Here is a 144179-nt window from a genome sequence, read left to right as displayed (position 1 = left end):
GCACCTCATAGTCGTCGGGTCGGCCGGGCATAGCGACGGGACCGCCGGTGGCACCCCGAAAGCGCAGCTCCGCACCAGCACCGTTTAAACGCACCGCCCCTCCCGCCCATTGGCCGAACTCGCCAGTCCCTCACGCGTCGCCTGCCTTCCCATTGGCTACGCCGCCGTAAACAGCGGCTGCTAGGTGATGGCCGTTACAACGGCCGGGCAGCGGCGGCGGCGAGGCATCGCGAGATCTGGGCTGCGCGCCGCTCTCACCTCTTGGGGGCGCACCCGGACCGCGGGACTTGGGGCAGTCGGGGGGCGGGGTGGGAGGGGCGGGGCTGGTCTCGGCGCGGCGGTTCCCGCGGTTTCCCAGGGTGAGGCGGGCGCTTGGTTCCGCGCAGAGCGGGCGGGGCGCTAGGCGGCTGCTGGAGGCTCCGCCAGCTCAACGGCTTTTAGTTTCCTTTCGTTCAGGTTTCCTGAGGAGGAGAAGGAGCTCTGAAATTACCAGCAGAGGAAATCTCTACAGCGTGGGGTGGTCACCGCCTCGGGGGTCCCAGCAGCAGCGCCACCCCCGCTTTCGGGATAGGGCTGACCCTGTGCCTCCCCTCAACAGCCCCGCGTCGGCGGCGCTTCCCGGGGTGGAGACACCACGCGGTGCGCGGGGTCTAAGGACCATAGGTAGCTCTCCTGATGGCTTTTCCTGGAATACGTGTGTCTGTTGAAAAGATACCCATAGAAAACTGGAGACAGAGAAAGATACCGATGGAAAAGTGCATCAATAGAAAAGAGGGAGGCTTTTGCGATATGAGGAAGTGTTATAAACCCCTCAAGCTCCACAAAGGATAGACATTTGTTGTGGAAAACTGTCCTTCAAAACCAAGGAGGAAAGTTACTCGTGATTTTTCAATAAATTACCCGTTTACAACTGAAAAGTCGTGGCAGCTTTACCATCACACCACACACCAGTACCTGTCTTATGCCAGACACTAACAGCCTTTGAAAATCACAGTATCACCAAGGTTGAAAGAGACCTCGAGGATCATCAAGTCCAACCTGTCACCACAGACCTCATGACTAGACCATGGCACCAAGTGCCACATCCAATCCCCTCTTCAACACCTCCAGGGATGGGGACTCCACCACCTCCCTGGGCAGCACATCCCAATGGCCAACAACTCTCTCAGTGAAGAACTTTCTCCTCACCTCCAGCCTAAACTTCCCCTGGTGCAGCTTGAGACTATGTCCCCTTGTTCTGGTGCTGGTTGCCTAGGAGATAAATAAAGCAAATGATAAAATAAAGCAAATGATAAAATAAAGCAAATGATAAAATAAAGCAAATTATATAATAGCTTAAAATGTAAAACTGAAGAGAGGAGTCCACGGCTCCACATCCAGTTAAATCAGTAATCACCATGGCTACATAACATGACAATAAATAATGCCATGATGTAATGATACACAATATAATCTCACAGTAGTTTTAAGAGGCATGTGGTGTATTTCCTAGCATCATTTAGGGTACTGCTGGGGTGATGCCAGAGTGCAGCTCTGTTGTCCCGCATCTGGGCTCTGATGCACACATGGAGATGCTTGTTAATTCCCCTTCTGCCCAGAGAGGAGTGCTGGCTGGTTCAGCCACAAAGCTAACACACCCACATCAACTTACCTTACTTTAAGCAGAGGCTTTACTTTCTTACATTGCTGGTTGGTCACTAGATATTCATAGCACTCTCTGTTGATTCCTATGCACTCTCATCTTCATTTAAACATGCACTAGTATCCTCTTTCTATTTACTATTGCTTCCTACTCTCTTCCATCTTCATTTAAACGTGCACTATCCTCTCTTTATCACAGTATCACTAAGGTTGGAAGAGACCTCAAAGATCATCAAGTCCAACCTGTCACCTCAGACCTCATGACTAAATCATGGCAACAAGTGCCACATCCAATCCCCTCCTGAACACCTCCAGGGACGATGACAAATAATATTATTTGCTATTGGTTCCTGTGCTCCTTCATCTTCATTTAAACACACAGTATCCTCTTTTTATTTACCACACATGCTCAGTGAGGAGAGGGCTTTTCTTGGTAGGGGGCTTGACCTACCCAAGGGTGGGGGTTTACCGTGTTAATGATATTATAATAAACATAGGTTACTTTTGAGCAATTTGTTTAAACAGTTAGGGAGTTGTCAGGTATTTATCTTATGTAGTTCTTGTCATTCTTCCTCACCCCTCCACAAGTGCCACATCCAATCCCCTCTTGAACACCTCCAGGGATGGTGACTCCACCACCTCCCTGGGCAGCACATTCCAATGGCCAACGACTGTCTCTGTGAAGAACTTTCTCCTCACCTCCACCCTAAACCTCCCCTGGCACAGCTTGAGACTGTGTCCTCTTGTTCTGGTGCTGCTTGCCTGGGAGAAGAGACCGACCCCCACCTGGCTACAACCTCCCTTCAGGGAGTTGTAGAGAGCAATGAGGTCTCCCCTGAGCCTCCTCTTCTCCAGGCTAAGCAACCCCAGCTCCCTCAGCCTCTCCTCACAGGGCTGTGCTCAAGGCCTCTCCCCAGCCTTGTTGCCCTTCTCTGGACACCTTCAAGTCTCTCAATATCCTTCTTAAACTGAGGAGCCCAGAACTGGACACAGGACTCAAGGTGTGTCCTAACCAGTGCTGAGCACAGGGGCACAATGACTTCCCTGCTCCTGCTGGCCACACTATTCCTAATGCAGGCCAGGATGCCATTGGTCTTCTTGGCCACCTGGGCACACTGCTGGCTCATGTTTAGGCAGCTGTCAATCAGCACCCCCAGGTCCCTCTCTGTTTGGCAGCTCTCCAGCCCCTCTGACCCCAGCCTGTAGCTCTGCCTGGGGTTGTTGTGGCCAAAGTGCAGCACCTGGCACTGGGATTTGTTGAATGCCATCCTGTTGGACTCTGCCCATCTGTCCAGTCGGTCGAGGTCCCTCTGCAGAGCCTTTCTGCCCTTATAACCTATGCTTGGAAAGACAGGCAGCAGAGCATTCTAACTGAGGGTTTCCATATACTTCAGGGCACTCTTTAATGAGACCCCAGCTGCTACAAAGTCCTGATAACTCATCTTCTAAGCTTGGAGAATGGCCAAGCCCTCTCCAGCTTCATTCACATCACACTTCCTTTGGCTGAAGCACACACTCACTGCTCACAGTTTTTAAACTGATTGCCAGCAAAGGCACACCCCTGTTCTGATTCTCTTTAGATAAAGGCAGAGTTTAGTCCTCATCAGTCCTAAATTTTGCTTATTTAGTAGCAAATGGGGAAGAGGAAACTTTAGTTCTCTATTACAAGTAGAATACCTGCTTCAGGTTGGTTTTGGGGGTTGGTTGGGGGTTTTTTGTTGTTGATTTCCCTCCCATTGTTTGGTTTTTGTTCTGTTTTGAGCAGATACTAAAAGAAGCTGTTTGCATACCATAGTGATCTCAAATTACAACCCCTAGCCTTATTGGGGCTCTGCCAACAACACACAGTCAGGTTTTGTAACGCTAAAGGTTAGGAATGCAACAGATAGATGGGAGAGGGACAGGATTTTCCATGAAGCAAGATCCATAAACAGTTGGAGCAGTGTTTTAACAGGTGGCACCTGTCACTGTTGGGACTCTTGACAGCACAAGCATGCAGAAACCTCATAACAATCCTTGGCTTTGCTGGGTCAAGAATATCCTGTTAAGGACAAAAGGCCACGTGGCTGGAGCTAACGATGGGGACACAGAGATTTTTGGCAGAAGACAAATATTCTGGTACCATGTGGAACAGAACTCCCAGGTGACCCTAAGCTCAAAGTACAAGAAGCTGACTGCCTGATTTTCAACAGGGAAGATTTTACTTCTGTGGCTGTGGTACAACTGAAGCACCCACTGCCTTAGTGGCATTCCCAGTAACCATTTAAAAGCATTTTGAAAACAAGACAGTTCAGATGCAGCCATCCAGAGTGGCATTTTCCACTGCAAATGTTTAAAAGCCAGTGTTTATTTTGCATAACACTGTCTGATTCCTTATGGGAATAGAATAGAATAGAATAGAATAGAATAGAATAGAATAGAATAGAATAGAATAGAATAGAATAGCATAGCATAGCATAGCATAGAATAGCATGGAATGGAATGGAATGGAATGGAATGGAATGGAATGGAATGGAATGAAATAGAATAGAATAGAATAGAATAGAATAGAATAGAATAGAATAGAATAGAATAGAATAGAATAGAATAGAATAGAATAGAATAGAATAGAATAGAAAGAATAGAATGGAATAGGTTGGAAAAGACCTTTGAGTTCTTTGAGTCCAACCTATCACCCAACACCATCTAATCAACTAAACCATGGCACTATGTGCCACATCCAATCTCTTCTTAAACACCTCCAGTGTTGGTGACTCCACCACCTCCCTGGGAAGCCCACTCCAATGGCCAATCTCTCTCTCTGTGCAGAGGGACCTCGACCGACTGGACAGATGGGCGGAGTCCAACAGGATGGCATTCAACAAATCCAAGTGCCAGGGGCTGCACTTTGGCCACAGCAACCCCATGCAGAGCTACAGGCTGGGGTCAGAGTGGCTGGAGAGCAGCCAGGCAGAAAGGGACCTGAGGGTGCTGATTGACAGCTGCCTAAACATGAGCCAGCAGTGTGCCCAGGTGGCCAAGAGGGCCAATGGCATCCTGGCCTGCATTAGGAACAGTGTGGCCAGCAGGAGCAGGGAAGTCATTGTGCCCTGTGCTCAGCACTGGTTAGGCCACACCTTGAGTCCTGTGTCCAGTTCTGGGCCCCTCAGTTTAAGAAGGACATTGAGACACTTGAAGGTGTCCAGAGAAGGGCAACAAGGCTGGGGAGAGGCCTTGAGCACAGCCCTGTGAGGAGAGGCTGAGGGAGCTGGGGTTGCTTAGCCTGGAGAAGAGGAGGCTCAGGGGAGACCTCGTTGCCCTCTACAACTACCTGAAAGGTGGTTGTAGCCAGGTGGGGGTTGGTCTCTTCTCCCAGGCAAGCAGTGCCAGAACAAGAGGACACAGTCTCAAGCTGTGCCAGGGGAGGTTTAGGCTGGATGTTAGGAAGAAGTCCTTCCTAGAAAAAGAGATTGGCCATTGGAATGTGCTGCCCAGGGAGGTGGTGGAGTTACCATCCCTGAAGGTGTTGAAAAAGGGATTGGATGTGGCACTTGAAGCCATGGTTTAGTTATTCATGAGGTGTTGGGTGATAGGTTGGACTTGGTGATCTCTGAGTTCTTTTCCAACCTTACTGATTCTATGGTTCTATGACTGTATGCTTAGCTACAACAGCAAATACCTTTAGAAGCAGACAACCAAGGTGAGTGGAGAGACTCTGTGGTCTTATATATACAAATCAGGACAGGGTTTCTTTTTAGAGGATAACTTTAACCATACACAGATTATGCTGGTATTATCTATAATACCAGCAGGGTGAAATCTTGTGGTCAGGGAGTTAGACCAGCAGAGAGCATGCACCTTTCTGACTTGAGCTTTATGAGCAAGCAAGAGATGGGCAGTGAAGCTTGCAGAGGAGATTCACTGCCATCCATGGAAACAACAAAAGGGGAATGATGTGTCTGGGTAGAACTCTTTAAAGAACTTACTGCCTCAGCATATCCTTTGGGCAAGGCACAGCCCATCTATTTTAGGTGCCTGTAGAACGTTTGGCACCTGACAGAGCTGAACAAATTTTGCTTTCAACTGCCCTCATCTGAAAGAATCAGCCAATACAGTGGTTAGATATAAGCCTTTAGAGAGCAAGATGGCCACTACACTTTTTTTTTCCCCTTACAATTTTTAAGCCTTATTTCTGTAGGAGTCTTCCAGGAAGAGACTTAATGACCTTAATATGACCTCTTGCCCAGGAAGCATCAAGTTCTGAGGAGAGCTCATTATGGAAATGACAGACATAATACATTTAGGCTAATTGGAGAAAATAGGAGGCCAGCTCCTGCAGGGCTGATACAGCCAATACAGTCAGGAAGTTTCATCTGATTTTTCAGATCCTGTTCATATAGAGATATCTTGAGAAGGAGAATGCTGAAACAAAAGTATCATAGTATCAGTCAGGGTTGGAAGGGACCACAAGGATCATCTAGTTCCAACCCTCCTGCCATGGGCAGGGACACCCCACACTACATCAGCCTGGCCACAGCCTCATCCAGCCTGGGCTTAAACACCTCCAGGGACAGGGCCTCGACCACCTCCCTGGACAACCCATTCCAGGGCTTCACCACTCTCATGGGGAAGAACTTCCTCCTCCCCTCCAGCCTCAATCTCCCCACCTCCAGCTTCATTCCATTCCCCCTAGTCCTATCACTACCTGAGATCCTGAGAAGTCCCTCCCCAGCCTTCCTGTAGCCCCCTTCAGATACTGGAAGGCCACAATGAGGTCACCTGGGAGCCTTCTCTTCTGCAGACTGAACAGCCCCAACTCCTTCAGTCTGTCCTCACAGGAGAGGTGCTCCAGCCCTCTGCTCATCCTCCTGGCCCTTCTCTGGACACCTTCCAGCACCTCCAGATCCCTCTTGCAATAGGGGCTCCAGAACTGGAGGCAGTACTCCAGGTGGGGTCTCAGCAGAGCTGAGCAGAGGGGGAGAATCACCTCCCTTGCCCTGCTGGCCACACTTCTCCTGCTGCAGCCCAGGATCTGATTGGCTTTGTGGGCTGCAAGTGCACACTGAGAGCTTCCCTGTGCAACCAAAGATTTTATTGCCTTTAGCAGGAGACAGTCAGGCTCTTTCTGAAAACCAGCACAGGTCTTTAATGTAGGATTCTTCATAATTCACAGTGCAGTTGATTTTCTGTGCTTCACCCATAAGCCTGCATGCCATCCTGTGGCAGCAGCCTGGTTTATCCTCACAGAGCCCACACTGATACGTGCCTAGACATACATTAAGCTCACTGCAGAGAAGAAGCACGAGGTTGGGACTGGGAAGTCAGGCTCAGAATGCTGTCATTCTTCAGTGAGTGAGCTAAGGACAGCTATGATCATAGATGGGAGAACTTGTGCAGTTTCTATATAGCCATAGGCATCAACCAGGCTCAGCACTATGACTCATGCCACCCACTTGCCAAACAGTGAGACGTAGCTGCTGGTGGCAGGCATCAGAAGTTCAAGGTTAGCCTTCCAAGCGGAAGAGAAGCAGGAGGTCATCATTTCCCAGGTCAATGAAGCTGCTCTTGTCTTGTGCAGAGGAGAGTTATCTTGGCATGCAGCAAGTTCAACAGTAGAAAATATCAAAAAAACTACCTGGAAATATCTGGGGCTAGGGGCAGAACCTGCTGCATGTCTGCTCAGGGCTGATATAATTTTCCAGGGAGGATTACCTGTTCAATTTGCCCTCAGCCCTGTGACAGACCACAGGAGATAAAGAAAAAGTCAGTGCGGCATAGGGGAGTTTTATATCCAAATAAAAGCATCTGTTGCCCAGAGAGTGGTGGTGAATGGTGCCACAGCCAGCTGGCAGCCAGTCAGTAGTGGTGTCCCCCAGGGATCAGTGCTGGGCCCCATCCTCTTTAACATCTTCACTGATGATCTGGATGAGGGCATTGAGTCCATCAGCAGTAAATTTGCAGATGACACCAAGCTGGGGGCAGGAGTTGATCTGCTGGAGGGTGGAGAGGCTCTGCAGAGGGACCTCAACAGGCTGGACAGATGGGCAGAGTCCAAGGGCAGGAGATTGAACACATCCAAGTGCCAGGTTCTGCACATTGGCCACAGCAACCCCATGCAGTGCTACAGGCTGGGGTCAGAGTGGCTGGAGAGCAGCCAGGCAGAGAAGGACCAGAGGGTGCTGGTTGATGGTAGGCTGAACATGAGGCTGCAGTGTGTCCAGGTGGCCAGGAGGGCCAATGGCATCCTGGCCCTGCATCAGGAACAGTGTGGCCAGCAGGAGCAGGGAGGTCATTCTGCCCCTGTACACTGCACTGGTTAGGCCACACCTTGAGTGCTGTGTCCAGTTCTGGGCCCCTCAGTTTAGGAAGGAGGTTGACTTGCTGGAAGGTGTCCAGAGAAGGGCAACAAAGTTGGTGAGGGGTTTGTAACACAGCCCTGTGAGGAGAGGCTGAGGGAGCTGGGGTTGCTTAGCCTGGAGAGGAGGAGACTCAGGGTTGGCCTTATTGCTCTCTACAACTCCCTGAAGGGAGGTTGTAGCCAGGCAGAGGTTGGTCTCTTCTCCCAGGCAGCCAGCACCAGAACAAGAGGACACAGTTTCAGGCTGCGTCAGGGGAGGTTTAGGCTGGATGTTAGGAAGAAGTTCTATATAGAGAGAGTGATTGCCCATTGGAATGGGCTGCCTGGGGAGGTGGTGGAGTCACCATCATTGGAGGTGTTCAGGAGGAGACTTGATGGGGTGCTTGGTTGCATGCTTTGGTTGGTTGGGTGGTGTTGGATTGGTTGATAGGTTGGACATGATGATCGTGAAGGTCACTTCCAACCTGGTCTGGTCTATTCCATTCTATTCTATTCTATTCTATTCTATTCTATTCTATTCTATTCTATTCTATTCTATTCTATTCTATTCTATTCCATTCCATTCCATTCCATTCCATTCCATTCCATTCCATTCCATTCCATTCCATTCTATTCTGCAGTCTCCCTAGTATGCCCTTTCTGCATTTTCCTTTGCAGCTGGTACTCTGTCACATGTCAGCTTGCTGGGAAGTGTGCTGCTTACTTGTTAGAACCTGAGATCTTTCCTACAAGACACTGCACGTCACTGTAACTGTTCACAGCAGCACACCACAATCAGCTTGGGCAAGGCACTTAAGAGATGTCTGTTCCCAGGGTCACATTTCCTGAGAGCAACAACACACCACAATTTGAATTGTCTTAAAAATAAGGGGGGGGGAAAAAGAAACATAAAAGGGAGAGAGAGAGAGATGCCTCTGTCTTTTGTGGAATTTATTCTCATATAGAAAATCTCTGTGCTGCAAATACTTTAAGTCATTTCCTTCATCATGATTATTTTGTGCACTGGCAGAGTCCCTTTAAGTGCTGGCAGTTATTCTTTGCCCTTGCCATCTATCACCTCCAACATACTCATCAGCAATCAAAGCAACCTATCAGCTGTTACAGAACCATCTGTGCAGCCTTTGATTATGGGCTTCTTTCTTTCAGATTGTTAGCACCCTTCTGGAAACTGTGCATGGGGCAAAACGTTGCAGCAGTGCAGGATGATACATTGTTAGTGGCCACAGAATAAAGCAGCGGCTGCTGACACTTCAGGCCGCCCACAGTCCCCAGGTCTGCAAAACTGAGATGGTGACACACAGATACTTTTAAGGCCATTGATACTTTTAAGGCCATTGATACTTTCTCTGAGTGTGAAATCTGATTTCAAGGATACCTCAATTCAGTTTTGCAATGGCTGAAGCTCAGAACCTGAGACTGTTTGCTTCCATTTTGGTCATTAGAGTATAGTTTCAAACTTAGTCTGAAATCTGTAATAAAAAGCCAACAGGATGGCATTCAACAAGTCCAAGTGCTGGGTGCTGCACTTTGGCCACAGCAACCCCATGCAAAGCTACAGGCTGGGGTCAGAGTGGCTGAGAGCTGCCAAACAGAGAGGGACCTGGGGGTGCTGATTGACAGCTGCCTGAACATGAGCCAGCAGTGTGCCCAGGTGGCCAAGAAGGCCAATGGCATCCTGGCCTGCATTAAGAATGATGTGGCCAGCAGGAGCAGGGAAGTCATTGTGCTCTGTACTCTGCACTGGTTAGGCCACACCTTGAGTCCTCTGTCCAGTTCTGGGCCCCTCAATTTAGGAAGGACATTGAGACACTTGAAGGTGTCCAGAGAAGAGCAACAAGGCTGGGGAGAGCCTTGAGCACAGCCCTGTGAGGAGAGGCTGAGGGAGCTGGGGTTGCTTAGCCTGGAGAAGAGGAGGCTCAGGGGAGACCTCATTGCCCTCTACAACTCCCTGAAGGGAGGTTGTAGCCAGGAAGGGGTTGGTCTCTTCTCCCAGGCAACCAGCACCAGAACAAGAGGACACAGTCTCAAGCTGTGCCAGGGGAAGTTTAGGCTGGAGGTGAGGAGAAAGTTCTTCACTGAGAGAGTTGTTGGCCATTGGGATGTGCTACCCAGGGAGGTGGTGGAGTCCCCATCCCTGGAGGTGTTCAAGAGGGGATTGGATGTGGCACTTGGTGCCATGGTCTAGTCATGAGGTCTGTGGTGACAGGTTGGACTTGATGATCTTTGAGGTCTCTTCCAACCTTGGTGATACTGTGAGACTGTGAAGTGGGGCTGATACTGCATGGACCACATTGACCTATAATTGCCCTCTATTTTTCTGCTGAAAAATAGAAAGAAAACTGCTCGTGCCTGTATAGTTAGCTACAGATGGTTTCCAAGAGCCTGTTTACTTCTGTCTATTTTGCTGTTAGAAGTTTGTATCACCATTAAAAAGGAGGAAGAGCTATAAACAGGCTCTAAGGATCAACACTGAAGAGCAGACACACAGGTTGCTGATGATTTAAATAGGATAAACAAGGGAATTTTCTAGAAAGTAGATGCAGGGTTGAAAGAAGCAGCCCCCCATGCAGGTTTGCTGTGTTAGCTAAAACTAATGCAAGACTTTTGTGGTCAAATGCATGTTTTCCTTAATTAGATCATTTGATTCACAGAATATGTGTCTGAATAAATAGAGGGCTCCAGGGAGCTCCAGAGCTCATTGCCTTTTGGCCGTGGGGAAGCACCCAGATTGTGCAATTCCCAGGGATGACAGCAGCTTTGCCTGGGTGCCCTGGGGGCACAAAGCTTAGCATGAAGTCCTTCACTGGCTGCCGTCCTGAGGAGCTGATCAGTCAACGCCTCAGCGTCTGCCAACTCGTTCTTTGTGCTCCTCTAAGTCCAGAGAATTCAGGCAGTTAATGTGCTCTCTGCTAGAGGTGACTATGGTATTAATTAGTTATGCTCCAAAGCTTTATGTGGAATAGACTGAAGCATTTAACAGCCAGAAATCACAATGCCACCTTCCAGAACTGCGTCAAAGTGAGGTCACAAATCTCTGCTGGAATTGCTCACCACATCAAATGTGATTCTCCCTCTGGCCACAGGGAGCCATGAGGACACCAATAGAAGACCTGGGAAGAAAGCAAGAGAGAGGGCAAAATCCAGCCTCTAAACTCCATGCCAGGAATTACAGGAGCTGCTCTCTCCTTGAGCTGACCATACCACCTGGGCTCCAGTTAGCTGGTTGCTCACCAGCTCCTGCTGAGAGCCCTGCGTTGTTTTTAGGCATATAGAATGCATGTGTAGCAAACTACTTGTACCTGCTAGCTCACAGAGAGAGTGATTAGTGCAGGCTGTCATTATAGTGTCTAAATTTGGGTTTGAATGCGATTTTAAGGTCACTCTGCAGTATGGAGGATGGCCTTCAGCAAGGATAGGATAGGATAGGATAGGATAGGATAGGATAGGATAGGATAGAATAGAGTAGAATAGAATAGGATAGGATAGGATAGGATAGAATAGAACAGAACAGAACAGAATAGAACAGAATAGAATAGAATAGAGTAGGATATAATAGAATAAAATAGAATAGAGTAGAGTAGAGTAGAGTAGAGTAGAATAGAGTAGAATAGGATAGGATAGAATAGAAAGAATAGAATAGAGTAGAATAGGTTGGAATAGACATTTCAGATCATCAAGTCCAACCTATCATCCAGCACCATCTACTCAATTAAACCATGGCACTAAGTGCCTCACACAGTCTCCTCCTAAACACCTCCAGTGATGGTGACTCCACCACCTTCCTGGGCAGCACATTCCAATCGGCAATCTCTCTTTCTGGCAAGAATTTCTTCCTCACCTCCATCCTAAATCTCCCCTGGCACAACTTGAGACTGTGTCCTCTTGTTATGGTGCTGGGTGCCTGGGAGAAGAGACCAACCCCCACCTGGCTACAACCTCCCTTCAGGTAGTTGTAGAGAGCAATAAGGTCACCCCTGAGCCTCCTCTTCTCCAGGCTAAACAACCCCAGCTCCCTCAGCCTCTCCTCACAGGGCTGTGCTCCAGACCCCTCCCCAGCTTTGTTGCCATAGCAGTTGCTTAACCACAGAGAATAATCCAGGTTTTGTGCCATCACCCCAAGTGTAGGACTCTTAAACATTTAAGTCTGTCAGTGCAGTGCACCAGCAGTACCACAGGTGTGAGAAATTGTTATACTTGGCTTTCTCAAGGTGAAGGTGGGTGCTGGTGGGTGCTAGTGGGCTGCTGGGGACCATGGAGTTACATCCTTAAGCTGATTGGCTGGTTGTAGTCTGTGTTGTGTAGGATGTTAGCCTGGAGAAGAGGAGACTCAGGGGTGACCTTATTACTCTCTACAACTACCTGAAGGGAGGTTGTAGACAGGAGGGGGTTGGTCTCTTCTCCCAGGCAGCCAGCACCAGAACAAGAGGACACAGTCTCAGGCTGCACCAGGGGAGGTTTAGGCTGGGGGTTAGGAAGAAGTTCTACACAGAGAGAGTGATTGCCCATTGGAATGGGCTGCCCAGGGAGGTGGTGGAGTCACCATCATTGGAGGTGTTCAGGAGGAGACTTGATAGGGTGCTTGGTGCCATGGTTGAGTTGTTTAGGTGGGTTGGATTGGTTGATGGGTTGGACACGATGATCTTGAAGGTCTCTTCCAACCTGGATTATTCTATGTAATTCTACGTGTATTGGGATAGAAATGGTGGGGCGGAGCGAGGCGTCCCTGGAGGTGTTCAAGAGGGGATTGGATGTGGCACTTGGTGCCATGGTCTAGTCATGAGGTCTGTGGTGACAAGGTTGGACTCGATGATCTTTGAGGTCTTTTCCAACCTTATTGATTCTATGATTCTATGATGTCAGAGACTGGCCGGGTCAAGAGTGCAAACATTATCCCAGCCCTGAGGGACCACAGACAGGTGGGACTGGCAATGGGTGGAGAGGTGTGTGTGGGGGGATGGGATCATGCTTGGGAAATGTAAAGGGATTTGTGGAGATATTTATGAGTATGTATAAGTTTGTCATCTATAGAAGCTCAACTCGTGTGGCTATGGCGTGCCTCTGGTGAATCTGCTCCGTGCCCAGTGCTGTGTGACTTTGTTTTATAATAAACTGGTTGTATGTAAAATTTAGCAGACAGCTCCTTTCTCACACAGACCAGAAGGCAAATCATTATCTCACAGTCTGTACATCTAAGATAGTTCTGATATTAATATACAGGTTTGTTAGCACTCGGCTTCACAGTGCTTTTTAGACCAGACTCCTTCAGCAAACTTCTTCAGTACCATTAGCTTCTTTCTCAAGAGCTCTGACTGACTCCTAGAGACAGGGCTTGAACTGCTCTGTCCTTTTTTATCCTTCAATGTGTTTCCACTAAATCTCAATTTGGTAAGGTAGCAGATCCAAGAATAGCTTGTGTCCAGTTCTGGGCCTCTCAGTTTAAGAAGGACATTGAGACACTTGAAGGTGGCCAGAGAAGGGCAACAAGGCTGGGGAGAGGCCTTGAGCACAGCCCTGTGAGGAGAGGCTGACGGAGCTGGGGTTGTTTAGCCTGGAGAAGAGGAGGCTCAGGGGAGACCTTCTTGCTGCCTACAACTACCTGAAGGAAGGTTGTAGCCAGGTGGGGGTTGGTCTCTTCTTCCAGGCAACCAGCACCAGAACAAGAAGACACAGTCTCCAGCTGTGCCAGTGGAGGTTTAGGCTGGAGGTGAGGAGAAAGTTCTTCACAGAGAGAGAGATTGGCCATTGGAATGTGCTGCCCAGGGAGGTGGTTGAGTCCCCATCCCTGGAGGTGTTCAAGAGGGGATTGGATGTGGCACTTGGTGCCATGGTTTAGTCATGAGGTCTGTGGTGACAGGTTGGACTCGATGATCTTTGAGGTCTCTTCCAACCTTGGTGATTCTGTGATTCTTTAAGTTAGTGAGATCCTCACTGCTGTACAATGTGATTTATCAGTGCCTAAACATATGACTACATTTCGACTAAGAGGTTAAATATTGAGATAGTTTGGACCAGAAAGTCTGCTGCACTGATTCTCACTGTGCTGGATTAGAGAAGGAATGGTGGTAATGCCCTGGACCTGCCTGGTGTCACATGACAAGTTAATTGTTGATGCAGGATCTGTGCCTGATAATGCTCAGTTTCAGTCTGTTGTCCCATCCACTGCTCTTTGCTGATCTCAAATCCAAAGTGAAGATTTGGTCTGTAAAACTTAAGTCTGAGTCCAATCCTAGCCTCCACTTCAATCATCCCCAGCTTTGTCTGACAGTAAACGCTCTATAAATAAAAAGCTTCCTCTGTTTCTGTGTTTTATATGTAGTGGAGATAAAGTGTACAGAGCAAGGATTATTCCTCAGAGTACTTTAAAAATACTCTTTGAGCAAATTATATTTGGCATTTCCTTTGCCACTCTGCAGGGCTCCTCAGAGAACTGAGCTCCTCTCATTTCTGCAGGGGCAACAGAGGCACCACTTCATTTCCCTTGAGCTAAGCAGTATATGATGGGCAACAATTCAGAAGTGATTTGACAGTAATGGGGATGACAACTATTGCTGTGAGGTATTTCTGCTATCAACATCGTCATTCTGCCCTCATTTCACACACCACCAGCAGCACCCTCTCCCCAGATTTTGGTGCTACAAGGAATCTGAGCAGCAGGCAATCCCATGAGCAGTGCATATGCAATCCAGGTGGAGCAGTAACTTTGGACTTCATGGCCTCTGTGGATGCAAGAGCCCTGAAGTCCCACAGAGCTGCAGCTCTATATTGGAGGTATAAACAATCAGCATGGAGCTACAAAGTACATAACACACACAGGTCCACAGGAAGGGGAAATCCCATCTAAACAGGGAGGTCATTCTGCCCCGGTACACTGCACTGGTTAGGCCACACCTGGAGTGCTGTGTCCAGTTCTGGGCCCCTCAGTTTAGGAAGGAGGTTGAGTTGCTGGAACAAGTCCAGAGAAGGGCAACAAAGTTGGTGAGGGGTTTGGAACACAGCCCTGTGAGGAGAGGCTGAGGGAGCTGGGGTTGCTTAGCCTGGAGAAGAGGAGACTCAGGGGTGACCTTATTGCTCTCTATAGCTACCTGAAGGGAGGTTGTAGCCAGGCAGAGGTTGGTCTCTTCTCCCAGACAGCCAGTACCAGAACAAGAGGACACAGTCTCAGGCTGCACCAGGGGAGATTTAGGCTGGAGGTTAGGAGGAAGTTTTACACAGAGAGAGATTGCCCATTGGAATGGGCTGCCTGGAGAGGTGGTGGAGTCACCATCACTGGAGGTGTTCAGGAGGAGACTTGATAGGGTGCTTGGTGCCATGGGTTAGTTGGTTGATAGGTTGGACATGATGATCTTGAAGGTCTCTTCCAACCTGGTCTATCCTATTCTATTCTATTCTATTCTATTCTATTCTATTCTATTCTATTCTATTCTATTCTATTCTATTCTATTCTATTCCATTCCATTCCATTCCATTCCATTCCATTCCATTCCATTCCATACAGGAGACAAGCATAGGACTAATTTTGGTTGGAAATAAGACCATGTGGGACAACACCTTGTTCAAATTAGAATAGAATAGAATAGAATAGAATAGAATAGAATAGAATAGAATAGAATAGAATAGAATAGAATAGAATAGAATAGAATAGAATAGAATAGAATAGAATAGAATAGACCAGGTTGGAAAAGACCTTTGAGATCATCAAGTCCAACCTATCACCCAACACCATCTGATCAACTAAACCATGGCACCAAGCACCCCATCCAGTCTCTTCCTAAACACCTCCAGGGATGGTGACTCCACCACCTCCCTGGGCAGCCCATTCCAATGGCCAATCTCCCTGTGAAGTCATAGGACATCTCAGGCTGTTTCCATCAGGAAACAGAAAACCTTTTTATTATCTTTCTGGCTCTTTTTCCACTAGCCAAGCCCAAAATGAAGTGGTGGTGAAAGGAGGAACTCTGTGTGCCTATCTAGGAAACCCAGCACAGGTTAAATTTGCAATATGCACAATTCTTTTCTTTCTGACCCTGGTATCAGTACAGAGTGAGCAGCATTGTGGCCAATACAATCATAAAAGCAGACAGTACTGGATAGTGTGCCTGTACAGTATCAGAGTGCATCCTCTCCCTATCTAAAATGATTTGATGTATTAATATGCAACTCTGAGACTGAGGGCAGAGTCCTGAGATAATGGATGACCCAGGGTGAACAAAAATGAGCTGCAGACACTTTGTATCCCACTCAAAACAGCCTGACTTCCCTTTGTCTTTTCTTCCCCTTTCTAGAAAGAAATGTGATTTTAACCACAACATTCATAGAATCACAGAATCAATAAGGTTGGATAGACCTCAAAGATCATCGAGTCCAATGGGTGCCTGATCTCTGACCTCACTCTGAGCAGATAGTGCAGGCTTATTTTGGACATTAGCCCTTCATCACAGGACTGCAGCAGAAAGGCATCATCTGTTAAAGTCAGCTCAGGTGTGAGTCATGAAACCAAGATGATTGCAGGGGGCTTCTCTAAAGGTAATTTCAACAAGATCAACAGAATCACCTGCTTGGTGTAACAAGCAACATGCTTGCTGCTCTCAGCTAGCAATGGTTCCAGTAGTCTACCACAAGAAGACAGACATCTAGCTCCAGTTCTGAGTAACTCTTCCCTTGTCTTTGAACAAGGACTTCAAATTGTCAGCCATCCAAATGGATCCACATGCTGTTAAAACCAGTGAGGCTTGTGTTTACTGATGGCTTTCCTGTGTGGTCAGGGGCAAGTCAGGGGCAGTGGCTCTGTGTCACTTCTGTCTCTCTGGACTGAAATGAGCTCTGCTACTGACTCCCCAGGAGACAGGTAGTGATGAAAAGTTTGATCTTTTGATGAGCTCACAGAATCACCAAGGTTGGAAGAGACCTCGAGGATCATCAAGTCCAACCTGTCACCACAGACCCCATGATTAAACCATGGCACCAAGTGCCACATCCAATCCCCTCTTGAACACCTCCAGGGATGGGGACTCCACCACCTCCCTGGGCAGCACATGCCAATGGCTAACAACTCTCCCTGTGAAGAACTTTCTCCTCACCTCCACCCTGCAGCAGACTTCCTGGACACTTCATGCTTGCTTTGCTGCTGTGTCAGAGAATCTTTGTATTCTTAACTTTCTAGAGGTCATTGACACTACATGGATGTGACTCTTTAAACTAGAGCAGGGTAGATTTAGGTTGGACATTAGGAGGAAGTTCTTCACAGTGAGGGCAGTGAAATACTAGAACAGGATGTCCAGAGGTGTAGTGAAGACACCATCCCTACCTCTGTTCAAGGTCAAACTTGATGGGTCTCTGAGCAACCTGGTCTAATTGAAGATGGCCCTTGCTCAGTGCAAGGGAGTTGGACAAGATAACCTTTAAGGGTTCCTTCCAACCCAATGCATTCTATGATTTTGTGAGTCAATGACTCAGGCCAGATTGCAGGAAGAGACAGCACCTTTAATTAGTCAACCTAGTAATATACATTTGCTTGGGATTACTGGGGTTGCTTAGCCTGGAGAAGAGAAGGCTCAGAGAAGACCTCATTGCTGAGGTCTACTACCTAAAGGGAGGTTGTAGTCAGGTGGGAGTTGGTCTCTTCTGGTCTCTTTTCTCAGGCAACCAGCACCAGAACAAGAGGACACAGTCTCAAGCTGCACCAGAGGAGGTTTATTCTGGATGTTAGGAAGAAATTCTTCCCAGAAAGAGAGAATGGCCATTGGAATGTGCTGCCCAGGGAGGTGGTGGAGTCACCACCCCTGGAGGTGTTTAGGAATAGCCTGAATGGGGTGCTTGGTGCCATGGTTTAGTTGATTAGATGGTGTTGGGTGATAGGTTGGACACGATGATCTCAAAGGTCTTTTCCAACCTGGTCTATTCTATTCTATTCTATTCTATTCTATTCTATTCTATTCTATTCTATTCTATTCTATTCTATTCTATTCTATTCTATTCTATTCCATTCCATTCCATCCTATCCTATCCTATCCTACCCTATCCTATCCTATCCTATCCTATCCTATCCTATCCTATCCTATCCTATCCTATCCTATCCTATCCTATCCTATCCATTATATTATTCTCCCAATCTGCCTTTCCTAATGTCTTCAGTGGGAAAACACAACATATAGCTATTATGTGACTCCTAATTAACAAGAACTGGCTCCAAATTCTCTTGTGCAAGCTGTGCTGGCCTACACTGCTTTAAACTGACAGCTTTAATTCAGTAACTTCAGTAACACTGTGACCATTTACCCTGTGCCTCTCAGTGGTACAGATCACTGAATGCTTCCCAGTCCCAGGGAAATCAATCAGTTCTGTCACCTGTTGGCTCATGCAGACACAGCTTAGTCAGCTCAAGGAAAGGTTTCAGTTTTTAAATGAAGACATTCAGATGAAGATTGCTGCTTTAGCTGTCTGTGATTCAGCTTCTTGTGAAAAAGAGCAGTGTACTCTAATACTCATTGATTGTGTGGTACTGGTCCTGCCTCTCTGACCTGATCTCCTTCTATGCTCAGGTGACTGCCTGGTGGATGTGGGGAGGCCTGTGGAAGTGGTCTACCTGGACTTCAGCAAGGCCTTTGACACTGTCCCCCACAGCAAACTGCTGGCTAAGCTGTCAGCTGGTGGCTTGGACCACAACACTCTGTGCTGGGTTAGGAACTGGCTGGAGGCTGAGCCCAGAGAGTGGTGGTGAATGGTGCCACAGCCAGCTGACAGCCAGGCACCAGTGGCATCCCCCAGGGATCAGTGCTGGGCCCCATCCTCTTCAATATCTTCATTGATGATCTGGATGAGGGGATTGAGTCAGTCATCAGCAAGTTTGCAGATGACACCAAGTTAGGAGCAGATGTTGGTCAGTTAGAGGGCAGAAAGGCTCTGCAGAGGGACCTCGACCGACTGGACAGATGGGCAGAGTCCAACAGGATGGCATTCAACAATTCCAAGTGCCAGGTGTTGCACTTTGGCCACAACAACCCCATGCAGAGCTACAGGCTGGGGTCAGAGTGGCTGAGAGCTGCCAAACAGAGAGGGACCTGGGGGTGCTGATTGACAGCTGCCTGAACATGAGCCAGCAGTGTGCCTAGGTGGCCAAGAAGGCAAATGGCATCCTGGCCTGGATCAGGAATAGTGTGGCCAGCAGGAGCAGGGAGGTCATTGTGCCCTTTGCTCAGCATTGGTTAGGCCACACCTTGAGTCCTGTGTCCAGTTCTGGACCCCTCAGTTTAAGAAGGACATTGAGACTCTTGAAGGTGTCCAGAGAAGGGCAACAAGGCTGGGGAGAGGCCTTGAGCACAGCCCTGTGAGGAGAGGCTGAGGGAGCTGGGGTTGTTTAGCCTGGAGAAGAGGAGACTCAGGGGTGACCTTACTGCTCTCTACAACTCCCTGAAGGGAGGTTGTTGACAGGCAGAGGTTGGTCTCTTCTCCCAGGCAGCCAGCACCAGAACAAGAGGACACAGTCTCAGGCTGCCCCGGGGGTGGGGGGTAGGCTGGAGGTTAGGAGGAAGTTTTACATAGAGAGAGTGATTGCCCATTGGAATGTGCTGCCCAGGGAGGTGGTGGAGTCCCCATCACTGGAGGTGTTCAGGAGGAGACTTGACAGGGTGCTTGGTGCCATGGTTCAGTAGTTTAGGTGGTGTTGGATGATAAGTTGGACACGACGATCTTGAAGGTCTCTTCCAACCTGGTCTATTCTATTCTATTCTATTCTATTCTATTCTATTCTATTCTATTCTATTCTATTCTATTCTATGCTATTCCATTCCATTCCATTCCATTCCATTCCATTCCATTCCATTCCATTCCATTCCATTCCATTCCTCCACAAGCTGATTCAGCATGTAGTGCTGGCAGCAAACAGCTGCTTTTGGTTTGGGTGGGCATAACGTTTTCATCAGTGATACTAAAGGGCAGACCACTAAAGCACAGGGAGACAGCCCCTTGGTAGGCCAGAGGGGCACAGCTTCCAAGTCTCTTCCCATGCCAGTCCAGTGCACTGACCACAGGGCTTCATGTGTTGTTTAAAATATTGAAATGGCCTCCAGCATTTCAGAGTCAAAATGAATAGTGCTCTGATTAATGGGGCCCTTCATTTCCTTCTCCCTCCTCCACTTCCTCATTTTTAATCCCTTTCTCTTTGGCTGGCATCCTAAACATGTTTTGAGGTTTCAGACAAATCTGGAACACTTTCATTTCTAATTTTAATTAGTAGCCACCAGAGGCCCTGACCCCTTTTGTAATAACCAGGAAGGTTGTGTAATTGAGATCTAAGCAGTCAAGGTCAAAATATTGTTTCATGTGCATCTCACAGTTGTCTAACACTGACTTGGTAACACCACAGACGTTAAACTACAACACCTTGAGAACCCAAAGAGCCATTTTTGCTCTACAAACAAATGAAAGCATGGATGTGGGGTTGGTTATTTTTTTTCCCCAGTTGGAAATTATGAATGGAATAGTGGCACAGCATTGGATGTAGCAGCAGTGCACCTGCTCACTGATCTGTTCACATCAGTAATACTGCTCTGGATAAAGCTGCTTCTGTCTTTAATACAGGATCTGTTATGTCATGGGAGGTTCAGTGTCTGCAACACAAGCACAATTACATAATGATGCTTCACCCACAGCATCTATTAGTGTGCATTAGCCAACAAGGATGAGAGAGACATGCTTACAAGGATCAATGTCCCTGCTAACACACTGCAGCAGAGAGAGCCACAGACCCTTGTGAAAATGGGACCAAGGAGCAGGTGACAGGCCTGCTTAAGACATTGTTCTCACTCTGCCTGAAAAGCAGGAGATCATCTCTCTTTGGTTATGCTAGTCTTGAAAACAATTTCCCAGAACAGGCTGTTTGACCATTTACCATTATAGCAACTCTTAACTTGGGCTATACATTCTGCAAGAGTAGATAAAGGAGAGAAAAGGGGGAAATTGGGCTGCATGGACCCCCTCAGGTGGCTCAGTTGGTAGTGCGTAAGACCCTTAATGGGAAGGTTGTGAGTTCAAGCCTGCAGTGGGCAGTACTGTCCTCCCTACTCTAGTCATGAGGTCTGTGGTGACAGGTTGGACTCGATGGTCTTTGAGGTCTCTTCCAACCTGAGGAATACTGAATACAGAGCTGGACAGCAGCACCAGTTCAAGGTATTGCTTAAAACAATACAAGTAGTAGAGTAGAATGGAATAGAATAGAATGGAATGGAATAGAACGGAATAGATTAGAATAGAATTAACCAGGTTGGAAAAGACCTTCAAGATCATCGAGTCCAACCTATCACCCAACACCATCTGATCAACTAAACCATGGCACCAAGTGCCTCATCCAGGCTCTTCCTAAACACCTCCAGTGATGGTGACTCCACCACCTTCCTGGGCAGCACATTCCAATGGGCAATCTCTCTTTCTGGGAAGAATTTCTTCCTAGCATCCAGCCTAAACCTCCTCTGGTGCAGCTTGGGGTTTGCATATCTCCAGAGACAGAGACTCCACAACCTCTCCAGACAGCCTGTTCCACTTGCCTCTCACCCCCCAAGCAGTTTTTCCTTATTTACAGGCTCACAGGATGTTAGGGGTTAGAAGGGACCTCTGGAGATCTTCAAGTCCAACCCCCCTGCCAGAGCAGGGCCATAGAATCTAGCTCAGGTCACACAGGAATGCATCCAGATGGGTCTTGAAAGTCTCCAGAGAAGAAGACTCCACCACCTCTCTGGGCAGCCTGTTCCAGTGCTCTGTGACCCTTACAATAAAGAAGTTCTTCCCCATGTTGAGGTGGAGCCTCCTTTGCTGTATTTTACATCCATTGCCCCTTGTCCTATCCCAGGCTGCAAGTGAGAAGAGCCTTTCCCTTCCTTCCTGACACCCAGCCCTCAGGTATTCCTATATATTTATTAGATCCCCTCTCAGTCTTCTCTCCAGACTGCAAAGCCCCAGGTCTCTCAGCCTCTCTTCATAAGGCACGTGCTCCAGTCCTTTAATTGCCCTTGTAGCCCTCTGTTGGACTCTCTCAAGTAGAGATCCCTGTCCCTCTTGAACTGGGGAGCCCAGAATTGGATGCAATAGTCCTGGTGGGCTTCCTGTGTTCCAGTTTGTGCCCATTCCCCTTGGTCCTGTTGCTGGGCACTGGAAGGAGCCTGGCTCTTGACACCTATCCTTTAGACATTTGTAAGATCCCCTCATCAAAAGGAACCAGACTGTGTTTTAAATATTACCCAGTGATGTAGATTTGACTTGGTTTTGCTTTGAGAGATTGTGCTTGAGCAATACTCTTCCATAGGGCACCTCACTCGAGTTAGGCAGTCAAGGTGTTCCAACTCCAGCCTGTGGCACTGACCTCCCTCCCTGAAACAGCTTTTATTGAGAAAAAGCCATTACACAACATAAAAGAGGAATTAAAGCTCAATGTGTTTGCTAGCTCTAACATTTGCTCTGTACATGACTGTTGGTCCCAGATTCCCACTGCCTTAAAATCAAAACATAAACCCATATGGTTTGTAAAGCTGAAGAAAAGCCTTTCCAGTGCAGTGCAAAAGGCTAATGCAGCCACAGTATCACTAAGGTTGGAAGAGACCTTGAGGATCATCAAGTCCAACCTGTCACCACAGACCTCATGACTAGACCATGGCACCAAGTGCCACATCCAATCCCCTCTTGAACACCTCCAGGGATGGGGACTCCACCACCTCCCTGGGCAGCACATTCCAATGACAAATATTCCAAGAGGGATCTGGAGGTGCTGGAAGGTGTCCAGAGAAGGGCCAGGAGGATGAGCAGAGGGCTGGAGCACCTCTCCTGTGAGGACAGACTGAAGGAGTTGGGGCTGTTCAGTCTGGAGAAGAGAAGGCTCTGAGGTGACCTCATTGTGGCCTTCCAGTATCTGAAGGGGGCTACAAGAAGGCTGGGGAGGGACTGCTCAGGATCTCAGGGAGTGCTAGGACTAGGGGGAATGGAATGAAGCTGGAGGTGGGGAGATTGAGGCTGGAGGTGAGGAGGAAGTTCTTCCCCATGAGAGTGGTGAAGCCCTGGAATGGGTTGTCCAGGGAGGAGGTTGGGGTCCTGTCCCTGGAGGTGTTTAAGCCCAGGCTGGATGAGGCTGTGGCCAGGCTGATGTAGTGTGGGGTGTCCCTGCCAATGGCAGGGGGGTTGGAACTAGATGATCCTTGTGGTCCCTTCCAACCCTGAATGATACTGTGATACTATGATACTATGACTCTCTCTGGGAAGAACTTTCTCCTCACCTCCAGCCTAAAATTCCCCTGGCACAGCTTGAGACTGTGTCCTCTTGTTCTGGTGCTGGTTGCCTGGGAGAAGAGACCAACCCCTTGCTGGCTACAACCTCCCTTCAGGTAGTTGTAGAGGGCAATGGGGTCACCCCTGAGCCTCCTCTTCTCCAGCCCTCATGTTTACTCATCACTTTGAGCAGCTGTAAAGGCCACTCTTACATTTTGCCACACTGACTTCTCTTTCTGCTTTTATGCAAGTGCTAAAGCAAAATGCACTCTCTAAATGCCCTCTTTCTTGCAGGTATTTGACTGGCCAAATAGAAAGTGCCTTCTCACCTCTTTACTGCCTGAGTGTAGTTCAGAGATAAGCCATGTGATGCTTAGCAGCCATTATTTGCCTACAAATCCAGAGAGAATGTCATCAGCAGAGTTCTTCCCCAGTTGTGGGATGGCATGTGGGCAGGGAGAAAGTTGGGCTAACAGGAGAGCAGCTTCTTGTTGGCCATTTAGCTGAAACCTTTGTTGTAAAATCTCTGTCACTGCTTGAGCACAAGATCAAGATCTTACTGCTGGGGCTCTCAGAAATTCCTACTTGGGTCAGCACAGCAAGCAGCATAGCTGCTCAGCCAGTGCCACAGATCACAGAATCATAGAATCAACCAGGTTGGAAAAGACCTCAAGGATCATCAAGTCCAACCTGTCACCCAACACCTCATTACTACTAGACAATGGCTCCAAGTGCCATGTCCAACCCCCTGTTGAACACCTCCAGGGATGGAGACTCCACCACCTCCCTGGGCAGCACATTCCAATGGCTAACAACTCTCTCTGTGAACTTTCTCCTCACCTCGAGCCTAAACTTCCCCTGGTGCAGCTTGAGAATGTGTCCTCTTGTTCTGGTGCTGCTTGCCTGGAGAAGAGACCAACCCCCTCCTGCCTACAACCTCCCTGCAGGTAGTTGTAGACAGCAAGAAGACACCCAGGCCTTTCTAGTAAATCTGGCTGAGTCTCAGTTTAGCAAACACTGACCCCCACCACAGATGATAGGAATATAACATGATCAGCAACCTCCTGCATCGCCAGAGAAAACTAATGATAGCTACTTGTTTGAAAGATCCTTTAGAACTAAACATCAGAAAGTCTCAGCACAGAGGTAATAATCTTCTTACTCATTCATCTCCTTTTGGAGAGGATGAGAGACTGAGTTTTCAGTACTGGAAACTTCAACTGCTGATACAAGTTGGAAGAAAGACCCTCAGTGTCCTGAAGGAATGAGACAGCAGAAGCTCTGCAGAAGCACAGCAGGTGAGGCAATGCTGTCATTCTGCCCTGCTCAGATAGTCAGGGCTTGAGCAAGCCAGGTGCAGCTGCTGGCTGCAAGCTGTTCTTGTAGAAATGTTCTCCAACCTTCACATGAAAATTAGATAAATATAGCACAGCTCTCTTTAGCTGCAGCAGGTAATTGCTGGAAGGAATTTACATTTGGGAAGCATTAAGCAAAGACTTACCACTTTAAAGGTACCCTGGACTTTGCCAGAAGACAAGACTCTCCTCCAGGCAGGCCAGAAAGCAGCCCACAGCCTGGTGCACAACTGAAACCATCATTTTATCCTTCATGCTAAGCTTTGTTTCTCCATGTGCTCTGAAGTTTCTTGTTTTCAACCTAAACCAGGATCCTGGGCATGAAATCAGGGTGGCTGGAGAGCAGCCAGGCAGAAAGGGACCTGGGGGTACTGGTTGACAGTAGGCTGAATATGAGCCTGCAGTGTGCCCAGGTGGCCAAGAAGGCCAATGGCATCCTGGCCTGGATCAGGAATAGTGTGGCCAGCAGGAGCAGGGAAGTCATTGTGCCCCTGGACTCAGCACTGGTTAGGCCACACCTTGAGTCCTGTGTCCAGTCTGGGCCCCTCAGTTTAGGAAAGATGTTGAGTTGCTGGAAGGTGTCCAGAGAAGGGCAACAAAGCTGGGGAGGGGTCTGGAGCACAGCCCTGTGAGGAGAGGCTGAGGGAGCTGGGGTTGCTTAGCCTGGAGAAGAAGAGGCTTAGGGGAGACCTTCTTGCTCTCTACAACTCCCTGAAGGGAGGTTGTAGCCAGGTGGGGGTTGGTCTCTTCTCCCAGGCAACCAGCACCAGAACAAGAGGACACAGTCTCAAGCTGTGCCAGGGGAGGTTTAGGCTGGATGTGAGGAAGAAATTCTTCCCAGAAAGAGAGATTGGCCACTGGAATGTGCTGCCCAGGGAGGTGGTGGAGTCACCATCACTGGAGGTGTTTAGGAAGAGCCTGGATGAGGCACTTGGTGCCATGGTTTAGTTGAGTAGATGGTGTTGGGTGATAGGTTGGACTTGATGATCTCAAAGGTCTTTTCCAACCTGGTTAATTCTATTCTATTCTATTCTATTCTAGTCTAGTCTAGTCTAGTCTATGCTAGTCTATGCTAGTCTATTCTATTCTATTCTAGTCTAAATAGCAATCCAAATACTGAGTGGCCCAGGTTTTGATACTACAGAGATTTGCTTCACTAAGGCTAGAGCAGCACCATTCAACTCAGACATGGTTTAACTTTTGCTGACCTTAATGCCACATTCTTATGCAGGGAAAATCCTGGTCTAGGGTTTTTCTGACAAAGTGTTACCTAAGGGAGACTCAACTACTAGGAGAAATCCCTATAGGATACCAAGATTCACCTTCCTTTCCCAAGTAAGATTAATCACCAGCAAACATTTGGTCTGTAGCAGTGCTTACACTGCTGCTGTGAGTCTTATGAGTCCACGAATTCCTTTGCACACGATTCAGCCAGCTCCTGCAGCACAGTGGGGCTGCACTTGCTTATCTTTTCAACCCCCTGGAAAAAACTGCTGGGATACAGGCACCTAGCAGAGCACAGCAATTTCTTCTCAAGTCAAATATCCAAGGAGATGGTGACCCCATAAGATCCAGTCAGCCTAGAAACACAGATAGCTTTGGTCAGGTAAGGATAAAAGCAAATTGAGGTTGAAAAGTTTTATCAAGGTCTGTCAGGACAGAAGAGAGAGTCACACTTTACTGTTCTGAACCTAATCCTGACAACATTCAAGGGCAAGTGTGAAGATGATAAACTGTAGATGCTGTACCTACTGGTTTAACCTACCAGGTATTTTCCAGCCTGGGCACACTGCTGGCTCATGTTCAGCCAGCTGTCAAATTTAATTAGTAGCAGTCAGTGCACGAGACTGGCAAGAGGGTAAGCAAACCTCAGTGCAGACTCTTTTCACGCACAGAACATATATTTTGCATAGGCATGTTCATGAAAACACCCAGGACTCTTGCACACACCTTGCTTACTCACTATTGCAGACTCCAGTAACAGGTAACAGTAACAGGTCTGGAGCAAGTAACCCCCAAAGTTATCCTTGGCAACAATGATCTGACAACACAGGCTTCCATGTCAAAGAAATGCAGGATGAGGGGAGGTTGGTTTGTTTTCCTTTCATATAAAATGAAATACCATGCCATACCCAGGAAGAAAATCTATGTAGTGTCTTGCAGTCAGGAAGGGATGGGTGTTAGAGCATTTGGGATTAACAACATTGAGTTCTTTCATGAAAGGCACCAGTGCTGGGCCCCATGCTCTTCAACATCTTTATTGATGATCTGGATGAGGGCATTGAGTCCATCAGCAGTAAATTTGCTGACAACACCAAGCTGGGGGCAGGAGTTGATCTGCTGGAGGGTAGAGAGGCTCTGCAGAGGGACCTCGACAGGCTGGACAGATGGGCAGAGTCCAAGGGCAGGAGATTGAACACATCCAAGTGCCAGGTTCTGCACATTGGCCACAACAACCCCATGCAGTGCTACAGGCTGGGGTCAGAGTGGCTGGAGGGCAGCCAGGCAGAGAGGGACCTGGGGGTGCTGGTCGATGGTAGGCTGAACAGGAGCCTGCAGTGTGCCCAGGCAGCCAGGAGGGCCAATGGCATCCTGGCCTGCATCAGGAACAGTGTGGCCAGCAAGAGCAGGGAGGTCATTCTGCCCCTGTACACTGCACTGGTTAGGCCACACCTTGAGTCCTGTGTCCAGTTCTGGGCCCCTCAGTTTAGGAAGGAGGTTGACTTGCTGGAAGGTGTCCAGAGAAGGGCAACAAAGTTGGTGAGGGGTTTGGAACACAGCCCTGTGAGGAGAGGCTGAGGGAGCTGGGGTTGCTTAGCCTGGAGAGGAGAAGACTCAGGGGTGACCTTATTGCTGTCTACAACTACCTGAAGGGAGGTTGTAGGCAGGCAGAGGTTGGTCTCTTCTCCCAGGCAATCAGCACCAGAACAAGAGGACACAGTCTCAAGCTGCACCAGGGGAGGTTTAGGCTGGAGGTTAGGAGGAAGTTCTACACAGAGAGAGTGATTGCCCATTGGAATGGGCTGCCTGGGGAGGTGGTGGAGTCACCATCACTGGAAGTGTTTAGGAGGAGACTTGATGGGGTGCTTGGTGCCACTCTTTAGTTGATTAGGTGGTGTTGGATGATAAGTTGGATGTAATGATCTTGAAGGTCTTTTCCAACCTGGTTAATTCTATTCTATTCTATTCTATTCTATTCTATTCTATTCTATTCTATTCTATTCTATTCTATTCTATTCTATTCCATTCCATTCCATTCCATTCCATTCCATTCCATTCCATTCCATTCCATTCCATTCCATTCCATTTCTATTAGAATAGAATAGACCAAATTGGAAGAGACCTTCAAGATCATCAAGTCCAACCTATCATCCAACACCACCTAATCAACTAAACCATGGCACCAAGCACCCTATCAACCCTTCTCCTAAACACCTCCAGTGATGGTGACTCCACCACCTCCCCAGGCAGCCCATTCCAATGGGCAATCACTCTCTCTGTGTAGAACTTCCTCCTAACCTCCAGCCTAAACCTCCCCTGGTGCAGCTTGAGACTGTGTCCTCTTGTTCTGGTGCTGGTTGCCTGAGAGAAGAGACCTATTCTATTCTATTCTACTCTATTCTACTCTACTCTACTCTACTCTACTCTACTCTACTCTACTCTACTCTACTCTACTCTATTCTATTCTATTCTATTCTACTCTATTCTACTCTACTCCTGCTCTACTCTACTCTATTCTATTCTATTCTATTCTATTCTATTCTATTCTATTCTATTCTATTCTATTCTAATCTACTCTATTCTATTCTTTTCTATTCTATTCTATTCTATTCTATTCTATTCTATTCTATTCTATTCTATTCTATAAATAAGTCTAATTAGCTGTTAGCAAAATACATTTTCTTACTCTCCTACCTCGCATGTATGGAACAAACCCAAACAAACTCTTGCCATACTGAATTCCCTGGGTGGGTGCCACACTTTCACTATCAAATAAGGGTTATGTCCACAACCTGTGGATTTCCATGCAATGCTGTGAAGCAAGGAACTTCCTGTCCCTGAGGTTTTGTTCATTTAACTGTGGCTCTGTCCTATCCTGCTCTGCAGCTTATTCCTGACTCATCTTCTGAGCTTACACAGTACGGGATAAAAATAGATGATTGTTCTACCTAAACTCCCATAATCCTTGTGCTCATTAAAAACAAAGTCATGTAACTGTTCTTAGCCAGGATTGCACTGATTAGTGCAAGTGGCACTTCTGACCTTGTGATATCCACCCTTAATACACCCAGGTTTGCTGTGCTGCTTGCATGACCACACACATCGTATGTTAGTACCTCCCTACGCAGCAAAGTGCTGAAGAGATGAATGCAAGGCAGAAAATAAAGGTCAGGAGCTGTTTGTGCAGGCAGCTTCCCCACATCTCTGCCTTTCAGCTTCATTGGGCAGTTTGGGGTTATTGTCATATACCATAAGGTAAAGAGCCACGCATGAAAATCAAGAGGCTGGTTGGATTTTTCTGTAGATCCTTCAGGGAGCCAGAGCTGTTCCCCAGAGAGCTCTTCACCAGTGGCTGTGGAACAGGGTGGCAGCATGGTTCTGTGTAAAAACAACTGCCTGGGTCTCAACAATTGCAGGAAGATACCAGCAGAAGCTTATCAAACTTAACCTCACTGGAGTGGTGTCCAGGGTGGGGGGGTTTGCTTGTTTGCTTGTTTGTTTTTAAAGAAAGATAGTGTGGCCAGCAGGAGCAGGGAGGTGATTCTGCCCCTGTGCTCAGCACTGCTTAGGCCACACCTTGAGTCCTGTGTCCGGTTCTGGGCTCCTCATTATGGGAAAGATGTTGACTTGCTGGAAGTTGTCCAGAGAAGGGCAACGAGGCTGGGGAGGGGTCTGGAGCACAGCCCTGTGAGGAGAGGCTGAGGGAGCTGGGGTTGTTTAGCCTGGAGAAGAGGAGGCTCAGGGGAGACCTTCTTGCTCTCTACAACTACCTGAAGGGAGGTTGTAGCCAGGAGGGGGTTGGTCTCTTCTCCCAGGCAACCAGCACCAGAATAAGAGGACACAGTCTCAAGCTGTGCCAGGGGAGGTTCAGGCTTGAGGTTAGGAAAAAGTTCTTCACTGAGAGAGTTGTTAGCCATTGGAATGTGCTGCCCAGGGAGGTGGTGGAGTCACCATCCCTGGAGGTGTTCAAGAGGGGATTGGACATGGCACTTGGTGCCATAGTCTAGTAGTCATGAGGTCTGTAGTGACAGGTTGGACTTGATCTCTGAGACCTTCTCCAACCTTATTGATTCCATGATTCTATGATTGCACTGAGAAGGCGAATGAAAGGCAAAACAGAATAGGGATGTAAATTTCAGGAGGCCAGGACTTAAGCCAGCTTCTAATGGAAGACTTAGGAAGAAAATTCATATATATATATATATATATATCTCAAGGCTATTTCACAGTATCACAGTATAACTAAAGCTGGAAGAGACCTCGAGGATCATCAAGTCCAACCTGTCACCACAGACCTCATGACTAGACCATGGCACCAAGTGCCACATCCAATCCCCTCTTGAACACCTCCAGGGACAGTGACTCCACCACCTCCCTGGGCAGCACATTCCAATGACGAATGACTCTCTCTGTGAAGAACTTTCTCCTTACCTTGAGTCTAAACCTCCCCTGGCACAGCTTGAGACTGTGTCCTCTTGTTCTGGTGCTGGTTGCCTGAGAGAAGAGACCAACCCCTTCCTGGCTGCAACCACCTTTCAGGTAGTTGTAGGGGGCAATGAGGTCACCCCTGAGCCTCCTCTTGATGCTTGCCTACTCCAGGGATCCTCACAGTTTCCCCTGAGGCACTTGTCCTGACTTTTTCTGCTTGTGAGGATAATGGCTCCGACACATCTGGGTCCTGCTTCTCCGTGCAGCTCCTCTCGTCTGTGTTTACATGATAAAGGAAGGTATTTTAGTAGTTGTTCCAAAGATCAGAATTAGTGACTAAGCTGAAAGCTTGTGTTGTATTTGAGCTATTTCTTGCAGAATCAGGGTCTTTGTAAGCCCAGAATAGAGGAGAACAAACATTGTGTTGAGAAGTTAGAATAGAATAAAGCAGGGTAGAGTAGAGTAGAGTAGAGCAGAGTAGAGTAGAGTAGAGTAGAGTAGCATAGAATGGAATGGAATGGAATGGAATGGAATGGAATGGAATGGAATAGAATAGAATAGAATAGAATAGAATAGAATAGAATAGAATAGAATAGAATAGAACAGAATTAACCAGGTTGGAAAAGACCCTTGAGATCACCAAGTCCAACCTATCACCCAACACCATCTCATCAACTAAACCATGGCACCAAGCACCCCATCCAGGCTCTTCCTAAACACCTAAACAGGGATGGTGACTCCACCACCTCCCTGGGCAGCACATTCCAATGACCAATCTCTCCTTCTAGGAAGAACTTCTTCCTAACATCCAGCCTAAACCTCCCCTGGCACAGCTTGAGACTGTGTTAAAACAAAACCCCAGAACTGGCCACCCAACTACCAGTACAATCTTCAGTCTCACAGCCTCTTGAGGCAAACCCCAGCACAACAATTATCTCACCTATTTACCTGCATAACAGAGGTCACAACCTCCCACTGACATTAGGCTTAACAGTACCTACTTGTGTTTCAGACCTGCAATACAATATTGACAACAGTTTTGATTTCAAGGCTTGGGGGATGGAGAACTGAACACACACAGTGTCACAGTATCACAGTATCACTAAGGTTGGAAGACACATCAAAGATCATCGAGTCCAACCTGTCACCACACACACACACACACAGAGGAGCTTTGCCCTGCTTCCTCATTCTGAACCTGGCTATACTGTGCACTGCACCACTGCATCTTACATCTTCTCTTCCAGAGTGAGTCCATGACTGACAGCACCTGCCAAGTCCCTGTGCACACCAGTATTTGACTTACCCTTGGATTAACTAAGCAGACTAGGCTTCATTCTTTGCCTTCAGCAAGTCTTGTTACAGGTTGCCTTTGTAGTTTAATTGGCTCTCTCTAGGGTCCATTAGGGGCTGATGTAGCTTCAGGGGCAGGGAAGGTTTATTCAGTGATTGAAGCTAAAAATTATCTGGATCTAGATCCTTCTCTCAGCACAAGTGGGAGACTTGTGTAAAGTACACACAGTAGTAGGTGTCACAGGCAACCTTTTAGGAACAGTGTGGCCAGCAGGAGCAGGGAGGTCATTGTGCCCCTGTACACTGCACTGGTTAGGCCACAGCTTGAGTCCTGTGTCCAGTTCTGGGCCCCTCAGTTTAGGAAGGAGGTTGACTTGCTGGAAGGTGTCCAGAGAAGGGCAACGAAGTTGGTGAGGGGTTTGGAACACAGCCCTGTGAGGAGAGGCTGAGGGAGCTGGGGTTGCTTAGCCTGGAGAGGAGGAGACTCAGGGGTGACCTTATTGCTCTCTACAACTACCTGAAGGGAGATTTTAGACAGGCAGAGGTTGGTGTCTTCTCCCAGACAAGCATCACCAGAACAAGAGGACACAGTCTCATGCTGTGCCAGGGGAGGTTTAGGCTGGATGTTAGGAAGAAGTTCTACACAGAGAGAGTGATTGCCCACTGGAATGTGCTGCCTGGGGAGGTGGTGGAGTCACCATCACTGGAGGTGTTCAGGAGACTTGATGGGGTGCTTGGTGCCATGGGTTAGCTGTTTGGGTGGGTTGGATTGGTTGATGTGTTGGACACGATGATCTTGAAGGTCTCTTCCAACCTGGTTTGGTTTATGCTAAGTTTACTCTTTGGAGGCTGTTTTCCCACACACATTCCTCTGTCTGCTTCGTGCACACTTGTCTGCAGAAGCTGTTCAGAACCTCAGGGAACAGCGACGGCGCAGACATAAACACACACCACAACTCACCAGCATGACCATAGGGCAACAGCTGGAGCAGCAAAACCCCTGAGTGACAATGGAATCAATACTCAATATTGGAATAAACAGAAGTGGGGAAAAAAATATTTACCAGAGATTACTCCAGCACTGGATAGTCACCATTGTTTCAGTAGATGTAAGGGTAAGCTTGTGGCCAATTAACAGAGCTCAGCTTTAAGGCTCTGCTGGGCCTATTGAATGAATATTTCTATTGATTTCTGTCAGCAGTTCTGGCAAAGAGACTCCCTGGGATAACAGCCCCAGCCTATTTGTAGCCCCTGAGGTTCAGTCCTGAAGGCTAACATTGTGCTTGTCAGGTGCAGGCCCCTAAGTCATCGGCTGTGGCAGAGCCCCGCGCACAAAACGTCTCACTGACACCAGCTGCAAAGGAGTAACCGAAGCTGAGGCAGTGGCAACGCCACCCCTGAGCCATCAGTTTTGTTCCATTGATTTTGTCATCCTCAGTGCAGGAAAATCCCAATCCTGTCCAGCCAAGGGAGTTTTAGTCCTTTTGTGGAAGGATGCATAACATCCACACAGGTGCAGGACAGCCTCTATCTGCTGGCTGAACATCTAAGTCAGTGCAGTCATTGATTAATGAGAATGTTCTGCTTGTAAAGGTTGTTCTGGATGATCTGTGTGCCAGGTGCACTTTGGCCACAACAACCCCAGGCAGTGCTGCAGGCCAGGGTCAGAGTGGCTGGAGAGCAGCAAGGCAGAGAGGAACCTGGGGGTGCTGGTTGATGGTAGGCTGAACATGAGCCTGCAGTGTGCCCAGGTGGCCAAGAAGGCCAATGGCATCCTGGCCTGCATCAGGAACAGTGTGGCCAGCAGGAGCAGGGAAGTCATTGTGCCCCTGTACACTGCACTGGTTAGGCCACACCTTGAGTCCTGTGTCCAGTTCTGGGCCCCTCAGTTTAAGAAGGACATTGAGACTCTTGAACGTGTCCAGAGAAGGGCAACAAAGCTGGGGAGAGGCCTTGAGCACAGCCCTGTGAGGAGAGGCTGAGGGAGCTGGGGTTGCTTAGCCTGGAGAGGAGGAGGCTCAGGGGAGACCTTCTTGCTGTCTACAACTCCCTGAAGGGAGGTTGTAGCCAGGTGGGGGTTGGTCTCTTCTCTCAGGCAACCGGCACCAGAACAAGAGGACACAGTCTCAAGCTGCACCAGGGGAGGTTTAGGCTGGAGGTGAGGAGAAAGTTCTTCCCAGAGAGAGTTGTTAGCCATTGGAATGTGCTGCCCAGGGCGGTGGTGGATTCACCATCCGTGGAGGTGTTCAAGAGGGGATTGGATGTGGCACTTGGTGCCATGGTCTAGTAGTCATGAGGTGTTGGGTGACAGGTTGGACTTGATGCTCTCTGAGGTCTTTTCCAACCTTATTGATGCCAGGATTCTATGATTCTGAGGAGAGAGCCCATGGATGAAGGGCAATCATTCTTCCCTAAAAGCCACCTAAGACTGTGGGGCAAGGGAGAAAAAAGTCCAGGATGTAGCCAGCTGCTCATGAGCTATCAGGTCAGAGCTGGGAGCATGCATTTCCACCAAAGACAGGACAGCTGGAAGGAGCAGCCAGGCACCCCTCAGAAGTGAAGAAAACAGAGGGAAGCAAATAACATTTATTTCAACTCAAAGTCAGCTAGCCAGCCATACCTGCTCTAGAAACAGGACACTATGGGGAGGAAAAGACTGCTTTAAAACCTCTGCCCTCTGCCCTCTGCCCTAGCCATTTTGAGTTCAATATATGGTTTCACTAACGCTGCAGACAAATCCCATTGCTCTCTGCTCCCACCTGGCAAATCTGCTCTCATCACATGTCATCATTTACAATGGAAATGCAGATGCAGCCAGCAGCTGCCAAAATCTAACTCTTTCCAGGGTCACTGTCTTCTGGGACAGACATCCACTCCTGGTGGCTGGATGACCTTCCTTTTGCTTACTGTCAAACATCCCCTTTCAGTAAGTGATCTGCACTGCACAGTGATTACAAATAGATAGAACAAACAAAAGGAATTGTTTCATATAATTTATGAGAGTAGTGCCTGGTTGAATGGAGTTGCAGAAATCCACTGGTTAGCTACAAGGGGAAAATGCTCTCTGCAAATGCAATGTTGGTATAAATTCATAGTATCATAGAACCAGTCAGGGTTGGAAGGGACCACAAGGATCATCCAGTTCCAACCCCCCTGCCATGGGCAGGGACACCCCACACTACATCAGCCTGGCCAGAGCCTCAGCCAGCCTGGCCTTAAACACCTCCAGGGACAGGGCCCCAACCACCTCCCTGGACAACCCATTCCAGGGCTTCACCACTCTCAGGGGGAAGAACTTCCTCCACACCTCCAGCCTCAATCTCCCCACCTCCAGCTTCATTCCATTCCCCCTAGTCCTATCACTACCTGAGATCCTGAGCAGTCCCTCCCCAGCCTTCCTGTAGCCCCCTTCAGATCCTGGAAGGCCACAATGAGGTCACCTGGGAGCCTTCTCTTCTCCAGACTGAACAGCCCCAACTCCTTCAGTCTGTCCTCACAGGAGAGGTGCTCCAGCCCTCTGCTTCTCCTCCTGGCCCTTCTCTGGACACCTTCCAGCACCTCCAGCTCCCTCTTGCAATAGGGGCTCCAGACCTGGAGGCAGTACTCCAGGTGGGGTCTCCCCAGAGCTGAGCAGAGGGGGAGAATCACCTCCCTTGCCCTGCTGGCCACACTTCTCCTGATGCAGCCCAGGATCTGATTGGCTTTCTGGGCTGCAAGTGCACACTGAGAGCTCCTGTTGAGCTTCTCCTCCCCCAGCACCCCCAAGTCTCTCTCCTCAGGGCTGCTTTCCAGCCAGTCCCTGCCCAGCCTGCATTTGTGCCTGGGATTGCCTCCACCCAGATGCAGGACCCTGCCCTTGGTCTTGTTGAACCTCATGAGGTTGGCTTGTGCCCACCTTTTACAGTTTTTTCTCCTTCAGATTCCCAGGAGAGCTTACAACCCCCTCTTACATTCTCTCACAATCAGACAGAGTTGCTATCTCATCAAGTTCACTCTCGCAGTTCTGTTTAGCAAAGCTACTGTTGTTGTCTCCCAAAGCCACGCTGTCAGACCTTAAAGAGGCCAGCCTCTTATTGACTCATTGCATAGACCTGGAACTTGATCTTATTGATCACTGTCACAGCCTCCACATTTTGGAACCTTCCCAACATTACAAGGTAAACTTACAGATCCCAGCATCGTGACCCAGTGAGCTCCTTGCCACCTTTAATGCTCACAGGCCAATCATGCATTCTTGTCAGCCTTTAAGACTTGATACTACCATTTATAACAAAGATTTTTGTTTAAAGTAACAAAATGAGGCAGCCTTGATTCAGCTGCAGGAAATGCCAGCACCAGCTGCTCCAATTTCCTGATGTATTGCTGCTTCTCTTCAGTCTTAAACCAACTGGTACAAGACCAGACTGATGCTAGAAAGGACAACTAACGGAGAAGACCTTCTCCTCATTCCCCAGAGAACCTAAGGGCACATGGGAATGTTTCAGTACTAACAGACTCTAGCTATGTAAAGACACTAAAATAGCCTTTTGTTCCCAGGAGGAGGACAGAGTAGAATTAACCAGGTTGGAGTAGACCTCGGAGATCATCGAATTTTACTGTGCAGTGGAGAAGGCTGAAAATGGAAAGAGAGCTCAGAAGGTAAACAGGGAGTCTACTTTCTTCATCCAAGTGTGTGGAATGGAATGGAATGGAATGGAATGGAATGGAATGGAATGGAATGGAATGGAATGGAATGGAATGGAATGGAATAGAATAGAATAGAATAGAATAGAATAGAATAGAATAGAATAGGATAGGATAGGATAGGATAGAATAGGATAGGATAGGATAGGATAGGATAGGATAGGATAGGATAGGATAGGATAGGATAGGATAGGATAGGAATAGGAATAAGAATAAACCAGGTTAGAAAAGACCTTTGAGATCATCAAGTCCAACCTATCACCCAACACCATCTAATCAACTAAACCATGGCACCAAGTGCCTCATCCAGGCTCTTCCTAAACACCTCCAGTGATGGTGACTCCACCACCTCCCTGGGCAGCACATTCCAATGGACAATTACTCTCTCTGTGAAGAACTTTCCCCTTGCCTCCAGCCTAAACTTCTCCTGGCACAGCTTGAGACTGTGTCCTCTTGTTCTGGTGCTGGTTGCCTGGGAGAAGAGACCAACCCCCATCTGGATACAACCTCCCTTCAAGTACTTGTAGAGAGCAAGATCTCCCCTGATCTTCCTCTTCTCCAGGCTAAGGAACCCCAGCTCCCTCAGCCTCTCCGAGGTGACCTAATTGTGGCCTTCCAGTATCTGAAGGGGGCCTACAGGAAGGCTGGGGAGGGACTGCTCAGGGTGTCAGGGAGGGGTAGGACTAGGGGGAATGGAATGAAGCTGGAGGTGGGGGTTGGAACTAGATGATCCTTGTGGTCCCTTCCAACCCTGACTGATTCTATGATATGGAACCTACCTGCAGCGATTCTCCTGTGTCCTGAGCTAACCTGCAGCAAGCCTTGCAGGAGAGTTTATAGGATGAATTTTACAATCAAGAAGGGGCATTTCTTTGTACCCCCGAGTGAGCACACAGGACATTCACATCCCTTTTCTAGTTTGCTGCCTCAGCTGGAATTGGAGACATGTAAAAATGCAGCACATCCCCTCAGACAATCTGTGCCAGCTACTAGACAGTAAAAATACAAGGTAGGAGTCCTGAGAAGTAAGAATTTATTTGTGTCTGATCAGCATGTCATGATATGGTCACAGTTCATACAGCTGACATTCTTGTAGCCAAAAGAGGGCTGGGGTTGGGCTTGAAAAATACATTTATTTATTGATTTGTTTCTTTCCAGCAGGAAGGAGTTTTTTAAACCATTTCAAAGCAGGCAGGGACTAAAAAGAATGGCTTTGTCAGAGGGAGAACGCAGCTGCTCAGCACTGGGTCTTCCACCAGTCTCTCCACATTCAGGTTTCAACTTCTCCCACCCACTTTCTCCCTCCCTCTCCCCAATCCCCCTCCCCACCCCCACCACAGAAACGCACCACACAGGAAAACAAGGCAAAACCCAGAAGGGCAGCAGAGAGGTAGAGGTGACTACAACCACGGTGCTGCCCTGGGAACTGTGCAAGATGTGTTAACCACGCCCCAGCAGCTCCTCCTTCCTCTCTTGCATGTGGCTGTGTTGCACAGCAGCAGTAAACACGACAGGGGACAGGGAGCTAAGAGCTGCTGTCGGTGAGAGGTGCCAGGACCACGGAGTGAACGGTGCTGTTCCACTTGATATTGCTTTGCCTTGCTCAATTTGGTGAAGTGATTACAGCCTTGCTTGCAAACCAGTTGAATCTGTGCAGTTCCAGGCTGATGGCAGCCCAGGCTCAGTGGGGTCCCAGGATCTGCTCTTGGTGTGCCCTCAGACTTTAAGAGGACTCATTGCTGCGCAGCGACCTGTGGAGAAACTCCATGGCCTACGTGCTGGCAGCTTCCAGCAGATGCTGACGTGAGTGAGGGCTGCAGAAGCTGCTTTCCCACCTCCATGCTACAGCTCCACTTCTCTCCTTACCACTTCTGGCACAGAAACACACTTGTCTTGGTGTCCTTCCTGATGAGAGCTCCAAGAAGCAACACTACCTGTCACAAATTAACACTGCCGCTGCACAGCGAAGCAAAGTGCTGCTGCCTGTTGTGTTTATGGCCAGCACCACAGCGATTCTGTCCTCCAGTAGACATAAACACAATAAATACAATCAAAAGGATCTCATCTACTGAGGATCTGAAGCACAGGAAATAATCTTGGGGAAAACCAAACAAAGCCAACTTTATTTTTGACACACACAAGAGGAAAAGGACAGCTAGGAAGCTCTGCAGAGAAATGCTCCTGCTGGTATCCACGCTTCTGAAAGACATCTTGGCTGCTGGAAAGATTTCATTCAAACCCCAATGAAATGAATTTGGTAAAACACTCCCAAAGAGGACCAGCTCCTGGCAAAGCCACTGAGCCTCTACAGGCTTCTGCATCCATTTCATCACACGAAACAACAGCGCTGCTGAACAGGAGGGAAGAACAACAGTGGAGGTGAAATTAACTACCGAATCCCCTAACCTTCATCACACCAAATGGACACCCTTGTTGGAGGGGAATCTTAACAGGACAGTGGTTCACTGACTAATCACTTCATTATCCAATGCTGAAAGGCCTAACTTTAAATGCATAGAATCCTTGTAAAGACTTCTTTTGTGTCACAGCCAGGGAGCCTACAGCTGTTGCAGAGGGAAAAACCCAAGCGGCCTGCAGCGCTCATGATGCCTGCAGACATCTTTCTCTCCAGCACCTTTCCATCTTGCTCTTCCCAGTTGTGCTGCCTTGAAAAGAAGGTGTGTAAAAACTGGCAACTATGCAGTTTTGCAAAATAACCTTTTATTTCATATGGCTCCATTATTTCCAAGCAATACAGTGTCCCAGGGGTATCATTGCTTTGTGTGATTGCATCAGTCCCCAGCTGACTCATGAGGAGAATGCACCCGACCCCAGCCGCAGGATCCACAAATCCCAGTTTTAAGTACCTTTGGTCCCAGAAATTCTACGTCAAGGCAAAGTGGAGCAGCTGAATCCTGTCTCACACACAGTGATTGGTATCTGTATCATCTTGTACAAACAGGTGAAAAAAGTTAACAGCATTTCATGGCAGTGTCAGACAACGGAAGCTACATCGTTTGCACAACAAGTGAGCAATGGACAGTACCACAGTGATCCTGGTGTTTTCACTACAAGTGGATACAGCTTGGGTTTGATGCAGAGGGTGAAAAAGAGAGAAGGAATCTTTCCATTTCCCAGTTGAAATGTTGCTGCTCAAAATTCGGGGAGGGCAGCTTAAAACCCAAGTCCCTCCAGCAAGACACACCACGGCAGTAACCCGGGACAGCAGCTGGGAGGCAGGCGGCTCCCCAGAGGGCGCTGAAGAAAACACCTGGCTGTGAACGGGCAGAAACTCCTCACAGGATGGAGTTCAGCAGTGCTAAACCATTAGGCCTTTGGCTACTAACAACCTGTCTATGAGCAATTACACACAGGAAGGTGCAGATGTTTTGTGTGCAACCCCATCTGTATCTGCAGCGCACTTCTGCTGCCACACTATCCCTGCTGCCTGCAAAAGCTCTCCCTTGGTGTGTTCTTTCCCTGCGAGTTTTTCCTTCTCTCCCTGTTATAAATCCTTCCATCACATTCCCCCTAACACAGATGTGAGGTTATGCTAACCAATCACTTTGTGATCCACTGCACAGCTCGGCAACAGAACTCTGTCTATCAAATGCATTTTGAAGCCTTCAGAGGAGGAAGCCCAGGGGACAGGGCAGCCAAATGCCCTCCAGCTCTGCAGCGCTGGCCAGCTGCCAGAGGGCAAAACCAAACTGCAGCTGGCATGCTAAGCTCCACCCAGGCTTCACCACCAGCATGGTATTTTTAGCACAGAATTTCCTACCTATTGCATCCATTTCATGGTTGGGATTTGTTTTCTTTCCTTAACAGAAAAGCTTGCATCCACTCCCCTCTCTTTCATGAAGCAGCATCCTGAGTTCATGCTGGGAGGGTACTTTGGAGTTCCTCAACCACAGCTTCATTCCGCTGCCATCTACTGCAACTCAGCCACAGGGAGACACAACATCAGGTGCTCTTCACATTTTCCCAGTGCAGGCAGGAAAGAAGCCCAAGACCTAACACTGTGTATTCACCTTACCCAAACAACAGTCAGTGCTTGAAAACAAATGTCTGTGGACAGCCAGGGACTGCTGAACAAACAGAAAATGAACAGGACCAGGTGAACCAAACGATTCTCTCAGACATCATTGTGCAGTGCTGATTTCTGTAGGCAGTATGTGCACACACACACACACACACACACACACTCACACACACACAGAGGCAGTGTGGACTGCAATCCACACTGGGAAAAGAAAGAAAACAACCAAGGAAAAACCCAACAAACCAAACTGCATTTGAGAAAGCAATGTGTGGAGTTCACAGGGTCTATAAAGAGCAAGCTCTGGATGTGAGTTACTGCTGTGCAAGCTGCTTATACAAACTTCCCTTTTTATATCATGGCTGGCTGTGCTAGCTCAAAATAAACCCAGCTGTACTATGGGCATCTCTGCAACTGGGATCAAACCACCTGGTGGAGGACAGAAATAAGAAGCTTGCCAGCTGCATTTTGCACTTTTGAGAGGCAATTTGCACCCATGGGCAGCAGACAAAACCCACCTCCACGGGACTGGTGCTGGGCTGCCACAACCCTCTCCTGTGAAATGGCAGATTGAGTACATTCACTCCATCAGCTGCACTGTAGCAAGAGCAGCAGAAGGAAAAAAACAACAACTTTGAAGCCTGGCTCCTCATCAGGGCACACTGTTACATGCATTTTGTGTTGCAGCAGAACTCAAGTGTGTGACTGTGGGTAAAGAGATGGGATTTACAAACAGTTTCTTACCTAAACCATGAGGCTGTGGGCAAACACTGTCCTTGGCCTTCCAGCTGCAGTGGCTCTCCTGAGCCCACGAGGGAACTCAGTCCAGGGGGTGTTGTTTTACAGCCATCCACGCTGAGCTACTCTGAAATGAACCCACTGCTTTTGGGGGGCCAGGGAAGGCGTATTTTCCTAGGTGTTTTTCCACTAAGTCAGGGGAATTGGCATTGCCTCATGTTTTGATACAATGCTCCTCACTACACCCCCCCTGAAGGGAACACTGCCTAGGTTTTGTATTCCACACATTACCCACTGTGATTCATGTAGCAGGAGAGGGAGAGAGAAGGGAGATCAATATTGCTAACTCAGAGCCAAAACTACTGAGGGCTCACTTTGTTCTCAGTGAAATTGCTCTGCAAAAGGCAGCATGCCAGCATCTGAAGTTCTGGCTATCCTGCTTGTATTTAGAGAGATTAGTTGTATTTTAGGAACAGCTCTCTCAAATCTGTGCATAATCACATTGTGTTCAATGCCAGCCAGATCTGCCAGAAGTAAGGCTGTACATCATCAACTGCCTCTCAAAAGTATCCTGTGCCCACATTTGAAAGTGTCTTCTGTCCCAGCCTGCCTTTAAATTCAACTCATCCTTCCTCCAGTAAGATTTTAGCATGGTGGTGAGCCAATTAATGCTGCCCTCCAAGGAGTTACTGAGTCTTTATCAGAGCTTCTGTGTTTGCTCTTTGCCTTTTCTCTGTAAGAAATTAGTTTTTCCTCTGTTATTCCTTAGGAAAAACAGTGAGATGGTTGGCATTGAGTTATTTAAGTTCTCCCACAAGTATATTTAGCACTGCTGCTGCAACTAGCAGGGGAGATAAAGGCCTCTATAAACCACTCCAAGGTCACCTTGGTTGGATTGCAGTGTACAAAAGACAAAGGTGGCTAAAAATCACCAGCAGCACCAGCAGCAGACCTTCAGGAACAGCTGGAATTGCTCTGACTTCCAACACATGACACACAAAGCTTTCCCCTGTTCCCCAAGGTTTAGGTCTTTCCTTCACTGAATTTCCACCTATAAAAGTGCATTTTGCAAAGTGATAATGACCACTGAGATGCATTCTGAACAAAAAGGGATCAGAAACCCCAGTGACTTCATGTTTCCCAAGCTTCCTCCCCTAACAGGAGACAACCGGTAGAGCACACAGAATTCAGCTGATGGTGAGACCACGGCAGGGAGGGGCTGGGTCACCAAATGGGGACAGCTTTTAATCACACTATGATGCTGCAATGGTTTTCTGGAGGGCTGATTCCTCACAAGACACACCTGATGCTGGAGCTTATCTGGGTCTCGGGTTTAGATCCATGTGTCTAATACAAGGACTGCTGACTGCGGAGCCACAGAGATGCTGCCACCAGCTCCGTCGAGGATCGCTGGCTCCGGCACAATGAGCTGCAGCAAAGCACAAGTTGTGCAAATGAGGAATCTCTACCACACCAACGCTTCACAGACTACTGAGGAGACAAGGAGCTGAAGGTTCTGAGCTCTAACTACAAGGCCAAGAGATACTCGTGGCGGCAGAAACGTTTCTCGTCACGGACATTCTTCCAGGGTGGTTATACAATTGCACCTTTTGTCCAAATGCTGAGCTGGCTTAAGTGTGGGTGAGAGAATACAGCTTCAAAAATACAGACCATCCTCAAAGGAATACATCACCAGGGCACCGGGGCACCGAGCTTCACCTTCAGTGGAGCTGAGAGCGTCCCCAAAGAGGAGCACGAGTCTGTCCGGTATTTTCCTTTCCTCTTGAACATTCACATTTGCACACACAACGTGATCCTTGCCTGCCAGAGCCCGGGCTCCCACTGTGTCCTCAGGTCCCAGTCCGCTTTTTAAAACAGGCAATGGTTAAAAATAGCGCAGGATGCAGTACCACATACCGCCCGAGAGGAACGCCAGCGACTGGATGGCTACCAGCCACAGGTTACTGAGCGTCATCTCCCGAGAAATGGCCTTGGCCTGACCCTGCACCGGGGGAAAAGCCCCTGGAAAAAGAAGAGAAAACACATTGAATCCCTCTGCAGCAACAATGACAGAAGAGACAAGAGAATAAAACAGAACAGAAGGAGAAGGGAAGGGGAAGAGAGAGGGGAAGAGGGAAGAGGGAAGAGGGAAGGGGAAGGGAAAGGGGAAGGGAAGAGGGAAGGGGGAAAGGGAGAGGAGAGGAGGGGAGAGGAAGGGAGGGGAGGGGAGGGGAGGGAAGGAGAGGGGAGGGAAGGGGGAGGGGAGGGGGAGGGGAAGGGAAGGGAAGGGAAGGGAAGGGGAAGGGAAGGGAAGGGAAGGGGAAGGGAAGGGAAGGGAAGGGAAGGGAAGGGAAGGGAAGGGAAGGGAAGGGAAGGGAAGGGAAGGGAAGGGAAGGGAAGGGAAGGGAAGGGAAGGGAAGGGAAGGGAAGGGAAGGGAAGGAAGGGAAGGGAAGGGAAGGGAAGGGAAGGAAGGGAAGGGAAGGGAAGGAGGGAAGGGAAGGGAAGGGAAGGGAAGGGAAGAGAAGAGAAGAGAAGAGAAGAAGAGAAGAGAAGAGAAGAGAAGAAGAGAAGAGAAGAGAAGAGAAGAGAAGAGAAGAGAAGAGAAGAGAAGAGAAGAGAAGAGAAGAGAAGAAGAGAAGAGAAGAGAAGAGAAGAGAAGAAGGGAAGGAGAAGAGGAGAAGAGGAGAAGAGAAAACTAACTAGATTGTAAAAGACCTTAGAGATCAGAGAATTACCGAATGCATTGAGTTCATCAAGTCCAACCTATCAGCCAACACCATCCAATCAATTAAACCATGGCACTAAGTGCCTCTGGGAAGAATTTCTTCCTCACCTCCAGCCTAAACCTCCCCTGGCACAGCCTCAGACTGTGTCCTCGTTGTTCTGGTGCTGGTTGCCTGGGAGAAGAGACCAATCCCCTCCTGGCTACAACCTCCCTTCAGAGAGTTGTACAGAGCAAGAAGGTCTCCCCTGAGTCTCCTCTTCTCCAGGCTAAACAACCCCAGCTCCCTCAGCCTCTCCTCACAGGGCTGTGCTCCAGATCCCTCCCCAGCTTTGTTGCCCTTCTCTGGACACCTTCCAGCAACTCAACATCTTCCTTAAACTGAGGGGCCCAGAACTGGACACCAGGACTCAAGGTGCGGCCTAACCAGTGCTGAGTACAGGGCACAATGACCTCCCTGCTGGCCACACTATTCCTGACGCAGGCCAGGATGTCCTTGGCCTTCTTGGCCACCTGGGCACACTGCTGGCTCATATTCAACTGCTGTCCACCCCTACCCCCAGGTCCCTCTCTGCTTGGCTGCTCTCGGCCACTCTGACCCCAGCCTGTAGCACTGCATGGGGTTGTTGTGGCAAAAGTGCAGCCCCTGGCACTTGGACTTGTTGAATGCCATCCTGTTGGACTCTGCCCATCTGTCCCAGCCTGTCAAGGTCCCTGTGCAGAGCTCTCCTACCCTATAACAGATCAACTCCTGCTCCCAGCTTGGTGTCACCTGCAAATTTACTGATGATGGACTCAATCCCCTTGTCCATGTCATCAAGATACTGAACAGGCTGGGGCCCAGCACTGATCCCTTGGGGACACCACTGGTGCCTGACTGCCAGCTGGCTGTGGCACCATTCACCACCACTCTCTGGGCTCAGCCTCCAGCCAGTTCTAACCCAGCAGAGTGCTGCTGTCCAAGCCAGGGGCTGACAGCCTGGCTTGGTTACTTTGGTATGGCTCTGCTCAACTTTCCAAAGCTTCTCCAGCATTTATCAGTTATCTTCAAGAAAACAAAACACCCCAAACCCTTGGGAGCAATTTTCATTTCATTTGGATAAGCATAAGCTTCAAAGCATTCCTTAAGAGCAGCTATGCCTATTGTGTTCAGCATTTTGCAGGAGATCCAACCCTCAGCTGTCTCCTGTGTTATTTTTGAGAGTTGTATTAACATCTGTACAATCAAATTTAATGGGGTCCATATTAAACCTGGCAGCTCCTTGGATCTCATTTGGTGTACTGTGGGGCAGCAATACACACACGTTCTCAAGGCTCCTCTGGAAAATACAAACATGCACCACTTTTATTTTCAACAGCAGCTGCACATGTTGGAACATTTGTCCCCCACAGCAAACTCCTGGCCAAGCTGTCAGCCTGTGTTGCAATCACACAGCACTTACAGGATGGCCAAGGGCTCAGGCCCAGCCAGCATGGATGTAGGTAGGGCAGGTCCTGCCTGACCAACCTGATCTCCTTCTATGCCCAGGTGACTGCCTGGTGGATGTGGGGCAGACTGTGGATGTAGTCTGCCTGGACTTCAGCAAGGCCTTTGCCACCATCCCCCACAGCAAACTCCTGGCCAAGCTGTCAGCCCATGGCTTGGACAGCAGCACTCTGAGCTGGGTTAGGAACTGGCTGGAGGCTGAGCCCAGAGAGTGGTGGTGAATGGTGCCACAGCCAGCTGGCAGCCAGGCACCAGTGGTGTGGCCCAGGGATCAGTGCTGGGCCACATCCTGTTCAATATCTTTATTGATGATCTGGATGAGGGAATTGAGTCCATCATCAGTAAATTTGCAGATGACACCAAGCTGGGGGCAGGAGTTGATCTGCTGGAGGGTTGAGAGGCTCTGCAGAGGGACCTTGACAGGCTGGACAGATGGGCAGAGTCCAAGGCCAGGAGACTGAACACATCCAAGTGCCAGGTTCTGCACATTGGCCACAACAACCCCATGCAGTGCTACAGGCTGGGATCAGAGTGGCTGGAGAGCAGCCAGGCAGAGAGGGACCTGGGGGGGGTACTGACTGACAAGTGGCTGAACATGAGCCTGCAGTGTGCCCAGGTGGCCAAGAAGGCCAGTGACATCCTGGCCTGCATCAGGAACAGTGTGGCCAGCAGGAGCAGGGAGGTCATTCTGCCCCTGTACACTGCATTGGTCAGGCCACACCTTGAGTACTGTGTCCAGTTCTGGGCCCCTCAGTGTAGGAAGGAGGTTGAGTTGCTGGAAGGTGTCCAGAGAAGGGCAACAAAACTGGGGAGGGGTTTGGAGCACAGCCCTGTGAGGAGAGGCTGAGGGAGCTGGGGTTGCTTAGCCTGGAGAAGAGGAGACTCAGGGGAGACCTTATTGCTCTCTACAACTACCTGAAGGGAGGTTGTAGCCAGGAGGGGGTTGGTCTCTTCTCCCAGGCACCCAGTACCAGAACAAGAGGACACAGACTCAAGCTGTGCCAGGAGAAGTTTAGGCTGGAGGTGAGGAGAAAGTTCTTCACAGAGAGAGTGATTGTCCATTGGAATGTGCTGCCCAGGGAGGTGGTGGAGTCACCATCCCTGGAGGTGTTTAGGAAGAGCCTGGATGTGGCACTTGGTGCCATGGTTTAGTTTATCAGATGGTGTTGGGTGATAGGTTGGACTCGATGATCTCTCAGGTCTTTTCCAACCTGGTTAATTCTATTCTGTTCTTTAAGAACTGAGACAAAATCCTAAACAGTAGGTATTTAATAGATCAATAAACAAATAATGCTGAAAGAGCCCTAAGTCTTAAAAACACAGCAGCTGGAGTATGTAACATGTCAATACAGAGCTGGCTCTTGAGCAGCTCCAGGGATTCCCCTCACATTAAGCCCCAGGACTTTTCCAGAGGGTTTCCAAAAAACTCTTACCAGCTCTTCTGCAGCAAGTAAACAAAAGCACTGCAAGTAAGTTCTCAACTGGCATAAATGGTAGTAACTTTAAATTATGCTAATTTATGCCTAATAAGGTCCTACACCATAGCATTTGCATTTAAAATATGTCTTATTAATTCACCCTGATTACATTGGCAAATTATAAGCAATTATCCCACTTTGGAGATGAATTTCAGTGACTAAAACTGATTATATTCATTATACTCTCTGAAATTCTGGTCTAGTGAGATTTTTTTTTGGGGGGGTATGACTTACTTTAATAGCAACTGTGAAATAATGTCTTGATAACAAGAACTCTTTAGCTTCTACTGACTACAGGTGTAGTTTTAAACAGATTCACAAAAGGGGTTCATAGAATCATAGAATTGTTAGGGTTGGAAGGGACCTCAAGGCTCAGCCAGTTCCAACCCCCCTGCCATGGGCAGGGACACCTCACACTACAGCAGGTTGCTCACAGCCACATCCAGCCTGGCTGCAAAAACCTCCAGGGTTGAGGCTTCCACCACCTCCCCAGGCAACCTGTGCCAGTCTCTCACCACCCTCATGGGGAACAACGTCTTCCTAACATCCAATCTCAATCTACTCATTTCTGGTTTTGTTTCATTCCCCCCAGTCCTATCATTACCTAACAGCCTAAAAAGTCCCTCCTCAGCTTTCCTGTAGCCCCCTTCAGATACTGGAAGGCCACAATGAGGTCACCTCAGAGCCTTCTCTTCTGCAGACTGAATAGCCCTAACTCCCTCAGTCTGTCCTCATAGGAGAGGTGCTCCAGCCAGATGGTTATTTCCCTTCCCTCTGGTGCAGAGGCTGCTCTGAGATAATTTGGGGAGGTGGGAGCACCTAGCAATCATACAATTGTCAGGGTTGGAAGGGACCTCCAGGATCAGCCAGTTCCAGCCCCATTGCCATGGGCAGGGACACCTCACACTGCAGCAGGTTGCTCACAGCCACATCCAGCCTGGCTGCAAACACCTCCAGGCATAAGGCTTCCACCACCTCCCTGGGCAACCTGTGCCAGTCTCTCACCACCCTCATGGGGAAGAACTTCTTCCTAACATCCAACCTGAATCCTCCCATTTCTATTTTTTTCCATTCCCCCCAGTCCTGCCACCACCTGACACCCTAAGAAGTCCCTCCCTTAGCTGTCCAATCAGGTCCAGTTGGTTGATTTGAGAGGCCTAAGAGTTTTTCCCCACCTGAAGGTCTGTGAGACTTGCTGATGAAGAAATAACTTTTCTTCATAAAAAAGCTGCCTTGTTTCACCTGTTTCACCTTCCTACTCAGCCTATGCTTGACAAAACTCCCTTGCAAATTGAAACTGCTTGCTTTCCTCACTGGCTTCTCTTTTTTACTTTGGCACAAGACACACTTAAGTAGCAACTAGATGGAAAGGAAATGTTGAGGGAACACTGCTCCAGCTATAACTTCAAAGTATTTGCCTGATCTCTTAAGTCACATGTGCCAATATCCATTCAGAACTGTGACTAATGCTCTAAGTTTATTAAGGCTGAAAGTGTATTAAGATAGAAGTGATCCTCAGTACCTTAGAATCATAGAATCAATAAGGTTGGGAAAGACCTCAGAGATCATCAAGTCCAACCTATCACCCAACACCTCATGACTAACTAAACCATGGCACCAAGTGCCACATCCAATCCCCTCTTGAACACCTCCAGAGATAGGGACTCCACCACCTCCCTGGGCAGCACATTCCAATGGCAAATCTCTCTCTCTGTGAAGAACTTTCTCCTCACCTCCAGCCTAAACTTCCCCTGGCACAGCTTGAGACTGTGTCCTCTTGTTCTGGTGCTGGTTGCCTGGGAGAAGAGACCAACCCCCACCTGGCTACAACCTCCCTTAGGCTTACTGTGAGGGGAATCCCTGGAGCTGCTCAAGAGCCAGCTCTGTATTGACATGTTACATACTCCAGCTGCTGTGTTTTCAAGACTTAGGGCTGTTTCAGCATTATTTGTTTATTTATCTATTAAATACCTACTATTTAGGATTTTGCCTCAGTTCTTAAAGAACAGAATAGAATTAACCAGGTTGGAAAAGACCTGAGAGATCATCAAGTCCAACCTATCACCCAACACCATCTAAACAACTAAACCATGGCACCAAGTGCCTCTTCCTAAACGCCTGCAGTGATGGTAACTCCACCACCTCCCTGGGCAGCACATTCCAATGGCCAATCTCTCTTTCTGGGAAGAACTTCTTCCACTTCAGCCACTCTTTGGGTGCAGCCATCAAGCCAGTTCTTCATCCACTGAGTGCTCCATCAAACCTATACTTTATCAGTTTGGAGATCAGGATGTCATGTGGGGCAGTGTCAAAGGCTTTGCTCAGGTCCAGATAAATGACATCAGCTGCTCTCCCCTTGCCTAGTCATGCTGTGACCTTGCCATAGAAGGCCACCAGGTTGGTCAGGCAGGATTTGCCCTTGGTGAAGCCAAGTTGGTTGCACCAAATCAACTCGTCATTATTCTTCTGCCTCAGCAGTGCCTCCAGGGGGATCTGCTCCATGATCTCACTGGGCACAGAGGTGAGCCTGCCTGGCCTCTAGTTCCCTGGGTCATTCCTCTTTCCCTTCTTGAAAATGGGAGTTGTTTCCCCTTCCCCAGCCAGTGGGGACCTCCCCAGCCTGCCAGGACTTTTGGAATATAATAGAGAGTGGTTTAGTGACCTCCTCTGGCAGCTCCCTCAGCACCCCTGGGTGTATCCCATCAGGTCCCATGGACTTGAATACTCTCAAGTTCTTCAGGTGGTCACAACCTGATCTTCACTCACAATGGGCAGTTCCTTCTTCCAGCCCCTGCCATTATCTTCTGTGATCTCAGGAGTGTGGCTGGAGCCCTTACCAAGGAAAACTGAGGTAAAGAAATCATTGAGAACCTCATCCTTCTCCACACACGTGTGAGCAGCTCTGCCATTTCCTTTCTGAGGGGGCCCACACCTTTCCTAGTCTTCCTTTTACCATCAATGTACCTGTAGAAACTTTTGACATTGCCTTTGATCTCCCTGGCTAGATTTAATCCTAATTGAGCTTTAGCTTATCTAACCAGGTCTCTTGCTGCTCAGAGAGCTTCCTTATATTCCCCTATTCTAGATGTCTTTTCTTCTGCTCCTTGTACAGTTTTGAATGAGCCAGCTTCCAAACACTACCCTGTGCTAATGCTTTCTGGGGAATGTTCCTTTCCTAGATAATTTTTCAGTCATACTTTTCTGCCACATGAAATTAGTCACTAGTGGTGTGCCCCAAGGATCAGTGCTGGGCCCTGTGCTCTTTAACATCTTTATTGATGATCTGGATGAGGGCACTGAGTCCATCATCAGTAAATTTGCAGGTGACACCAAGCTGGGGGCAGGAGTTGATCTGCTGGAGGGTAGAGAGGCTCTGCAGAGGGACCTCGACAGGCTGGACAGATGGGCAGAGTCCAAGGGCAGGAGATTGAACACATCCAAGTGCCAGGTTCTGCACATTGGCCACAGCAACCCCATGCAGTGCTGCAGGCTGGGGTCAGAGTGGCTGAGAGCAGCCAGGCAGAGAGGGACCTGGGGGTAGTGGTCGATGGCAGGCTGAACATGAGCCAGCAGTGTGCCCAGGCAGCCAGGAGAGCCAATGGCATCCTGGCCTGCATCAGGAACAGTGTGGCCAGCAGGAGCAGGGAGGTCATTGTGCCCCTGTACACTGCACTGGTTAGGCCACACCTCGAGTCCTGTGTCCAGTTCTGGGCCCCTCAGTTTAGGAAGGAGGTTGACTTGCTGGAACGAGTCCAGAGAAGAGCAACAAAGTTGGTGAGGGGTTTGGAACACAGCCCTGTGAGGAGAGGCTGAGGGAGCTGGGGTTGCTTAGCTTGGAGAAGAGGAGACTCAGGGGTGACCTTATCACTCTCTACAACTACCTGAAGGGAGGTTGTAGACATGCAGATGTTGGTCTCTTCTCCCAGGCAAGCATCACCAGAACAAGAGGACACAGTCTCAGGCTGTTCCAGGGGAGGTTCAGGTTGGATATTAGGAAGAAGTTCTATACAGAGAGAGTGATTGCCCATTGGAATGGGCTGCCTGGGGAGGTGGTGGAGTCGCCGTCATTGGAGGTGTTCAGGAGGAGACTTGATGGGGTGCTTGGTGCCATGGGTTAGCTGTTTGGGTGGGTTGGATTGGTTGACGGGTTGGACATGATGATCTTGAAGGTCTCTTCCAACCTGGTTTGGTTTATTCTAGTCTAAATAATTATTATCTGCTGCATTCATGTTAAGAACATATATGCACTCTTACACCCATTTGAGATCCTGGTAAGAAAAGAGATGAGCAAAGCACAGCTCTCTCTGCTAGACACCATCCTACCTGTTTCATAGAAGTGTGTCAAAAGATCTTCCTTCTCAATGAATCGTTGATACAGCCAGTGTGTAAGAGCCTCAGGCTCTGCAGGTACATCTTTAACAGGGAAAATCCTACCAGGGAAACAAATACAAATCAAACTTCAGAAATACATTCTGTATGTGATGAACAAAGCTCTTCCCTCCTGCCCCAGAACACAGAGAACCAGAGTGCAGCATAGCTCTAGTGCAGTGTTGACTCTCTCTGATACACAGATGGCAAATATTAGAATCACAGAATCAATAAGGTTGGAAAGGACCTCAGAGATCATCAAGTCCAACCTATCACCCAACACCTCATGACTAACTAAACCATGGCACCAAGTGCCACATCCAATCCCCTCTTGAACACCTCCAGGGATGGGGACTCCACCACCTCCCTGGGCAGCACATTCCAATGGCCAATTACTTTCTCTGTGAGGAACTTTCTCCTCACCTCCAGCCTAAACATCCCCTGGCACAGCTTGAGACTGTGTCCTCTTGTTCTGGTGCTGCTTGCCTGGGAGCAGAGACCAACACCCTCCTGGCTACAACCTCCCTTCAGGTAGTTGTAGAGAGCAAGAAGGTCACCCCCGAGCCTCCTCTTCTCCAGGCTAAGCAACCCCAGCTCCCTCAGCCTCTCCTCACAGGGCTGTGCTCAAGGCCTCTCCCCAGCCTTGTTGCCCTTCTCTGGACACCTTCCAAGTGTCTCAATGTCCTTCTTAAACTGAGGGGCCCAGAACTGGACACAGGACTCAAGCTGTGGCCTAACCAGTGCTGAGCACAGGGCAGAATGACTTCCCTGCTCCTGCTGGCCACACTATTGCTGATGCAGGCCAGGATGCCATTGGCCTTCTTGGCCACAGAACTGGAATACTGCATGTCACCAGCAATGCACAGGGAAGGCAAAGGCATTACAGCTTCTGTCTGATGTTGTACTGCAGCATCTGATAAAAACATCAAAGTTGCTGGGTGGTTTTTGTGTTTGCTTTTTGCTTGTTTGCTTGTTTCTAAAATAGAATCCCAGCACACCATACTGCTACCCTGAAAAAACTCCCAGACCAAGAATCAACAAAGTTCATGCACTGCAACAGAAAGGGACAAAAAAAAAAGGACTGGAAAGGTTCAGCCACAATTCTGAAGCAGCAATTCTTCAACAGGCAGAAACCACTTAATGACATCACCAAGTACCAACAGCTCTTCTGTATCCTAGCAAATGGGTCCTTTGTGCCCTTTGGAGGATACCAGCAGCTTTGTCTGAAATCTTTCTAGGGCAGGTTTGACACTGAAAAGTGACTGTGTAACTGAGGGCACTCAGAGAGTGCTGCTCTATTTTTAAAGCCCCAGTGGAAGGATGACCAATATCTTTTGGTATTTCTGCACTGAATCTCAGGCCTGCTCAGAAAATCAGGTACCTGGGGCAGAATTCACAGACATCCCCCCCCCCAAATAACTGATTGTATCTCACTGCTTGGTTGTTGGGTTGGCTTTTTCAAAACAGCATTTCAGGACTTGTAGGAATAGAATAGAATAGAATAGAATAGAATAGAATAGAATAGAATAGAATAGAATAGAATAGAATAGAATAGAATAGAATAGAATAGAATAGAATAGAATAACAGAATAGAATAACAGAATAGAATAACAGAATAGGATAACAGAATAGGATAACAGAATAGGAATAGGAATAGGAATAGGAATAGGAATAGGAATAGGAATAGGAATAGGAATAGGAATAGGAATAGGATAGAATTAACCAGGTTGGAAAAGACCTCTGAGATCATCAACTCAAACCTATCACCCAACACCATCTAATCAACTAAATCATGGCACCAAGCACCCCATCCAGGCTCTTCCTAAACACCTCCAGGGATGGGGACTCCGCCACCTCCCTGGGCAGCACATTCCAATGGCAAACCACTCCTTCTATGAAGATCTTCTTCCTAACATCCAGCCTAAACCTCCTTGAGGGATGCCAAGTGCCTTTTGATATATACAAAACCTTACATATCTGTTGTGTTTCACTTGGAGGTCACTGCAAAAGAGACTTGTGTACCAAGCTACCCTGAAAAACTCATCCTCTGAGATGTACAACCTTTAAATCATCATAGAATCAATAAGGTTGGAAAACACCTCAAAGATCATCAAGTCCAGCCTGTCACCACAGACCTCATGACTAGACCACGGCACCAAGTGCCACATCCAATCCTCTCTTGAACACCTCCAGGGATGGGGACTCCACCACCTCCCTGGGCAGCACATTCCAAGGACAAATGACTCTCTCTGGGAAGAACTTTCTCCTCACCTCCAGCCTAAACTTTCCCTGGCACAGCTTGAGACTGTGTCCCCTTGTTCTGGTGCTGCTTGCTTGAGAGAAGAGACCAACCCCCACCTGGCTACAACTTCCCTTCAGGTAGTTGTAGAGAGTAATGAGGTCACCCCTGAGCCTCCTCTTCTCCAGGCTAAGCAACCCCAGCTCCCTCAGCCTCTCCTCACAGGGCAGTGCTCCAAACCCCTCCCCAGCCTTGTTGCCCTTCTCTGGACACGTTCAAGTGTCTCAATGTTCTTCTGAAACTGAGGTGCCCAGAGCTGGACACAGGACTCAAGGTGTACTTTAGTGTTGGTTCTCTTTTCATCCTAGCTCCCATTTACCCTGTCAGTTATACCATGCTTCTATTTTCATTACTGGGCTTTTGAGTTTGCTTCCAAGAGTCGTGATCGATGACACTGAAAACAATTTGAAATAACACCACAATCAAGTGGGCAGTGTCTGAGCAGATGTGGGAATGTCAGACTACAGAAATAAGACACTTCTGAAGACTGCTTTTGTTGCTGTTACTGCTTTCAACATCTTCACTGTCTTTGTTGCCATTGGCACCTCCCCTCCTTTCAGACTGACACTCAAAAAAATAAACTGTGAGTGGAAGAGAAGAGCAGCAATGCTCACTCTAATGATCAAATTAATGTCTCCTCAGGATACAGAGATAACTTCAATATCACAGAATCATTATCCTGAGTTGTAAGGCACCCACAACTCCCAAGTTACACTCTCATATGCTGACTGCACCACCTCCCTGGGCAGCACAATCCAATGGCTAACAACTCTCCCAGTGAAGAACTTTCTCCTCACCTCCAGCCTAAACTTCCCCTGGTGCAGCTTGAGACTGTGTCCTCTTGTTCTGGTGCTGGTTGCTTGGGAGAAGAGACCAATCCTCACCTGGCTACAACCTCCCTTCAGGTAGTTGTAGACAGCAGTAAGGTCTGCCCTGATCCTCCTCTTCTCCAGGCTAAACAATCAAGAGGGGATTGGATGTGGCACTTGGTGCCATGGGTTAGTCATGAGGTCTGTGGTGACAGGCTGAACTCGATGATCTTTGGAGGTCTCTTCCAACCTTGGTGATTCTGTGATACAAGCATCAGTATGCTCAGCTTGAACACAACACCCCCAGTGGCTAGATACATCTGCCCAAAAATAGGGCCAAGAGGTATGTGAAGATAATAAATGAGGAGATAGAACAACTTTATTTACCAGCTATGGCACCAACATGAACTGAAGCTGCTTCTGCAACCTTTGGAGCAATTCTACCTACATCTCTCACACTGCAGAGCTCCCTGGGCTCTAGGAAAGGCAGTCTCAATAATCAGAAATCAGCAACTCTTAGGTAAAATACAGCCTGAAGAAAAGTCTTTGGCCAAAGACAAATATAATGAAACAGCTGGTGGTCCAGTCAAGTCCCCAGCACGGACATTAAGAACAATGACAAAGACAACAAAGAAATGTTTTATCTTGAAGCCCAGATGTTTTACGGCAGATTAAAATGAAGCCACGTAGAAGCAACTTGTTATGAGCCTTGCTCTCTGTCCCCAAACACAACTGAGCTGCCAAGCACTATTTTTAACTCTCTTCTATCTGCTGTGGACAGATAAAGACTCAGCAACTGAATATTGTGTTTCAGGGTGTGCTCCTGAAGGGCAGATGCTTGCTTACACAAGTCTGAAGATGGCTCAGAACTAACAGAACGTGTGTGTGGGCTCAGACCAAGAGGCTAAGATCACCTGGCTTCAGACACAGCTTACACAGTTTAGAGCTGCCAAACAGAGAGGGACCTGGGGGTGCTGATTGACAGCAGCTGAACATGAGCCAGCAGTGTGCCCAGGTGGCCAAGCAGGCCAATGGCATCCTGGCCTGCATCAAGAATAGTGTGGCCAGCAGGAGCAGGGAAGTCATTGTGCCCTGTACTCAGCACTGGGTAGGCCACACCTTGAGTCCTGTGTCCAGTTCTGGGCCCCTCAGTTTAGGAAGGGCATTGAGACACTTGAATGTGTCCAGAGAAGGGCAACAAGGCTGGGGAGAGGCCTTGAGCACAGCCCTGTGAGGAGAGGCTGAGGGAGCTGAGGTTGTTTAGCCTGGAGAGGAGGAGGCTCAGGGGAGACCTTATTGCCCTCTACAACTCCCTGAAGGGAGGTTGTAGCCAGGAGGGGGTTGGTCTCTTCTTCCAGGCAACCAGTACCAGAACAAGAGGACACAGTCTCAAGCTGCACCAGGGGATGTTTAGGCTGGAGGTGAGGAGAAAGTTCTTCACTGAGGGAGTCATTCATCATTGGAATGTGCTGCCCAGGGAGGTGGTGGAGTCCCCATCCCTGGAGGTGTTTCAGAGGGGATTGGATGTGGCACTTGGTGCCACGGTCTAGTCCTGAGGCCTGTGGTGACAGGTTAGACTTGATGATCTTTGAGGTCTCTTCCAACCTTGGTGATACTGTGATACATTGTAAGGGCCAGAAATTCTTCAGCTCCACCTTCATGTCTCAGTTACCTAGTAGGTAACAGCTCAATAACCTGGTTAAGGCTGGTGTTTTTCCATGAACATGCCTTCCAGTCTGACAACAGCATTGCAGGGTTGTACGAGATACTCATCAGAAGCAATTTATGAGTTCAATGGAGGAGCACAGCAGCATAAGTGATACCAACACTGTGAGAGGCTAATGGAACACAGAACACCACTTTCCTGCCTGAATCCACCCAGGCTCTTGTATGAATCAATACAGCACCAGGACACCTGAAGCTCTGGATATAAACTCTCCTTCTTGGAACTTGTGTCAGCAATCAGTGTTATACTCAGTGTGAATGAATGCATTAATGCAGAGTGGAAACCAACTGATTTCCCCAAAATGCTGTGCTAGCTGAACAACTGAGCAAGAGTGAGTACTACATTATTTACAAGCATTCTCAAACATGGAATGGAATGGAATGGAATGGAATGGAATGGAATGGAATGGAATGGAATGGAATGGAATGGAATGGAATGGAATGGAATGGAATGGAATGGAATGGAATAGAATATAGTGACTCTACCACCTCCCTGGGCAGCACATTCCAAAGGGCACTCTCTCTCTCTCTCTCTGGGAAGAACTTCTTCCTAACATCCAACCTAAACCTCCCCTGCCACAGCTTGAGACTGTGTCCTCTTGTTCTGGTGCTGCTTGCCTGGGAGAAGAGACCAACCCCCTCCTGGCTACAACCTCCCTTCAGGGAGTTGGGAGAGAGCAAGAAGGTCTCCCCTGAGCCTCCTCTTCTCCAGGCTAAACAATCCAAACTCCCTCAGTCTCTCCTCACAGGGCTGTGCTCCAGACCCCTCCCCAACTTTGTTGCCCTTCTCTGGACACCTTCCATCAACTCAACATCTTTCCTAAACTGAGAGCCCCAGAACTGGACACAGGACTCAAGTTGTGGCCTAACCAGTGCGGAGCACAGGTCACAATGACCTCCCCGCTCCTGCTGGCCACACTGTTCCTGATGCAGGCCAGGATGCCATTGGCCTGCTTGGCCATCTGTGCACACTGCTGGCTCATGTTCAGCCTACTATCAACCAGTACTCCCAGGTCCCTTCCTGCTTGGCAGCTCTCCAGCCACTCTGACCCCAGCCTGTAGCACTGCCTGGGGTTGTTGTGGCCAAAGTGCACCTGGCACACAGATTATCCAGAACAACCATTACAAGCAGAGCATTCTTATTAATGACTGCACTAAATTAGATATGAAAAGTTAAAAAAAAACCCTCTTTAAACTCTGGAAACAAGTCCTTCCTATACTAGATCAGATGAAGATAACCCCCCCTGTATTTATTCCAAACATGCTGCCAATATAATTGTTCTCTGCCTACCAAATGGCTCAGCTAGCATCTCAGCTTTAAAAGAACATCCTCACTGAAGAGACTGGGTTCAGGAAAGGCAACTGAGAAAGTCTACTGTTACACCTTCTAGAGATAATCCAATACAATGGCATACAGCCACTGCTCTGACTGGAGCAGTATCATGCCCAACCATCAAATGCAAAATCTACCTGGTCTAGTGTGGAAAGATGTATCTCTATTCAATGAGATATGTAAACAGGTGTCAGTGTGGTCACAGAACAAGCATCATCCTGGCTCTACCCCAAATTTGGGTATCCAGCATCAGGAATGCCACTAAAACACCTGAAGGGAGGTTGTAGCTAGGTGGGGGTTGGTCTCTTCTCCCAGGCAACCAGCACCAGAACAAGAGGACACAGTCCCAAGCTGCACCAGGGGAGGTTTAGGCCGGATGTGAGGAAGAAATTCTTCCCAGAAAGAGATATTGGCCATTGGAATGTGCTGCCCAGGGAGGTGGTGGAGTCACCATCACTGGAGGTGTTTAGGAAGAGAATGGATGGGGTGCTTGGTGCCATGGTTTAGTTGATTAGATGGTGTTGGGTGATAGGTTGGACTCGATGATCTCAAAGGTCTCTTCCAACCTGGTCTATTCTATTCTATTCTATTCTATTCTATTCTATTCTATTCTATTCTATTCTATTCTATTCTATTCTATTCTATTCTATTCTATTCCATTCCATTCCATTCCATTCCATTCCATTCCATTCCATTCCATTCCATTCCACTCCACCCCACTCCACTCCACCCCACCCCACTCCATGGAAACTACTGCCGTGGCGTGCCTCTGAAGGCAGGGAGCTGGGTGAAATAGCTCTGAAATGAGAACTGAGAGGTTTGATTTTAACTGGAGCTTTGGCTAATATTCCAGTCCTGGTAATTCTTCAACTGGCATACCTATTTCAGGCACTTCTCTTCTGGGTTGAGGACTTTAATGGGACGCAGAGCAGCAATTCATAGTTTCATAGTTTCATTCAGGGTTGGAAGGGACCACAAGGATCATCTAGTTCCAACCCCCCTGCCATGGGCAGGGACACCCCACACTACATCAGGCTGGACAGAGCCTCATCCAGCCTGGTCTTAAACACCCCCAGGGACAGGGCCTCGACCACCTCCCTGGACAACCCATTCCAGGGTTTCACCACTCTCATGGGGAAGAACTTCCTCCTCACATCTAGCCTGAATCTCCCCACCTCCAGCTTCATTCCATTCCCCCTAGTCCTATCACTACCTGAGATCCTGAGAAGTCCTTCCCCAGCCTCCCTGTAGGCCCCCTTCAGATACTGGAAGGCCACAATTAGGTCACCTCGGAGCCTTCTCTTCTCCAGACTGAACAGCCCCAACTCCTTCAGTCTGTCCTCACAGGAGAGGTGCTCCAGCCCTCTGATCATCCTTGTGACCCTTCTCTGGACACGTTCCAGCACCTCCACATCCCTCTTGTAATAGGGGCTCCAGACCTGGAGGCAGTACTCCAGGTGGGGTCTCACCAGAGCTGAGCAGAGGGGGAGAATCACCTCCCTCGACCTGCTGGCCACACTTCTCCTGATGCAGCCCAGGATCTGATTGGCTTTGCGGGCTGCAAGTGCACACTGAGAGCTCATGTTGAGCTTTTTGTCCACCAGCACCCCCAAGTCTCTCTCTTCAGGGCTACTTTCCAGCCAGTCACTGCCCAGCCTGCATTTGTGCCTGGGATTGCCTCCACCCAGATGCAGGACCCTGCACTTTCTCTTATTGAACTTCATGAGGTTGGCTTGTGCCCACCTCTCCAGCCTGCCAAGGTCGCTCTGGATGGCCTCCCTTCCCTCCAGCTGTCTGCTGCACCACACAGCTTGGTGTCATCAGCAAACTTGCTGAGGGTGCACTCAATGCCACTGTCCATGTCACCCACAAAGATGTTGAATAAGACAGGTCCCAGGACTGATCCCTGAGGGACTCTGCTTGTCACTGGCCTCCACTGGGACATGGAGCCATTGACAGCCACTCTTTGGGTGCGGCCATCAAGCCAGTTCCTTATCCATCTAGTGGTCCACCCATCAAACCCATGTGTCACCAGTTTGGAGACCAGGATGTGGTGTGGGACAGTGTCGAAGGCTTTGCTCAGGTCCAGGTAAACGACATTCTTAGAGACGAGTTTAACGAAGTCTCTCGACGGTGCCGGCAGGCGCAGGAAGGCAGCCTGCACACCACCCTGCAACACGTGCTGAGCAAGTCCCACATCTGCATGGCTCTTTTGGTAGGTGCTGGTGGGCCTGGCCTTCATGAGCTTGTCAAATGTCATTTTTAACCTGCTGCTATTTAGGCTTGTACTGTTTCCCAGGGTGACACAGTGTGTGAGTGCTCATGAGGGTGTCGCCAGGATCGTTTCCCTTTTCGCTTGCACTGAGCTCTCCACCGCATGCCTTGCCCCTGTTTCCCATGTCCTGCCAGCAGGGGATGAATCATTCCTCAGTGACGCTCTCCATGACCTGTGATTTTTACAGACAGCATTTGCAGATCCTGCCTTAGCTGCTCCTCTTGCCCTCCCAGCCTGATGAGTCTTCAACTGCTCAGTGTCTCCTTACTCAAAAGCCTTACCCTGGTATCTTGTTACTTCAGCCTGTGCCTTTTCTGCCTCTGCTCTAACTAGGGTATGAGTTGACTGACATCCTGGATTCCCCACAGTGATTTCAGGATCACTTACCAGAGTAATAATAGCTAACCTTGGAGGCTGTGCTAGTGTACATGCAGCTGCTGGTCCTTTTTCCTTCCCCAGTGTTCCCTGCCTTGCATACACTGTATTTGATTTGATCTCCAACTACTCTCAGGTCCTTCTATGACTCTCCCCTGTGACTACTGGGAACAATTCTATCCAGGAGAAGTCATGCTGCTTCTGTATCATTTTGCCAGATTTAGCATACCATCCAGCTATGGTATGCTAAGCCTTTTTAATGCATCTGGAATTAGAGCTGTAGCTTGGGGGGTTTCACCTTCACTGGTGTTGAGAAAGTTTAGTTTTGGATACTTCTGTGTAGCTTTAAAAATACTTCTCTGTTTTCCTTAAAGTATCTATTTATCCATGGCAGAGAGCAGCTGAGCCCTGTGGATATGTGAATCTGCTCACGTTGCATCATCCTTTTCTATTGCTTATACAGAAGTTTTCCTGTTGGATTCTCTTCAGGCCATTACATCACCTGATATTTTTTTTTCCCCAGATCACCTTACTCTGCTCATTAGGTCTTGCATTTTTAGCCCAAATGCTGTGATGTGATGGGCACCTTCTGGATGCGGAGAAGTTTAAGTCATAGTATCATAGTAGTGTCATAGTATCAGTCAGGGTTGAAAGGGACCACAAGGATCATCTAGTTCCAACCCCCCTGCCATGGGCAGGGACACCCCACACTACATCAGGCTGCCCAGAGCCTCAGCCAGCCTGGGCTTAAACACCTCCAGGGACCCGGCCCCAACCACCTCCCTGGACAACCCATTCCAGGGCTTCACCACTCTCAGGGGGAAGAACTTCCTCCTCACATCCAGCCTGAATCTCCCCACCTCCAGCTTCATCCCATTCCCCCTAGTCCTATCACTACCTGACATCCTGAGAAGTCCCTCCCCAGCCTTCATGGAGGCCCCCTTCAGATACTGAAAGGCCACAATTACAGCCCCAGCTCCTTCAGTCTGTCCTCACAGGAGAGGTGCTCCAGCCCTCTGATCATCCTCCTGGCCCTTCTCTGGACACCTTCCAGCACCTCCACATCCCTCTTGGAATAGGGGCTCCAGACCTGGAGGCAGTACTCCAGGTGGGGTCTCCCCAGAGCTGAGTAGAGGGGGAGAATCACCTCCCTTGCCCTGCTGGCCACACTTCTCCTGATGCAGCCCAGGATCTGATTGGCTTTGTGGGCTGCAAGTGCACACTGAGAGCTCCTGTTGAGCTTCTCCTCCCCCAGCACCCCCAAGTCTCTCTCCTCAGGGCTGCTTTCCAGCCAGTCCCTGCCCAGCCTGGATTTGTGCCTGGGATTGCCTCCACCCAGATGCAGGACCCTGCACTTGCTCTTGTTGAACCTCCTGAGGTTGGCTTGTGCCCACCTCTCCAGCCTGTCCAGGTCCCTCTGGATGGCCTCCCTTCCCTCCAGCTGTCTGCTGCACCACACAGCTTGGTGTCATCAGCAAACCTGCTGAGGGTGCACTCAATGCCACTGCCCATGTCCCCCACAAAGATGTTGAACAAGCCTGGTCCCAGGACTGATCCCTGAGGGACTCTGCTTGTCCCTGGCCTCCACTGGGACATGGAGCCATTGACAGCCACTCTTTGGGTGCAGCCATCAAGCCAGTTCCTTATCCATCTAGTGGTCACCCATCCAACCCATGTGTCACCAGTTTGGAGTTCTGGCAAAACACCAAACCCCTCTGTGCTGGTTAAACAGTGCCTGCTGCAAACAGCTGTACTTTGTGACCAGCTCCCTGATCCTTTGTCACACCAACCTCCTTCCTCCTCTCACTGGCACTTCAGTCTGGAAATGCAGAGCTACTTTCTCATGGGCTGAAAAGTGCCCTGGGAGGTTTCTGTGCAATGTGGCTCCCTGAGAGCTGGTCAAGCTGCAGGGTGGAGGATGACCCATCAGAGTTGTGTAGCTGAATGACTTGACTGAGGACACAGTCTCAAGCTGTGCCAGGGGAAGTTTAGGCTTGAGGTCAGGAGAAAGAGTAATTTGCCATTGGAATGTGCTGCCCAGGGAGGTGGTGGAGTCACCATCCCTGGAGGTGTTCAAGAGGGGATTGGATGTGGCACTTGAAGCCATGGTTTAGCAGTCATGAGGTGCTGGGTGACAGGTTGGACTTGATGATCTCTGAGGTCTTTTCCAACCTTATTGATTCTGTGATTTCCTTCTGGACTGTAACACTGTATGTAGCTATAGGTATGTGGATATGTCCAGTTCTGGGCAACTCCCTGAAGGGAGGTTGTAGGCAGGTGGGGGTTGGTCTCTTCTCTCAGGCAACCAGCACCAGAACAAGAGGACACAGTCTCAAGCTGTGCCAGGGGAAGTTTGGGCTGGAGGTGAGGAGAAAGTTCTTCACGGAGAGAGTTGTTGGCCATTGGAATGTGCTGCCCAGGGAGGTGGTGGAGTCACCATCCCTGGAGGTGTTCAAGAGGGGACTGGACATGGCACTTGAAGCCATGGTTTAGCAGTCATGAGGTGTTGGGTGACAGGTTGGATTTGATGGTCTCTGAGGTCTTTTCCAACCTTATTGATTCTATGACTGCAGGAAACCTAACTGACTCCTTTAAGTCCACATTCCCTGCAGAGACCAAGACATTACACTCATGTTAGAGCATCTGGCACTGTCATGTCAGAATGTGGCTGTGTATTCTGCAGGTCACAAATGCCAGGTGGATTGTCAGTAACTCTTAATGTTGATCACAGCTGGTTATTGGTTACTCTTTGTCCTTAACAGTGTAGTCAAGGGTTACATCAGTGACTGAGATTTGAAGAGGGCTGTGCTGAGCCCTGAGAGGTCCTATGTAAAGTACCTTTAACCCTTTGAAACAAACCAATAATTACCTTCAGATTAAATCAAGAATAGTTTTAGCCAGATGCCATCTCTACTGTATGGAAGGAGAACTGGGATTTAAACATGTTTTCCTGCTTTTGGAGGAGTCCAGAGTGAGGAGTTGATGTGTGACAGCAGTGAGGGGGAAGAAATACCATTGTCTGTGATACTCAATGATACAGATTAGAGCACAGGAGACTGTTAGAGCCTCTTTTGTTCTGCTTGCTCAGTCACTCTTTCTGCTGTTTCCCTTGATCACAACCTGTCTCCTTCTGCCCTAGCAGTGTTTCAGATCTAGTGTCTTCCTTTCCTTGTAGCCTGTCCTTTTTTCATCCTCCTTAGGGAGCAACAGAGGAGTGCAGAGGACACAGCAAGAAGCTTTATGTTTTCTTTTTCAGGTGTTTTTCTACCTGATGGAAAGGGGAGAGAATAATCTCTTTAATTCAGTAATCTTCCTGTTGATTTGTTTGAAAGCTCAATTTTGACAAGGAGTTTAATCTTGCTTTTCAAACCTCAATTTTCAGGACAGATGACATGCTTTTCAGAGGTTCATAATTAGGCTAAGCTGTGGCCTGGTTTGCCCTCAGGGTGTCAAAAGAAGTTTCATTGGAAAACAAAGGACAAATGGCAAGTTTCAGATTCCTCAAGACACAGAAATGTGAGAACTTAACCCTTCTAGCAATCAAACAGGGGTTTGACCCTGACAACTTGTTTCAGAACATATTTGAAAAGGCTGTAAAAACTGTGTTTCAGAAAGCAAACAGTACTGGGACCAGTGCTGGGCCCCATGCTCTTTAACATCTTTACTGATGATCTGGAGGAGGGCATTGAGTCCATCAGCAGTAAATTTGCTGATGACACCAAGCTGGGGGTGGGAGTTGAGCTGCTGGAGGGTAGAGAGGCTCTGCAGAGGGACCTCGACAGGCTGGACAGATGGGCAGAGTCCAAGGGCATGAGATTGAACACATCCAAGTGCTGGGTTCTGCACATTGGCCACAGCAACCCCAGGCAGTGCTACAGGCTGGGGTCAGAGTGGCTGGAGAGTGGCCAGGCAGAGAGGGACCTGGGGGTGCTGGTTGATGGTAGGCTGAACATGAGCCTGCAGTGTGCCCAGGCAGCCAAGAGGGCCAATGGCATCCTGGCCTGCATCAGGAAGAGTGTGGCCAGCAGGAGCAGGGAGGTCATTCTGCCCCTGTACACTGCACTGGTTAGGCCACATCTTGAGTCCTGTGTCCAGTTCTGGGCCCCTCAGTTTAGGAAGGAGGTTGACTTGCTGGAAGGTGTCCAGAGAAGGGCAACGAAGTTGGGGAGGAGCTTGGAACAACACAACCCTGTGAGGAGAGACTGAGGGAGCTGGGGTTGCTTAGCCTGGAGAAGAGGAGACTCAGGGGCGACCTCATTGCTCTCTACAAATACCTGAAGGGAGGTTGTAGCCAGGTGGGGGTTGGTCTCTTCTCCCAGGCAGCCAGCACCAGAACAAGAGGACACAGTCTCAGGCTGCACCAGGGGAGGTTTAGGCTGAAGGTTAAGAAGATGTTCTACACAGAGAGAGTGATTGCCCATTGGAATGGGCTGCCTGGGGAGGTGGTGGAGTCACCATCACTGGAGGTGTTCAGGAGGAGACTTGATGGGGTGCTTGGTGCCATGGGTTAGTTGTTTAGGTGGTGTTGGATGATAGGTTGGACACCATGATCTTGAAGGTCTCTTCCAACCTGGTCTGGTCTGGTCTATTCTATTCTATTCTATTCCATTCCATTCTATTCTCAAGGAAAATACTTTCAACTTCTTCTAGGTCAAACAGCACTGGGATTTTGGGAGGCCATTTCAACAGTCAGCCCCTCTGTTAAAGCAGTAACCACCTAAAAACAAGGACTGGAAGGTGCAAGGCACCTCTAACTAGAAGCATCACTATGAGGCCTGACTTATAGTGAGTCCCTTGGAAAGGTTTGGGTTTAATTCTCAGAATGGTTTAGCTTTATATTTGGATTATCTTGAGATGTGCATTGTCCATAATTCCAAACTCACAGCAGCTGAGCTCAAGAGAAATAAATTTGAGTGGTTCAGTGTCTATGTAGTAAAACTGGCTACTAATCTCAGCTTCCACCATTTCCCCACAGCAAGCTGAGTTTTAGGATGATTTTCTTCTTACACCAGTTACTTCTTTAGTCTGAATGACTTGGTGTTTCTCAGTTGGTGCACTTGCAGCCTGCAAAGCCTGGGCTGCATCAGGAGAAGTGTGGCCAGCAGGGCAAGGGAGGTGATTCTCCCCCTCTGCTCAGCCCTGGTGAGACCCCACCTGGAGTACTGCCTCCAGGTCTGGAGTCCCTATTCCAAGAGGGATGTGGAGGTGCTGGAAGGTGCCCAGAGAAGGGCCAGGAGGATGAGCAGAGGGCTGGAGCACCTCTCCTGTGAGGACAGACTGAAGGAGTTGGGGCTGTTCAGTCTGGAGAAGAAAAGGCTCCCAGGTGACCTCATTGTGGCCTTCCAGTATCTGAAGGGGGCTACAGGAAGGCTGGGGAGGGACTGCTCAGGATCTCAGGTAGTGATAGGACTAGGGGGAATGGAATGAAGCTGGAGGTGGGGAGATTGAGGCTGGAGGGGAGGAGGAAGTTCTTCCCCATGAGAGTGGTGAAGCCCTGGAATGGGTTGTCCAGGGAGGTGGTTGAGGCCCTGTCCCTGGAGGTGTTTAAGCCCAGGCTGGATGAGGCTCTGGCCAGGCTGATGTAGTGTGGGGTGTCCCTGCCCATGGCAGGGGGGTTGGAACTGGATGATCCTTGTGGTCCCTTCCAACCCTGACTGATACTATGCTACTATGGTCTTCAGGTTTCTCTGGCAGTAAGGGTTCCCTTGTGCTGCTGTTCTGTTGTCAAACCCCAAGAGCTAAAACTTAAGAAGCCCTGGGAATGCAGTTTGTTCAATGCTTGGCTTCCCCTTAATCAAGAATGATGTGAGCTTGGAGCTTGGCTGTGGGGTTTTATTGCATTAACTCCCCACTGGGCCATGCCCTTCTGTGACCATGCCCTGCATCTGAACTATGTGACAGTGATTGTGTAGAGGCCCTGATGTCAGAGCCAGCTGTAGTCACCCCCATGGCAGAGCTTGCTTGCCTTTGTGCTGCACAACAGTGCCATGCTATTTCCAGCTAGCTCAGCTGTCTTGGTGCCATAATGCAGATGAATTTGATGTCACCTTTCTTTCTCACACCAGTTTTTCATACTGTGCTGCTGCTGCTGAAAAAAAAGCTTTCAAGCTACTGAGGAAGCTCTTTTTTTGGTGTGTCTACGTTGCTACAGATTCATTGAAATAAAGTGGACTCCTGGCTGTAAATAAGATGCTGGTTGCTGAGTGACAGTTGTGGAAATGTCTACAAAGGGCATCCAGTTTGGCAACATAGAATCATAGAATTGTTTTGGTTGGAACAAAACTCTAAGACTATAAAGTCCACCCATTGACCTAAGATGACCCTGGTCATTAAGCCATGTCCTGAAGTGCCATGCCAACACATCTCTGAACACCTCCCTGAACTCCCTGGGCAGCCTATTCCAATATCTGGTACTCTTTCAAGAAAGAAATCTTCCCTAATATCCAATCTAAACCTCCCCTAGCACTACCTGAGAACATTTTCTCTTGCTCTTTCACTTGTTAGTGAGAAGAGACCAACATGTATAGACTCATAGAATCAATAAGGTTGGAAAAGACCCAGGCTCTTGTATGAATCAATACAGCACCAGAACACCTGAAGCTCTGGATATAAACTCTGCTTCTTGGGACTTGTGTCAGCAATCAGTGTTATACTCAGTGTGAATGAATGCGTTAATGCAGAGTGGAAACCAACTGATTTCCCCAAAATGCTGTGCTAGCTGAACAACTGAGCAAGAGTCAGCACGAGACTATTTACAAGCATTCTCAAGCATAGAATAGAACAGAATAGAATAAACCAGGTTGGTAAAGACCTTTGAGATCATCAAGTCCAACCTATCACCCAACACCTCCTGACTACTAAACCATGGATTCAAGTGCCACATCCAATCCCCTCTTGAACACCTCCAGGGATGGGGACTCCACCACCTCCCTGGGCAGCACATTCCAATGGCCAATTACTCTCACTGTGAAGAACTTTCTCCTCACCTCCAGCCTAAACTTCCCCTGGCACAGCTTGAGACTGTGTCCTCTTGTTCTGGTGCTGCTTGCCTGAGAGAAGAGACCAATCCCCACCTGGCTACAACCTCCCTTCAGGTAGCAAGAAGGTCTCCCCTGAGCCTCCTCTTCTCCAGGCTAAGCAACCCCAGCTCCCTCAGCCTCTCTTCACAGGGCTGTGCTCAAGGCCTCTCCCCAGCCTCGTTGCCCTTCTCTGGACACCTTCAAGAGTCTCAATGTCCTTCTTAAACCGAGGGGCCCGGAACTGGACACCCCAAAAAAACCCCAACCAACCAAAATCAACAAACACATACACACAAAAAAAACCCAACACAAAAACCCCACAAAACACAAACAAAAAGAACCAAACTCAAACAAAAAGGCCCCACTTAACCAGTGCTTTAGAGCCTCTAGAAGAACACACCTCTACACTCAACAATAAGCTCTCTCTACTTTTTTCATAGAATTTTAGTATTTCAGGAACTCTAACATTAAGTGAAATGCAAGGAAGGTGACATCAGCTTTATGCTTGTACTTAAAAATAGGTTTTGAATATGCACACTTAGGAGGAGGAAGTTAATTCATCTTACACAAACTTCCCCTCTTTTTTAAAAGGATGTATTTCTGGAAGTACTCAAGTGAAATTCTACCTGCTAGCCCTTTGACACCGTCCCCCACAGCAAACTCCTGGCCAAGCTGTCAGACCCTGGCTTGGACAGCAGCACTCTGAGCTGGGTTAGGAACTGGCTGGAGGCTGAGCCCAGAGAGTGGTGGTGAATGGTGCCACAGCCAGCTGACAGCCAGGCACTAGTGGTGCCCCCCAGGGATCAGTGCTGGGCCACATCCTGTTCAATATCTTCACTGATGATCTGGATGAGGGGATTGAGTCAGTCATTAGCAAGTTTGCAGATGACACCAAGTTGGGAGCAGATGTTGGTCAGTTAGAGGGCAGAAGGGCTCTGCAGAGGGACCTTGACCGACTGGACAGATGGGCAGAGTCCAACAGGATGGCATTCAACAAGTCCAAGTGCCAGGTGCTGCACTTTGGCCACAACAACCCTAGGGAGAGCTACAGGCTGGGGTCAGAGTGGTGGGAGAGCTGCCAAACAGAAAGAGACCTAGGGGTGCTGATTGACAGCTGCCTAAACATGAGCCAGCAGTGTGCCCAGATGGCCAAGAAGGCCAATGGCATCCTGGCCTGCATCAGGAACAGTGTGGCCAGCAGGAGCAGGGAGGTCATTGTGCCCTGTGCTCAGCACTGGTTAGGCCACACCTTGAGCTCTGTGTCCAGTTCTGGGACCCTCAGATTAGGAAGGTCACTGAGACACTTGAATGTGTCTCAATGTGTCTCACTCTTCTCCCAGGCAACCAGCACCAGAACAAGAGGACACAGTCTCAAGCTGCACCAGGGGAAGTTTAGGCTCAAGGTGAGGAGAAAGTTCTTCCCAGAGAGAGTTGTTAGCCATTGGAATGTGCTGCCTGGGGAGGTGGTGGAGTCACCAACCCTGGAGGTGTTCAGGAGGGGATTGGATGTGGCACTTGATGCCATGGTTTAGTCATGAGGTCTGTGGTGACAGGTTGGACTCGATGATCTTTGAGGTCTCTTCCAACCTTGGTGATTCTGTGAAAATTCTAAGTATGTCCAACTTGCAGCCACCCCAGAGACCTGACAGAGTGCTAAGGTGACCTGAATAAAGCATAACAAATACTATGGTATCTTACATAATTGAGGTGTGAGCATGTTCACCTTCAGGAAAACTTGAAGTAGATTTCTATAAAAAGCAGGGAGGGATTTAACCACAGCTGTGGAACGCAGCTCCAGCGAGCAGCCTGTCCTCTGCATCATACAACACTGACACAGCAAGGATGATGGAGAAGGTCATTCCCAGTTAAACTGACACCCAGGGAATTCACACAAGGGTATTTGAAAGCTTACTGTAAAAGCCTCAAAGGTCTCTACATCAGCAAAAGGGACTCACAGTATCACAGTACCACAAAGCTTGGAACAGACCTCAAAGACCATCGAGTCCAACCTATCAACACAGACCTCATGACTAGACCATGGCACATCCAATCCCCTCTTGAACACCTCCAGGGATGGGGACTCCACCACCTCCCTGGGCAGCACATTCCAATGATTAATGACTCTCTTGGTGAAGAACTTTCTCCTCACCTCCAGCCTAAACTTCCCCTGGCACAGCTTGAGACTGTGTCCTCTTGTTCTGGTGCTAGCTGCCTGGGAGAAGAGACCAACCCCCTCCTGGCTACAACCTCCCTTCAGGTAGTTGTAGAGAGCAATGAAGTCTCCCCTGAGTCTCCTCTTCTCCAGGCTAAGCAACCCCAGCTCCCTCAGCCTCTCCTCACAGGGCTGCGCTCAAGGCCTCTCCCTGCCCTCGTTGCCCTTGTGATCAACTTCTTCGGTATAGGAAGAGTATTAAAGTATCTCCTGGAGGTTTCAGACTCGTAATTTACTGCAGTGAAAAAGCAAAATGAAACTTCTCTCTCCATTAGTTTAGGTCCTGAGACAACTGCTGAGGAGAACAGCTTCAATAATATCCCACCCTAGGTGCTGCAGGAGGCACTGTAATGGGTTAACCAGACTGTTTCCCCACAACACAGAGGTGAGGGAAAGTAAAACACAAGAAAACCTCTGGGTTGAGATGCAGATTTGAGATAAAAGGAGTTTAAGATAAAATAACATAATGCCCAATTACCTTAGTCTATGATACAATGCACCTTAGCTCAGCCTCCCTGCAGAAGTGCTGCAGCAAAATGCAGAACCAAAACCTGGAAGGCGAAAGCAGCAACCGGGACCGGAAGCCTCCTGTGTCCTCAGCTGAGCTTCAAGCCCCTTAACACTTTGCTCCTGCCAGCACTTTCATTTTGAAGCTGGCATGAGGCAGGATGGCTCTGAGTAACAGCAGCAAATACTCAACTAAACCCATGACAGGTGCTAATGACATTTGCTACTATTTCCAGAGTGTTGCTCTACTCAAACTATTAAGAGTATGCCTTAAGGAAATAAAGAGATATTTCCTTGCCAGGGAGCTAAATACAACATATAATCATCTCTCAGAAAACCTGCCACTCAATAACACTGATTTTCCACCTGATACCATTATATGAAAAAACAAAACAGAAGAAAAAAAGCCAAACCAAACCCCAACACCCAAACCAACCAACCAACCAACCCACAAGTTGGTTTTACCTTAACATTAAAGTGGAAAAGATATCAAATATATTCCCCATAACTAGATTCAGTCACAGGACATTGGAGAATGGAATGGAATATACATAGAATAGAATACCTAGAATAAATGGAATGGAATGGGATGGATGGAATGGAATGGGAATAGGAATAAAATAGGAATAGAATAGAATAGGAATAGAAGTAGAAGAGTGGAGTAGAACAGAACAGAATGGAGGAGAACAGAACAGAATGGAGGAGAACAGAACAGAATAGAATAGGTTGGAAAAGACCTCTGAGATCATCAAGTCCAACCTAGCACCCAACACCATCTAATCAACTAAACCATGGCACCAAGCACCCCCATCCAGTCTTTTCCTTAACACCTCCAGTGATGGTGACTCCACCACCTCCCTGGGCAGCACATTCCAATGGCCAAGAGGAGGCTCAGAGGAGACCTTATTGCTCTCTACAACTACCTGAAGGGAGGTTGTAGCCAGGTGGGGGTTGGTCTCTTCTCCCAGGCAACCAGCACCAGAACAAAAGGACATAGCCTCAAGCTGTGCCAGGGAGGTTTAGACTGGAGGTGAGGAGAAAGTTCTTCACATGAAGAGTAATTGGCCATTGGAATGTGCTGCTTAGGGAGGTGGTGGAGTCACCATCCCTGGAGGTGTTCAAAAGGGGACTGATCTGGCACTTGGTGCCATGGTTTAGTTACTCATGAGGTGTTGGGGGATAGGTTGGACTTGATGATCTCTTTCCAACCTTATTGATTCTGTGACGTCAGTCAACATCAAAGTAGTAAGATATGGAACGGTCACTGAACGTTGCAAAAGAAAACTGCTGTGTTTAGATAACATGAGCTACCCAGCTGTGAGAGAGACACAGAAAAACAACTTAGTGACTCATTCCTCAGACCCTGAGACATGATGTCACTGAGTTCTGAAGACTTGTTTTTTAATATCTTAGTGCAGGGTAAGAGCAGAAGGTTTGCTTCCTACCTGTAGTGTACGTGAGTAACTGTTGGTTGTCGGTAGCCGAGGATCCAAGTTTGGATGTCTATGGGTTCACCTTTGGGATAGGCAATGGTGGTGTCTATCACCCACTGGAGGCCTTTTGACTTATTCTCTAGGGAACAAAAAGAAATGTGCTTGTCAAAATAATCAGAAAGTGCATGTCACTCACTTGAGAGCTTTTCCCTTTTCATATTACTTCATGGAGCATAAGGCACCAACAAGGTAAGGCAGACAAAACCCAAATCCAGATTTCACTACAGAGCACAGAAATACCTTCACAAACTTCAGGTAGATCAAGACTTCACTTTCACAGTTATTTTTGCTGTTCTTATATATTGCAGTACACAGAACTAGTTCATTCATGGGGTATGAATAGAACAGAATAGAACACAACAGAATAGAATAGAACAGACCAGGTTGGAAGAGACCTTCAAGATCATCGCGTCCAACCCATCAACCAATCCAACCCATCTCAACAACTAAACCATGGCACCAAGCACCCTATCAAGTCTCCTCCTGAACACCTCCAATGATGGTGACTCCACCACCTCCCCAGGCAGCCCATTCCAATGGGCAATCACTCTCTCTGTATAGAACTTCTTCCTAACCTCCAGCCTAAACCTCCCCTGGTGCAGCCTGAGACTGTGTCCTCTTGTTCTGGTGCTGGCTGCCTGGGAGAAGAGACCAACCTCTGCCTAGCTACAACATCCCTTCAGATAGTTGTAGAGAGCAATAAGGTCACCCCGAGTCTCCTCCTCTTCTCCAGGCTAAGCAACCCCAGCTCCCTCAGCCTCTCCTCATAGGGCTGTGCTCCAGACCCCTCACCAACTTTGTTGCCCTTCTCTGGACACCTTCCAGCAAGTCAACCTCCTTCCTAAACTGAGGGGCCCAGAACTGGACACAGCACTCCAGGTGTGGCCTAAGCAGTGCAGTGTACAGGGGCAGAATGACCTCCCTGCTCCTGCTGGCCACACTGGTTTGTTCATCTAAAGTCTCTTCTGAGGGAACTGGAGCTGCCTTATATCTGAGGTCATATTATGTTTGGGCCTGTATAGTAATATGCTTACTTAATGCTTAATACATTAATATAGTAATATGCTTACCTCACAGCCAGCAATACCTTAAAGTTGGCTATCAAACACCTGTTGGCAGAAGCATGTAAGTCTTAGTCTAAAGTACAAGACTCTTCAAGCCTGAAGCTGAGATAACTATGAAAGTAATGTGGCAGAGGCTGACAAGAACACTGCCAGCATGAAGAACGTGCTCAGGGACAGACTGCTCATCATCTTTCTCTGTACAAGAATAGACATATTCAAAAAGAAGCCAGGAGGCAAAGCCTTCAGAGCAAACAGAGAGAAATCATTCTTTGGGCAGAGAGACAGAGACAGCCTGGAACCCCTTGCTGAAGAATGTCAGGGATCCTGAGAGTTAGGTTCAAGAGAACTGGACAAGTATGCAGAAGAAATTTCTTGAAGGTTAACATCAGGAACAGTGTGGCCAGCAGGAGCAGGGAGGTCATGCTGCCCCTCTACTCAGCACTGGTTAGGCCACACCTCGAGTCCTGTGTCCAGTTCTGGGCCACTCAGTTTAAGAAGGACATTGAGGCACTTGAAGGTGTCCAGAGAAGGGCAACAAAGCTGGGGAGAGGCCTTGAGCACAGCCCTGAGAGGAGAGGCTGAGGGAGCTGGGGTTGCTTAACCCGGAGAAGAGGAGGCTCAGGGGAGACCTCATTGCCCTCTACAACTACCTGAAGGGAGGTTGTAGCCAGGAAGGGGTTGGTCTCTTCTCTCAAGCAACCAGCACCAGAACACGAGGACACAGTCTCAAGCTGTGCCAGGGGAGGTTTAGGCTCGAGGTGAAGAGAAAGTTCTTCACTGAGTTGTTAGCCATTGGAATGTGCTGCCCAGGGAGGTGGTGGAGTCACCATCCCTGGAGGTGTTCAAGAGGGAATTGAATGTGGCACTTGGTGCCATGGTCTAGTCATGAGGTCTGTGGTGACAGGTGGGACTTGATGATCTTTGAGGTCTCTTCCCACCTTGGTGATTCTGCGATTCTGAACAAGCAGAAGCTCCTGCCTGGCTTGGGAAACCGACCACACCAGAAGCAGAAGCTATGAGATTATGTGGGGGAAGTATGATCCGTTTGATGTGTTCATGCTTGTGCTCTCATAGCCACTTGAAGCCATGGACAAGAGGTTGGGCTAGACAGATGTTTGGTCTTGCCCAGAGTTGCCACTCAAATTTTACAGAAGAGAGACCACACACATGCAGTAGTCTGCGAAGCAGTCTGAGGCACACGCTACCAGCCACAGCCACTGCTGCCAACCAGCACCAACCTGCAAGGATGACTCAGGAGTTTCTGCCTGCATTTCATTTGGGTTGCATTTCATTCAATGTGCATCCAAATTAATGAAGTGTGAGAAGGTGATTAGAGCTACACTATCACAAATGGTGTCCCCCAGGGATCAGTGCTGGGCCCCAGCCTCTCCAATATCTTTACTGATGATCTGGATGAGGGCATTGAGTCCATCAGCAGTAAATTTGCAGATGACACCAAGCTGGGGGCAGGAGTTGATCTGTTAGAGGTTAGGAGAGCTCTGCAGAGGTACACTGACAGGCTGGGCAGATGGGCAGAGTCCAAGGGCAGCAGATTGAACACATCCAAGTGCCAGGTTCTACACATTGGCCACAACAACCCCATACAGTGCTACAGGCTGGGGTCAGAGTGGCTGAGAGCAGCCAGGCAGAAAGGGACCTGGGGGTACTGGTTGATAGTAGGCTGAACATGAGCCTGCAGTGTGCCCAGGTGGCCAGGAAGGCCAATGGCATCCTGGCCTGCATCAGGAACAGTGTGGCCAGCAGGAGCAGGGAGGTCATTCTGCCCTGTACTCTGCACTGGTTAGGCCACACCTTGAGTCCTGTGTCCAGTTCTGGGCCCCTCAGTTTAGGAAGGAGGTTGACTTGCTGGAAGGTGTCCAGAGAAGGGCAACAAAGCTGGGGAGCGGTTTGGAACACAGCCCTGTGAGGAGGGGCTGAGGGAGCTGGGGTTGCTTAGCCTGGAGAAGAGGAGACTCAGGGGAGACCTTATTGCTCTCTACAACTACCTGAAGCATGGTTGTAGCCAGGCAGTGGTTGGTCTCTTCTCCCAGGCAACCAGCACCAGAACAAGAGGACACAGTCTCAAGCTGTGCCAGGAGAAGTTTAGGCTGGAGGTGAGGAGAAAGTTCTTCCTAGAAAGAGAGATTGGCCATTGGAATGTGCTGCCCAGGGAGGTGGTGGAGTCCCCATCCCTGGAGGTGTTTAAGAAGAGACTGGATGAGGCAATTGGTGCCATGGTTTAGTTGATTAGATGGTGTTGGGTGAGAGGTTGGACTCCATGACCTCCAAGGTCTTTTCCAACCTGGTTAATTCTACTCTATTCTAAATATCTAGCAATTATTTTAAGCAGCAGGTAGTGCTTTCATCATCATGCCTGCTCACCAATGGCTTGAAGTGCTTCATTACAGATCACACACACTGGCTGAATTAGGCCACACAGTATTTCCTAATTATAGTAGCAGCATCCTTCCAATTTGACCAGGGGCATGAGATGCACCAGGGTTGCCAGCATGATAGCAGAATGATTGTCAAGCCTGTCCTAAGAAAAGCAGCAACTACAGAGACCTTGATTTCAGAGGTAGCAATGTATTAGAGAAGAACCAATGGGAAGTTAATAGCAATTCCACAGAAGTATTCATTCAAAAATGGATTTCAAAACAAGCCCATTCCCATTTATTTTTTTTCCCTAGACAAGAAGTAAAAATGGATAAAGAGAAGTAAATTGTGTAAGCACACATCATTAATTGCAGTTAAAAATAGGCCTGATGAATCTGGGCACATCATCTTATTATTTACTGTAAAATGCTTCCAAATATTTTATTAAGTATTTAGCTAATATTCCCAACTGTTCTTTCAGCAGATAATGGTGAGGATAGGATAGGATAGGATAGGATAGGATAGGATAGGATAGGATAGGATAGGATAGGATAGGATAGGATAGGATAGGATAGGATAGGATAGGATAGGATAGGATAGGATAGGATAGGATAGGATAGGATAGGATAGGATAGGATAGGATAGGATAGGAGAGGAGAGGAGAGGAGAGGAGAGGAGAGGAGAGGAGAGGAGAGGAGAGGAGAGGAGAGGAGAGGAGAGGATAGGAGAGGATAGGAGAGGATAGGAGAGGATAGGAGAGGATAGATCAGACCAGGTTGGAAGAGACCTTCAAGATCATCATGTTCAACCTATCATCCAACACCGCCTACTCAACTAAACCATGCAACCAAGCACCCCATCAAGTCTCCTCCTGAACACCTCCAGTGATGGTGACTCCACCACCTCCCCAGGCAGCCCATTCCAATGGGCAATCACTCTCTCTGTGTAGAGCTTCCTCCTAACCTCCAGCCTAAACCTCCCCTGGCACAGCTTGAGACTGTGTCCTCTTGTTCTGGTGCTGGGTGCCTGGCAGAAGAGACCAACCTCTGCCTGGCTACAACCTCCCTTAAGTACAGCTACCTTAAGGTAGTTGTAGAGAGCAAGAAGGTCTCCCCTGAGCCTCCTCTTCTCCAGGCTAAGCAACCCCAGCTCCCTCAGTCTCTCCTCACAGGGCTGTGTTCCAAGCCCCTCACCAGCCTTATTGCACTTCTCTGGACACCTTCCAGCAAGTCAACCTCCTTCCTAAACTGAGGGGCCCAGAACTGGACACAGGACTCAAGGTGTGGCCTAACCAGTGCAGTGTACAGGGGCACAATGACCTCCCTGCTCCTGCTGGCCACACTGTTCCTGATGCAGGCCAGGATGCCATTGGCCCTCCTGGCTGCCTGGGCACACTGCAGGCTCATGTTCAGCCTGTATCAACCAGCACCCCCAGGTCCCTCTCTGCCTGGCTGCTCTCAGCCACTCTGACCCCAGCCTGCAGTACTGCATGGGGTTGCTGTGGCCAACGTACAGAACCTGGCGCTTGGATGTGTTCAATCTCCTGCCCTTGGATTCTGCATTCATTACAGTAAGACTCCTGCAGTCCTCTTCTATGCTAATTTTCTACCTCCTGCTTCTGTGGAGTAGAGCTGGTGCATGGATTCCTCAGCCCAGCCCTAAACTCACCTCCATGCCCTTCTAGGGCAGGGTGAAAAGGAAAACCTGCCTGTGACAGCCCAGCAGGAACCACAGGCTAGGCAAAAATGAATTCATTCTTAAGGCATCAGGCTCCACAGACCCTCCTTTAGAGAAAGCACAGCTACCTCCATGTGCAAGTACCAAGACACGCTACCAAATCAGTCCCAGGCATATTTCTGCAGGCTCTGCTTTAAAATAAGCCTTACATAATCATCCCCAGATCTCCCACTGCCAAAAAAAGCCTTTAGTCACCAAGGATGTAAAAAAGAAATGCTGAACTCAATCTTGGTGTTCACTTCTGTGGAGGGCTACTTTGCTGTGTTGTCCAATGCTGCTGAGCATGTTTATTTTAAAGTCAATTAAAAACATGAAGAGACAACTGCACACACCCCAAGGAGGCAGGACCTCAGCATGCCCATTTCAAGCCTAAGTAGACTGGAGTCACCATCACTGGAGGTGTTTAGGAAGAGACTGGATGGGGTGCTTGGTGCCATGGTTTAGTTGATTAGATGGTGTTGGGTGATAGGTTGGACTCAGTGATCTCAAAGGTCTTTACCAACCTGATTAATTCTATTCAGGTCCTCAAGACATTGAGAGCTCCATCATCCTCTCTGGTCCTCTCACAGCAGATACTTAACTGTCTACAACCACAAATTCAGTGGGTTTCAAGCTTCCCTTGTGCTGTCCCTGAAGTAATTCTCAACCAGTGCTAAAAGTCATGTTTGACCATGCAAAAGACTCTTCCAACTCACTAGCAGATCATCAGCATCAGTGTTTACCACAGAGAAAGAGTAGGTTGTAAAGACAGGTTTCAGCAGGAAATCTCTCCAAGTGAGCTCTGGGAGGTGTGATACTGCTGGCTTGCATCTAGAGCTGTTAAAAAATGCACCAGCCAGGTGTGAACCTGAGTACCACAGTTTCCACTTGAACATATTTCCAAGCACTCCCTCATCTTCAGCTGTGGTTTTCCTGAACACTTGCATCACTCTAAATACAGCCAGAAGAGGATGTTGCCTCCCCAACATACAGCAAGGTGCTCTTGCAACGTGCTCCTTGTTCTCTTGTGGATGTAGTCTGCCTGGACTTCAGCAAGGCCTTTGACACTGTCTCCCACAGCAAACTCCTGGCCAAGCTGTCAGCCCCTAGCTTGGACAGCAGCACTCTGAGCTGGGTTAGAAACTGGCTGGAGGCTGAGCCCAGAGAGTGGTGGTGAATGGTGCCACAGCCAGCTGGCAGCCAGGCACCAGTGGTGTGCCCCAGGGATCAGTGCTGGGCCCCATCCTGCTGGATATCTTCATTGATGATCTGGATGAGGGAATTGAGTCCATCATCAGTAAATTTGCTGATGACACCAAGCTGGGGGCAGGAGTTGATCTGTTAGAGGGTTGAGAGGCTTTGCAGAGGGACCTTGACAGGCTGGACAGAGTCCAAGGGAATGAGGTTGAACACATCCAAGTGCCAGGTTCTGCACATTGGCCACAACAACCCCATGCAGTGCTACAGGCTGGGGTCAGAGTGGCTGGAGAGCAGCCAGGCAGAGAGGGACCTGGGGGTGCTGGTCGATGGTAGGCTGAACATGAGCCTGCAGTGTGCCCAGGCAGCCAAGAGGGCCAATGGCATCCTGGCCTGCATCAGGAACAGTGTGGCCAGCAGGAGCAGGGAGGTCATTGTGCCCCTGTACACTGCACTGGTTAGGCCACACCTTGATTCCTGTGTCCAGTTCTGGGCCCCTCAGTTTAGGAAGGAGGTTGACTTGCTGGAAGGTGTCCAGAGAAGGGCAACAAAGCTGGGGAGGGGTTTGGAACACAGCCCTGTGAGGAGAGGCTGAGGGAGCTGGGGTTGCTTAGCCTGGAGAAGAGGAGACTCAGGGGAGACCTCATTGCTCTCTACAACTACCTGAAGGGAGGTTGTAGACAGGCAGAGGTTGGTCTCTTCTCCCAGGCAGCCAGCACCAGAACAAGAGGACACAGTCTCAAGCTGTGCCAGGGGAGGTTTAGGCTGGATGTTAGGAAGAAATTCTTCATAGACAGAGTAATTGCCCATTGGAATGTGCTGCCCAGGGAGGTGGTGGAGTCACCATCACTGGAGGTGTTTAGGACACGACTGGATGGGGTGCTTGGTGCCCTGGTTTAGTTGATTAGATGGTGTTGGGTGATGGGTTGGATGTGATGACCTTGAGAAGGTCTCTTCCAACCTGGTCTGGTCTATTCTGTTCTATTCTCCCTTCCTCCTGGGATGGACAGCTGAGCTTCAAATTGAGTCTTTTCCCAAAGATCAGTTCTCAGACATACTCATTACCCCAAGATCTCTCCATAATACATTACCTGGAGTAAAACAAAAAGCCTCTTTTTCCAGGATAAAGAATAAACCCTTCCCACATGTTATTGAAGTCACATTCCTTACAGAACAGTGAATCAAAAAGTTTGATTAAAAAGAGGGAGGGAAAGAGGAAGGAAAAGGAAAATCAATTCTGCAGTCCAGCACCCAGCTCTGCTGAGGGAAAATTGAATTTCTCAGAGAAAAAGCCTCAGAACTAAATGTACTGTGCTGCACTTAAAAACAGCAAGATAAGATTTCAATATGGCTCTGACCAAGCTCACAGCAACCTCTTATCAGAGAGAAAAAATTGCTGCACGGTAAGATCCAGCAGTATGAAAAACTGCCCAATGTACCAGAGCAAAGCTGATCAGAGCAAAGCACAGAATCACCAAGGTTGGAGGAGACCTCAAAGATCATCGAGTCCAACCCGTCACCACAGACCTCATGACTAGACCATGGCACCAAGTGTCACATCCAATCCCCTCTTGAACACCTTCAGGGATGGGGACTCCACCACCTCCCTGGGCAGCACATTCCAATGGCTAACAACTCTCTCTGGGAAGAACTTTCTCCTCACCTCCAGCCTGAACTTCCCCTGGTGCAGCTTGAGACTGTGTCCTCCTGTTCTGGTGCTGGTTGCCTGGGAGAAGAGACCAACCCCCACCGGGCTACAACCTCCCTTCAGGTAGTTGTAGAGGGCAATGAGGTCTCCCCTGAGCCTCTTCTCCAGGCTAAACAACCCCAGCTCTCTCAGCCTTTCCTCGCAGTAAGCTCTGGAACACCTCTCTTCAGTGACAACTGCTCCCAACCCCTTTGCACTGCCAGCCTGCTCTTTAACACTTAGAACACTCTGCAAGCTTTACAACTTACAGAAGATTGATTCTTAGCTTGTAGTGGGGTTTAGGCTGTGCCTTTAAAACTTAGTTGCAGGTTTTGAGCAGAAAAGTAGAAAAGTATCACTAAATGACTATTGGGTGTGAAAAGGAAAACAGAAGATCATTCTAAGCAAATTCATTGGGTAAATATCTGGGATAAGAGGAGCTGTACCATAACAATTCTTCCCTTTCCTCCTCCCTTCTGATCTCTGGCTGTTTGGCTTCACTCAGGAGAGAGAACCTGCTTGTCAGCTGGCTTTGGCTAAGCCTAACTCCTCTGCTCCTCTCTCTTGTCCCTTCTGTACAGGGAGTTAAGGGGGAGGCAGGGAGGGAGAAGCTAGTAGCTTCCCTGGTCCTTGGCCAGGGGGATCCTTGTACTGTTTATAACTGTAAATATCTGTGTAATATTGTAACTCCTGTCTGTTTTGTACACATTCATTGCATTTCATTGTAGAGTGTAGATTGTGCCTGTACATACAGCTTCGTTTGCTCTAGCTGAGTTGGTCTGGCAAAGTTAATGTTGGAGGAGGGGGGAAACTTCAGCCCACCACATAGCTGAGGAAACATTGTACTTGCAGCTGTGTCAGAGACTGAGCATTCTGTTAAAACATTCAGCTAATGAGCAAACCCAACCATGAATAGAATAGAATAGAATAGAATAGAATAGAATAGAATAGAATAGAATAGAATAGAATAGAATAGAATAGAATAGAATAGAATAGAATAGAATAGACCAGACCTGACCAGACCAGGTGGAAGAGACCTTCAAGATCATCGTAGTCCAGCCTATCATCCAACAAAACCTAATCAACTAACCCATGCAACCAAGCACCCTGTCAAGTCTCCTCCTGAACACCTCCAGTGATGGTGGCTCCACCACCTCCTCAGGCAGCCCATTCCAATGGGCAATCACTCTCTCTGTGTAAAACTTCCTCCTGACCTCCAGCCTAAACCTCTCCTGGTGCAGCCTGAGACTGTGTCCTCTTGTTCTGGTGCTGGCTGCCTGGGAGAAGAGACCAACCTCTGCCTGTCTACAAACCCCCTTCAGGTAGTTGTAGAGAGCAATAAGGTCACTCCTGAGCCTCCTCCTCTCCAGGCTAAGCAACCCCAGCTCCCTCAGCCTCTCCTCACAGGGCTGTGTTCCAAACCCCTCACCAACTTTGTTGCCCTTCTCTGGACTCGTTCCAGCAACTCAACCTCCTTCCTAAACTGAGGGGCCCAGAACTGGACACAGGACTCAAGGTGTGGCCTAACCAGTGCAGTGTACAGGGGCAGAATGACTTCCCTGCTCCTGCTGGCCACACTGTTCCTGATGCAGGCCAGGATGCCATTGGCCCTCCTGGCTGCCTGGGCACACTGCAGGCTCATGTTCAGCCTACCATCAACCAGCACCCCCAGGTCCCTCTCTGCCTGGCTGCTCTCCAGCCACTCTGACCCCAGCCTGTAGCACTGCCTGGGGTTGCTGTGGCCAACGTGCAGAGCCTGGCACTTGGATGTGTTCAACCTCCTGCCCTTGGACTCTGCCCATCTGTCCAGCCTGTCGAGGTCCCTCTGCAGAGCTCTCCTACCCTCCAGCAGATTAACTCCTGCCCCCAGCTTGGTGTCCTCTGCAAATTTACTGCTGATGGACTCAATGCCCTCATCCAGATCATCAATACAGATGTTCAAGAGGATGGGGCCCAGCACTGATAGGATGGGGCCCAGCACTGATAAAAAAGGTCACTACTGCCTGTCTGCTGCAGGCTTGAACCCACGACCCTGAGATTAAGAGTCTCACGCTCCACTGACTGAGCTGACTGTGCTCTCTCCACACACACATTGGTACCTGCAGGGTTAAGGGGATGATGGTTATGCCTCAAGCATTTTTATGCTGCCCACACTTCTCTTCTGCTCTAAAACCTTCTCCTGGAAGGCAGGTGCTGGCAGCAGTGCTCTATTTTGGGGTGCACAGCACATCTGCCTGGAGGGACACTTTCTTCAGGCACCAGAATCAATTCAAAGCCTCTTTCCAGGCACAGACACCACTTAACTACATTGTCTGTACTTTCTAGACACCACTTAAGCACATTGTCTGTACTTTCCAGCTTCACAGTCACTTGAGCCATCAATTGAGAGTACTGCCTCTCCTGTGTGTTTCTCCAGCCTTCTACATCTAGGAATATTTGCTACATCTCATTAAAGCTGAAGGGTACGGATGGGATAGGGAGGGGATGGGATGGGGAGGGGTAGGGATGGGGTAGGGATGGGATAGGGAAGGGATAGGGAAGGGATAGGGAAGGGAAGGGATAGGGAAGGGATAGGGAAGGGATAGGGAAGGGATAGGGAAGGGATAGGGAAGGGATAGGGAAGGGATAGGGAAGGGATAGGGAAGGGATAGGGAAGGGATAGGGAAGGGATAGGGAAGGGATAGGGAAGGGAAGGGATAGGGAAGGGATAGGGAAGGGATAGGGAAGGGATAGGGAAGGGATAGGGAAGGGATAGGGAAGGGATAGGGAAGGGATAGGGAAGGGATAGGGAAGGGATAGGGAAGGGATAGGGAAGGGATAGGGAAGGGATAGGGAAGGGATAGGGTAGGGATAGGGTAGGGATGGGATAGGGTAGGGATGGGATAGGGTAGGGATGGGATAGGGTAGGGATGGGATAGGGTAGGGATGGGATAGGGAAGGGAAGGGATAGGGAAGGGAAGGGGTAGGGAAGGGAAGGGGTAGGGAAGGGATAGGGAAGGGATAGGGAAGGGATAGGGTAGGGATGGGATAGGGTAGGGATGGGATAGGGTAGGGATGGGATAGGGAAGGGAAGGGATAGGGAAGGGAAGGGGTAGGGAAGGGAAGGGGTAGGGAAGGGAAGGGGTAGGGAAGGGATAGGGAAGGGATAGGGATGGGATAGGGTAGGGATGGGATAGGGTAGGGATGGGATAGGGTAGGGATGGGATAGGGTAGGGAAGGGATAGGGTAGGGAAGGGATAGGGTAGGGAAGGGATAGGGAAGGGAAGGGATAGGGAAGGGATAGGGAAGGGAAGGGATAGGGTAGGGATGGGATAGGGTAGGGAAGGGATAGGGTATGATTAACCAGGTTGGAAAAGACCTTTGGAGATCATCAAGTCCAACCTATCACCCAACACCATCTAATCAACTAACCAAGTGTTTGAAAACCCAGGAAGAGCAACAACTGTTTTAATGATTTAATTCAGCATCTGCCAGCAAGAAATGAAATCTCACCCTGATGAAAGCTTTTGTTTGGGACCTCAAACATGAAAGGCAGCCTGGCAAACTGTTAGAAGGTAGCTAAGAAAACAGAAGCTTCTGGTCCTGGGAAAGCAACTGATCAAGCACTGATCAGTTTGACTATTGATTATCTAGCTCAGGGCCAGCTGTTCCTCCCCTCACTTTACAGAGTGTTCCTCCCCTAACTTTACAGAGGAAGAATCAGGTAATAAAATGTGAGACATTCATAATTAAAGGGATTGGATCTTAAGAATATCATAATGAAGGCTAATGACATTTTGGGGAGGCCTGTGACCTTTGCACTTCACTGCATAAGCAGAGCTCTACCCAAGCAACAGCAGCAATCAGATTAGAGACCTTATCAAAGCAGGACAGGTGATGTAGAACCTAAAGACTGTTGCACAATTCTGGAACTATTATTTGAAGGCTGTAACCTCAGTGACATTCAACACACAAAAGCAAGCTGGGGAGAGAGTTGGGTAACATGATGAAAGCACTGTATGCAACCTGCTTTGTACCAAATGAGGGAGCAGTTTAGCACCTAAAGGACAAAACACCTTTTGCTTCTCTCATGTTTCCTTCTTTCACCCAGTACTACACACCCCACCAGCTGAGAAGGTTGAATGGTATAAGAACTGCAAGGGTAACTTTAACTTAGCCCATACTAATGAAACAACAGTACTGAAGAGCACTGCAGCTGTGCATCAGGAGCCAGCATGGACTGCCCAGGAAACTCAACAAGGACAGGACATAGGTTTTGATAAGGAGTTACTCAATCCACAAGCCAATTAAAACTAAAACTGGATTGAGGAGGGAAGTGAACTCCCAACATTACCAGTAAAGCTTGTCAGCAGCAAAAAGATTGGAAGAATGATAAGTTATGGAGAAGAAGGTTTATTATAGTGAGGTCAATTAGTTGGTAACTGGAGAGAAGGGAGGGAGGGAGAGAAGGGAGGGAGAGAAGGGAGGGAGAGAAGGGAGGGAGAGAAGGGAGGGAGAGAAGGGAGGGAGAGAAGGGAGGGAGAGAAGGGAGGGAGAGAAGGGAGGGAGAGAAGGGAGGGAGAGAAGGGAGGGAGAGAAGGGAGGGAGAGAAGGGAGGGAGAGAAGGGAGGGAGAGAAGGGAGGGAGAGAAGGGAGGGAGAGAAGGGAGGGAGAGAAGGGAGGGAGAGAAGGGAGGGAGAGAAGGGAGGGAGAGAAGGGAGGGAGAGAAGGGAGGGAGAGAAGGGAGGGAGAGAAGGGAGGGAGAGAAGGGAGGGAGAGAAGGGAGGGAGAGAAGGGAGGGAGAGAAGGGAGGGAGAGAAGGGAGGGAGAGAAGGGAGGGAGAGAAGGGAGGGAGAGAAGGGAGGGAGAGAAGGGAGGGAGAGAAGGGAGGGAGAGAAGGGAGGGAGAGAAGGGAGGGAGAGAAGGGAGGGAGAGAAGGGAGGGAGAGAAGGGAGGGAGAGAAGGGAGGGAGAGAAGGGAGGGAGAGAAGGGAGGGAGAGAAGGGAGGGAGAGAAGGGAGGGAGAGAAGGGAGGGAGAGAAGGGAGGGAGAGAAGGGAGGGAGAGAAGGGAGGGAGAGAAGGGAGGGAGAGAAGGGAGGGAGAGAAGGGAGGGAGAGAAGGGAGGGAGAGAAGGGAGGGAGAGAAGGGAGGGAGAGAAGGGAGGGAGAGAAGGGAGGGAGAGAAGGGAGGGAGAGAAGGGAGGGAGAGAAGGGAGGGAGAGAAGGGAGGGAGAGAAGGGAGGGAGAGAAGGGAGGGAGAGAAGGGAGGGAGAGAAGGGAGGGAGAGAAGGGAGGGAGAGAAGGGAGGGAGAGAAGGGAGGGAGAGAAGGGAGGGAGAGAAGGGAGGGAGGAAGGGAGAGAAGGGAGGGATTAACCAGGTTGGGAAAGACCTTTGAGATCATCAAGTCCAACCTATCACCCAACACCATCTAATCAACTAAACCATGGCACCAAGTGCCTCATCCAGTCTCCTCTTGAACACTCCCAGTGATGGTGACTCCACCACCTCCCTGGGCAGCACATTCCATGAAGTAGTGCACAGGCAAACTGTGACTCCTGAAGCTCCAGTGTGATGCTAATGAAAAATAAGCACTCCCCAGACAAAGGAGTGCAGTAGTAACGTGCAGAGCGTTTGCACACAATCTCTGTGCAAGGCAGTGGCAAAGCCCTGTAGGTGCTACCTCTGGTGCTTGCACCCACAAGCCAGCAGTGGTAACCCAAAGGTACAACACAGCTGGAGTTCACTGAGCCACTTTTCAGCTGGAGTTCACTGAGCCACTTTTTTCATGTTGAAAAAAGGGAAAGAATAACAGAGAGAAAAATACAGATGATCACTAACTTGGTCAGCTTCTAACATTGTAATAGAACCCAGAGTACAGTGAAGTCATTTGGAAGGCAGACAGTTAAAGGAAGAGTCTAGAATAGAATAGAATAGAATGGAATAGAATAGAATAGAATAGACCAGGTTAGAAGAGACCTTCAAGATCATCGCGTCCAACTGATCATCCAACACCACCTAATCAACTAACCCATAGCACCAAGCACCCCATCAAGTCTCCTCCTGAACACCTCCAGGGATGGTGACTCCACCACCTCCCCAGGCAGCCCATTCCAATGGGGCAATCACTCTCTCTCTATGTAAAACTTCCTCCTGACCTCCAGCCTAAACCTCCCCTGGAGCAGCCTGAGACTGTGTCCTCTTGTTCTGGTACTGGGTGCCTGGGAGAAGAGACCAACCCCCTCCTGGCTACAACCTCCACTTCAGGTAGTTGTAGACAGCAAGAAGGTCTCCCTGAGTCTCCTCTTCTCCAGGCTAAGCAACCCCAGCTCCCTCAGCCTCTCCTCACAGGGCTGTGTTCCAAGCCCCTCACCAACTTTGTTGCCCTTCTCTGGACACCATCCAGCAAGTCAACCTCCTTCCTAAACTGAGGGGCCCAGAACTGGACACAGGACTCAAGGTGTGGTGAACCAGTGCAGTGTACAGGGGGCAGAATGACCTCCCTGCTCCTGCTGCCCACGCTGTTCCTGTTGCAAGCCAGGATGCCACTGGCCCTCCTGGCTGCCTGGGCACACTGCTGGCTCTTGTTTAGCCTACTATCAACCAGCACCCCCAGGTCCCTCTCTGCCTGGCTGCTCTCCAGCCACTCTGACAAGGAAGAATTAACCTTTTGTACTTCTCTGAAAGGAAAGTTGTATCATACTCAAAACATTAGAGTGAGCTTAGGAGTATCTCAGCTTGAAGGACCTCATCTTCCTATCTATGAAACACCAGGCTCTCCTGGCACAGAGAAAGTTGACTTTGACTTCTCTCTTTCATCCCTTTTATTACATTTTCCTGTCCATCAATATGAAAGAACGACAGCTAAACCCAAACATTTCTTTCCCATTCTTGCCTACTAATGTTTCCTTCTGTACTTTGAGTGGGATGGACAGGGTGTGGTTCCACTGTACCCTGAGACAATTCCTGTATCTCGGTTCACAGTTAGGTCAACTACTATCAAATCACAGTCTCACAGTATCACTAAGGTTGGAAGAGACCTTGAGGATCATCAAGTCCAACCTGTCACCACAGACCTCATGACTAGACCATGGCACCAAGTGCCACATCCAATCCCCTCTTGAACACCTCCAGGGACAGTGACTCCACCACCTCCCTGGGCAGCACATTCCAATGGCTAACAGCTCTCTCAGTGAAGAACTTTCTCCTCACCTCCAGCCTAAACTTCCCCTGGCACAGCCTGAGACTGTGTCCTCTTGATCTGGTTCTGGTTCTGGTTGCCTGGGAGAAGAGACCAACCCCTTCCTGGCTACAACCTCCCTTCAGGGAGTTGGAGAGAGCAAGAAGGTCTCCCCTGAGCCTCCTCTTCTCCAGGCTAAGCAACCCCAGCTCCCTCAGCTTCTCCTCACAGGGCTGTGCTCAAGGCCTCTCCCCAGCCTTGTTGCCCTCCCCAGAGTCTGAATCAAGCCACTGAAAACCAACCAACCAACCCACCCAACCTCACCCCACCTAAAACAGAAAAAACCCCAACCAACAACAGCAAAAACCAACTAAAGACCCAACAACAACAAAAACAACCAACCCCCAAATCCCCAGCAAGCTAAGCTGACAGCAAGCCATGGATGAAAACATAAACCTCAGTATTTAACAAGTGCTTCTGGTCCCCTTCCAGGAGTAGAAGGCCTGCAATTCACATTTGGGAACTTCTAGCTTTTCATAACTTTTTCCCCACTGAGACAAGAATCAATAGAACAGGAAGAGGCCAAACCTTTCTCCTTAGAAAAGTAACTTTGCACAAGGACTACAGCACTCTGTTTCTCTTTCATACCTAAAATCATCGTATCATAGTATCAGTCAGGGTTGGAAGGGACCACAAGGATCATCTAGTTCCAACCCCCCTGCCATGGGCAGGGACACCCCACACTACATCAGCCTGCCCAGAGCCTCATCCAGACTGGGCCTCCAGGGACAGGGCCTCAACCACCTCCCTGGACAACCCATTCCAGGGCTTCACCACTCTCATGGGGAAGAACTTCCTCCTCACCTCCAGCTTCATTCCATTCCTCCATACTCTGAGACAACAAAGGCTCCCTTGCAGCCTTGCTTTTCTGAGTGTATTCTGAAAGAAAAGCATTCTAGTGTGTTCCACAGCTTGATTTTTCATTTCATTTAAAATCTTCCCAACCCCACTCCTGAAAGAATATCATCTCCCTTCATTTCTTAGGATGACAAGATTAACTTCAGCACTAAATATCTGGGAGCAATTTCTGTGTGAGGTTTCCTGCTAACCCTGGAATTTCACCCTTGGCACTGAACAAACCCAAAGTCATCTGCATGTATTGCTCCACAAGGATTGCTTTCTGCTTCAGACTGCTAAATGATTATGGTACTTTGGCTATGGAAACACCAGCGCTGCCCAGCAGTACAAAATCACCACTAACCCCTGACACATTCTCTCTACAATACGTAATAGAAGTGTTTAGAATAAACCAGCTTGGAAGAGACCTTCAAGATCATTGTGTCCAACCTATTATCCAACACCACCTAAACAACTAACCCATGGCACCAAGCACCCCATCAAGTCTCCTCCTGAACACCTCCAATGATGGTGACTCCACCACCTTGCAGGGCAGCTCATTCCAATGGGCAATCACTCTCTCTGTGTAGAACTTCTTCCTAACCTCCAGCCTAAACCTCCCCTGGCACAGCTTGAGACTGTGTCCTCTTGTTCTGGTGCTGGTTTTAAATAAGAAAATACAAGAAGAGAAGGGAGGAGAAGGGAGGAGAAGGGAGGAGAAGGGAGGAGAAGGGAGGAGAAGGGAGGAGAAGGGAGGAGAAGGGAGGAGAAGGGAGGAGAAGGGAGGAGAAGGGAGGAGAAGGGAGGAGAAGGGAGGAGAAGGGAGGAGAAGGGAGGAGAAGGGAGGAGAAGGGAGGAGAAGGGAGGAGAAGGGAGGAGAAGGGAGGAGAAGGGAGGAGAAGGGAGGAGAAGGGAGGAGAAGGGAGGAGAAGGGAGGAGAAGGGAGGAGAAGGGAGGAGAAGGGAGGAGAAGGGAGGAGAAGGGAGGAGAAGGGAGGAGAAGGGAGGAGAAGGGAGGAGAAGGGAGGAGAAGGGAGGAGAAGGGAGGAGAAGGGAGGAGAAGGGAGGAGAAGGGAGGAGAAGGGAGGAGAAGGGAGGAGAAGGGAGGAGAAGGGAGGAGAAGGGAGGAGAAGGGAGGAGAAGGGAGGAGAAGGGAGGAGAAGGGAGGAGAAGGGAGGAGAAGGGAGGAGAAGGGAGGAGAAGGGAGGAGAAGGGAGGAGAAGGGAGGAGAAGGGAGGAGAAGGGAGGAGAAGGGAGGAGAAGGGAGGAGAAGGGAGGAGAAGGGAGGAGAAGGGAGGAGAAGGGAGGAGAAGGGAGGAGAAGGGAGGAGAAGGGAGGAGAAGGGAGGAGAAGGGAGGAGAAGGGAGGAGAAGGGAGGAGAAGGGAGGAGAAGGGAGGAGAAGGGAGGAGAAGGGAGGAGAAGGGAGGAGAAGGGAGGAGAAGGGAGGAGAAGGGAGGAGAAGGGAGGAGGGAGAAGATCATCGTGTCCAACCCATCAACCCATCCAGCCACCTATATATCTAAACCAAGGCACCAAGCACCCTATCAAGTCTCCTCCTGAACACCTCCAATGATGGTGACCCCACCACCTCCCCAGGTTTCCATGCTATGGGAAGCCAGTGCAAAACAACTGTGCTGAAAGCAGCAGCCCACTGTCTTGCCCGCTCAGGCCGCTCATCTCAGCATAAAAAGTAAACTCAGCAGAACTAAAAGCAAGTATGAAAGCATTTATACAACACAACAATGCATTAGGGATGCATTTCACATTCACAGACAGCAGTGCAACAGGAAATGCTCTGCTCAACTCACACCTGAGACACTCAGCTTGCTAGTTACCCGAGGATGTGGCGCGGCCTTTACCTTGTATGGCAGCGTCTCCGCCTGCCGGAGTCCCGTTCTCCTGGGGCGCTACCAGCGTCCTCATGATCACTTGTGTCGCCCCGGTTCTCGGCAGGGTGACGTGCTGCAGAAATGGCAAGTTGTTTTTCTTGGCAAATTCCTGGCTTGTTTCTCTCCTTTTCCTCAGAAAGCCTCCCTCTGGAAACAGCACAATCCACTTCCGGTCACGGCTCCTGTAGTATTTCTCTAGATGCTCCTTCAGCAGCACCAGCTGCTGCTCACGGTGTGCTTTCCCCTGCAAGGAGAAAACAGGGCCTGAGTAAATGCTCAAGAGAGATAACATGAGGATAATTATTGCATTTCTATGATTGTTTTTCCTCTCTTTTCAATCATTCAAACAATCCTCTGTGCCAATGAAACACAATGTTCCCAAACGACCTGAGTTAATGTCGCTGACATAAAAGCCCTTGAATTTGAGGAGCAAGCTCCCAGTTTCATGATTTGTCTGCCAGGGATGGTGACTCCACCACCTCCCCATGCAGCCCACTCCAATGGGCAATCACTCTCTCTACATAGAACTTCTTCCTAACCTCCAGCCTAAACCTCCCCTGGCACAGCTTGAGACTGTGTCCTCTTGTTCTGGTGCTGGATGCTTGGGAGAAGAGACCAACCTCTGCCTGGCTACAACCTCCCTTCAGGTAGTTGTAGAGAGCAATAAGGTCACCCGTGAGTTTCCTCCTCTCCAGGCTAAGCAACCCCAGCTCCCTCAGTGTCTCCTCACAGGGCTGAGTTCCAAACGCCTCCCCAGCTTTGCTGCCCTTCTCTGGACATGCTCCAGCAAGTCAACCTCCTTCCTAAACTGAGGGGCCCAGAACTGGACACAGGACTCAAGGTGTGGCCTAAGCAGTGCAGTGTACAGTGGCACAATGACCTCCCTGCTCCTGCTGGCCACACTGTTCTTGATGCAGGCCAGGATGCCATTGGCCCTCCTGGCTGCCTGGGCACACTGCTGGCTCATGTTCAGCCTACCATCGACCAGCACCCCCAGGTCCCTCTCTCCCTGGCTGCTCTCAGCCACTCTGACCCCAGCCTGTAGCACTGCATGGGGTTGTTGTGGCCTAAGTGCAGAAGTAGGAAGTGATTCTACCTGTGTGAACTTCCACAAAGCCTGTAACAATAAAAATGTGATGCCCTGGCCAACAAGCTTCGAGGTTAATAATCATCTGCATATAGGATATAGAGAAGTGATAATTAAACCTGAAGGACCAATGTGAAGAGAAGAAATAAAAACAAAACCCAAGCCAATCTGCATTCAAAATTCACGTCAGAATAGAATAGACAAGGTTGGAAAAGACACCCAGGCTCTTCCTAAACACCTCCAGTGATGGTGACTCCACCACCTCCCTGGGCAGCACATCCCAATGGTCAATCTCTCTTTCTGTGAAGAATTTCTTCCTAACATCCAGCCTAAACCTCCCCCGGCACAGCTTCAGACTGTGTCCTCTTGTTCTGGTGCTGGTTGCCTGGGAGAAGAGACCAACTCCTCCCTGGCTACAACCTCCCTTCAGGGAGTTGTAGACAGCAAGAAGGTCTCCCCTGAGCCTCCTCTTCTCCAGGCTAAGCAACCCCAGCTCCCTCAGTCTCTCCTCTTAGGGAGATCATTATGTACCATTACTTTAAAATTCATTTCATTAGCACAACTTTTCCACTTAAGACAGTAAGATTTGTCCTTAATTACTGTAGAAATATCTTCAATAACCTTTTCTCTTTCCACTTCCACACACAGTGAGAGCAAGCTGCACTGGCCTTCCAGTATCTGAAGGGGGCTACAGGAAGGCTGGGGAGGGACTGCTCAGGATCTCAGGCAGTGATAGGACTAGGGGGAATGGAATGAAGCTGGAGGTGGGGAGATTCAGGCTGGAGGTGAGGGGGAAGTTCTTCCCCATGAGAGTGGTGAAGCCCTGGAATGGGTTGTCCAGGGAGGTGGTTGGGGCCCCATCCCTGGAGGTGTTTAAGCCCAGGCTGGATGAGGCTCTGGCCAGGCTGATGTAGTGTGGGGTGTCCCTGCCCATGGCAGGGGGGTTGGAACTGGATGATCCTTGTGGTCCCTTCCAACCCTGACTGATACTATAATACTAAGTAGAAATGTTTCACCAAGTGTCAAACTCTCTTCCTTTCCATAGTCTCACAGTACACAGTTGTATATCTCTAAAGTTCTTTATCATCCAATTCTGCCTGCAGTTTTCCAGCCATGCCTCTAGTGATGGTGAGAAATCTCACCATAGCTGTGTACAGCTGTCATTAAGTATTTATTTCGTTCTGAGTAATTAGTTACTCCTCCTCTGCCCACACATTGCAAGTCCAGACAAACAAAAACAAGGAAAGGGAAGAAACTTATGTGCTGGATGGTGCAGTTCATTTAACTGGCAGCAGGCTCACACACAGAAAGAGTGACTGGCCATTGGAATGTGCTGCCCAGGCAGGTGGTGGAGTCACCATCGCTGGAGGCGATGAGGCACTTGGTGCCATGGTTTAGTTGATCAGATGGTGTTGGGTGATAGGTTGGACTTGATGATCTCAAAGGCCTTTTCCAACCTGGTTGGAACTGCTTTGGCTGGAAGAGACCTTTAAGATCTTCAAGTCCAACCCTTAGCCCAGCACTGCCAGAGCACCACCAAGCCATGGCCCTCAGCACCACATCTACAGGGCTCTGAAACCCCTCCAGGGATGGGGACTCCACCACTGCCCTGGGCAGCCTGGGCCAGGCCTTGACAAGCCTTTTAGGGAAGAAATTGTTCCTCATGTCCAACCTAAACCTCCCCTGGGGCAACTTGAGGCCTTTCCTCTTGTCCTATTGCTTACTCCTTGGGAGAAGACACCAACACTCACCTCGCTCCAACCTCCTTTCAGGGAGTAAGGTCTCCACTGAGCCTCCTTTTCTCCAGACTGAACACCCCCAGTCCCCTCAGCTGCTCCTCCCCAGCCCTGTTCTCCCTTCATCCTCAGCCTTGTTGCCTTTTTCTGGACCTGCTCCAGCACCTGAGTATCTTTCTTGGAGAGAGGGGCCCAAAACTGACCCCAATATTCAAGATGTGATCTCACCAGGGCAAAATACAGAGGGATAATCCCTGCCCCAGTCCTGCTGGCCACACCATTGCTAATCCAGGCCAGGATGCTGGTGGCCTTCTTGGCCACCTGGGCTCACAGTGGCTCATCTTCAGCTGCTGCTGACTAACAACCCCAGGTCCTTGTTTGCTGGGCAGTTTCCAAGCACTCTGTCCCAAGCCTGGAGCATCCATGGGGTTGTTGTGACCCAGGTGCAGGACCCAGCCCTTGGCCTTGTCAAACCTCAGCCCACCACTTCCCAAGCAGCAGCCAAGCCTTGGCCATACTATTAATGGTTAATTCATACTATTAATGGTTAATTCTATTCTTGTCAATTTACTTCTACATTTCTGCTTTAGAGTGCAGTTTAATCAGCTGGAGAGCAGCCAGGTAGACAGGGACCTGGGGGTGCTCGTTGATGGTAGGCTGAACATGAGCCTGCAGTGTGCCCAGGCAGCCAGGAGGGCCAATGGCATCCTGGCCTGCATCAGGAACAGTGTGGCCAGCAGGAGCAGGGAGGTCATTCTGCCCCTGTACACTGCACTGGTTAGGCCACACCTTGAGTCCTGTGTCCAGTTCTGGGGCCCTCAGGTTAGGAAGGAGGTTGACTTGCTGGAACGAGTCCAGAGAAGGGCAACAAAGTTGGTGAGGGGCTTGGAACACAGCCCTATGAGGAGAGACTGAGGGAGCTGGGGTTGCTTAGCCTGGAGAAGAGGAGACTCAGGGGTGACCTTATTGCTCTCTACAACTACCTGAAGGGAGGTTGTAGACAGGAAGAGGTTGGTCTCTTCTCCCAGGCAGCCAGCAGCAGAACAAGAGGACACAATCTCAGGCTGCACCAGGGGAGGTTTAGGCTGGATGTTAGGAAGAAGTTCTATACAGAGAGAGTGACTGCCCATTGGAATGGGCTGCCTGGGGAGGTGGTGGAGTCACCATCACTGGAGGTGTTCGGGAGGAGACTTGATGGGGTGCTTGGTGCCATGGGTTAGTTGTTTAGGTGGTGTTGGATTGGTTGATGGGTTGGACACGATGATCTTGAAGGTCTCTTCCAACCTGGTCTATTCTATTCTATTCTATTCTATTCTATTCTATTCTATTCTATTCTATTCTATTCTATTCTATTCTATTCTATTCTATTCTATCCTATCCTATCCTATCCTATCCTATCCTATCCTATCAGCTAACAAACAATACCCCTGAAACAAAACAAAAGTGTAGAAAATAATCCAAGCTTTTTACTCACAGTATCACAGTATAACTTAGGTTGGAAAGGACCTCAAGGATCATCGAGTCCAACCTATCAATACAGACCCCATGACTAGACCATGGCACCAAGTGCCGCATCCAATCCCCTCTTGAACACCTCCAGGGTCGGTTACTCCACCACCTCCCTGGGCAACCCGTTCCAGTGACGAATGACTCGCTCGGTGAAGAACTTTCTCCTCACCTCGAGTCTAAACCTCCCCTAACCCTAACCTTACACTCCTTAACCTTTGCAATGCTGAGCTCAACACCTTCAAGAATCAATTAATTAGTTTATGCAGGTCCACCACCACCTTAAACTAGTCTGCTACACCACCATCAAATGGGATGGTCCTGCCTTTCCTTACCTGGAACTCTTATAGTCAAAGACCCAGCCAGACTCAGTGCTGAGCTTCAAGGTCAGTCACAAAAGAGAGGCATTAACAATGGGCAGGCAGAAGTGGAGAGAGGAAAAAAACTGCCTGTGTCCTTTGCTTGCACACCTTGCTCATAAAAGGCTCCTATCTTAATTGGATTCCATCAACATTTCTATCTAGCCAAACAATAAAATGAGCTTGGGAAGAAAGCTCTATGCAAATGTACACACTGCAGTGCAGTCACTTCATCCTGCAAAGCACCTAGGAGGCAATGAGCGAGTCCCACAGCACCACAATGTTCCAGCTCCAAGGATAAATCAGAGCACTGCTATGGTTCCACTCACCTGCCTTATAAAGAAGTCTCCATGGATCAGAGACACGATGCCAAAGTTGGTGTACTTAAAAATGTGATCCATCAGCCACATCATCTGACGGACAACCTGAAAAGGGAAGCACATAAATGCTTACTACACATCAAGTGCAAACAGCTATGTAAGTGCTGGTCACATTCTTGTCACCCTCAGAACAGCAACAGAACTAGAAAATATAAGGAACAAAGCCTTTTGGGTTTGGTTTTTTTTTGCCCCAAAGTATAAAGCAGCAGAGGTGCTGCTCTCCTCCTTAAACTCTTAGCCATGTGCTAGAGTAACGTGTCCAGAGAGGGGCAATGAGGCTGGGGAGAGGTCTGGAGCACAGCCCTGTGAGGAGAGGCTGAGGGAGCTGGAGTTGCTTAGCCTGGAGAAGGAGGCTCAGGGGAGACTTTCTTGCTCTCTACAACTACTGAAGGAAGGTGTAGACAGGTGGGGGTTGGTCTCTTCTCACCCTTTCCAACACCTCCAGGGACAGTGACTCCACCACCTCCTTGGCCATTGGAATGTGCTGCCCAATTACTCTTTCTGGGAAGAACTTTCTCCTCACCTCAAGCCTAAACCTCCCCTGGCATAGTTAGAGACTGTGTCCTCTTGTTCTGGTGCTGGTTGCCTGGGAGAAGAGACCAACCCCTTCCATGCTACTCTCCAAACACCAGCGGTTTGCACAGTAACTGAAATACTTTAACATCATCATTGAGGATCTGGATGAGGGGATTGAGTCAGTCATCAGCAAATTTGCAGAAGACAGCACGCTGGGAGCAGATGTTGGTCAGTTAGAGGGCAGAAGGGCTCTGCAGAGGGACCTCAACTGACTGGACAGATGGGCAGAGTCCAACAGGATGGCATTAAACAAATCCAAGTGCTGGGTGCTGCACTTTGGCCACAACAACCCCATGCAGAGCTACAGGCTGGGGTTGGAGTGGCTGAGAGCTGCCAAACAGAGAGGGACCTGGGGGTGCTGATTGACAGCTGCCTAAACATGAGCCAGCAGTGTGCCCACGTGACCAGGAAGGCCAATGGCATCCTGGCCTGCATTAGGAATAGTGTGGCCAGCAGGAGCAGGGAGCTCATTCTGCCCCTGGACTCTGCATTGGTTAGGCCACACCTTGAGTCCTGTGTCCAGTTCTGGGCCCCTCAGTTTAAGAAGGACATTGAGACACTTGAAGGTGTCCAGAGAAGGGCAACAAGGCTGGGGAGAGGCCTTGAGCACAGCCCTGTGAGGAGAGGCTGAGGGAGCTGGGGTCGCTTAGCCTGGAGAAGAGGAGGCTCAGGGGAGACCTCATTGCTCTCTACAACTACCTGAAGGGAGGTTGTAGTCAGGAAGGGGTTGGTCTCTTCTCCCAGGCAACCAGCACCAGAACAAGAGGACACAGTCTCAAGCTGCACCAGGGGAAGTTTAGGCTGGAGGTGAAGAGAAAGTTCTTCACTGAGTCATTCATCATTGGAATGTGCTGCCCAGGGAGGTGGTGGAGTCCCCATCCCTGGAGGTGTTCAAGAGGGGATTGGATGTGGCACTTGGTGCCATGGTCTAGTCATGAGGTCTGTGGTGACAGGTTGGACTCGATAATCTTTGAGGTCTCTTCCAACCTCAGTGATACTGTGATGCTCAGAATCCACATCCATGCCCTCAACGATACGTCTAACAAAACAGTCTGATGCAGTGGAAGATGGAGGCTGTTACCTCTTTTCTCATCTGGATGAATATGTGGTATGTGTAGAAAGCAGCAGATCATATTTCATGCAGGAACTGTGTTTTGCAAAAGCAGCTTGGTAATTTCCAACTGGCATCTCAAATTGCATGCACCAGGAAGTCTTCCTTCTAAAGAAATCTAATTATGTCTTGAAGCGCTCTGATTACCTCTATTATCCCTTCTGACCACAGCAGCTATGAATGGATCCCAGGTTCTGTATCTATATCCTTAAACTGTGGCTAAATGCTCGAAGTGAAGCTTTTACACTCTTGCAAGGACATGTTTGCCAAAGAACATTTAAAATAGAATACAGAATTAACAAGGTTGGAAAAGACCTCAGAGATCATCAAGTCAAACCTATCACGCAACACCTCATGACTCACTAAACCATAGCACCAAGTGCTACATCCAGTCGCTTCTTAAACACCTCCAGTGATGGTGACTCCACCACCTCCCTGGGCAGCACATTCCAATGGCCAATCTCTCTCTCTGTGAAGAACTTCTTCCTAACATCCATCCTGAACCTCCCCTGGTGCAGCCTGAGACTGTGTCCTCTTGTTCTGCTGCTGGTTGCCTGGGAGAAGAGACCAACCCCCTCCTGGCTACAACCTCCCTTCAGATAGTTGTAGACAGCAATAAGGTCTCCTCTGAGCCTGCTCTTCTCCTGGCTAAACAACCCCAGCTCCCTCAGCCTCTCCTCATAAGTTGTAGACAGGCAGAGGTTGGTCTCTTCTCCCGGGCAGCCAGCACCAGAACAAGAAGACACAGTCTTAGGCTGTGCCAGGGGAGGTTTAGGCTGGAGGTTAGGAAGAAGTTCTACACAGAGAGAGTGATTACCCATTGGAATGGGCTGCCCAGGGAGGTGGTGGAGTCACCATCACTGGAGGTGTTCAGGAGGAGATTTGATGGGGTGCTTGGTGCCATGGGTTAGTTGTTTAGGTGGGTTGGATTGGTTGATGGGTTGGACACGATGATCTTGAAGGTCTCTTCCAACCTGGTATTGTATTGTATTGTATTGTATTGAATTCTATTCTATTCTATTCTATTCTATTCTATTCTATTCTATTGCATTCCATTCCATTCCATTCCATTCCATTCCATTCTTCTCCAGTACTGATCCCCCAGCCAAGTCTGAATGCCATGTTTCAAAGCTAGCTATCCTTGCATAAGAGCACGTTAAGAATCCCCTGACTTTTGTGGGGTTTTTAGTTGTTGTAATTTGATTTGGCTTATTTTAATGCTAGCAAACCTTCTATCTTAATGTCTTGGATAATGCAAAACCAGCCATTTCTGGACCTTCTAGCATGACTGGAAGGGGAAAAGAAGACCATGTTTAAGAGAAAAGAAGAGCTCTCAAAGATATGAGTGGTTTTGCTTTGAAAACAAGCATCCATTTATTCTCTGTGACATGCTAGAATTATCTTCCCTGTCTGCCAGGGATGCTTACTGGATGCTGCACATCCAAGAGGACAATACATGCTATTTATTTATGAGTGGTAGAAGAATAAATGAGTTATTACCTATAGCTCCTCACTTAAAGACTAACATTGGTGACATGTTTTCTCACACAGCTATCCCCAGGCCTGTGTTAAATAAGATATCTTAAAGCAAAAATTGTTCTCTGCAGAGATTCACATTCTTTCCATTTCCATGGGTTAAAAGGCCTTAGGGAGGGAAAAGAGAAGAAGGGAAAAAAAAGAATGGAAAAGTGCACCCTAAGGACAAGAGGTTAAAAAAAGCATCACTGAAGTCTTGGTGCTCTTCAGGGCACTACAATATCCCAAGTTCATGTCTGCACACCAGCACAAAGACTGACAGACTGGGGTAGGGAAACATGTCCTTGGATAAAATCACCACCAAAATTCCACTGAAAACAATACAGCCTGCAGCAGTCCCTGTATGGCTGTGAGCATTCAGCTGCTAAATAGAGTAGAATTAACCAGGTTGGAAAAGACCTTGGAGATCATCGAGTCCAACCTATGACCCAACACCATCTGATCAACTAAACCATGGCACCAAGTGCCTCAGCCAGTCTCTTCCTAAACACCTCCAGTGATGGTGACTCCACCACCTCCCTGGGCAGCACATTCCAATGGCCAATCTCTCTTTCCATGAAAAATTTCTTCCTAACATCCAGCCTAAATCTCCCCTGGTGCAGCTTGAGACTGTCCTCTTGCTCTGGTGCTGGTTGCCTGGGAGAAGAGACCAACCCCCACCTGGCTACAACCTCCCTTCAGGGAGTTGTAGAGAGCAATGAAGTCACCCCTGAGCCTCCTCTTCTCCAGGCTAAGCAACCCCAGCTCCCTCAGCCTCCCCTCACAAGGCTGTGCTCCAGACCTCTCCCCAGCTTTGTTGCCCTTCTCTGGACAACTTCCAGCAACTCAACAGCTTTGCTACTTGGCACTTTGACAATTATTGTTCTGTTCTATCAAGCAGCAGTTAACCCAACATGATAGGTTTTCATGGAGGAGGCAAGGAAACTTCATCAGCTTCCCTTAAAAGACAAGGTCTTTTGAGGAGTCATCATTGGTCACTGGATGTTCTGTTGCAATCCTTAAGGAGTAACTCTTGCCCAGCAATGCTTGGGATTCTCTCCTTCCATATAACTTTTTATTGTGATCATAGAATCAATAAGGTTGGAAAAGACCTCAAAGATCATCAAGTCCAACCTGTCACCCAACACCTCATGACTACTAAACCACGGCACCAAGTGCCACATCCAATGCCTTTTTGAACACCTCCAGGGATGGTGACTCCACCACCTCCCTGGGCAGCACATTCCAATGGGCAATCTCTCTCTCTGTGAAGAACTTTCTCTTCACCTCCAGCCTAAACTTCCCCTGGTGCAGCTTGAGACTGTGTCCTCTTGATCTGGTGCTAGGTGCCTGGGAGAAGAGACCAACCCCCACCTGGCTACAACCTTCTTTCAGGTAGTTGTAGAGAGCCAGAAGGTCTCCCCTGAGCCTCCTCTTCTCCAGGCTAAGCAACCCCAGCTCCCTCAGCCTCTCCTCACAGGGCTGTGCTCAAGGCCTCCCCCCAGCCTCATTATCATTGCTTTCCAGAATCCAAAATCTGTCTGAGCAGTTTTTAGGTGGCACAGGGCTTCTGACTGACACCCCTGGACTTCCTCACTCTCTTTGAGAAGTGAGGTGACTGTATCAAAGCTCACTGTGACACATGCATACAGCCTGTTTGCTGCAAGGGGGCTACAAAGAGGCAATCTCCAGAGCTCAGCAATTACCAACCTGCCTGTAACCCCTAGGTAGTGCTAAGAAATACCAAGAGGAAGCATTTTTGTGTATGAATTAATGAGTATACACACACTCTCATGTCCATAAAACAAAACAGGAGTTCAAAGAATAGGACACAATTATCTTGTTTGCAATTCCAAACAACTAGATTAATGGGTATTCATTCTGTTCCTCTACCAAGGGCAGAAGAGAAGACACTGCAAGATATTGCTGCTGGCTCTTCCACTTAATATCCCCAGGAACACAAATGCTTATCAGATGAGTCTCTTATCACTTGCATTTCAAGGAGACCAAGCAAAGACATTCAGAAGTGCTTTGAGCACACATTCATAGTTGCTTGTGGATTTAAAGAGTTTTTGGATGCTATTTCAAGTCTTTTTTGCTTCATCATTCCCTAAGTTCAGAATGCAGCAAGAGCTTCTACCAACTGTATAAACTATCTAGGTGCCTCCCAGCCATGAGCTCACTTTCATTCCACTCTGCATAGGTTTTGGAAGAAAGTAACCTGAGCAGATTGACTTTCAGCTTTCAGGCACCTCTAACTTAATGACACCTGGGAATACACATCTTGAAACTCTGCAAGTAGCTACCAGTTCGACTTTGTCTCATTCCTGCTTTAAACCAGAAAAAATTAGCCACATCTATAACTTGTGATCTAGTCAGAAGGCTCTAATAGCAGCATCTTAACCTATTTCTCCTACCTTAATATGTAGGAGACCTCGATTAATTTACTAAGCTTCTTTTAACAATCACTTCCACAAACAAATTGAACTACACAGGAAGTGTAAATAGGTCACTTCAGATTCAGCTGAAATCTTACTCTAAATGGCTGGGCTTATGTATATTAGTTATGGAATAGGAGAATCAATGAGGTTGGAAAAGACTTCAGAGATCATCAAGTCCAACCTATCACCCAACACCTCAGGACTAACTAAACCATGGCACCAAGTGCCACATCCAATCCCCTCTTGAACACCTCCAGGGATGGGGACTCCACCACCTCCCTGGGCAGCACATTCCAATGGCTAACAGCTCTCTCTGTGAAGAACTTTCTCCTCACCTCCAGTCTAAACCTCCCCTGGTGCAGCCTGAGACTGTGTCCTCTTGTTCTGGTGCTGGTTGCCTGGGAGAAGAGACCAACCCCTCCTGGCTACAACCTCCCTTCAGGTAGCTGCAGAGAGCAAGAAGGTCTCCCCTGAGCCTCCTCTTCTCCAGGCTAAGCAACCCCAGCTCCAAACAGTATTAGTCCAGTCCTACCACTAACATTTTAACTTCAGGTAAATTCCACCTCCCTATTCAGAGATCATGTTTTCCTTATTCACAGAAGTGAAAGAGGAGAAACATCTTAACCCATGCATTTTAGCTTACTGCTTAGGTGAGATGAAATTGGCTTGGAAGAGATAAGATAGACTCACACATAAGAATTTCTAAAATACTAGCAAAAAAGCACAGCCCTGTGAGGAGAGGCTGAGGGAGCTGGGGTTGCTTAGCCTGGAGAAGAGGAGGCTCAGGGGAGACCTTCTTGCTGTCTACAACCACCTGAAGGGAGGTTGTAGACAGGTGGGGGTTGGTCTCTTCTCCCAGGCAACCAGCACCAGAACAAGAGGACACAGTCTCAAGCTGTGCCAGGGGAGGTTTATGCTGGATGTTAGGAAGAAATTCTTCATAGAGAGATTGGCCATTGGAATGTGCTGCCCAGGGAGGTGGTGGAGTCACCATCCCTGGAAGGGTTTAAGAAGAGCCTGGATGAGGCACTTGGTGCCATGGTTTAGTTGATGAGATGGTGTTGGGCGATAGGTTGGACTCTATCTCAAAGGTCTCATCCAACCTGGTTCATTCTATTCTATTCTAGTCTATTAAACAGTAAATGCTCACAGCTTACATCTGGTTTCAGTCAGTATTGACTGACAGAAGCAAGCAAAAGAAAGTTTGGAGCGGCACTGGAGAAAGGTCTTCCTAGTTCTGCCACTGCACCATCACTGCTGAGAGGCCACCTTTGGGAAGCTGTTTACTTCTTGTTATGTCCTTCTGTCTGAAATGGGAGTGAGCCTTTCACCCTCACAAAACACTGAGAGCTAAACCTGGGTTTGAGTGGAAAAGTGCTTAGGAATTACTGGAGCTTAAACATCCTAAGTGAAATCAAAACCATCCTGGGAAATTACTATCTTGTTACTAACAGATGAGTCTCAAGGTTGTGAAGGATTCCATATTGAAGTTCAAACTGCCCAATTTGAACAACTGCCTATTGTATCAGGGCTCCTTTTTTGACAGGTACTTTTGGGTTTCTTTTATTCCTCCAGTGGTCTCACAGTAACTCAAGGTAAAGACAATTCTCTTCAGAAATATCATAGTATCAGTCAGGGTTGGAAGGGACCACAAGGATCATCTAGTTCCAACCCCCCTGCCATGGGCAGGGACACCCCACACTACATCAGCCTGGCCAGAGCCTCATCCAGCCTGGGCTTAAACACCTCCAGGGACAGGGCCCCAGCCACCTCCCTGGACAACCCATTCCAGGGCTTCACCACTCTCATGGGGAAGAACTTCCTCCTCACCTCCAGCCTGAATCTCCCCACCTCCAGCTTCATTCCTTTCCCCCTAGTCCTAAATATGAAGAAGACTATTTAAAAATACCTGATTCAGCAAGTTTTGTCAAGGATAAACTGTCATGTGCTCATTATTTTTAGCCACTGGGACTACTCATGCTGTATTTTCAGCATACATTGAAGCCAGTACATGATAACTAGATAAAAATATTAAAGCCACACTGGGGTCTGGGGATGCACATTCCAAGAACAAGGACTGCAATGACTTCACTGAAAAAATAGTGATTTTAAGGATGTTTTGCCTTCCTGAAAGGCTGCAAGCCAAACAGTTTCCATGGTGGAGATTATTTGACATCCCAGCACCTCCCTCCAGTTTTAAGATCTACATCCACTGAAATTTACTATTGTCTTAACTGAAGCTTTTTAGCTATGGAATCAAACAGGGTAATTATGGCTTAGACTTATGTAAGTACATATGCATCGGTCAGTGGAGCTCTATGATACTTAAAACACCTGAAATAGCAATATCAAGATTATTGAGATACTTCAATGTGTCCAGAGAAGGGCAATGAGGCTGGGGAGAGGTCTTGAGCATAAACCCCCTGGCCAGAGAGAAAGGGACCTGGGGGTACTGACTGACAGCTGCCTAAACATGAGCCAGTAGTGTGCCCAGGTGGCCAAGAAGGCCAATGGCATCCTGGCCTGCATTAGGAATAGTGTGGCCAGCAGGAGCAGGGAGGTCATTGTGCCCTGTACTCAGCACTGGTTAGGCCACACCTTGAGTCCTGTGTCCAGTTCTGGGCTCCTCAGTTTAAGAAGGACATTGAGACACTTGAAGGTGTCCAGAGAAGGGCAACGAGGCTGGGGAGAGGCCTTGAGCACAGCCCTGTGAGGAGAGGCTGAGGGAGCTGGGGTTGTTTAGCCTGGAGAAGAGGAGACTTAGGAGTGACCTTATTACTCTCTACAACTACCTGAAGGGAGGTTGTAGACAGGCAGAGCTTGGTCTCTTCTCCCAGGCAGCCAGCACCAGAACAAGAGGACACAGTCTCAGGCTGCGCCAGGGGAGGTTTAGGTTGGATGTTAGGAGGAAGTTCTATACAGAGAGAGTGATTGCCCATTGGAATGGGCTGCCTGGGGAGGTGGTGGAGTCACCATCATTGGAGGTGTTCAGGAGGAGACTTGATGGGGTGCTTGGTGCCATGGGTTAGTTGTTTAGGTGGGTTGGATTGGTTGATGGGTTGGACACGATGATCTTGAAGGTCTCTTCCAAACTGGTTTGGTTTATTCTAAACAAAGGTCTTCCATCCTTGGTAGCCTAACCATACATATCCCCTTTCCTTCTGATTTGCATACAGATTTAACTTCCCCTGTAGGCCTCACCCTCTCGTTATCAGCACTACACTCCCTAGACCTGAATTCTGTGAACAGCAATGAACAAAACAATTGACATCAGTTGTGCTTCTCACCAATAAATGCTTAAGAAATTAGAGTTCAAGCAATTCTGCCCTTGGCTAGCTCACTGAGCTTGGACATGCCCTCAGAGGGAAGTCACATTCAGCTTTTGAGCTCTTGCCAAAATCCCCCACACGACTTGCTTCTATCTTGGAGAAAAATTCCATGCTGGAGCAAAGCTATAACCCAGAAACTAGGCCTGTGCTGGTTGGAACAAAGCTGGCATGGGTTGCATAAGGGCAGAAGGTGAGAGGAAAAAGTCAAGTAGATGATTATCTGCAAGATTTGTTGCCATCTGTGGTGGCCTACAGTGGATGCTCCCTGACTCAGCTTGGGTTTGACCTTCTTCAAAGGCAACGGTTCTGCTGTTAAACCTGCTACTGGCTGTCACATTAAACCAAATCTAACCAAGAAGAATAGAATAGAATAGGCCAGAATAGAATAGACCAGAATAGACTAGAATAGACCAGAATAGACTAGACCAGAATAGACTAGACTAGAATAGACCAGAATAGAATAGAATACAATAGACCAGAATAGAATAGAATAGACCATATTAGGTTGGAAGAGACCTTCAAGATCATCGTGTCCAACCTATCATCCAACACCACCTAAACAACTAACCCATGGCACCAAGCACCCCAGCAAGTCTCTTCCTGAACACCTCCAGGGATGGTGACTCCACCACCTCCTCAGGCAGCCCATTCCAATGGGCAATCACTCTCTCTGTGTAGAACTTCCTCCTAACCTCCAGCCTAAAAACTCCCCTGGCACAGCCTGAGACTGTGTCCTCTTGTTCAGGTGCTGGCTGCCTGGGAGAAGAGACCAACCTCTGCCTGGCTACAACCTCCCTTCAGGGAGTTGTAGAGAGCAAGAAGGTCACCCCTGAGTCTCCTCCTCTCCAGGCTAAGCAACCCCAGCTCCCTCAGTCTCTCCTCACAGGGCTGTGTCCCAAACCCCTCACCAACTTTGTTGCCCTTCTCCGGACACGCTCCAGCAAATGCTTCCTATTCAGGGCCTTGAGATTATTTGGTGGATCAATACACAAAAGTCATCCATCAGTGCTGCACACAGGAGCAAGCATAGCCAAGATAACAACTCACACACACACACAGAAACCCTTCCACTCCCCAGTTGTTGCCTACCGTGCCTTTGTCTTGGAGGCACATCATCAGAGTGCAGACGTCCCCTGTTGCTTGATGGTTCACCAGCACCATGGCTTCATCTTCTGAGACTGCTTTAACATCATCACCCCATTCCACTACTATCAAAACAATGAAAAAAAAACACAGGGGTAAACTTTACAGTGCCCACATGGAAACTTTATTATCAACAAAACCAAGCCTCAAAGCTCCCACAGCTTGATAGTCACAACAAAGAAACCTCCAGGTCAATTTGAACCGGCACACAGCATAAAATAGGAGTATCAGCAAGACAGCACAGGGCATCCAGCTTAGTGATACATTGCATGCACAGAATAAGGACAAAACAAAACAATACTCTACCAGAACATATGCAGAGAGATTGATCTCTTTGTGTCATTATATCACTCTATATTTAGGGTCTAAACATTACATAAGCTTTTGACCCAGCTTTCAAACTCAACTGCCTCACCTCAGGAGAGCAAAGGAAAAACAACCATGTTGTCAAAAAAAAGAGGGAGGGTTGCTGTTTGGTTGGTTTGGGGTTTTGAACTCAGCACAGTTTGTTTCATTTGAACACCTACTGTTATTGAACACCAGGGAAAGCAAACCAAAAGGTAGTTGAATCAGGAGGTTTAAGAACGCTACATTGAACAAATGCAGTGATTCAAATCTGAACAAGTTGGCCACAGGCAAGAAAATGGCTTTAGAAGATGCTGCTCAGATGACAGAAGCAGGCAGAGGCTGTTTTGCAGACCAGACAACAGAGTCTCCACTGGCAAGAAAGATGCTTGGAGGAAGCTACAGCTGTTATCATAGTATCAGTCAGGGTTGGAAGGGACCTGTCTTGTTCAACATCTTTGTGGGTGCCATGGACAGTGGCATTGAGTGCACCCACAGCAAGTTTGCTGATGACACCAAGCTGTGTGGTGCAGCAGACAGCTGGAGGGAAGGGAGGCCATCCAGAGGGACCTGGACAGGCTGGAGAGGTGGGCACAAGCCAACCTCAGGAGGTTCAGCAAGACCAAGGGCAGGGTCCTGCAGCTGGCTCGAGGCAATCCCAGGCACAAATCCAGACTGGGCAGGGACTGGCTGGAAAGCAGCCCTGAGGAGAGAGACTTAGGGATGCTGGTGGACAAGAAGCTCAACATCCAGCATTTACACTGACTAGCAAAAACATGCTGAGATAAGGAAAAGGAGTTAAAATTGTCAGCTCCATCATCACAAAGTAACTAGAGAAAGATGACTGCCTCCCAGAGAAGGCTGCAGGATGGAAGACTAGAAAAAGCCTGCTGTAAATTACAGACCAGAATATGTCTAATGCTCTTACTGGGGCATAGAGACAAGTGAGCAGAGCCTGAGCCTCTCCAGTAAAAGAGACTGTTACAGCAACACAAGTTAAAGGGAAAGGATGGGCAGATAGAGCTGCTGTATGAAGTTCAACAGGAGAAGCAAGATGCATTACCTATGCATGTAGGACATGATTATTTGATTGTGTTCACTCAGTATCAGAATCAGTCAGGGTTGGAAGGGACCACAAGGATCATCTACTTCCAACCTCGCTGCCATGGACAGGGACACCCCACACTAGGTCAGGCTGGCCAGAGCCTCATCCAGCCTGGGCTTAAACACCTCCAGGGACAGGGCCTCAACCACCTCCCTGGACAACCCATTCCAGGGCTTCACCACTCTCATGGGGAAGAACTTCCTCCTCCCCTCCAGCCTCAATCTCCCCACCTCCAGCTTCATTCCATTCCCCCTAGTCCTATCACTACCTGAGATCCTGAGCAGTCCCTCCCCAGCCTTCCTGTAGCCCCCTTCAGATACTGGAAGGCCACAATGAGGTCACCTCAGAGCCTTCTCTTCTGCAGACTGAACAGCCCCAACTCCTTCAGTCTGTCCTCACAGGAGAGGTGCTCCAGCCCTCTGATCATCCTCCTGGCCCTTCTCTGGACACCTTCCAGCACCTCCAGATCCCTCTTGGAATAGGGGCTCCAGACCTGGAGGCAGTACTCCAGGTGGGGTCTCCCCAGAGCTGAGCAGAGGGGGAGAATCACCTCCCTTGGCCTGCTGTGGTTCTTACTGACTGTTCATTTCTGACCAAGCAAACATTTTGCCTCCATTACTTGAGTCATGCTTACTGCCTCAAGAGCTGTTAATAACAAGCCTCATCATGGGACAATTGATCACCTTACTATTACCTGTCTTTTAAGCAGTGGTTTCACTGATGCAAAAGCAAGAGGCTACCTGCTGAAGACAAGAAATAATCCATGCACAGACCCTCTGTCCTTCCAGAAAGCCAAATTTGAAACTTTCCACTTCTACTGCTTTCTAGCAGCTTCCAAATTAGTCTTGAATTGGCACTTGAACACAAAATAAAAAGAATAAAATGCTGTATTAGATCACAATTAGATAGAAAAAGGCTGGATATATGAAGGTAGGATGTACTAGTCATTATGTTCAACCTCCTCTCCCTGGGCAAGCCAAGCACAGATCCCTTCTTGTTTTTCTCAGCATCAACTTTGAAGATCCCCCTTTAGTCCTCTCCTCCTCCAATACATGCAAATTCCCTCCAGTGTCCTCCCTAACTCCCTGGAAACTGGAAAATACCTGAATATGGCAGCCAGTGAACCATGCACCTTTATTCATAAGTACTTCACTCATTTACCTATGGCAATACTCCACAAGGCAAGAAAAGAAGATGAAGTGAGAATGCCTTTAAAGGAAAACAGCTGACAACAGAAGAAAGCTTAGGAAGATTCATTTGGCAGAAAAAAGGTAAATTTTCAGCATACTAGGTGAAGCCCAGTGTCTAACTTAGCAACTTTTAGGTAGGCCTCAGCCAAAGAAAAGCAGGATGAAGAGAGTGGAATAGAGAGAGGGAGAGGAATAGAGAGAGGGAGAGGAATAGAGAGAGGGAGAGGAATAGAGAGAGGGAGAGGAATAGAGAGAGGGAGAGGAATAGAGAGAGGGAGAGGAATAGAGAGAGGGAGAGGAATAGAGAGAGGGAGAGGAATAGAGAGAGGGAGAGGAATAGAGAGAGGGAGAGGAATAGAGAGAGGGAGAGGAATAGAGAGAGGGAGAGGAATAGAGAGAGGGAGAGGAATAGAGAGAGGGAGAGGAATAGAGAGAGGGAGAGGAATAGAGAGAGGGAGAGGAATAGAGAGAGGGAGAGGAATAGAGAGAGGGAGAGGAATAGAGAGAGGGTGGAATAGAGAAGGCCAGACCAGGTTGGAAGAGACCTTTGAGATCATCCAGTCCAACCTATCATCCAGCACCATCTAATCAACCAAACCATGGCACCAAGCACCCCATCCAGTCTCTTCCTAAACACCTCCAGGGATGGGGACTCCACCACCTCCCTGGGCAGCACATTCCAATGGCTAACAACTCTCTCCATGAAGAACTTTCTCCAGCCTAAACCTCCCCTGGCATAGCTTGAGACTGTGTCCTCTTGTTCTGGCGCTGGTTTTTCTGCTGTTATCTAGAGTATTTTACCTACTCTTGCTAAATACCATAGAAGGCAAAAAACAAACAGCATGCACTAACAAGTTTCAGCTGGCAAGTAATACAAATGTGGGCTCTGCTATCTCATTCCAAATGCAAGGTTTCAAAAGAGAGTTTGATTCAATTCTTTAATTGATTTCCTCAATTCATTCTATCAAATGGTCAGGCTAATAGCTCAGCTTCTGCAGCTCAGCTATTAAATCACAGTGATTCAACTGGACATCCCTTCGTTTCTTTACCCTCTCTTAATTTCTCCTCAGGCACTCCAGTTGCCTCTTATCCATAGCAACACTTTATGGTCAAGGAGACAAGAATCACTCTGTGCAAGTCTTTCACAGAACATTTCACAGAGCACGGAGACAGGAGCACACTGCGATGGGTTAGGAACTGGCTGGAGGCTGAGCCCAGAGAGTGGTGGTGAATGGTGCCACAGCCAGCTGGCAGCCAGGCACCAGTGGTGTGCCCCAAGGATCAGTGCTGGGCCCTGTGCTCTTTAACATCTTCATTGATGATCTGGATGAGGGCATTGAGTCCAGCATCAGTAAATTTGCTGATGACACCAAGCTGGGGGCAGGAGTTGATCTGCTGGAGGGTGGAGAGGCTCTGCAGAGGGACCTCGACAGGCTGGACAGATGGGCAGAGTCCAAGGGCAGGAGATTGAACACATCCAAGTGCCAGGTTCTGCACATTGGCCACAACAACCCAAGGCAGTGCTACAGGCTGGGGTCAGAGTGGCTGGAGAGCAGCCAGGCAGAGAGGGACCTAGGTGTACTGGTTGAGAGTAGGTTGAACATGAGCCTGCAGTATGCCCAGGCAGCCAAGAGGGCCAAGGGCATCCTGGCCTGTATCAGGAACAGTGTGGCCAGCAGGGGCAGGGAGGTCATTCTGCCCCTGTATACTGCACTGGTTAGGCCACACCTTGAGTCCTGTGTCCAGTTCTGGGCCCCTCAGTTTAGGAAGGAGGTTGACTTGCTGGAACGAGTCCAGAGAAGGGCAACAAAGCTGGGGAGGGGTTTGGAACACAGCCCTGTGAGGAGAGGCTGAGGGAGCTGGGGTTGCTTAGCCTGGAGAAGAGGAGACTCAGGGGTGACCTTATCACTCTCTACAACTACCTGAAGGGAGGTTGTAGCCAGGTGGAGGTTGGTCTCTTCTCCCAGGCAGCCAGCACCAGAACAAGAGGACACAGTCTCAAGCTGTGCCAGGGAAGGTTTAGGCTGGATGTTAGGAAGAAATTCTTCATAGAGAGAGTAATTGCCCATTGGAATGTGCTGCCCAGGGAGGTGGTGGAGTCACCACCCCTGGAGGTATTCAAGAGGGGATTGTAGGTGGCACTTGAAGCCATGGTTTAGTTACTCATGAGGTGTTGGGTGCTAGGTTGGACTTGATGATCTCTGAGGTCTTTTCCAACCTTATTGATTCTATGAAATGTTTCCTCACAGCCCTTAGCTGCTCTGATCAGTTGTAATCCCTTCCACCCACGAGGAAACACTTCAAGAAAAGCTACCACAAGAAGTTATATCTGAGCAACACTTAGCCTTGGGCAGTACCACTTTTTGCCAGTTACTTGGTAAACTTCAGTAACAAATAAATGGCAGTATTAATGGACAGCCTCCTCTGCTTCCTCAAAAGCCATCCTGCTTTCTAAAGCTTCTTGTTAGGTACTCAGCAGTGACTAACTCATGAAAAGCAGGTTTCTATGTTTTGAATGTTCTTCCTTGCTCAGGCATTTGCCTGGCAAACTGCAACCCTGCCCTGCTGCTATTCACAGTGGCTCATTAAAGCATGTTACAGCTAGAGCACAATTGTTAAACTCATTTGTCTCTCCTTTATAGATGGAATTCTTTGATAACTGGGATTAAGAAATCCCAGAAGGGAAGCCAGAAGGATAAATATGTACTTCAAGTGTTTTTCCTCCCTTAAGAAAAAGGTTAAAGCTATTTGTCTCTGCAAACTGGTTGCCTACAGTGAAAAAACAAAACCAAACAATGGAGTAAGCAAAGCAGCACACAGTTAGCTTTTTGCATTTATTAAGCAGGCAATTTTCAGCTTAGAAGGTATTTTAAAACAACTTATAAACATCAGACATAATAGCAGACAGTATCACACACACAGAGTATCAGCAAGGTTGGAAGAGACCTCAAAGATCATCAAATCCAACCTGCCACCACAGACCTCATGGCTAGACCATGGCACCAAGTGCCACATCCAATCCCCTCTTGAACACCTCCAGGGATGGGGACTCCACCACCTCCCTGGGCAGCACATTCCAATGACAAATGACTCTCTCTGTGAAGAACTTTCTCCTCACCTCCAGCCTAAACTTCCCCTGGTGCAGCTTGAGACTGTGTCCTCTTGTTCTGGTGCTGGGTGCCTGGGAGAAGAGACCAACCCCCTCCTGGCTACAACCTCCCTTCAGGGAGTTGTAGAGAGCAATGAGGTCACCCCTGAGCCTCCTCTTCTCCAGGCTAAGCAACCCCAGCTCCCTCAGCCTCTCCTCACAGGGCTGTGCTCAAGGCCTCTCCCCAGCCTTGTTGCCCTTCTCTGGACACCTTCAAGTGTCTCAATGTCCTTCTTAAACTGAGGGGCCCAGAACTGGACACAGGACTCAAGGTGTGGTCTAACCAGTGCAGTATATAGGGGCACAATGACTTCCCTGCTCCTGCTGGCCACACTATTCCTGATGCAGGCCAAGACGCCATTGGCCTTCTTGGCCCCCTGGGCACACTGCTGGCTCATGTTTAGGCAGCTGTCAATCAGCACCCCCAGGTCCCTCTCTGTTTGGCAGCTCTCAGCCACTCTGACCCCAGCCTGTAGCTCTGCCTGGGGTTGCTGTGGCCAAAGTGCAGCACCCAGCACTTGGACTTGTTGAATGCCAATAACAATACAAACTTGAGGTGGCCAAATACAGCCCCAGGCAGTCGACCATGGAGAAGAGGACTGCAGCAGGCGCAATATTTATGCCTTAAGTCAACCCCTGCTCTTATTTCAGTTAAGTGACACAAGAGGTGTTAAAACCAGGAGACCACTACAACAGAGACATCCTGGCTCTTTCAGCTTTTAAACACTTCTCTTAAAGCACAGCCACTGCTCTTGGAAGCAGGCCCTAGCAATGACTACGTCTGACAATCGACTTCATTTTTCTGGAGCACACATTCAAGACCTCAGGGGCACAGTTTGCTTGAGCTCCATAATTCACTGGCACAAGAGATGATGCTTGTGGCTGAAGAGAGAGTTCCTTTCACCCAGATGTGACTGAGAATCAATAAAAACAAAACCTTAGCTCACCTTCAGTGAAGTAAACTCCTTCCACTGCCTTCAGTATAGCAAATATCATTTCAAGAGCTTCACTTCCTTGAAATCATAGAATCAATAAGGTTGGGAAAGACCTCAGAGATCATCAAGTCCAACCTGTCACCCAACACCTCCTCACTACTAGACTATGGCACCAAGTGCCACATCCAATCCCCCCTCTTGAACACCTTGTGAGAGACTAAGAAGTTTGTCTCTCTTGGTGTACTCAACAAAGATAAAATCACTTGCTGCTTGCCCAGACAATATGTATTGGGCAGAGCCACTAAGGACTCTTGCAAGGTGCAAAGATAACATTGCTCACTGGGCCACAGCTGGCCTACAACAATGACCCAGCCATTCATGCCTTCAGGGCAAGACAATCTCCACCCATCAAGTACCCTGGGCAGGGTGATGTGTAAGGAATGTGGGGGGATTGTCTGAGTGGAGACGGGGGAGACAGAGATTCCCCCACCTCCATCCAAAATCTTGCCCAAACACATAGCAATACGCAGAACCTAAGGATTATTTCCTGCCACAGGAATTCCTGAGGGACAATATGTATGTACCTAAGGACTAAAAACTGTATAAAAGACTGGAGCAACTACTGGTTTGTAGAGAGAAACAGAGGAGAAAAACGGGGAGAAAAACAGAGATGAAGGAAAACACAGGAGACGGAGCATGCCGCTGAGAAGGGAAAGGCGGGACAATGCTGCTCCGGAGAAAAGAAGCTGCCCGGAGGACCACAGCTCTCCTCCAGCCAAAGCCTCAGCACCCTTTCTCTACAGACCCAGGCTGCCCAGAGGAGCCTCAGCACCGTTCCTGTACCAACCCAACATCTCCCCAGAGGACCACAGCTCTTCTCCAGCAAAAGCCTCAGCACCATTCCTCTACAGACCCAACATCTCCTGCAGCACCTTTCCTCCACAGACTCTAACTGTCTTGGGGGGGATGAGGGGTGCAGTAATATAATTCCTTTCCTCTTCTCTCTCTCTTCTCTCTCTCCCTCTCTCTTTTCTCCCTCTCCCCTTCTTATGTCCACTTTATTTATGTAATAAATAGTCTAGCTGTTGATATTTTGGCCTGGTTTGTGCCTCTCATTTCACAACACAGGAATATTTAAAAGAACTGTGTCTCTGGACCGAGACATTTAATGTCTCCGGACCTTGACACACCTCCAGGAAAGGACAGAGACTCCACCACCTCCCTGGGCAGCACATTCCAACAGGCAATTACTCTGGGAAGACCTTTCTCCTCACCTCCAGCCTAAACCTCCCCTGGCACAGCCTGAGACTGTGTCCTCTTGTTCTGGTGCTGCTTGCCTGGGAAATTCATAATTACTTAGAAATTCATGATTACTTAGAATCAGCAAGGCTGGAAAAGACCTCAAAGATCATCAAGCCCAACCTGTCTCCCAACACCTCCTGACTACTAGACCATGGCTTCAAGTGCCACGTCCAGTCCCCTCTTGAACACTTCCAGGGACGGTGACTCCACCACCTCCAGGCAAGCAGTGTATACATGAAGGAAATCCTTAAAGCTCACAAATTCAGTCAGGGTACACAAGCTATGCTCACTATAGATATTTAAGGAATCCTTTTACTGTATCTTCTGTCTTACAAGAACAGATTTTTCACCAGACAGACCCTCTACATGTCGCTGGACGTCTCCAAGAGCTGCCATACGCCGCTCCCATGATACTTCTTGAACTGTGAAAGCATCAAAGCCTCACAGCTCATTGTTGTAGTCACCCAATGTGGAACCCCAGTTGCAGGATGAGGTTACTGCTTCCAGGGGCAGTACAAGAGATGCAGTGCTTGTAGCTACACAGGTAAATGTTAGCTGTGAAACATGAAGACTGTGACTGATTTCAGCCTTCCTGACTACACTGGTAATAAACTGTAGCAGTCAAGAAGTAACTCCACTGTCTGCCTTGCTGATTCTATTATTAGTAAAGCTACTGCAAGACTGAAGGATGGGATGGAGTGCTGAAATCCCTTTGAAATACCTTGTGCTCATGAGTCAGACCACTTGCAGGAGGAGTGAGCTGCACAGCACATTCCTCCCCAGTGACAGATAAAATACATTAAGTATTAACTACCCAGAGGAGCACCAAGGCATTCATAAACCAATATCCTAATGCTCTCATACCTCACATACTGCAGATGTTACAGTGGCCAGAACAAAAATAACTCCATTTTTGAAGCCTAGAAGCAGCCAAACAACGGGGCCATCTCACAATTTCCTTTCTCACCATGGGAAAAATACCTCTGTCCATTTGAAACATACAGGAAATGAAATGTCAGGAGAGGTAAAGGTTGCCATGGGATCATGAAAATCAAACAGTCAGACTTGAAAGTTAAAAACCATTCTAAGAAGTTGCAAAGTACACACAGAAAATGATCTGGTTAGAACCACACTGTCACCAAGGTCCTAAAAAGACAGTAGAATCTGAACTACCAGTAAATACAGCAGGAGCAGGGAGGTCATTCTACCCCTGTACACTACACTGGTTAGGCTACACCTTCAGTCCTCTGTCCAGTTCTGGGCCACTCAGTTTAGGAAGGACATTGAGACACTTGAACGCATCTAGAGAAGGGCAACAAAGCTGGGGAGGGGTTTGGAGCACAGCCCTGTGAGGAGAGGCTGAGGGAGCTGAGGTTGTTTAGCCTGGAGAAGAGGAGGCTCAGGGGAGACCTTCTTGCTGCCTACAACTACCTGAAGGGAGGTTGTAGCCAGGTGGGGGTTGGTCTCTTCTCCAAGGCAACCAGCACCAGAACAAGAGGACACAGTCTCAAGCTGTGCCAGGGGAGGTTTAAGCTGGAGGTGAGGAGGAAGTTCTTCACTCCCTTCAGGTAGCAATGAGGTCTCCCCTGAGTCTCCTCTTCTCCAGGCTAAACAATCCCAGCTCCCTCAGCCTCTCCTCACAGGGCTGTGCTCAAGGCCTCTCCCCAGCCTTGTTGCCCTTCTCTGGACACCCTCAAGTTTCTCAATCTCCTTCTTAAATTCAGGGGCCCAGAACTGGACACAGGACTCAAGGTGTGGCCTAACCAGTGCTGAGTACAGGGCACAATGACTTCCCTGCTCCTGCTGGCCACACTATTCCTAATGCAGGCCAGGATGCCATTGGCCCTCTTGGCCTCCTGGGCACACTGCTGGCTCATGTTTAGGCAGCTGTCAATCAGCACCCCCAGGTCCCCCTCTGTTTGGCAGCTCTCCAGCCACTCTGACCCCAGCCTGTAGCTCTGCATGGGGTTGCTGTGGCCAAAGTGCAGCACCCAGCACTTGGATTTGTTGAATGCCAGCCTGTTGGACTCTGCCCATCTGTCCAGTCAGTTGAGTTCCCACTGCAGAGCCTTTCTACCCTCTAACAGATCAACATCTGCTCCCAACTTGATGACATCTGCAAATTTTCTCTGATCAGAACACATACCAGGGCAGCTGGGTAACTGAAAAATGCTACAAATCCTGAGCTTGCTATTATTGTTCCTCTTATCAGCCCTGCAAGCAGAGAACAGATGGCAGCAGCTCTCTATTTTTAATAACTTGAACCCAGCAGGTTACTACAGGACTTCACCCCCAGCCCCATCACCACTGCTGCGCAGGAACCGAGCTGGCAAGCAGGGTTTGACACATGGAACACTGAGAGGCAGGAAGCATTCAGTACAAGTGCTGTGGTGTTCTTAATTGGAGATTTAATTCAGATTGCTTAGAAATATTGAAAGCAAACAAATAACCTATTTAGAATAGAATAAACCAAACCAGGTTGGAGGAGACCTTCAAGATCGTGTCCAACCCATCAACCAATCCAACCCACCTAAACAACTAAACCATGGCACCAAGCACCCCATCAAGTCTCCTCCTGAACACCTCCAGGGATGGTGACTCCACCACCTCCTTGGGCAGCCCATTCCAATGGGCAATCACTCTCTCTGTACAGAACTTCTTCCTAACATCCAATTCTCCCTGTGAAAATCAGAGGTATCTTAAAAAATTACAGTACATAAATCACTCCTATTTGCTGCATGAGCTGAGGAACTTATCCTCTCCTGGATTCAAGTCAGGAAAGAGTCAGAGGCAGACCTTTCCTCCAGACAGACCTGAAAAGAATAGGAGAAACAAGAAAAGAAAAGGGAAATGCTCATTTAGAGCAAGAGAAAAAGGGGGGAGTGCAACTCAGTGTGCCAACCCTGGAACTTCAGCTTTAAGAGGAAAGGTGAAGCACACAAAATCATCACCCCCCAGCTGCAGCCCACTCACTAGGGTTGTAGGCTGGGGTTGATACTGGAAGCAGTACTGTTTAATATCCTCATTTGCAGCCTGAATATAAGGACAGAGTGCATCCTCTGAAAGTTCACAGCAACCCTGCAGAAGCAGGAGTGGAGGCTGAAGCACCATATGGTCATGCTGCCATACAGATGGACAAGGACAGGCCGACAAAATGAGCCAACAGGAAAGTCAGAGAGTTCAACAAGGAGTGCAGAGTCTCACACCTGGGGAGAGGCTTTGCAGAAAATGCCCTGGGGTCCTGGTGGACAAGCTGACTATGAGCCAGAAATGCATCCTCATAGCAAGGTGAACACTAGGAAAAGCACTGCCAAGATGTGGAGGGAAGTCGTCCTTCCCTTCTGCTCAGCACGGCAGAGACCACACCTGGCACACTGGGTCCAGTCCTGGGGTCCCCAGTTCAATACAAGAATTCAAACCTACTGGAGCAAGTCCCACAAAAGACTACTAAGATGATTAAGGGGCCAGAGCATCTTCCATGTGAGGAAAGACACCTTGAGCACAGCCCTGTGAGGAGAGGCTGAGGGAGCTGGGGTTGCTTAGCCTGGAGAAGAGGAGGCTCAGGGGAGACCTCATTGCTCTCTACAACTACCGGAAGGGAGGTTGTGGACAGGTGGGGGTTGGTCTCTCCTCCCAGGCAACCAGCACCAGAACAAGAGGACACAGTCTCAAGCTGTGCCAGGGAAAGTTTAGGCTGGAGGTGAGGAGAGAGTTCTTCACAGAGAGAGAGATTGGCCATTGGAATGTGCTGCCCAGGGAGGTGGTGGAGTCACCATCCCTGGAGGTGTTCAAAAAGGGATTGGATGTGGCACTTGGTGCCATGGTCTAGTCATGAGGTCTGTGGTGACAGGTTGGACTTGATGATCTTTGAGGTCTTTTCCAACCTTCCTGATGCTATGATGGGCTGAGAGACCTGGAGCTGTTTGGCGTGGAGAAAAAAGGTGAACCTAACCCGTGTGTAAGGGCCTAATGAGGGGGCAGGGAGAGGACCACAGAAAACATTCCCAGGCTTTTCTGCAGTGCCCAGTGACAGGCTGAGAGGCAACTGCCACAAATTGAAATACAGAAGTGAAAAAGAACCAAACCCAACACAGCTGCCAAATAATAAAAAACATCTTTGCTCTAATGGTGGTCAAACACTGGCACAGGTTTCACAGTGAAGCTGTCAAGTGGCCAGCCTTGGAGTGACCCAAAACCCAACTGGATGAGGAGCAGAGGAACCTGCTCTGACTGACTCTGCTTTGAGCAGCGGGTTCAACTACACAATTCTCAGAAGTCTCTTTCAACCTAAGCAGTTCTGTGATTCTGACACCAGCAGGAAAAACAGTGCTAAAGGAATTCTTTCTTACTGGATACCTTCAACAACAAAACAACCTACACAGTTTCATCCTCTGGCATGAAAAGGAGCAGCCTTTACAGTCAAAAAGCATGTGTTGCAAAGACAAACTGGCAAGGTTTTCCCATTTTACTGCCACAGAACTGCAAAGACAACACTGAAGGACAGTTCAAATCTTAGTACAAAAGAGGCAGAATATGACTAACCTAGGGCTAGAAAACTCAGGCAAGAATGTGGGACCAGAAGCCAGCACCGCAAACTTGAGCTAACAGTGTCACAGTATCACTAAGGTTGGAAGAGACCTCAAAGATCGTTGAGTGCAACCTGTCACCACAGACCTCATGACTAGACCATGGCACCAAGTGCCACATCCAATCCCCTCTTGAACACCTCCAGGGATGGGGACTCCACCACCTCCCCAGGCAGCCCATTCCAGTGGGCAATGACTCTCTCAGTGAAGAACTTTCTCCTTACCTCCAGCCTAAATTTCCCCTGGCACAGCTTGAGACTGTGTCCTCTTGTTCTGGTGCTGGCTGCCTGAGAGAAGAGACCAACCCCTTCCTGGCTACAACCACCTTTCAGGTAGTTGTAGAGAGCAAGAAGGTCTCCCCTGAGCTTCTTCTTCTCCAGGCTAAGCAACCCCAGCTCCCTCAGCCTCTCCTCACAGGGCTGTGCTCAAGGCCTCTCCCCAGCCTCATTGTCCTTCTCTGGACACATTCAAGTGTCTCAATGTCCTTCTTAAACTGAGGGGCCCAGAACTGGACACAGGACTCAAGGTGTGGCCTAACCAGTGCTGAGTACAGGGGCACAATGACTTCCCTGCTCCTGCTGGCCACACTATTCCTAATGTAGGCCAGGATGCCATTGGCCCTCTTGGCCACCTGGGCACACTGCTGGCTCATGTTTAGTTGGCTGTCAATCAACACCACCAGGTCCCCCTCTGTTTGGCAGCTCTCCAGCCACTCTGATCCCAGCCTATAGCTCTGCATGGGGTTGTTGTGGCCAAAGTGCAGCACCCAGCACTTGGACTTGTTGAATGCCAATAACAATACAAACTTGAGGTACCAAGACCTTTTTTATCTGTATCTTTAGCTTTATTATGAAACATTATGGCAAACTAACCTATTGAGACTGCTTTGTCTGCCTGTCAAACACAAAGCATGCAAGGAGCTATTTAAATGGGAGATACTTTTAATTACTCAAACATCAAATGACTGCTTAACACTCTGACAGAGCAACTGACACCTACTTACACACAACTTGAAGATTAGAGCAGTAACAAGTAAACAAGAAATCCCCAACATGTGAAGTGGAAAGGCCTCAATTGCTTACACTACTATCTTTAGCTAAGGTATTGCTAACTTTTCCTGTTTTAAGCAAGCTGCTCTAATATTTGAGAAGCAAAAAAGAGAGCCACTGGAACAGCATGTGAGCATCTGTGAGGGTAAAATCAAACCAACAAAAGCAAGGCCAAACAACAAGGCAACAACCAGAGCTACCAGAGGATGGGATGATGGGGCAGCAAGCACCAGTTGAACCAGAATGAATCCTTATGGAACTTGGGTCTGGTACTCTGGGAGACCTGCTGGGCAAGTCTGTGTGGCCCAACATGCAAAGCATCAGCAGCCACCTCAGTCACCTTTGAAATTGCTCTGACTTTGTTTTTAGCACAAACTTGTTAGGCATGTTATGGCTGGTAGTGCATAGTAAGCAGAGTTTTGTTCTTTTAGAGAATGTTTGAACACATGAAGGAACACATGACCCCCACTGCCCTCCTTTTCCTTGTAAGCTGAAGTACAGAAGAGAAAGAGACACATACACCCTCGTCACAAAGCTTGTAGCCAAGAGCCAGAGGCACTACAGCACCACTGTTTAGGCAGGGACATGGTGACAGCTATTTGATTTTTTAGTGAGCTTTGGATCTGTTTGGGGAAAACAAATTTAAGAAGGTATTTTCTCCCTAGGAAAGAAGTCTAAGCACTGCACTGCAACAACAGCCTGAGCTGTCTTTGCAGAGTCAGTTATCTAGGCAGCAGAATCTACCCATGGGCAGTATCACAAACTACAACACTACTACGATGGTTTCCTCCTGAGTCACTGGCACTGGTATGTATTACTCACTCAATCCTGTCGCTTGCCTTTCCAGATGTGAAGCTCCCTGTGATGCCAAAGAGACATTCATAAAGTACTTCACTTCCCTCAACTGTTAGGCTGCTCATGAAGTGCAACTATAATATCATACAGTCTTAAAAAGAGGAATAGAATTGACCAGAATAGAATAGACCAGAATAGAATAGAATAGACCAGAATAGACCAGAATAGAATAAACCAGAATAGAATAGAATAGACCAGAATAGAATAGACCAGAATAGACCAGAATAGAATAGACCAGAATAGACCAGAATTGAATAGAATAGACCAGAAGAGAATAGAATAGACCAGAAGAGAATAGAATAGACCAGAAGAGAATAGAATAGACCAGAAGAGAATAGAATAGACCAGAAGAGAATAGACCAGACCAGGCTGGAAGAGACCTTCGAGATCATCACATCCAACATATCATCCAACACCATCTAATCAACTAAAGGAACAGGACAACAGGAAAAGGACAAAAGCAGATCTTCCCAGTCAGGTTCCAGGGGAGACAATGCCCAGAGGATACACTCAGCTTTATGGCCCTAAGTAAAGGGGAACTTTTCAGGTTGTGCAATCAACACCAAACCCCAGTACATCCACATCAACAGTGTGAAATATCCCATTAGATTAATGGTCTGTGCAAAGCAAATGACTTATGAAATAGCAGCCTGGTTTCCTCCAGAGAAAGGACTCTTAAAGCAGGGAGAACAGCTGGAACATGCTTTGCAGATGTTAACTCTGAGGATCTTGACCAAAAGACAGACAGAAGAAAGGCAAGATGCAAACCAGCTGGTCTAGTGCAAGCTGGCTAGAACAAACTGACAATCAACAAGCCACCACAGAGGACCACAGCACTCCCAGAGTTTCCATTCAACTGCGTGGCTGCTTGTGCAGAGCTGTGCACTGCAACACCTTTCTTCTCTGTGTGACAGAGATAGGATTCTGGGCTAGGCTGTGTGGACTTCTAGGAACACAGAAGCAGCTGCACAAAAAGGAATCCACAAGACAGAAGCAACCCTTCAAATAAATAACTGGGGGAAAACTGTAATTATGTTTCAAGAATCATAGAATCAATAAGATTGGAAAAGGCCTCAAAGATCATCAAGTCCAACCTGTCACCCAACACCTCATGACTACTAGACCATGGCACCAAGTGCCACATCCAATCCCCTCTTGCACACCTCCAGGGATGGAGACTCCACCACCTCCCTGGGCAGCACATTCCAATGGCTAACAACTCTCTAAGTGAAGAACTTTCTCCTCACCTCGAGTCTAAACTTCGCCTGGCGCAGCATGAGACTGTGTCCTCTTGTTCTGGTGCTGGTTAGGAACTGGCTGGAGGGCCAAGCCCAGAGAGTGGTGGTGAATGGTGCCACAGCCAGCTGGCAGCCAGGCACCAGTGGTGTCCCCCAGGGATCAGTGCTGGGCCCCATCCTCTTTAATATCTTCACTGATGATCTGGATGAGGGGGTCGAGTCAGTCATCAGCCAATGTGCAGATGACACAAAGTTAGGAGCAGATGTTGGTCAGTTAGAGGGCACAAGGGCTCTGCAGAGGGACCTCAACAGACTGGACAGATGGGCAGAGTCCAACAGGATGGCATTCAACAAGTCCAAGTGCCAGGTGCTGTACTCTGGCCACAACAACCCCATGCAGAGCTGCAGGCTGGGGTTGGAGTGGCTGGAGAGCTCCCAGACAGAGAGGGACCTGGGGGTGCTGATTGACAGCCAACTAAACATGAGCCAGCAGTGTGCCCAGGTGGCCAAGAAGGCCAATGGCATCCTGGCCTGCATTAGGAATAGTGTGGCCAGCAGGAGCAGGGAAGTCATTGTGCCCTGTGCTCAGCACTGGTTAGGCCACACCTTGAGTCCTGTGTCCAGTTCTGGGCCCCCCAGTTTAAGAAGGACATGGAGACATGTGAATGTGTCCAGAGAAGGGCAACAAGGCTGGGGAGAGGCCTTGAGCACAGCCCTGTGAGGAGAGGCTGAGGGAGCTGGGGTTGTTTAGCCTGGAGAAGAGGAGACTCAGGGGTGACCTCATTACTCTCTACAACTACCTGAAAGGTGGTTGTGGCCAGGAAGGGGTTGGTCTCTTCTCCCAGGCAAACAGCACCAGAACAAGAGCACACATTCTCAAGCTGTGCCAGGGGAAGTTTAGGCTGGTGGTGAGGAGAAAGTTCTTCATCATTGGAATGTGCTACCCAGGGAGGTGGTGGAGTCACCATCACTGGAGGTGTTCAGGAGGAGACTTGACAGGGTGTTTGGTGCCATGGGTTAGTTGTTTAGGTGGTGTTGGGTGATAGGCTGGACACGGTGATCTTGAAGGTCTTTTCCAACCTGCTCTATTCTATTCTATCTTTGAGGTCTTTTCCAACCTTATTGATACCATGATTTGGGAAGGCACAGTTCTAGCCATATAGAAGATTCTGCTCCTATTTAGTCTACATTTCCAAGTCAGTGAGGTTGAAAATAGGTCTTTAGAGAGGAAGTTAACTGGTGACATACAGCAATGAACCAACCCAGGGAGAGATGGCTGCTTCCTCTCCTTTTAGGATTCATAGATAGTAAGCTCCCTTGAGGCATCTAGAAGCTTTTTGAATGTTTAAAACAAACAAAAAAAAACCCCACAGCTGCAGAAATAACATGACCAATTTGGCAGTCTTACAACCAATATCCCAAGGCCCCAGAATATCAAGTCTTTCTAGGGACAGCAAAAGAACTCAACAGAACTGAGTTATTACCTGCTGCATAAGGTACTGGAGAGGCTAGCTAGCAATGAAAATGCTTTAGTGGGAAGTCCCAGTACCATTTTTAATTGCAAGTTGTAAGTTATTGTGTATTTGGGGACCACAAACTCTTCAGACATGCAAAATGTAGAGAATTGATACTGGACTGCAGAAAGCAGGAGAACAATTACTCACAGTAAGCTGGAAAAGTACATTATTTCAGGGCACTTATATTACACCTAGAGATGTAACTAACCCAGGGATTTCTGGTACCCATGGAATCCTCTGAAGTGCCTTAAGGATTATCAAATACAGAAACCAGCACACTGTAATAGGACTGAACAGAATAGAATAGAATAGATCAGACCACACCAGGTTGGAAGAGACCTTCAAGATCATCACATCCAATCTATCATCCAATACCACCTAAACAACTAAACTATGCAGCCAAGCACCCTATCAAGTCGTCTCCTGAACACCTCCAGTGATGGTGACTCCACCACCTCCCCAGGCAGCCCATTCCAATGGCCAATCACTCTCTCTGTGTAGAACTTCTTCCTAACATCCAGCCTAAACCTCCCCAGCACAGCTTGAGACTGTGTCCTCTTGTTCTGGTGCTGGTTGCCTGGGAGAAGAGACCAATTTCCACCTGGCTACAACCTCCCTTCAGGGAGTTGTAGAGAGCAATAAGGTCACCCCTGAGTCTCCTCTTCTCCAGGCTAAACAATCCCAGCTCCCTCAGCCTCTCCTCACAGGGCTGTGTTCCAAACCCTTCACCAACTCTGTTGCCCTTCCAGCAAGCCAACCTCCTTCCTAAACTGAGGGGCCCAGAACTGGACACAGGACTCAAGGTGTGGCCTAACCAGTGCAGAGCACAGGGCACAATGACTTCCCTGCTCCTGCTGGCCACACTGTTCCTGATGCAGGCCAGGATGCCATTGGCCTTCTTGGACGCCTGGGCACACTGCAGGCTCATGTTCAGCCTACAATCAACCAGCACCCCCAGGTCCCTCTCTGCCTGGCTGCTCTCAGCCACTCTGACCCCAGCCTGTAGCACTGCATGGGGTTGTTGTGGCCAATGTGCAGAACCTGGCACTTGGATGTGTTCAATCTCCTGCCCTTGGCCTCCACCCATCTGTCCAGCCTGTCAAGGTCCCTCTGCAGAGCCTCTCTACCCTCCAGCAGATCAACTCCTGCCCCAATGTGGCTGACAGTCTTGCTGGGAGTTTCAGGAGTACTTTTTACTGACATAAAATGGTCAGACATGATGCATTTATTTGTACATACTTAAGGGCTGAGTCCAACACCTACCCTTCATCCTCAGGGCACATACTAATGTTCAATGCACCTCTCAGTGAAATATCCAGCTCCCAGTTTTGAACTATGTTGCTGCCATGACAGCAATTAATTGAAGCTTTTTCTCCTCTTTCCCCCTTCCTCAAATTCAATAAAATAAAATGAAATCCACATCTCAGATCCAAAAGTTCTTCTGTGCTTTGGGAACACATGGCAACCATGGCAGCAAATAAATGTTGGGGCAACAAACCAAACCAAATGAACAAAAAGAGAACAGACTTCAGAATACTTCAGGGCTTCACTGCAGAGCAGTTGCTCTGGATAACACCCATACAGGAGCTGAACAACAGAGTTGAGAAAGTCTGTGGAAACAGCCTCCTACATTTCAAGTACAGAAACTATGCCATAAATGCAAGGTGGCATTACAGAGCTCAAAATGTCACTGTACAATACAATGATTATTGTGATTCCTGTGCCCGGAAAGGTCATGGAGCAGATCCTCCTGGAGGCACTGCTGACTCAGAAGAATGGTGAAGAGGTGATTGGGAACAGTCAGCATGGCTTCACCAAGGGCAAATCCTGCCTGACCAACCTGGTGGCCTTCTATGAGCAGGTGACAACATTAATAGCTGAGGGGCGAGCAACTGATGTCGTTTGCCTGGAGCTGAGCAAAGCCTTCGACACTGTCCCACACCACATCCTGGTCTCCAGGCTGGTGACACATGGGTTGGATGGGTGACCACTAGATGGATAAGGAACTGGCTTGATGGCTGCACACAAAGAGTGGCTGTCCATGTCCCAGTGGAGGCCAGGGACAAGTGGAGTCCCTCAGGGATCAGTCCTGGGACCAGTCTTGTTCAACATCTTTGTGGGTGCCATGGACAGTGGCATTGAGTGCACCCTCAGCAAGTTTGCTGATGACACCAAGCTGTGTGGTGCAGCAGACAGCTGGAGGGAAGGGAGGCCATCCAGAGGGACCTGGACAGGCTGGAGAGGTGGGCACAAGCCAATATGCACTGTAAGCACATCACATGCACTTAGTTAATTAACCAGGTTGGAAGAGACCTTTGAGATCGAGTCCAGCCTATCACCCAACACCATCTAATTAACTAAACCATGGCACCAAGCACCCCAACCAGGCTCTTCCTAAACACCTCCAGGGATGGGGACTCCACCACCTCCCTGGGCAGCACATTCCAATGGCCAATCTCTCTTGCTGGGAAGAATTTCTTCCTCACATCCAACCTAAACTAAACCTCCCCTGGCACAGCTTGAGACTGTGTCCTCTTGTTCTGGTCCTGGCTACTTGAGAGAAGACACCAACTCACTCCTGGCTACAACCTCCCTTCAGGGAGTTGTAGGCAGCAAGAAGGTCTCCCCTGAGCCTCCTCTTCTCCAGGCTAAGCAACCCCAGCTCCCTCAGCCTCTCCTCACAGGGCTGTGCTCCAGACCCCTCACCAGCTTGCCATGACCTGCAGCTACATGTGCCTTGGCTCACTCAAGAAGCACTTGCTACAAAGGTTACAAATTACTCCTCACTAATACAAAAGAACACTAGACAACCCCCAAATGTATTCAGGCTACCAAAGTCTAGCACTCTCACAGAGTTAAGAGCTTGGGTCAACATACTTCAAATGTGCAATTTTCCCTATCTAGTGAAAGCCTCCATACCTTGCCCCAAGAAACCCTGTATCAGAACAAACCCAATGAGCAGTAATATACTCAGATTTAGGGCCCTGGTTTTGCCAAGTATTGGGAAAGGGAGGTAATAGGTCTGGAAAAGGAAAGAGCAGGCCACATGCTATGGCTCTTTCTTCACAACAGCAGCCACCCAATTAACCCTCAGCCTTCCTACAGTGACAGTGCATGAGGACACCACTTGTGCTTGCATGAACTCAGCTCTGCATTTCAGCTTTCCAAGTTGAGTCAGCTGTTACAACATTGTTAGGGAATGTAAGCAACAAGAGGGGAGGAAAAACATTTCAGTATTTTCTCCCACCGAAACAGATGAAGGACAAAAGGGCTTCTCCAGCCTGCAAACATCTTCTCAAACTCCAGAAGCCCAAGATGGGCATCAAACCATCTTTAAACATATCCTAAACAACAGAATTACCTGGGCAAAGGCCTTGCTGCTGTTCTATCCCTCATCTACACTACTATGATAAAAGTCAGGCTGGAGAGGTGGGCACAAGCCAACCTCAGGAGGTTCAACAAGACCAAGGGCAGGGTCCTGCAGCTGGGTGGAGGCAATCCCAGGCACAAATGCAGGCTGGGCAGGGACTGGCTGGAAAGCAGCCCTGAGGAGAGAGACTTGGGGGTGCTGGGGGAGGAGAAGCTCACCAGGAGCTCTCAGTGTGCACTTGCAGCCCAGAAAGCCAATCAGATCCTGGGCTGCATCAGGAGAAGTGTGGCCAGCAGGGCAAGGGAGGTGATTCTCCCCCTCTGCTCAGCTCTGGGGAGACCCCACCTGGAGTACTGCCTCCAGGTCTGGAGCCCCTATTCCAAGAGGGATCTGGAGGTGCTGGAAGGTGTCCAGAGAAGGGCCAGGAGGAGGAGCAGAGGGCTGGAGCACCTCTCCTGTGAGGACAGACTGAAGGAGTTGGGGCTGTTCAGGCTCTGAGGTGACCTAATTGTGGCCTTCCAGTATCTGAAGGGGGCCTACAGGAAGGCTGGGGAGGGACTGCTCAGGATCTCAGGCAGTGATAGGACTAGGGGGAATGGAATGAAGCTGGAGGTGGGGAGATTCAGGCTGGAGGGGAGGAGGAAGTTCTTCCCCATGAGAGTGGTGAAGCCCTGGAATGGGTTGTCCAGGGAGGTGGTTGAGGCCCTGTCCCTGGAGGTGTTTAAGGCCAGGCTGGCTGAGGCTCTGGCCAGGCTGATGTAGTGTGGGGTGTCCCTGCCCATGGCAGGGGGGTTGGAACTGGATGATCCTTGTGGTCCCTTCCAACCCTGACTGATTCTATGATACTATAAGGTTTGATGACACATCAAACAAGGAAAGCCAAATTCCTCAGGTTTCATACCATCCACTGCATGCAAGAAACTTAACAGGTATTTTTGATTAATTCTACCTCCATCTGAAAGTGGTTTTAAAACTCCAGACTGCACTGAACAGCTCTTTCATGCCACCTTAGTGTACACACAGCCTCCAGTCAGATTTATTTCCAAGTAAAGCTGTTGCTAGGAGGAACAAAAGCTGAATTTTATTAGAGAGAGAAGAATCAGAAATCCAAATGGATATGACAGAAGAATGCATTTGGAAAGGAAGCTAGCAGTTAGCAGAGGTGGCAGTTTGCCAGGCCATCTGCATTTATGGATACCCAAAGAGACCAGGCACAGAAACAACTCAAGAGGTCACCTTTCCAGTGCAATGCCTTCATCCATGCTTCTTGACCCTCCTCATGTTGCTCACACCCACATTGTTCTCTCTCTTAGTTCTCCCCAAACACATGCAAATACTCCTCAAGCATCATATTTCTACATGCCCCTGGGTCAGACCCAGAACTGAGTTTCTCTTTGGTTTTGCACTGTCTACAGTAGTATGAGCATCACCATTCTTGAAAGCTTCAGTCAGATTCCTGACCTTCCAGTCCTACGTTTAGGAGTCTACACCAGCTTTGTGTTGTGGCTCAGTTGGCAGTGCCTAAGACCCTTAATGGCAAGCTCATGAGTTCAAGCCTGCAGTGGGCAGTAGTGTCCTCCCTACTCTAGTCATGAGGTCTGTGGTGACATGTGATAGTGATAGGACTAGGGGGAATGGAATGAATCTGGTGGTGGGGAGATTCAGGCTGGAGGTGAGGAGGAAGTTCTTCCCCATGAGAGTGGTGAAGCCCTGGAATGGGTTGTCCAGGGAGGTGGTTGAGGCCCTGTCCCTGGAGGTGTTTAAGCCCAGGCTGGATGAGGCTCTGGCCAGGCTGATCTAGTGTGGGGTGTCCCTGCCCATGGCAGGGGGGTTGGAACTGGATGATCCTTGTGGTCCCTTCCAACCCTGACTGATACTATGGTACTATGTTGGACTTGATGACCTTTGAGGCCTCTTCCAACCTTAGTGATACTGAATATACAGAATATAAAGTCTTAAAACCCCCATACTTTAAGTTCTTTTCCCACCCTATCCTTTTTATTAAGATTATCTGATTATCTTTTGATCCAAAAGGCTATGATAAGCAAGCTGGACTAAACATCACTTGAAGGAAAGGTTAATGCTTCATACACTATCTGCCACTGTCAGATTAACACACTGCTCCAGAAGCAATGGTTTCCCAATCACAGAATCACCAAGGTGGGAAGAGACCTCCAAGTTCATCGAGTCCAACCTGCCACCACAGACCTCATGACTAGACCATGGCACCAAGTGCCACATCCAATCCCCTCTTGAACACCTCCAGGGATAGGGACTCCACCACCTCCCTGGGCAGCACATCCCAATGGCTAAGGACTCTCTCAGTGAGTGGTACCCCTGTGCAGTTTATGTGAAAGTCTGTAGTATCTGTGCTATGTTCCCCCTTCCTCCCCCCCCAGTTCTGAGAAGTAAAACATTAAGAATGCACATTTTGGATTACTTTAAGCATCACTTGTGTTTGAGAGTGGTGCTCAGGAAGGGCCATTCAACACCCTTGGAAGGTAATTTAGTGTCTTGGTTGTTTTCTTATCGATGTAGATAGATGTGACTGTCTTTTGAGCATAGTTTCCTGATGGGATTAAGACACTTGGTTCACAGCTATTCTTTCTCTCTCTTCTCCCACATTTCTTATTTGCTTCTTTGCAAAACTCTCTGCCATTGACCAGATGGTTCAGATTTCAGGCATAATGGTGTTCTCATGAGCTCGGTGGAAACTGGCTGAACAGAGGAGAGAGAGAGACAGACACCCAAATTAGTGCCTCAGCTGAGGGCAGCACAGACAGATTTGGCCATTTCATGTCGTTTGAGAGCTGCTGCAGCAGCAGCTTTGGGTTTGCCACAGCACCAGTATATCCTGTCCAGCCCCTTAAAGAGCAGGAGGTTAAACAAGTTATTTCCTGGACTGCATTAGGAATAGTGTGGCCAGCAGGAGCAGGGAAGTCATTGTGCCCCTGTACTCTGCACTGGTTAGGCCACACCTTGAGTCCTGTGTCCAGTTCTGGGCCCCTCAGTTTAGGAAGGACATTGAGACACTTGAAGGTGTCCAGAGAAGGGCAACAAGGCTGGGGAGAGGCCTTGAGCACAGCCCTGTGAGGAGAGGCTGAGGGAGCTGGGGTTGCTTAGCCTGGAGAAGAGGAGGCTCAGGGGAGACCTCATTGCCCTCTACAACTCCCTGAAGGGAGGCTGTAGCCAGGAAGGGGTTGGTCTCTTCTCTCTAGCAGCCAGCACCAGAACAAGAGGACACAGTCTCAAGCTGTGCCAGGGGAAGTTTAGGCTGGAGGTGAGGAGAAAGTTCTTCACTGACAGAGTCATTCATCATTGGAATGTGCTGCCCAGGGAGGTGGTGGAGTCACCATCCCTGGAGGTGTTCAAGAGGGGATTGGATGTGGCACTTGGTGCCATGGTCTAGTCATGAGGTCTGTGGTGACAGGTTGGACTCCATGATCTTTGAGGTCTCTTCCAACCTTGATGATTCTGTGAAAACAAATGTAACTAAACAACCCCCAACCCTCACATAAAACCCTTTTGCCACAAAAAAAAAAAAAAACAGATCCACAAGCACTCATTCCACTGTCCTAAAGAGTCAACTTGCCAGAACCCATGGCTGCCCAAACAGAAGCAGTGCAGGCCCTTGCTCTTAGAGCACCAGTTCTACTTTAATGTCCTACAGAAGTGAGAAGTAGTAACAAAGTTCTTAATCTTTGCTGCCCCCCTTAAACTATAAAACTGAGGTGAATCTGCAAGCTGGTTTAAACTACCAGACCCCTGAAGCAGGGACAATTCCTTACCTTTTAGACCTGTAACATTTAGCAATTACAAGCCTTTAGTTTATACTTAGAATAGAAGCAACCAGGTTGGAAAAGACCTTCAAGATCATCCAGTCCAACCTATCACCCAACACCATCTGATCAACTAAACCATGGTACCAAGTGCCTCATCAAGTCACATTCCCATGGCCAATCTCTTTCTGTGAAGAACTTCTTCCTAACCTCCAGCCTGAACCTCCCCTGGCACAGCTTGAGACTGTGTCCTCTTGTTCTGGTACTGGGTGCCTGGGAGAAGAGACCAACTCCCACCTGGCTACAACCTCCCTTCAGGTATTGTAGAGAGCAAGAAGGTCTCCCCTGAGCCTCCTCTTCTCCAGGCTAAGCAACCCCAGCTCCCTCAGCCCCTCCTCACAGGGCTCTGTTCCAGACCCCTCCCCAGCTTTGTTGCCCTTCTCTGGACACCTTCCAGCAACTCAACATCTTTCCTAAGCTGAGGAGCCCAGAAATGGACACAGGACTGAAGGTATGACTCAAAAGCAGCAGCAGCATTGGCATGATTGTGTAAACATTTGTGAAACAACAGATGAAAGTATTTATGAAGGTTTGCTTTGTTGGTTTTTTAATTCAAACACTGCTGCCTTACTAACTCTTAAAAGGGTTCTACTTTCTACCTTCCAATGATACTACAAGTCCTCTTCTTCACATAAAGAGAGATTGCAGATCTCTTCTCTTCTACTCTGCCCAGGAAGAAGAATCACTGAGTTGTCCAGTTCAGTTCTGATAAAAGCTCAGCTGTTAATGAAATTGTTTTGATTTGATTTCAGTTTGCACTAATGAAGCTGTTGACCCTCTCAGAACCTCCCTTCTTAGTTTTTCAATAGCTTTCACAGTATCATCAGTCAGGGTTGGAAGGGACCACAAGGATCGAAGTTGGTGAGGGGTTTGGAACACAGCCCTGTGAGGAGAGGCTGAGGGAGCTGGGGTTGCTTAGCCTGGAGAGGGGGAGACTCAGGGGTGACCTTATTGCTCTCTACAACTACATGAAGGGAGGTTGTAGCCAGGAGGGGGTTGGTCTCTTCTCCCAGGCAGCCAGCACCAGAACAAGAGGACACAGTCTCAGGATGCACCAGGGGAGGTTTAGGTTGGATGTTAGGAAGAAGTTCTACACAGAGAGAGTGATTGCCCATTGGAATGGGCTGCCTGGGGAGGTGGTGGAGTCGCCGTCATTGGAGGTGTTCAGGAGGAGACTTGATGGGGTGCTTGGTGCCATGGGTTAGTTGTTTAGGTGGTGTTGGATTGGTTGAAGGGTTGGACACGATGATCTTGAAGGTCTCTTCCAACCTGGTTTATTCTATATTCTATATCTACTTCCAACCCCCCTGCCATGGGCAGGGACACCCCACACTACATCAGCCTGGCCAGAGCCTCAGCCAGCCTGGGCTTAAACACCTCCAGGGACAGGGCCCCAACCACCTCCCTGGACAACCCATTCCAGGGCTTCACCACTCTCATGGGGAAGAACTTCCTCCACTGAGACAAAAGCAGCTAAGTGTGAGATGAATCACTGGTATTTTTAGTATTATAAAATACATCAGAACATGAACATACAGCTGTGCTCTGAGCCAAAACTTACCCTAAGCTCTCCACCATACTAATCTCTCTCCAAACCTCTTACTTCCATGTTTATTTCTTTGGACTGTTCAGTGCTGAACAGCTTCTGCATTTTGTTGGCTATTCATACACCTAAGCGACTTTTTCAGCTCAACTGTCTCTACAGCAGACAAACTCAAGCAGTACACCCAAAAAGTTCAGAGGGACTCCACTGATAAGCTGTCATCAAAATGAACATTTGTCTTTTTAGTCCTATATCAGTTTGCAGTTTCTGATAACCCCACTGGTCCCAGCCTATGCTTAGATTCCTTCTCTTCCTGCAGAAGGCCCTTCTCCAGCCTAAACAACACTAACCACTTAACAATAGAGTAAAACAAGGTGAAGAAGTCTGCTTCAGTGACATCCACACACTAGAGGATCTATAGGACTGCTCTCTGGAGCTGAGGCCATAAGCAGTACTTCAATACACACGTTAAAGTTGGTGCCATCTCCAAAGGATGCAGTTCCTTTCTCTTTCCCTCTGCTACTTGTACCCACCTTCTTCTTTCACAAAACAAACTGGGTTAGGAACTATGTTTTGCAAGTCACCCAGCAAAAAATAAAGAGAGGGTGGGCAGTTTCAGTGTGGAACAGGGCCATGATCCAAACCACCCCACAATCATTACAGTATTTGGGCAGTAAGACTAAAGCAGGAGTGGCAGGAAGAGGCTGAAAAGTTGGGAGCAGCTTCCTTCAGCAGCACTCCCTATTAGAAATGCTTGTGGGGAAGAAGGGCAGGGGGGAGGAATCCCACCTCCAAACACCATGTCCATCCCTAAAGACCACACTCACCTGCCCCAAGCCTCATATGCAGAATCTCCCAGTGGTGTCACAGAACATTTTTAGCAATGCAAACATATTAGCCTTATTTATCTCAGTAACATACACAAATGGCTGGACTACTTGGACTCCTATCTCAACTGTGGTGACCACAGCAGCAGTGCAATTACATGCCTACACCATTCCACATTTGACATGTCATTTTAAGCATTACAGTTCATATTCCATTACAATAAATGCAAGCAGGTTACATATCTTAGAGGTGTATTTCGGCTCAGCTCACACTGGAAAGTTACACCACCAAGTTTATATTCCATAAAAGATTTACTAACTACCCTGCCTAATTAAGGTTGCAGTACCACAGCATTGCTAAGGTTGGAAGAGACCTCAAAGATCATCAAGTCCAACCTGTCACCACAGACCTCACAACTAGACCATGGCACCAAGTGCCACATCCAATCCCCTCTTGAACACCTCCAAGGATGGTGACTCCACCACCTCCCTGGGCAGCACATTCCAATGATGAACGACTCTCTCTGTGAAGAACTTTCTCCTCACCGAGTCCAGAGAAGGGCAACGAAGTTAGTGAAGGGCTTGGAACACAAGCCCTATGAGGAGAGACTGAGGGAGCTGGGGTTGCTTAGCCTGGAGAGGAGGAGACTCAGGGGTGACCTCATTACTCTCTACAACTACCTGAAGGGGGGTTGTAGACAGGCAGAGGTTGGTCTCTTCTCTCAGACAACCAGCAGCAGAACAAGAGGACACAGTCTCAGGCTGCACCAGGGGAGGTTCAGGCTGGAGGTCAGGAGGAAGTTTTACACAGAGAGAGTGATTGCCCATTGGAATGGGCTGCCTGAGGAGGTGGTGGAATCGCCATCAGGAGGTGTTCAGGAGGAGACTTGACAGGGTGCTTGGTGCCATGGGTTAGTTGGTTGGGTAGTGCTGGATGATAGGTTGGACACGATGATCTTGAAGGTCTCTTCCAACCTAGTCTATTCTATTTCATATGGCTTCTAGAAGCCTGCCATCAAGGGAAAGAAGAAAGGATGCAGAGAACAGAGACACATCGCTCAGGTATTCTTAGTCACATCCTTTCAGGCACTCAACCAACAAAGGGAGAAGTAAGATGACTAGTCTGAATTCATAGACTGAAAAAATAGGCCCAGGAGAACCAGGAGGGATGAAAGCATATCCTACAGAAGAACCAGGAGGGATGAAAGCATATCCTAAAACCTTTCTGCACAGGTATTCCTCAATAATTTCATCTTTACTATCCTTGGGCAAGTGTGACAGATTTGATACACTTGAAATAGGTTTTGTATTATCCCAAGTAGGTGAAACAGGGGCAGAGACAAATCCACTCTAAAAACAAACCAACAACCAACCAACAAAAAAAAACCTTAAATAATCACAAGCACCAAAAATTATTACTAACATACATAACAAACAAAACCAACTAACCCACCCCAAACAAACACAGACAGCAAAGTGCTATCTAAGCTGTCAGCTCGTGGCTTGGACCACTACACTTTATGCTGGGTTAGGAACTGGCTGGAGGCTGAGCCCAGAGAGTGGTGGTGAATGGTGCCACAGCCAGCTGGCAGCCAGGCACTAGTGGTGTCCCCCAGGGATCAGTGCTGGGCCCCATCCTCTTTAACATCTTCATTGATGATCTGGATGAGGGATCGAGTCAGTCATCAGCAAATTTGCAGATGACACCAAGCTGGGAGCAGATGTTGGTCAGTTAGAGGGTAGAAAGGCTCTGCAGAGGGACCTCGACCGACTGGACAGATGGGCAGAGTCCAACAGGATGGCATTCAACAAGTCCAAGTGCCAGGTGCTGCACTTTGGCCACAGCAACCCCATGCAGAGCTACAGGCTGGGGTCAGAGCGGATGAGAGCTGCCAAACAGAGAGGGACCTGGGGGTACTGGTCGACAGCCGCCTGAATATGAGCCAGCAGTGTGCCCAGGTGGCCAAGAGGGCCAATGGCATCCTGGCCTGCATTAGGCATAGTGTGGCCAGCAGGAGCAGGGAAGTCATTGTGCCCTGTACTCTGCTTTGGTTAGGCCACACCTTGAGTCCTGTGTCCAGTTCTGGGCCCCTCAGTTTAAGAAGGACATTGAGACACTTGAAGGTGTCCAGAGAAGGGCAACAAGGCTGGGGAGAGGCCTTGAGCACAGCCCTGTGAGGAGAGGCTGAGGGAGCTGGGGTTGCTTAGCCTGCAGAAGAGGAGGCTCAGGGGTGACGTCATTGCCCTCTACAACTACCTGAAAGGTGGTTGTAGCCAGGAAGGGGTTGGTCTCTTCTCCCAGGCAACCAGTACCAGAACAAGAGGACACAGTCTCAAGCTGTGCCAGGGGAAGTTTAGGCTGGAGGTGAGGAGAAAGTTCTTCACCGAGCGAGTCATTCATCATTGGAATGTGCTGCCCAGGGAGGTGGTGGAGTCACCATCTCTGGAGGTGTTCAAGAGGGGATTGGATGTGGCACTTGGTGCCATGGTCTAGTCACGAGGTCTGTGTTGATAGGTTGGACTCGATGATCCTCGAGGTCCTTTCCAACCTTAGTGATACTGTGATACTGTAACCCAAACCCCCCACACCAAAACCTGTGTGGCTTTACTCTTAAGCAGATTTCTGTAAGACAAAATTCAGAGAGCAGTTCAATACCTCATCTTTTGAAATGATCCTCTAAAGCTAAATGTTACAACAGGGTAAGTAAATGTAAGCTTTACTGCTTTTGACATACTGCTGAAACTAGAGGAACTACGCAGAAGCATGGTAAAGGCTGCAACTCCTGATCCAAAAGGGAGAGACAGGAATTTCCTGGTGTGATTTTCTGTATCATTAAAATAGGAAAAGGGTCACTGTACAGCACTCTTTACAGACACGTCACTTGCACAAAGAAGCTGGCACTAAGCTCACAGTACTGCTTACCCCCTCTTACACAAAGGCAAAATGAACCTTTGCTCTGAGGCTATGGTAACGAAACCGTTCCAGTGTCCCTAACTCATTCAACACTGACCTCTTCTTATCAAGGCAGCTCGAAAATTACACACAAACTTCCTCTTACAAACTGCAAAACAAATTCAAAGATCCCTGCTTGACCTCAGTTTAACCTTACACATCAGAGATCTCAACACACAGCCTGAACTAGCATGAACTACAAGTTCATGTGGTACGTGGCTATCCAAACCTACTAGGTCACACCAGGTACTTTTGCACCTTCAAACAAAACAAGGACGACTTTTGTTTCTCCACTTCGCACACTACCTGGTCCCAAACCCACAATTTTTTTTCCCCCCATATCCCTCCCTGTCCAGTTCTCAGAGTAGTGACCATTGGCTACGGCAATCCCATGCAGAGCTACAGGCTGGGGTCAGAGTGGCTGGAGAGCTGCCAAACAGAGAAGGACCTGGGGGTGCTGATTGACAGCTGCCTAAACATGAGCCAGCAGTGTGCCCAGGTGGCCAAGAGGGCCAATGGCATCCTGGCCTGCATTAGGAATAGTGTGGCCAGCAGGAGCAGGGAAGTCATTGTGCCCCTGTGCTCTGCACTGGTTAGGCCACACCTTGAGTCCTGTGTCCAGTTCTGGGCCCCTCAGTTTAGGAAGGACATTGAGACACTTGAAGGTGTCCAGAGAAGGGCAACAAGGCTGGGGAGAGGCCTTGAGCACAGCCCTGTGAGGAGAGGCTGAAGGAGCTGGGGTTGCTTAGCCTGGAGAAGAGGAGACTCAGGGGTGAACCTCATTGCCCTCTACAACTACCTGAAAGGTGGTTGTGGCTGGGAAGGGGTTGGTCTCTTCTCCCAGGCAACCAGCACCAGAACAAGGGGACACAGTCTCAAGCTGCACCAGGGGAGGTTTAGACTCAAGATGAGGAGGAAGTTCTTCACCAAGTGAGTAATTCGTCATTGGAATGTGCTGCCCACGGAGGTGGTGGAGTCATCATCCCTGCAGGTGTTCAAGAGGGGATTGGATGTGGCACTTGGTGCCATGGTCTAGTCATGAGGTCTGTTGATAGGTTGGACTCGATGATCCTCGAGGTCCTTTCCAACCTTAGCTACACTGTGATACTGTGACCAGTGCAAACCCAAAATACTCTCAGTTAACTTTAAAAACAACAACAACAAAATCACACTGCAAGAACACTGCAAGAGGAGGTTAAAACCCAATAGTAGGGTTAGAAGCATAGATATGTATCCTGAAATAACATCTCCTCCCTTATCTGGGACCAAAAAAAATGTACTTGCTCTCATCTGCTGCTCTCCAGCTTCTGCTGCACTTCCTGCCTGAGGAGAGTGACCAGCTTGTCATAAGGAGCACAGGCAGAGCGTGCTGTTCTCACATGTTGTCACAGCAACTCCACCTGTGCCTTTTACAGTTCTAGAAGATAAAAACGCTCACATTCTTAGGAGACTTGAGAAGCTGAGGCTGTGGACTGAGGAAATGGAAACAAAGAAAGTCTTGAGTTAAGGAAATGAGATGAAGAGAGGGAAATTTTCCTCTCTTGACAAAACCAGAACCTTCTTACATGCCCTACTTAAATATCACCTTCCTAGTGGACACAGAAGAGCAACAGACAATACCATAGGATTGGTTTACTTCTTATGAAGCACTGCAGTGTTCTAACAATAAGACAGACTTTTGTGTATGTGGTAACAGAGGTCCACTACTCTTCCTTTCACCACCCCATATTCCACCAACCTGCTCCACATTATTGCAAGACTCTGTCTGTTGGAACAGAAGGCTTTGTCAAGTTGTCCTCTTCACTGCTGGAGTATGAAATACTTCAAGCACAACTCTCAAGGAAACCCCTTCCCAAGATGCACACAAGCCTGCTGACCACATGCAACACCTCTCCCCTCTGGTGGTCTGACAGGCAGAAGAGCACTGACTGCTGCTGTGGACAGAGGGACTCACTCTCCACCAGCTCCTCCTCATCCCCAGCCAGAAGTACAGGTTGGGCACACATCACCTCTCTCTACAGTGGGAGCAAGCTGTGTGGAGCAGAGTGAAACACAAAAGATTAGCATCAGGAGTGTTGAGACTGCATTGCTAACCAACTACTCAGCTGTCCAATAGACTTGTGATTGCAATATTGCAACAACACTACCACAGGCTAATGTCAGCTTCTGCATTTAGACAGCAGGAAAGGACAGCAGAACAGTTTGCCTAAGTGCATCTGAGCAAAGCAAGCTTTTCTCTAGCAGCCTATTTTTAGCTGTTTGATTAGAAACAGGGATATTAGACTTCAGTCTGCAAGAGTTACTTGCCCAAGGAAGTTTGAATACAGAAGACTGCTGCTTTAAAACTAGCTCTGTAGGTGAGCAGATGATCAGAAATTCACCACCACAGATCAGCTGTGTCTCTCTCCCATCACATGTACTGCATTACTTACATTAAATGACAAATTAAGAGTGTAGGGAGAAGAAGGTACTTGCCAAAGTATCAAGCACCCTCAAGTTTGCTTTTTTTAGCAGGCACCTTCCAACAAAGGCAGGAAAATATTTAGAAGTGTTATTCAAAGGTGCCTTTCAGATCACACCAACATGCAGATTCCAAGTGTCCTAATTGAACAGCTCCTATGACAAGAGCAATACACTTACACAAAAAGCCTCAGAAAGGGAAAAAGGCTTAGAAGCTATCAAAAGGCCTTTCAGAAAGTACACAGAAATAAAGCAATATTGCATGTTCTTCACAAAAAGACAGTCAGTTTTCCTTTTCAGAAGAAACACCCCAGAGTTCAGGAGAACAATGCAGATATTTATCATGCTCTGCCCTTTAAAAATCAAAGGCAACCAATTATACCCACGCTGCCTTTCATACCCACATCTTAAGAAGAAAAAGATTAGGGGAAAGGAGAGTAACCTTTACAATTTCTTTTCCTGTTCCTGCCTTTATTTTCCTTGGCCAGTTATATGCTATCTCCCTGTGTAACAGCAAGAGCATCTGCAAACAGAAACACCTACATTCATCAAAAGGCACAGATTGGAACTGCTGATTGAGGCACCAATCACGCAATTTTTGTGACAAATCCTCTAGGATTCTAGCACAAAAAACACAGGTTTATGTGGGGGCGTGGAGAAGAGCAGACCTAGTTCAGTTTTCCTCTGTTCCTCCAGCTTTATTCAATAAATTACACCAACTATTATGCAACAGCAGCTAAAGCCATATCTCCTACATTTGGGGTTGAGTTCTCTCCTACACAGCGCATACAAACTTACACGGGAAATAAAAAGCCTGCCCTGAATCTACTTTGCAGGCTGAGTTTAAGTGCCTAGTTACAAATGGTGTATGTCACTTCTCAACCAGCCAAGTGACCCAAGCTCAGAAGGGGAAAAGTCAATACATTTAAAAAAACCAACCAGTTCTGGGCCCCTCAGTTTAGGACAGAGGTTGACTTGCTGGAATGAGTCCAGAGAAGGGCAACGAAGTTGGTGAGGGGTTTGGAACACAGCCCTGTGAGGAGAAGCTGAGGGAGCTGGGGTTGCTTAGCCTTGAGAGGAGGAGACCTGTCAGGGGTGAGAGGGTGACCTTAGTGCTCTCTACAACTACCTGAAGGGAGGGTGTAGACAGGCAGAGGTTGGTCTCTTCTCCCAGGCAACCAGCACCAGAACAAGAGGACACAGTCTCAGGCTGCACCAGGGGAGGTTTAGGCTGGATGTTAGGAAGTTCTACACAGAGAGAGTGATTGCCCATTGGAATGGGCTGCCTGGGGAGGTGGTGGAGTCACCATCACTGGAGGTGTTCAGGAGGAGACTTGATGGGGTGCTTGGTGCCATGGTTTAGTTGATTAGGTGTGTTGGATTAGTTGAAAGGTTGGACGTGATGATCTTGAAGGTCTCTTCCCACCTGGTTTATTCTATTCTATCTTCAGCAGAACTGAAGCAGAACACCACCTCCAATTAAGAGACAAGTACACTTATTTACCTGCTTACTTTCTCAATCAAGGACAAAGCAACCCCAAACAAAAAGCAATCCAAAAACCTTCACTCCTCTACTCAAAAGGAAAGGAAAAAGCCTTCATCTTCTCAAGGAACCCATACATACCTATTACCTTGCATTTACTTCTGCAAAGCCTCTGTTTGAGTTAGTTTTGTGGAACTGAAAACAGAAGCATTCAAGAGCAATGTCTCTTTCAGATGCACCACTGCAAGTCTTAGGCACCAACTCTAATAGAGTAGTACTTCAGATCTGACTTAGCTACGTGGTGGCTCTATAAAAAGAGGGGACCTAGCAACAGTCTTTTATGAATTTATCGATCTGGAAGCACACACAAATTACTCTATGCACACTGAAGCTAGGCAAATAGATGCTTTCCAGGTTTGTTCTGCAGTGGTGCTGAGAGCAAAGACAGACTGGACAAGGAAACAAGCTATTCTTGCTACTTACACCTTTCAGTATAAAACATGTGTATGTTTTCATACATAAAGTGAACACTCCTAAATGCAAAGAAGAACAAGTGTTGGCTTAAAATCCTCCCCAAAACAACTTCCATGCTTTAGAGTGAAAAGCAAAAAGAAGGGCCTCCTTACCCCATACACCATCCCAGAACACACTTCAGTGTAGCTGTTTGCAAGTGACACTTCAAACAAACATGCTAAGACATTTTGAGACTGTAAAACAAAGGATTTCAAACTGTCAAGACACATCAGCAACACCAATCAACAGATGCTTCAGGAAGACTCCAGGATCTGCAGATCATGCTAAGACCACTTTCCAAGCAAGGGGCAAAAAGAAACCACACAGCTCTGCAGTCAGCAGTCACAGTATCTCAGAGAAATTACCTCCCAAAATTGACAACCATATTGTCATGGGACAGTGGCTTGAATTTTAACTAGCATATTCAATACACACAGCAAAACCCCAGGGTCACGTGTTTTATGACTTCAACATTACCACCAGGCCCATAAACTTTCCCATTTCCAATTAACGACACGCATGACACCTTGGAAGTCAGTTCACCCTTCTGGGAGGACTTTGTGCTTTAGGGCATAAAGCAGACTTCCAAAAATACACCTGCCACTGCAAATACTATGTGGACTTCTTTCCATAAGCAGATATAAAGTCTTTTGGAACAGCACAGCTGGAAAAGCTTGAGCTGTATCAGGCAAAGCGATTTTGAAGCAGTGCAACGTTGCAACAGCTCTAACCCAACAGACCAGAACCTAGCTTGCTGCTGCGCTATCTCCTTAAGAAGAACTGGAAGGTCACCTAGAGCATCCACAGAAACTTTCTGGGTCTTGGAAAGGCACATGACAGGGTACCCAAAAGTGCATTATTGAAGAGGCTTCAGCTCTTGCAGCCTAACACAAAGAGTACTCTATCTGGGTCAGAGCTGACTTTCTGACTAACCAGGAGTCTGATCAGACTCCAGACCTGTGTACTGCCATTCCTTTTTAGCCTTGCTTACATGGGTTAAGACCTGCCAAGGCAGCCTGGGCAGAAGAGAGGGAAAGAATTTTAGGAGGACTGTATTGTGTACAGAGTAACTTCAATTACTCCCCTTTCCAAGGTCTAAGCACATACAAAGAATGGATGGTTGTTCTCTTGCACAAATCAGTGCATTTGAAGACAAGACTAGGGTCTTTCTTAGCACTTCAGCTCAGTCCATCACCTTGATGAACCTATGAATGCTTATGAAGCCAAAATAAGTCCAGTCATAACTGCAAAGCAAGCATGCAGAGGGGAGAAGCCCTACAGATTCTGTAATTAGCTCTGCTAACAATTAATGAAAAGACATACAGTCAAGAAATACTGTGCATCACTATGTGTGTGGAAGAGGCTCTCTCTGATTCCCTCCATTCTGAAGCAGCAGAAAAGACAGTTGCTGTTGCAAGGAATAGAAGACCTACTCTTCTGATACAGCTTTGTGTCAAGCTTCATAGCCTCGTGCCCTGAGAATTTCAAGCGGAGATGACTTAGAGATGCAAGATTTGACAAAGAAAAGCTTGGCTCTATCAGCCACACACACAGCACAAACTAATTCCCTCTCGAGCAACCTACCTTTGCCACGTAACGCTAAAACAAAGCGAGAGGGGTGTCTGGGAAAAAAAACCTGTATTCACAATTATGCTAAGCTAAAACACTGACTGAAAAATCCTTACTTAACACATCAGAAGTTTGTATGCACGACTTGGAAAAACGTTTCAGCATCTCAGCCCAGAAACACAATATATCTGTACAGGGAGCCTGGAAGAAAAACACCCCACACATCCACTACGTTTAGATATTCCCCTAGACATTCCCATGCCCAAACATGCGTGTCTTAACACTTATTTACATCTTTAGTTACAGGTATTTTAGATGAATAAGGCATTCTTACCTGTATATCCTGCCCACCAGCCCCAGGAAGACACCATAGCTAATAGCCACTTAAATAATACTCCTTCGATATACCAGAAGCTTTTACTATCCAACACTCGTAGAGGCTGCAGCATAATTAAATACAAGACGTAGGACGGAATAGCAACCAGGTTATTGGCGACCATAAAAGCGAACCTGAGGAGTGCTTTCAAACAGGTATAGCCCACCCGCCGGGCCTGCTCTAGAGTCACGGCCATTCTTTCCAGAGCGGAGAGCGCGGGACCGTCCTAAGGGGTGAAGAAAAAACAAGGCACAGGTAGCGCTTCCCGAGGCGAGGCGAGGCGAAGGTACCCGCCCCAGACCCAGCCCGCTCCTACAAGCTGCCCGCACCTGCCTCCTCCGTTAGTCACCGGGGAAGCTGCTCCCCCCGCTCCAGGGGACAGGAAGGCAGGGACACTACCCTCCGCCCGCCGCGGCAGCGAGCGGCCGCTCCCTTCACCTTAGCTCACCGGGCTGCGGGAGACCCCATCCCACAGCTCTCCTCGGGAGGGCACACGCACGGTCCCAGCCGGCCTTCATCTCCCGCCTCCCAGAAAGGTCGCGGGCGCTAATGCAGCTACCGGCGGCCTCTCCCCCCGCCGCTGACAGGACCCCGGGACCGCGGGCGGCGCTGAGGGGCGCAGGCGGCAGCGGCCCCGGCCGCGGCACTCACCTACGGCAGGGCGGCAGAGCAGCGGCGGCGGAAGCGGCAGCAAGGCGGGGGGAGCTGGGCCCGGCGGCGGAGGCGGCAGTCTCGGCTGGCGGCGGCAGCTGGCGGCGGCTCATGAACCCGGCGGTGGCTGGACCGGCCGCAGCAGCGCTACTCGCCCTGCGGCTCCCTGTGGAGAAAGGGGGGCGGGCGGCGTGAGCGCGGGGGCCGGCAGCCGAGGAGGCGGGAGCGCCGGGCCGGGCGGGCAAGCGCAGACCGCGGGTTCACCTCGGTTCTACCGCCCCGGCGGCCGCGCCGGGCCTGGCGCCCCTTCCCTTCTCCGCCCCTTCCTTTACCCTCCCTGCCTGCCTGGGACTCCGCCGAGCCCCTGCCCCGCAGAGACACGCCGGTGCCGCGGGAGAGGGAACGACCCTGCACCTGTTGGGAAGGAGGGCCGAGTCCGCGCGGGGTCCGTACCTCGGCCCCACCGCGGGCAGCAGGGGCTGCCCGGGGTTCATGCCGGCCGCTGGGGGCACGCTCCCCGCCCCCGCCGGCTGCGTGTCCGCCGTGACCGCCCGCCCGGCCGGCCGCTCGCAGCCGAGAAGCAGGGCTGGCGCAGCAGCGAGCGCCGCCCCCGCCGGGGAGCGCGGGCGACGGCGCCCCCCGCCCCCTCACACACACACACACACACACACACGCACACACACACACACACACACACACACGCACGCACACACACGCTGGCGTTCGGCGCCGCGGAGCGCGGTGGGCCTTGCCGCCCGCTTCGCCCCTTTGCCCGCCTTGGGAGCGCCTCCTGCAGCGCACCGCACGCCGGCCTCGGCTCTGCCGGACGGGCATAGGTAGGGGCTGCTGTGCCTGTCCAGGGACGAGCGGGAAGCTGCAGGACCTGGCCTGACGCTGCCCTCTCCGTGACCTTCTGCTTTCACCCCCCTCTGCTGCCGTTTTGCCTGATTTCAGTAATCGGGGAAAGTGGAAGATAGGACTCGTCACAGGTCCCGTCAGCACCATCAGCAAGACTCTTCTGGCCCGGGCAGCAACAAGATGTTTTCTTTGTTCCCGTAGTCCCTTGTATAGATCGTATTTTCTAGGGTTTTCCTTTTCTCTCATCCCAATCCCGCAGCCACAAACACCATCGTCTGCTTTCAGAAAGCCTCCGCAGGGATCTGTGATCCAGAGACACTTGACCTCGGCCCAGCAGCAGCCGAGGCAGGGCCATCGCAGCCTCCTCCACACAAGCTGCACCCCTACAGAGCCACCCTGGGGTGGAAATCTTTTGCCTTGTGGGTAACTGCATCACCCTTTGTGGAAACAGAGTTCATCGCCGTGCCTGTCAGACAAGTTTGCTTCTGCTTTCCTGGTAACCCCTGGACAGGGAAGGGAAGAGCACTATCGGACCTCCTTCAGTCCTCCAGGCTGCACACTGGTTTCTCAGCCAGGTTCAACTATTGCAATGTGTACACTGGGTGCAAGTAAGTGCTTGTGCAAGTGACTTTTGACACCTTAAGAGCACGGGGAGGGCTTTTGTGCTGAAAAAGTACCACATTTGAGTTTCCTAACCGTTCGACTGGGAAAGATAACTGCTCTTGCGTGCAGAGCGTGACACGTGTAAAGCTGGCCCCCTGTTTCCAGGGCAATGAGGCTTCAGCGGTGACTGTACCATAACAAATCCAATCTCATCCTCCAGGCCAGGAAGAAAACAAAGTTTCTTAGAGCAGATAAATGTCATTTGAGAATTGTAAAATCCAAACAACCCCCTGCCATCACGTTCAGTTGGAGCAAAACAAAACTTGAGGGCCTGCTGGACCAGCAGGATGCCTCTTACATAAATGTTTCCAAGTCTGGGTGTTTTTCTGTCTATGTTATTTTTATTACGAGGTTAAATTTAACAGTTGCACTCTGTAATCATTATGGAATCAGCTGGAGCTGTTCTGAAGTGTTACCAGATTTGGTAAGACTTGGGGTTTGGTCATTTGTTTGTTGGTGGGTGGTTTTTCTTTGCAATCTCATGCAGGCATCTCTAGGCATACACTTGGACATCTAATTATTTTTTTTTCAGGAGAATTTTGCTCCAAAAGCCTCAAGTAGAAAAAAGGATATTTTCAGGCCATAATTAGAGGTACATTTTTGCATCCCAAGAGCAACATGAAGGATAGGGTAGGGTAGGATAGGGTAGGGTAGGATAGGGTAGGGTAGGATAAGGTAGGGTAGGATAGGGTAGAATACAATAGAATGGAATGGAATAGAATAGAATAGAATAGAATAGAATAGAATAGAATAGAATAGAATAGAATAGACCAGACCAGGTTGGAAGACACCTTCAAGATCATCGTGTCCAACCCATCAACCAATCCAACCCACCTAAACAACTAAACCATGGCACCAAGCACCCCATCAAGTCTCCTCCTGAACACCTCCAGTGATGGTGACTCCACCACCTCCCTGGGCAGCCCATTCCAATGAGCAATCTCTCTCTCTGTATAGAACTTCTTTAGAGTAGAATAAACGAGGTTGGAAGAGACCTTCAACATCATCGTGTCCAACCCATCAACGAATCCAACACCACCTAAACAACTAAACCCATGGCACCAAGCACCTTATCAAGTCTCCTTCTGAACACCTCCAGTGATGGTGACTCCACCACCTCCCCAGGCAGCCCATTCCAATGGGCAATCACTCTCTCTGTATAGAACTTCTTCCTAACATCCAGCCTAAACCTCCCCTGGCACAGCCTGAGACTGTGTCCTCTTGTTCTGGTGCTGGTTGCCTGGGAGAAGAGACCAACCTCTGCCTGTCTACAACCTCCCTTCAGGTAGTTGTAGAGAGCAAGAAGGTCACCCCTGAGCCTCCTCCTCTCCAGGCTAAACAACCTCAGCTCCCTCAGCCTCTCCTCACAGGGCTGTGTTCCAAACCCCTCACCAACTTCGTTGCCCTTCTCTGGACTCATTCCAGCAACTCAACCTCCTTCCTAAACTGGCCCAGAGCTGGAAGGCTTGTTTATGTGTTACTACTCCAAGTAGGAAAGCACTAAAATCATTTTGCCTAACATTTGGTACCCCTGAAAAAATTTTACTCCAAATACT

General features: G+C 48.8%; 2 protein-coding genes across 2 annotated transcripts in view; both read right to left on the bottom strand.

The window, feature by feature from the left end:
* NEK2 (NIMA related kinase 2) overlaps window positions 1-45 on the bottom strand; it is a 14794-nt gene extending 14749 nt beyond the window's left edge. Inside the window, exon 1 of the mRNA XM_068168760.1 lies at window positions 1-45. This exon is cut by the window's left edge and continues 65 nt beyond it. Coding sequence (XP_068024861.1) covers window positions 1-31 — 31 coding nt within the window. The 5' untranslated portion in view covers window positions 32-45.
* Window positions 46-42140: 42095 nt separating this feature from the next.
* On the bottom strand, window positions 42141-141664 carry LPGAT1 (lysophosphatidylglycerol acyltransferase 1). Its single transcript, XM_068168763.1, has 9 exons — window positions 141517-141664; window positions 141103-141268; window positions 140410-140677; window positions 104195-104313; window positions 94083-94178; window positions 89036-89309; window positions 71036-71162; window positions 50992-51098; window positions 42141-43003 (listed from the first exon to the last, which is right to left on the bottom strand). Exons 3-9 carry the CDS (start codon window positions 140645-140647, stop codon window positions 42867-42869), a joined length of 1098 nt encoding a protein of 365 aa, XP_068024864.1. The 5' UTR covers window positions 140648-140677; window positions 141103-141268; window positions 141517-141664; the 3' UTR covers window positions 42141-42866.
* Between the last annotated feature and the right edge of the window lie 2515 nt (window positions 141665-144179).

Source organism: Melanerpes formicivorus, unplaced genomic scaffold (genome assembly GCF_026170545.1).
Source record: "Melanerpes formicivorus ecotype bairdi unplaced genomic scaffold, bMelFor1.0.p_v2 SCAF_157, whole genome shotgun sequence".
NCBI lineage: Eukaryota > Metazoa > Chordata > Aves > Piciformes > Picidae > Melanerpes > Melanerpes formicivorus.
Note: the sequence above shows the minus strand (reverse complement) of the source record. Positions and strands in the feature narration are given on the sequence as shown.

Bases quoted from the DNA above. Each gene is read 5' to 3' on its own strand.
- LPGAT1 (XM_068168763.1), bottom strand. From the start codon at position 140,647: ATGGCCGTGACTCTAGAGCAGGCCCGGCGGGTGGGCTATACCTGTTTG. The intron at 89,310-94,082 runs GTGAGTGGAACC...TTCTCCTTGCAG, and splicing joins GAGACTTCTTTATAAGGCAG to GGGAAAGCACACCGTGAGCA. The intron at 51,099-71,035 runs GTAGGAAGCAAA...TTTCCCTGGTAG, and splicing joins GTTACTCACGTACACTACAG to GATTTTCCCTGTTAAAGATG.